At 52.0% G+C, this 124,267-nt stretch overlaps 6 protein-coding genes and 1 long non-coding RNA gene across 12 annotated transcripts; 2 read left to right on the top strand and 5 right to left on the bottom strand.

Annotated features, from left to right (window-relative positions):
* Positions 1–5,818: 5,818 nt before the first annotated feature.
* LOC148224661 (uncharacterized) lies at positions 5,819–8,369 on the bottom strand. Its single transcript, XR_015801935.1, has 2 exons — positions 8,103–8,369; positions 5,819–6,249 (listed from the first exon to the last, which is right to left on the bottom strand). It is a non-coding gene; the product is annotated as an uncharacterized LOC148224661 (long non-coding RNA).
* A 12,458-nt stretch (positions 8,370–20,827) lies between these two features.
* Positions 20,828–22,076, top strand: TPBGL (trophoblast glycoprotein like). The gene has a single exon (XM_014888693.2). It carries the CDS (start codon positions 20,828–20,830, stop codon positions 21,902–21,904), a length of 1,077 nt encoding a protein of 358 aa, XP_014744179.1. The 3' UTR covers positions 21,905–22,076.
* A 4,763-nt stretch (positions 22,077–26,839) lies between these two features.
* PGM2L1 (phosphoglucomutase 2 like 1) lies at positions 26,840–51,724 on the bottom strand. Of its 2 annotated transcripts, none has more exons than XM_014888704.2 (14): positions 51,506–51,724; positions 44,623–44,790; positions 40,658–40,764; positions 38,920–39,004; positions 38,198–38,281; positions 36,402–36,595; positions 35,978–36,167; positions 35,672–35,769; positions 34,519–34,699; positions 32,933–33,026; positions 32,417–32,546; positions 31,811–32,000; positions 31,383–31,516; positions 26,840–30,588 (listed from the first exon to the last, which is right to left on the bottom strand). In XM_014888704.2, exons 1-14 carry the CDS (start codon positions 51,614–51,616, stop codon positions 30,486–30,488), a joined length of 1,869 nt encoding a protein of 622 aa, XP_014744190.1. In that variant the 5' UTR covers positions 51,617–51,724; the 3' UTR covers positions 26,840–30,485. The 2 variants fall into 2 exon arrangements, with proteins under 2 accessions (XP_014744190.1, XP_088014936.1); XM_088158810.1 differs by lacking the exon at positions 51,506–51,724 and adding an exon at positions 49,854–49,883.
* A 6,227-nt stretch (positions 51,725–57,951) lies between these two features.
* KCNE3 (potassium voltage-gated channel subfamily E regulatory subunit 3) lies at positions 57,952–59,799 on the bottom strand. The gene is made up of 2 exons (XM_014888714.2): positions 59,759–59,799; positions 57,952–58,788 (listed from the first exon to the last, which is right to left on the bottom strand). The coding sequence occupies exon 2, from the start codon at positions 58,774–58,776 to the stop codon at positions 58,465–58,467; it is 312 nt and encodes a 103-aa protein (XP_014744200.1). The 5' UTR covers positions 58,777–58,788; positions 59,759–59,799; the 3' UTR covers positions 57,952–58,464.
* Positions 59,800–60,700: 901 nt separating this feature from the next.
* LIPT2 (lipoyl(octanoyl) transferase 2) lies at positions 60,701–62,941 on the bottom strand. 2 transcript variants are annotated; one of them, XM_088158807.1, is made up of 3 exons: positions 62,558–62,941; positions 62,173–62,518; positions 60,701–61,337 (listed from the first exon to the last, which is right to left on the bottom strand). In XM_088158807.1, exons 1-3 carry the CDS (start codon positions 62,708–62,710, stop codon positions 61,105–61,107), a joined length of 732 nt encoding a protein of 243 aa, XP_088014933.1. In that variant the 5' UTR covers positions 62,711–62,941; the 3' UTR covers positions 60,701–61,104. The 2 variants fall into 2 exon arrangements, with proteins under 2 accessions (XP_088014933.1, XP_088014934.1); XM_088158808.1 differs by having other exon boundaries at positions 62,597–62,941.
* Positions 62,773–91,055, top strand: POLD3 (DNA polymerase delta 3, accessory subunit). 4 transcript variants are annotated; one of them, XM_088158806.1, is made up of 13 exons: positions 62,773–62,791; positions 64,110–64,360; positions 69,559–69,614; positions 70,087–70,189; positions 72,434–72,473; positions 73,922–74,054; positions 76,771–77,014; positions 78,277–78,349; positions 80,158–80,320; positions 81,591–81,703; positions 85,727–85,821; positions 85,895–85,976; positions 89,442–91,055. In XM_088158806.1, the coding sequence occupies exons 4-13, from the start codon at positions 70,088–70,090 to the stop codon at positions 89,645–89,647; spliced, it is 1,251 nt and encodes a 416-aa protein (XP_088014932.1). In that variant the 5' UTR covers positions 62,773–62,791; positions 64,110–64,360; positions 69,559–69,614; position 70,087; the 3' UTR covers positions 89,648–91,055. The 4 variants fall into 4 exon arrangements, with proteins under 4 accessions (XP_088014932.1, XP_088014930.1, XP_088014931.1 ...); XM_088158804.1 differs by lacking the exons at positions 62,773–62,791; positions 64,110–64,360 and adding an exon at positions 65,694–67,232; XM_088158805.1 differs by lacking the exons at positions 62,773–62,791; positions 64,110–64,360 and adding an exon at positions 67,292–67,713.
* A 10,438-nt stretch (positions 91,056–101,493) lies between these two features.
* CHRDL2 (chordin like 2) lies at positions 101,494–124,062 on the bottom strand. Its single transcript, XM_014888706.2, has 11 exons — positions 123,901–124,062; positions 118,022–118,134; positions 117,115–117,208; positions 116,075–116,217; positions 114,181–114,274; positions 113,857–113,912; positions 111,949–112,117; positions 110,832–111,026; positions 107,634–107,816; positions 104,228–104,320; positions 101,494–102,473 (listed from the first exon to the last, which is right to left on the bottom strand). Exons 1-11 carry the CDS (start codon positions 123,980–123,982, stop codon positions 102,394–102,396), a joined length of 1,302 nt encoding a protein of 433 aa, XP_014744192.2. The 5' UTR covers positions 123,983–124,062; the 3' UTR covers positions 101,494–102,393.
* Between the last annotated feature and the right edge of the window lie 205 nt (positions 124,063–124,267).

Genomic DNA, 124,267 nt, shown 5'->3' with positions numbered 1-124,267 from the left:
CAAGGAAGCCCAGAGACGGCTCCGAATCCCCTGCTCTGCCCTGGTTATTTGCAAACAGGAGCTCTTTTCATTACTCTTTTAAAGACTGGTTGGATTAAGGCAGCATTAGCGGAATTCAAGGCTTGGCATCCTCCCGGGAGGCTGCTGGTGGCGGTGCCCATTAGCGCTAATGCAGCATTAGCACATCGAAAGGATTCCTGCCTCTCGGCATCCCTGACGGCTCCAGCTCCTCCTCCTCCTCCCTCAGCCCCGGCCAAAGCGGGGGTGAGACCCTGCGAGGGACAGCAAGGAGCTGCAAGGCAGGGTGGGGCTGCTCAGGGCTGCCAGGAGCGCTGCCGGTGAGCCTGCAGCACCCTCCTGCCCTGGGAACGGGGCTGGAGCTTCAGATGAGCCCAGATTCACCCTCTCCTCACACAGCTTCGTTTTCAGCAGACATTCTGTCTGTCCCGAGCTGCTCTGCGGCCAGAGAAGAAGCACATTGTGATGCCCCTGTCACCAACATCGTGACACGCAGAGTCGAAGCAGCTTCTCTTCAGGAATTGCTCCAGGCCAGGTTGGATGTGGCTTGGAGCAGCCTGGGACAGTGGAAGGTGTCCCTGCCATGGCTGGGGTGGCACTGGGTGGGCTTTGAGGTCCCTTCTACCCCAAACCATTCCACAATTCTCTTCCTGGTGAGCTGCATCCCAAGCCCATGTTATTCCCAAAGCCTACAGCTGCACCCTAGGAGCTGCTCCCAGAACCTGGGGTGGTGCAGAAAGACCTTCCAGTGGTGCCTTGAATTTGGTGTCCTCAAGAGGGGAGAGCCGCTGGTTCCACTGAGTGCAGAGAGCCTGGCGTGCTCTCTGGGATGGCTCACTGTCCTACCAGGGGATGGCAGTGGGCTTCCCCCACTCCTTTCTCAGAACTGCTCTGGAAATCTCCCACACCAGCAAAAATACGTGTGCTTCCTGTAGAAGAGGCAGAAGTAGATTTAGGTCAAAAATTACTATGTATAGAGCAGAGAAACATCTCCTGAGCCATCTGCCATGCACCAAAGCCAAACTCCGCTTAGAGCCTGATGAGGCTTTAAAAAAAAACCATAAAAACCTGACTGGCTTTCATTCAGGGCTTTCAAACCACTTCTGCTCTTTATAGGGCTGTTCAAACATGGCTCCACTAAGCTGCTGTCCATCATAAATAAGCTCTTGGTTCTTGCTGGCAAGGAGAACATTAACCCCACTTCTGCCTCTCTACTCCAGGAAAGAGCTCCTTGGAAGGACCCCCATGTCCAGCCCTAGCTCTGCCAGGCTGATGGAGCACATCTTCCATTCTCTGCTGCTTCCAAAGGTACCTTTGCAAAGAGTGAAAAAACATTTTATTCAATTAACCTGCACTGGTAATCTCCATGGAGATCCTGCATCTCTTCCCTTTGTCTGCTCTTGTGTTTGCTTATTCTGGATCGATGCAAAATCCCTCTTTCCCTTGCTCTCCACTTTCCATGCTTCACCCACAGCCCACCTATGATTTCTAAATCTTAGCCAGGATCTTTTTTCCTTCTTGTTTCTCCCCTCCATGCCCAGCAATAATGCAGAAACATCTGGATGCCTTTCTGAAGACAGAGAAGTGCCCCACAGCAGCATCCCCGTGCATGGCCACGTTATTGCTGCATAAATCCCTTCCCATTCCATGGAAGGTCTGCAAATCACCAGCAAGCCAGGCTTCAGAATGAAGTCCCTTTCATCATGGAGAGATGAGTAATCATTTCCCTCCCTGAATGAGATGCAGCAGATTTATTGTCCTGACTCAGGCCCCAAGTTTATGTGAAGGAGAAAGGTCAGGACAGAGTTTACAAACTCCGTCAATATTCCTGCCCTAGGAGGTTTTCTTCTCCCTGACAAAGTGCTTCAGCAATGCTGGTTGCTTGTTTGATGCCTTTAATAAAGGCACAAGGACACAGATATTTTGCTGATAATTGACTCATCTGCAGTGAATCAAGCAGCAATCCACACCATGGAAATCATGGTGGATGCTGGAAAATCACTGTTCTCTCCAGCTCTTGGGTCGTACCCAACCCCAGAGAAGGACAAAAACTTCCCTGAGTTCCTATTTCAAAATAGTCTCCAAAAATCTGTCCAGAAGCCAAATAATCTTGTTCTGGTTGTGATTTAAAGGGAACTGGTCTGATTTGGGACTTTTTAAACTATTATTATGTGATTAAATTAAAACTCCAAGCAGAAGTCCCGAAAGGGGAAATAAGCCTGCTCCATTTCAACTTTACAGGAACAATTTCCTCTGGGGATTTTCAATGAGTTTTCAAAATTAAACGTATCTGTGAAATGTTGCTTGTTGAGTGAGCCCATGGTCCATTCCACACCAACATCACATGTGGAACGAGCTCTGATGTCCAAGCCATTCCCTGTGTCCTGTCCCTCCATCCCTTGTCCCCAGTCTCTCCCCAGCTGTCCTGGAGTCCCTTTAGGCTCTGGAAGGGCTCTGAGGTGTCTCTGGAGCCTTCTCCTCTCCAGGTGAGCACCCCCAGCTCTCCCAGCCTGGCTCCAGCCTCGGAACATCTCTGTGTCCTCCTCTGGACTCTCTCCAGCAGCTCCACGTCCTCCTGATGTTGGCCCCAGGGCTGGGGCAGCTCTGCAGGTGGGGTCTCACCTGAGCACAGGGACAGAATCCCTGTGGGATCAGCCCAGGGCACGGGACATGTCCAGCCTCTCACCCACCAACACCCCAAATCCTTCCTGGCAGGGCTGCTCTCAACCTGCTCATCCCCCAGCCTGGACTGCTCCCAATATTCAGCATCCCTTTGCTCTCAGGTCACTTTGGAGCACACTCTTTATTTACAGGCATCCCAGAACAGCGTGTGGAGGAAGAAGCACCTGACACTTCGCAGTTGGTGATGATTCCTTGTGCTCCTCCAGCAGCTCCACGCTGGAGGGCTCAGCCGAGGAGAAGCACACCTCTCTCCAGATGGTGAGAGCTGCTGTCAGCTCAAAGAGGGGCATCACAGCTGAGATGGAGACACAAACTGGCATGTGGGAAGGTAGACAGCAGAAATCTTTGTGATGGCTGAGCTCTGTCACTCCCTGTGAGCAGCAGCCCGGGGATTTCCTGTCAGAAACCAGCCCCTGCTGCACTTAATTGCAAACCTGATCTCACACGTTTTGAACAAGGATGTTGTGCTCAGCTCTGGGCTCTGAGCACAGCAGGGACAGGAGCTCCTGGAGCTGAGCAAGGGCCTGGAGCATCTCGGTGCCCAGGAAAGGCTGAGGGAGCTGGGGCTGCTCAGCCTGGAGAGGAGCCCCAGCTGAGAGGGGCCCTCAGCCCTGGGTGTCCCTGGGTGTCCCTGGGTGTCCCTGGGTGCAGGGAGGCCCAGGCTCTACTCTGGGGCCCAGCAATGGCACCAGAGGAACGGGCAGGGACTGAGCCCAGCAAGTTCCCCCTGGAAGGAGAAAGAACTTCTGCCCTGTGCAATGACCGAGCACTGAACAGGCTGCCCAGAGAGAGTGGGGAGTCTCTCTCACTGGAGATATTCCAGAGCCCTCTGGACACAATCCTGTGCTCTGGGATGGCCCTGCTTGAGCAGGGAGGTGGCACCAGGTGAGCCACTGTGGTCCCTTCAGCCTGACCCATCCAGGAATTCTGTAATTCTGTGATTCTGTGGAATGGAAGAGCCCCTCATTGCAGCTGTCTGGGAGCTTGCAGGGTGGGAGGCACTGCTCCAGGGTTTAGTGCCATCCAACCCCAGCTCTCCTCTCTCAGGAGGGAACAGGTGCTTTTTTGGGTGGAGAACAACTCCCCATCACGGTGACTCAGCCACCCTTATGTTCCACTTCTTATTTACACACCCCAGTGGTAATGTTATGGGACTTAATGGCTCACAAGGCCCTATTTCATCTTCTAAATATACATCCCCATTGTGCTGCCTGAACTCCCTTCATTATATCACGAGCTGACTGCAGGCATCAGTCATGGCTGTGATAAACACAAACTGCCCTAATATCATTTCCCAGGCTGTGAAGAGCCTGATCTCAGCTGTGCTGGAGCCAGATGGAAGAGGGAGTTTGGAATAGAGACTTACACTCTGTTAAATGTATGTGACATTTAATTATGACTGCGAGAGCTTCTCTCTCATCCGGGGTAACATGAGGCTGAATTCTGCAAATAACAGGAAAAACCCAGATAATTCAAGCTCTGCCGTTCCAGCCCCAGCCTGGGCACTCACTGGTGCATTCTGCAGCAGAACCCTGCTCCCAGAGGATTTATTATCTCAAATGCTGCATCACACAAACACGAGAAGCTGCTCGGCTTCGGAAATAACCTGCCTGAATCCCTAATGAGTGCACTGAGTTTGGCAGCCCTGGCAGGAGCTGGAGCACAGCTCTCGTTGGTCTCTGGTTATTTCTGCTCTAGCAGTGCTGGGGAGCAGCCCAGGAGACCCAACAAGTGCTGGGTGGACAATCAGGGCTGTTCCAATGGACAGGGAGCTCCCAGGTGGATGGAGAAGCATCTCCAGCCAGGTGAATCTACAGGGAGGCAGATCTCTGGTCAGAGATCCCTGGGAATCCAGCTGCTCCTAGGATGCATCACAGCTCTGGACTCACTCAACAAAGGAGTGGGGACAGAACAAGGACGAGGCTGCACTGAGGTTCATGCAGAAATGTGAGGGAAAAAAAAGTGAGAAAACTCCAAGGATGATTCCCAGAAATTCATCCATGCCTGCCACCTTCCAGGCCAAGCTGAGCCCAGCTTTCCATGCTGGAGAAGCAATGGAATGGAGAGCAGGGATAGAAAATAGAGGGGTTTAAACCAAGGTGGAACAGCTCACTGTGCTCTGGCACTAATGTGTGTTCAGGGAAAGGCCAGGTAATCAAAAGGAACATACAGCTAAAAATCCTGTTGATGACTTCCTATTTTGTCCTGATATCCTTGGTGAAATCAAGGTCTTTTCTTCTTTCTTTTTCTTCTCAGCAAGTGGAAAGTACAAATATCAGTAAACAGGAGCCCATTTAACATTAGACTTTTAGCAATGGCTAAGCCTCTATCCAGCTCTTAAATTCTGATAATGATCTGCTCCCCAAAGGCCTGCTTTCCAAAATAATAAAGCCCTTTTCTCCAATAAAGCATAGCCTTCAGGCAGCTTTAAGGGTGATGGGGACAGAAATAGGACCAATTTGTTACATGCCTGGAGGAATACTTCTCTTCTGGCAAACGAATGTCAGAAAGGCAGTGTGTGAAAATACAATTTTCCTGCATGTGGGCAGCTCTCCCTTCCCAGGCAACACCCCCACACTTCCCAGCCCAGTCCTTGGATGACAAACAGACTGGTGCACTTTTGGAGCAGGTACAATGTCGTGTTTATGCAGAACTGGGCCAGGATGGATTTCTGCACAGCCCAAAGCAGAGCTCGTGGAATCACAGATGAGTTTTGGTTGAAAAAGACCTGAAGGCTCATTTCATTCCCACCCCTGCCATGGGCAGGGACACCTTCCACTGTCCCAGGTTGCTCCAGCAGCTCCAGCTCCTTCTGCTGTTCCAGGCTGGAAAAGATGTGCTGGAGGAGCCTTTTCCTATACAGAAGACCATTAAAAGCCTCCTGTTCCCACAAGTATCCCATGCCAGGCAAGTCCCCAAGTGCAGGATAAGATTTCTGTGACTTGAGGGTTTCGATTCCCCCCTGGAGGAAGGAAATTTCCCCATTCCCATCTGACTGGCACACGCTGGCAGATGAGAACAATACCCAAAGTCAGAAATAAATGGGTTGAATAATTCAGTGGGCTCTGGAACATGGGAATGGCAGAGAGCATCGTCAGGAATAGGAAAGCACAGCTAATAAAAGCAAGAGACAGAGGGAAATTTATTAAACATTTTTCAGACAAGAACATTTTGCCACTCACAGAAAAAAAAATATTAAGCTGGAAATGAGGGAAAATTTTGTTCACAGATGGGCTTTTTGATAGGAACTATATAAAAAGCTGAAGAAACATTTGATTAAAGATTGGGAGAGAAAAGCTTTCCAAAAAATGAGCAAGGAGCAGTCTACAAGCTTAATCTCAATTTTCTGGGGGCCAGATGCATTCCTCTGGGTCCTACCTGTGGAGACAAGCCCAGGTCTTGTGACTTTTAGGGTGCAGTGAATTCTTCACCCCTGCCCTTGGAGCCACAGTCCCAGCTGGCACGGAGGTTTCAGCTCAGCCCCTCGGTGCTTTTGGAGCCCTCCTGACACTTTTCGTGGCTGAGCACTGCTGTCCCCTGGGTGCAGACCTGTGGAGGAGTTGTTAAGAGGAAAATCCCTCATTAAGAGCAAGGAACATGAAGATCCCTCTTGAAGTGCCAGGGGATTTACACAGACACAGCTCTGTATTGCAGCAAACTTTCTCCATGTCCCTAGGAGACATTACCCCCATTTCTCCTCTTTCTTGTCCTTTTCTCACCCACAGCCCTTTCTCTGAACCTGCAAGACTCTAAATTTACTTCTAGTTCCTGCTTTAACATCAGAATGGGTCATTTCTATCCCCCTTTCCCTCTGTTTGCAAACTCCACTGCCTCTGACATTTAAAAACCAAACAAACCAGGCTAAAAGCTTCTGGTCTTTGCAAGAATAATGATTGCAAGGGTGATCAAACTAATCGATGCTTGCAAGCAAATATGTGTGAATAATCCCAAGTGCTGGCTGGCAGCCTTGTAAAGGCAAAGCAGAGCAGGCACGGGCTAGAAACAAGAGGTGCTACAATGGGAACAGGTAAATGCCGGGGATAAAATCCCCAAAACCAGGAAAATGTGTCCCTTAGGAGCAGCAGCTTCACCTGTGCAGTGAGAGGATGGAGGAGCTTCATGTCAGCCATGAGCTTCCCAGGAGCCTGTGCTTTGTGGAGCAGGGCTGGGTGGGAGGTTTAATTGGTTGTGGATTTATTATTTGGGCTGGCCTGAAGGAAAATTAGGATTTCTGTCCCAGCAGCCTCTTTTTTATTTTCTTTTACTAAGTGCCTAGCTGGCAGGGAAGAAACAGGGCTCTAAATGAAACCAAGACTTCTCCCCTACAGGTAGGTATGAATGTAATCTTCCAGGCCATAAATCCCAATTTAATCTGACATGAGAGTACAACTCCAGCCCTCCTGAAATCACCTTCCTTGGTTACACGTGAGTACAGAGGGCTGCCTGATTTATCCAGCCAGGAGGAGCTGCTCGGTGTTTCTTTTAACAGCCCAGGCTTTATCTACCAATTCCCACTCCCCTGTGTTCATTCCTGAGCAGCTGGTTAGAATTTACTGAGATCTGGACTCCACCTCAAAGCAGATCCACTTACCCTTACAGTTCTTTCTGTTTTACCAAGGGAAATGTGAATATTTATCAGCCCCAAATATAGAGACATTAGGAAAAATAAGAAATTTCCATTCTAAGGCTTCTTTTCATTGCTTTTTTTTTTTCAATGCCACTTTTTTGCTAAACCAAGAGGAACAGCCCTCTGACACAACTGTGCTGTTCTGCAAAGCTGAACATTCCCTCAGCCCCGTTATTCCCTCACACTCTCGGCCCCATTTTCCCCTCACAGCCCCATTATTCCCCTCACACTCTCGGCCCCATCTTTCCCCTCACAGCCCCATTTTCCCTCATTCCCTCAGCCCCATTTTTCCCCTCACAGCCCCATTATTCCCTCACACTCTCGGCCCCATTTTTCCCCTCACAGCCCCATTATTCCCTCACTCCCTCAGCCCCATTTTTCCCCTCACAGCCCCATTATTCCCTCACACTCTCGGCCCCATTTTTCCCCTCACAGCCCCATTATTCCCTCACACTCTCGGCCCCATTTTTCCCCTCACAGCCCCATTATTCCCTCACACTCTCGGCCCCATTTTTCCCTCACTCCCTCAGCCCCATTTTTCCCCTCACAGCCCCATTATTCCCTCACACTCTCAGCCCCATTTTTCCCCTCACAGCCCCATTATTCCCTCACACTCTCAGCCCCATTTTCCCTCACTCCCTCAGCCCCATTTTTCCCCTCACAGCCCCATTATTCCCTCACACTCTCGGCCCCATTTTTCCCCTCACAGCCCCATTATTCCCTCACACTCTCGGCCCCATTTTTCCCCTCACAGCCCCATTATTCCCTCACACACCCGCAGTTTTGCAGCCATGGCTTCAGCTCCCCTGTCGCTGTCAGGGCTGTAGAGCTGCTGTTCCAGCTGGGAAGATTTTGGGCAGGAATTGTTCCCTGTGAGGGTGGCCAGGCGCTGGTGCTGCCCAGAGAAGCTGTGGCTGCCCCTGGATCCCTGGCAGCGTCCAAAGCCAGACGGGACCCTGGGGTTTGGGGCAGCCTGTGGAAGGAACGGATGGGCTGTAATGTCCCTCCCAACCCAAACCAATCTGTGATCCCATGATTTCTGTCCCAGGAAGGCCACCCCAGCGCAGCTCTCCAGGCAGAGCACTGCACGTCATCCCCGTTCCAGGGACATTTTCCAGATCTCTGGGCACTTCCCAACGAGTCCCCTGCGCCCTATCGGTGCATGCGAGCCCGCAGTGCTCGCTGTTATTCCCATTACCCAGCACTTGAGATCCTCGTTAGGATGTGTTAACTCCTTTAATTCTCTCTCAGGACACAAAGTGCTCGTGTTTAATGAACTCTCTGCAGAGCCAGAGCTGTCTGGGGAGATTTAAAACAAACCCTCCAGCAGCTGGTCAGGGTGTGATTAATGCTGCTGTGGACTCCAGAGGAGCCAAACTGAAGGGACAAGAGCTCCAATACTCCCACCCAGGGTTACACGCTCTGCCTCGGTGAACAAAGCCCGGTCCTTCCCACGATCCTGGGCAGCCGGTGGTCAGAGATGCAGTCAGCCAGGACACCCCTCACCTCTGCTCCTGTCAGGGATCACGGGTGAGGGTCAGGGTCACGGTTTCCAAGCAGAAATGGTGACCCAGAAGCTGGGGATGAACTCAGCCAGGAACTGGCACACGAGGATTTCCAAGCCTTGGAAAAGGCAGACTGGCTGCTGTGGTACTCCTGAACCACAAAAGCCTTTTTCTATGGAAAGGAGGATACTCCGGGGTGAGCACCTGAGCCACAGTGCCATGGGAGGGAATTCCCAGCTAGAAACTCTTATTTCTCCTGCCTACGCTCCTGGGGGTATAAAGACAGCCCAAAGATGCCTTTTCTTTGTCCCCACGTCACGTTTTCTGCCAGTAAGTAGTTAAATCTTTGCATCGTCCACAATGCATCAGTCAGCAGGAAATCTGAGCCGCAGCAGTGGCCTGGGCTCCCAGTAACAACCCCTGTGCTCTGGGACTGGCACTGGGGCAGGCAGGGGCTCACTGGAAGCAGCCCCCAGCTCCAAGGATCCCTCCAAGGAAAGCTCTGGCAGCTCTGCAGCCATCAGCAGAGCACGAAATAACTTGGCAATGATCCCGTGTCACCAGCAAAGATAACCACGTTGCAGTCAGTCCTGACAGATAATGCAGGGAAATTCATTTAACAAGTCATGGCTGCTAACAAATCCAACTTCCCCAGCACCTGGGGCACGCTCCGTGGCTCTCCACGTGCACACCAGACACGAGCAGGTTTATTCCCTTTTTTTAATGCTGAAGCGTGTTCCCAGCTCTTTCCTGGTGCACTACAAATTGTGTACAGCAGCAGATCACAACCATGCTCTGCTGTTTGACATCCACAGTGCTAAGGGAATTGGAGCAGTCAGCTGGAAGCACTGGAATATCGCCTGGGACACAGTTGCTGTTCAGTATGCAGTGGTCAGAATTTGGGCCCTTTGCTGAAGGGTACGATGCTCTCCAAGTCCTCCTCCAAGACTGTAGAGCTGAATTTCCAGAGAGGTCATCAGACTTTACCAGCAGTGGCATTTACCCAGCTCTGCCAGGGGAATACTGAGGCTCCAGAATGTCACGCTGTGATGTTCAGGCTGTAAAAGTACGGCTTTCCCCCAGATAGATCATATTTCTGTGTCACAAGGTAGGAAAGTTGTTTAACTCTGCAGTGCCTGGCAGCAGGGTCACCTTCCCACAACACCAGCAGCAAAGCCAAGTGCAATCATCCCTTCATTTCCTCTCCTGACCCCAAAGGAGCTTTTCACCCATTCTTGTGCAAAAGCCATAAATCCTTTCAATCCATTTACCTGCTCCTTCTTCCCCCTCACTGTCTCTGCCTCAGGTGTCTAGCAGAGCTGGGAATACTCACCTGGAGAGGAGAAGGATCCAAGGAGAGCTCAGAGCCCCTGCCAGGGCCTGAAGGGGCTCCAGGAGAGCTGGAGAGGGACTGGGGACAAGGGATGGAGGGACAGCACACAGGGAATGGATTCCCCTGCCAGAGGGCAGGGATGGACGGGACACTGGGAAGGAATTCTTGACTGAGGGAAGGGAGCCTCTGGCACAGGCTTGGAGCACCCTGGGAGAGTGGAAGGTGTCCCTGCCCATGGCAGAGGGTGGAACGAGATGATTTTAGGGTGTCTTCTGACCTAAGCCAGGCAGCTTGACAAAGAGGCCAATGCAGCACCTCCCACCCTGTGTGGGGACCTCTCTGCAGACAGGGCTGTTCCCTCCATCCTGCCCAGAGAGGTGCTCTGCCCATGGCCTTCCTGCATGCCCAGGGCAGCACTGAGGAGCCATGGTTTGGGATGGTGGCACATTTCCCAGCAGGCACACAGATCAATCCCTGCTGCTGCTGGAGCCATCAGCCTGATGCAGCACTTTCATCCCCACTGTGAATTGCTCCCTTCCTCCTCATCCCTCTTTATAATATGCAGGCCTTTTTCTTTTTTTTTCCCTCAGTTGCTTATTCATGCCTTAATGCCACTTGATTTCCAGTGGGCTCTCAGAGCCCTTTCTGTGCATGCTCTGCAATGCTACCAGGATTTTCTGTGCTCCTTAAACAACCTCTGCCTGCCTTTCCTGCAGAGACACCTCACTGTGCCGGGGTCACACAGTTTCCCCTCTTGGATTTGCAATCCAGCTGAACGTGGGAATAGCAGCAGAGCCTTTGAATACATAAACAGGCTGAGAGAGCCCCTCTTAGTCACTGCTCAAAAGCAGGGACACCTCCCGGCAGACCAGCCTGATCAAGGTCCACAACCTCCCTGAGCAATCTGTTCCAGGATCTCACAGTAAAGAATTCCTTCCCAATATCCAGCCTCAATTTCCACTCTCTCAGTTTGACTGCAGCTCCTGCAGAGCTGGGAGAGTTTCTTAAGGAGAGCTGGGTCCCAGGACATGGGGCTGGCAGAGCCCTCTCTGCCTGATCCAGCTGCAAACCAGGCACCTCTACCCCTGCCCAGCCCTCTGCATGTCTGCTCTGTACAGAGCCCTTTCCACCTCCCAGAGGTGTTCCCTGAAGGGATCTTGTTCCTTAAACCTCCACATTTCCCTCCTCCTTTGCAGCAGCTGTTCCACTTTTCCTGGGTGAGAAGGAAAAAGGGATCACAAACCCTCCCAAGGATATTGATACTGGTACTTGCTTGACAGGCACTCTTTCCTTGAGCCATTTGTTTTCTGAGGTGTTCAGCTGTTGCTGTGAGGTCTGGTGCACCTCCAGCTTTCACTTCACCCAAAATCCTCCTGTGGGAGCAAGAACTGGCCCTCTGCACGTGCCCATGGGTGTTGTTCCTTTTCTGTGGGGCTGACCAGGGGTGGATGAAGATGGAACTCCTTTAGAAGCAGCCCAAAGGCCTGTCTAGACTAATGTGATCTTCCAGCTTACTCACTGAGGCTGTTTTTCCATGCCCAAAGCACAGATATTTTAACTTGCTCCTTAATCTGCTCCTTAAAGCAGTTAGCAGAATTCCAATCATCAATCAGCCCCGGCAGCCTATCCAAAAGGAATGGCCAGGAACTGTGCATTAATTGTGAATGCTTTGCTGAATTTACTGCATGGCAGCACTGCATTTTTCACTCTGAGATGAAGCATGAATGTGCTGCTTGGCACAATCAATACTTTTCTAGGTTGCTAGGAAATTATCAGGGGCTCAGTGCCCACGTGGGGGGTATTACCACCCTCGTGGCAATGCACAGAAATGTACCAGTTCCCTCCCAGTTGCAGGCATGTTGGTTCTTTAGGACAGACAACAAAAACCTCTCAGCTCCCGGCCAGTTTCTGAGGGGGTCACAGGTGCCACTGGTATGTCCCAAACACATGGGCTCATGCTTTTGCACATCCTTGGAGCAGCTGCCAATCCATGCTGCTCCAGTGGGAGATGCTCACAGGAGATCCAGAGGCATCACTCCCTTTTAATCAGCCTTAGCTGGCCATCTTATTAAATTTTATTTATCTTAACTGAGCTGCGTTCATCTTCAATTAAAATTACCCCAAGACTTTGCTCAGCCCTGAACCACGCTGTGAGTCCCCATGGATGTCCAGAGTCCCCTGATGGTGTCACTATGTCCCAGAGTGGGTTGTGCTCCTCAGCAAACCCATCACAAGTCTGCTCTCACAGAAAAGCCTGGCCAAAGTCCACGACCTCTAGGTTTTCCCCAAAACTCTGGTCATCAGAGCCTGAGGATTTTGCTGGTCCCATTTCCAGCACTTCAAGCCTTTGCTGCTCAGGCTTACAGGACAGAGCAGGCATTTTTTATTCATTACAGTAAACAGAGCCTTAATCCAGGCCCTTAAATCTGTCTAGATTTTGAAATAATTACAAGCAGCCTCCTAACTTGTACAAAGTTTGATTTAAGCCTTAATTTAATGGTTTATCTGGAGAGCAGGAAGTAAGCTGGCACTGCCAATTAGGAGCCATCTGTTTTCTCCTAATCTTTTGCAGGCCTCAGACCAATAAACAAGAGCCACCACAGCAGGACCATCCCTGGTGTCAGGCAGTAAAAATCCACCAGGGCTGCCTCTGGGGACTGTGTCCTGGGGTTCTCATGGATCGGTGACTCCTTCCAGCCCTGGGATAGTGGTGGGTGTGGCAGGGTGGCAGAGGGATGCTCTGCAGAGAGGCTCAAGGACCAAGGTCGGTCAGTGCTGGAGAGGAGGGAGAGCTTCCTCAGCAGAGATCACTGCTTTGAGCAGGGCCTGACACCCGGTACCTGGAAAAAGCCTTTTCTCCAGGGCAGATGGCTGGGACAAGCCTGGACAACAGTGCCTGGGAAGATTCTTTATGCAGAAAGAGCTGCTTGCCACCCTCACCCTTACAGCAGCCCAAGGAGAAGGTGCCAAGGAACATCTTCCAGCCTGGAGAGGCGACTGCAGCTGGGAGAGGAGCAGGGCTGCCCGAGGGCAAACCATTCCCTGCCCAGAACGGGACACCAGGGACAGCCTTGTGTTCCCAAGAGCCAGCACAGGCACATGGCTTTCCCTGCTCCCATTCCCTGCCTGCAACCACCTCCAGCTGAGGATGGATACTGGCTCTGCTCCTGGGCCAGCTGCTCCCACACCCTTGGGGCACCACCAGCCAAGCAGTTCCAGCAGCTCTGAAATTAATAATAACACTGAACAGGGCCACACCAGCTTGTTCACCCCTAAAGCCTTCTCCGTGGAGTTGAAAAAGACCTCTATGCTAAGCCCAGCTCTTGGGGGCTGCTGAGAGGTACCTGCCCTCCCTGGTGCAGGTGACACCTCCCTCAGCTCCTGGGGCAGCAGCAGAGACATGCTCAAGGGAGGTGACTCAGAAAATGCCTTTGAAAAGTCAGAAGCTGGGGCTTCTCCTTGCCCTCCCTCCCACGCAGCAGCCTCAGAGCAGCCCTTTGCCTCAGAAGGTTTCACTGCAACCTTGATGAAGCTTGTTGGGGTTTTATACACCAGCCATCAAACAGCCATAAAACAGCAATTAGAGAAGGATCATTTACCAGATGTTATCACCTCCCTCGTCTGCATTTTATTCTGCAAGAACTTCAGGCTGCAGCATTTCGCTCAGGTGCCACCTGAGGAAAGCTCACCCTGCTTGGATACACAGCAGAAGAGCAGCCCGGGGACAGGATCCAAGGCTCTGCCCCAGCCCAGCCCCAGGAATCTTTGGAGGTCTTTTGCCTCTTTTAGGCTTTAGTTTGTGACTCTCCTAAAGTGCACTTTGAGCCACCAGATTGCTGTGGTTTGTAAAAGAAAATGGGATGCTTTTTTCTCGCTGGGTTCTTGCTGCTGTTTCAGTCAGCAGTGCCCCAGTGCTTTCCAGCCCTCACTAATGCACCGGTGCTTCCCAAAGCACAGGATTTACAACCGTGCCACTGAAGGGAAGGTGGAAAGTCCCCACAGCAAGTTATTTATATTCCTGCTGAGCACTGGCCTCTGCTTCTCCCCCTGAGCATCCCTTCTGCAGGCAGGACTTGGAAACATTGCAACGAGCTCTCAGAAATCATCACCAAGCGTGGAGGTTTTCAGTGTTTCAGGGATTGAGGAAGAATTCACCACAAAGCTGCCCTGCTGGGGCCAGGTTCCCTGCAGAGGAGCTGCTGGATGCTGCACACACCTCCTCCCACCAAACCCCATCCAAGTGCTGCTGCCCATGGGAGATGAGGAAAGAAGGCTGAGCTGTAATGTAGGGGTTTGGGGGACACCCAGGTCTCGTGGTCTTCTTTGCAGAGGTCTTACACTGGGCTCTCCCTGTCTCCCAGGAGGCCACAGTTGCCCAGTCTCTTTTCAGAGCAGGACTGGGACTGGTGAGGGTGAGCCCCAGTCACCTTTTGCAAAAAGGAGACTCAGCAAGGCCATGCCTGCCCTTTTCTTCCCCTCTAGACTCAGAAGATGATTTCTGTCACCTGAATAATGCAATGCCAGGTCCTCTCACAGTGCTTCAGCAGCTGGAGGACAGAAATTCCCAGAGGAATTCTCCGTCCTGCCTTCACCATGCCCACAGGAGGAGCTCTGAGTCCAGCTCTGCCATCAGGCATCAAAGCCAGGACTGCACAGCTCCAAGCCCAGGGTGTCTGTGAGCATTAACTTCACATTCTTCAGGTGCTGTGCACGGTCCCAGGTGAGCATGCAATTTGTCAGATCTCCATTATTAATTGCCAGCTCCAGTGTGAGTAATTGTGACCCTGCCCCAGTTCCAAGCCTGGGGAAATTTATACTTTTTCATTTGCTCGGTGTAGTCACAAGAGCCCAGCTGGCTGGCAGTGAGAAACACGCAGGGAAGCACATGCTGGAGCTGTGGAGGGAGCTCAGCAGCCCATCAGCTGCCTGCTCTCTGATTGCATCACCCTTGGCTGCCACTCGACTGGACAATTTGGGATCCTCCAGCAGCTTTGCATCAGCCACCACCTGGGATTAAAGCTCAGCCCCTGGGAGGATCTCAGCTCCCCCCATTGCTCCTCCACCCCTCCTCACCCTCTGCTCATCACTAACGTGGCCTCCAGCCCACACCTTGTACTCTGCAAGTGGATTTGACACCCTGAAAAGCAGGAAATAGCAGCTCTCCAAAGAAATGCAGAGAGATAAACAGGCCTGAAGGGCTCAGGGAGGAGGGTAGGAGAGGGGGAATCAGTGGTGGACAGAGGTGCCTGTTCCCTGCACTCCAACAATCACATTTATTATCCTTTTGGAACGGATCTTCATGTCCTAGATTGTTTTCTTAAACAGATACACTCTTGCCATTAGAGACTGGCCCTGGTTTTGGAGATGGCTGCAGGAGATCCAGGAAATACAGTGCACATTAAATTTTATGGGGACGTTTTTCTTCTGCTTTCAGCAGCTCAAATACACAAATCACAGAATCTCAGAATGGTTTTGGTTGGGAGGGACCTCAAAGCTCTTCCATTCCCACCCCCTACCACGGGCAGGGACACCTTCCACTGTCCCAGGCTGCTCCCAGCCCCAGTGTCCAGCCTGGCCTTGGGCACTGCCAGGGATCCAGAGGCAGCCACAGCTTCTCTGGGCACCCTGTGCCAGGGCCTGCCCACCCTGCCAGGGAACAACTCCTTCCTAATGCCTAATCCAAACCTCCTCTCTGGCAGTTTAAAGGCATTCCCCTTGGTGCTGTCACTCCAGTGGATGTTCCTGATGGAGAGCTGCTCTCCAGCTGCCCTTTAGATCCTGGAGGGTGCTGTGAGATTTCCAGACATCCTCCTCTTCTCCAGGCTGAACAGCCCCAGTTCTCCAGCCTGTCTCCCCTCTCCTTATTAACTCTGTGGCCTCCTCTGGACTTGCTCCAACACTTCCATGTCCTTATTCCTGTGCTGGGGCCAGAACTGTGCACAGGACTCCAGGCAGGCTCTCACAGGGGCAGAGCAGAGGGGGAGAATGCAGAGGAATGACGACATGAGCATGTCCAGGTCAGCAGCCCCCAGCTCCAGCCAGCCCTCACAAAGGGGAGAACCTCGGGGCTGCCCCATTGCCAGGCAATGCTGCTGGCTCATCCCTGAATCCGTGCCTGCCCAGGCTGGCTGCAGGCTGCCCTGGGACACACTGCCTGGCCAGGCTCAGTGCCAGAGCCCCTCGCACAGGAACCAGCCCAACCAGACCGTGACACTCCGGATTCGCCGGGAGCTGACCCCGAGCCGGGCTGGCACAGCTCCCAAATCCCATCTCCGGGAGGCTCCTGGCAAAGCTGGGCAGATGAAGAGCTCATCCCTTTCCTCTGTTCCGAAGCACAGCCACTCCTGAGCTGTTTGCAGCCAGGTGATGAATTCATGCCCAGCTCGGGCACAGCAAGGCTGCAGGAGGAGAAGCCAGCTTGTTTTCCAAGGCCTGTTCTCCTCTCCAGGAGCACGGTGGACCCTGGGATGTATCACGAACAGCTGGTACCAGGAAGGTTTGCTTTTATTTGGGGTTGTGAGCACCCTTTGGAAGCAGCACAGTGTGCAAACCCTGATGACTCCCACCAGCCCTCCTTCAACTCTCAGCACACGTCTCCTCCACAGATGACCCCATGTCACATCCATAAATTCATTTAATGTCCTTCATTTAATCACCCACACATCAGATGGGTGTCCACGCCATCCCTTGGGACCATCTGTGGGCATGGTCACCATGGGGATGGGGACAATCCCCCCCCAGCTCGGGAATGGGGACAGCTTCAGTCACGAGGCAGTGGCTTTTGGGGACCATATCCAGCCAGCATGGCACAACACTTCAGCTGCATCCAAGGGGGACAAAACCTCCCAAATCAGGGGCAGTCTCAATCTTTTTGGGATGGAGTGTGCCAGGGAGAGGACTCTGCCTCCTTGGGAGGGTCAGCCCGTGCAGGCAGAGGAGCATCACAGTCAAAAACGCTGATGCAGGCAAATCCAGCATGCCATCAGGAGGAAGACTCTGCCCTCCCGACTATTTTTGGTTTGTTTTTGCCAACTCTGGAGCCACTGATCTATGATATTGTCACTGCTGTGACTAAGGGCTCTGCAGCCGGAGTAACATCGAGCCGGACTCGGAGAGAGGGATGAGCGTGGCTCTCGGGGGACCGGTAATGGGAGAGAGCCCTTCACCTCCTGTTTACACTTTAATGCCCATCCAGGTTATCCATTATTTATTGCTAATGTATTTATAGAGCATTACCAGCACTCACAGGGCTCTGCAGGCAGCTGGGGAGAAGGTGCTCTCTCCTTCGGATGTCGTGGTTTAAACAGAGCGGTTAAACACGCCCCGGGCTCTGTACCCAGCCCTGACATTCCAGAGGGGACATCCCTCCCCTCCTGGATCTTGTGGCTTTGCCACGAGGGAGTCCTTGTTTCCCTGCCGGGCTGGGGTAGCAATTTCTGGGCACAGCAGAGCCAAGCCTGGCTCCGGGCACCCCTAGCACTGTCACCTCGTGCCCAGGGAAGCCAGGGAAGATTTGGGGTGAAAAACCACCCTGGCGACTCCACTGCCTTCCCCTGCCCCCTCCTCTCCCTCCACCACCCTGCAGGAAGCAGCTCCGGGTTCTGTGGCCCCCTGGCCCTGCCCACCTGCAGCTGCCTTGGCAAGTCTGTGATGTTTAAATGCAAAAGCTTCGATACCATCTTAAAGCATGCACCAATTAGCTCAGCCGTGTCCAGTTCCACCCGGCTCCCTGCATCAGCACGAGGAATCCATCAGAGGGCTGGAGCACTGGCACTGGCCACTGGGCTACCAAAAGGAGCCACCTCATTGCCTAAGCAAGCAGCAGATGGGATCTGGGTGGTGCCAGCTGGGACACATGGACATGGGAACCGTGGAGCAGGAAAAGGAGGTGGTGTGGAGCATCCAACCAGCAGTGGGGCTCTGCCAATCCCAGGGATGAGCTCTTCCTGCAGGGATAACCATGGCCAGCCACAACCCACAACTGGGTTTCAAGTGGGAAACGTCAAAAAATTATTCCTTATATTCCAGCATTTTTCCAAGCATGCTCCTGCAGGGAAATGAGCAGTTCCAGTGTCACAGGTGTGAATTTTAAAGGGATGCTGCAGCGTGGGACACGGTGGGAGAGGAAGCAGAGCTGTGCTTCCACATCTCCAGGGTGCAAAACCAAAAATAAGCTGGGCCACCCCTGACGAGGGAGGAAGAGAAGCCATGTCACAGAGCAGGTGACCGCTGTGCCAGCAGTTACCCAAGACATGGCACAGCAATCAATTGTCCTTGGAAGCCTCCAGAAGATAACGAGGCAATGAGTAACGGTCTGTATGGAATTGTAGGAACAAATCACATCAGCCTGACCTAATCTCATCCTGAGACATGGCAATGGCAGATGCAATCTCCCGGCCCTTAACCACAGGAAGTCTTCAATGCTGCCTCAAATGCAGAATTATGGGCAGGGGGATGGTGCAGGAGACTCTCCAATCGATCCCAGCCCATCAGAGGTTTGACGGTCTGTACACAGCATGTTTGAGGGGCTCCGGGTTCCAGCATGAGCACTGGGAATGAACAACATCAGCCTGGTGGTGGATGCTGGGACCTCGGCAACTGCAGCACACACTGCCACAGCCCTGCTGAGCTGGATGCTGCCACTTCACCGCTCCCCAGCCAGCCCCGGGGAAGTCCAGGGTGCTTGCAGAAGGCAAGGAAGTCACCGTGGTGCCACCAGACAAGAGCCCCCACGCCCCCAAAGTCACCCTGCTGCAGTACAGCCCTGGAACACCCGTCCCCTCCACACCTTGGAGCATCTCCACCCTTCAGAGCCAAAGGGGTCAGCTGCAGACAGCCTCATGCTCTCCCATAACCTCCAACATCACTCACCCTCAGTGTTTTATGGCTTTTGCATCAGGAGGGAAGGTGCCTGCCTTTTTTTACGGCAGCTCCTTGTCCGAGGAGCCCGGAGAAGACTGAGAGGTGCCAGGATCTCCAGCTGGTGAGAGCTGCCAGGACCTGGTTCACCCGGCCTGACCTCGCCCACCCGCTGCCTTATCTCCCAGACTGCTATCAATCCTTTATATATAGCAATTAAATGTGATAAATGGGCTGCAAAGCGCTATTTTGGGCGAGAGGAGGCTCCATCTGGGAGTGCTGCAGTGCTGGCTCAGCACGACCCACTGCACACCTGGCTCTCCCCTGGTACTGCCCTGCCGTGGATGCTGCCCCACACTTACATTTGTGACGGTACACACATTCCTAAGTCTATTTCTCTCCCCTGCCCCTCCACAAGCTTCCTTGATTTCTCTGGCTGCTGTCAGACACCGTCACTTTAAATACAGAGTTTGCTCAGTTTCTGGGAGGGCAGCAAAGGGTGGTCAGGAGCAGCTCAAGCCACCCAGTCATAGCAGCATCCAGAATTTACCTGGTCCCTGTAAAATTCAGGAGAGCTTCTGGGAAAAGGAAGCCCAGTAAGAGGGGATATATTTTGAGGAAAAGGTCAGGATGTGAGATAAGGACAGGGAGGAGGAGAAAAATCAAGATCCACGAGACCCCCATCCCTGGCAGTGTCCAAGGCCAGGCTGGACGGGGCTTGGAGCTACCTGGCACAGTGGAAGGTGTCCCCGGCCATGGCAGGGGGCGGCACTGGATGCACTTCAAGGTCCCTTCCAACACAGACCAGTCTGTGACTCTGTGTGCCCAGGTTGTTTATTTAATGTGACCCCCAGCTCAGGTCCATGGAGGTATTTATTTAGGCACTGAGGGGGATCCAACTGCTGCTGCATCTGGCTCTGAACACAGCGCTCCCAGTCCCTGGCTGTGCATCCCTTCAGCATCCAAAAATCCCATGCCTACCCCTACACCATCCTCCAGCCCCGGGCAGCTCCCGGGATGCCAGTGGGGACCAAGCAGGCTTGGAAGCAGAGGGAGATAACCCCGCAATGCTCAGGGATGCTGCGGGGTGTCTGGTTTGTGGGGCAGGTCCGGGAATGGGGACCGGGGCTGGAAGGGGAGTGGGACAGCCCCTAGATCCTCCCCTGCTGGAGGAGAGCTGAGACAAATCCTCCCTGGAACGGCAGGGGTCCGAGGTAATTCCCCAAATCCTCCCGGGGGTGGAAAGACGCCGTGAGAGCCCCCATTCCCTCCCCAGGGCTGGGGGCGGCGACACACGGCAGCAGCCCCGCAATTCCCACCTTGCTGGGGAAGGACGGGACAGCCTCCAAATCCTCCCCGGGCTTGACGGGGACCGCGACATCGCCTAATCCCTCCTCGGGCAGCCAGAGGACCGCGCCAGCCCAGGTTCGGTGCCGAGTTCGGTGCCGGCTTCGGTGCCGAGCCCGGCTCAGCTCCCCCCGACGGCCGCTGCCCGCGGCGCTCCCCAGCCCATCCCGCAGCGCCGGGCAGCCCCGACCCGTCCCCTTCTCTTCTTCCTCCTCCTCCTTCTCCTCCTCCTCGCTCTCCTCCCCTTCCACCCCCCCTCCCCGGCCCGATTTGGGCAGCGGCGCGCCCGGCGCTGCCGGCAGAGCCGCCGTGTGCGGGCGCGGCGCCGGAGGCAGCTCGGCCCCGGGGGCGGCTCGGCCCCGAGGGGCAGCTGGGTCCCGGGGGGCTGCGGCGAGGCAGGAGCGAGCCCCCGCAGCCCCCGGCACGTTCCCCGCGCTGCATGCCCGCGCCGGCAGCATGGCCCGCAGGCAGGCGCGGCCGGCGGGCGGCGGGCGCTGGCTGCCCTGGCTGGGGCTCGCCGTGCTGCCGCTGGCCGTGCCCCCCGCCGCCGCCCCCTCCGCCTGCCCCTCCGCCTGCCCCGCCGCCTGCTACTGCGTGGTCACCCCGGAGCTGCAGCAGTGCCGCTGCGAGCGGCTGGAGGAGCCCCCGAGGGAGCTGCCGGCCGCCGTGCACAACCTCAGCATCGCCGGCAGCAACCTGAGCGTCCTGGCCCGCGCCGCCTTCGCCGGCCGCCCGCTGCGCGACCTCCGCCTGCTCCGCCTGCGCCACGACAACATCCACACCATCGAGGACATGGCCCTGCAGGGCCTGCCCGCCCTGCGCACCCTCGACCTGAGCCACAACCCGCTGCTCTCGGTGGCCGCGGGCGCCTTCGCCGGGGCGCCGCTGCTGCGCACGCTGCAGCTGAACCAGGCGCTGCTGGCGGCCCCGCTCGAGGAGCAGCTCGCCCTGGCCATGCGCAACCTCAGCCTGCGGCGCCTGGAGCTGGCGGGCAACGCGCTGCGGGCACTGCCGGCCGCGCTGCTGCCGCCCGGCCTGGAGGAGCTGGACCTGCGCAACAACTCCCTGCAGCGCCTGGCGGCCGCCGAGCTGCGCAGCCTGGACGGGCCGGAGCTGCGGGGGCTGCGCCTGAGCCTGGCCGCCAACCCGCTGAGCTGCGACTGCGGCCTGCGGCCCTTCCTGGCCTGGCTGCGCGCCGCCGCCGCCCGCGTGCTCGACGCGCGGAGCCTGCGCTGCGCGGCGCCGCCGGGGCTGCGCGGCACGGTCCTGCTGCGCCTGAGGCCCGAGGCGCTGGCCTGCGCCCTGCGCGACGGCGGCGAGCCGGGCCAGCTGGAGACCGCCTCCTACGTCTTCTTCGGCATCGTCCTGGCGCTCATCGGCATCGTCTTCCTCATGGTGCTCTACCTGAACCGCCGCGGCATCAAGCGCTGGCTGCACAACCTGCGCGAGGCGTGCCGCGACCAGATGGAGGGCTACCACTACCGCTACGAGCAGGACGCGGACCCGCGCTGCGCCGGCACGCCGGGCCTCTGAGGGCATCCCCGGCCTCTGAGGGCACCCCGGGCACCCCTGGCCCCTGAGGGCACCTTCGGCCTCGCCCTCGCCCCTCGACGCCTCCGCCCCGGCCCGTCCATACCGTCTCCGCGGCTCCACCGAAATTCGTGCTCCGACCACGAGCCGGCCTCAGGGCGGGAGCCGGGCTCGCCACAGCGGGGTGACCCCTCCGGAGGGCCCCGGTGCCCGCGGGCAGGGGCGGCGCGGCCCCGCCGGGTGCTGGCGTGCACGGCCCCGGCGCTGCCGGAAGGTTCCGGAAGGTTCCGCCTCCGGTGCCCGTGCGGCCGCGGGCAGTACCTGACACCGGCCTAGGGACGTTCCTAGAGCCTGGACCGGACTGTCACCATGTACAGCTCTCTTTCCTATTAGATTTCTATTCCACAGGTGCGAAGTTCAACTCGATTTCTTTTCTTTCCCCCCTTTTTTTTCGCTGCAAAGAGGAGAACGCATCGTCCAGCTGCTCCCCCTGGGAAGCGGCGTGCTTTTCCGAGCCCTTTTATCCATTGAGGTCTGTTGGATGGCATTTCCAGCTCGTGCTAGGCACAAGGCCATGCAGCTGTAGGAGACGCCGCGGCCGGCTGGGTGCATGTTCCCCGGGGCCGGCGGGGACAGCCCTTTGACTCTAGATAGAATGTAGCGTAGACCTGGCTGTCTCGACACCTTGTAATTTCAAACGAGCCAAGCAGAAGCTGCCGCCCTAATTCCCCTGCCCGTGTTTGCTTTAGTGCCTGTTATTATATCCTAGAGCAAATATACTGAAAGCTGCACCCACTCCATCGTCTATTTTCTATAAAGCTCCTTGCAAACGATTTCCGAGTATCCCCGTGGCTGAGGCGAAGTTTCTGTGGTTGGTTTGCCGGAGCAGGGGAGCTCTGGGCTCCTCTGTTTCCATCGGTGCTTAGGAACTTCTCTTCCTGAGCTGCTGTGCTGGCCGGGGATGCAGAGGGCTTGTGTGTGGCTTGTGCACAGATCTCAGGCTCTGCCAGCCCTCATCCTTCGCTGGCAGCAGCACAGAGGCTCAGGAAAATTATCCAGGTAGCAGTTTTCTAAAGCAGTTATTGTCTCCGGGTTGGTTTGGTGCCTAATTCATGAGGTGCCAGAGCGCTGAGCATCCCCGGCCGCGGGGCTTGCCCAAAGGAAAGCTGCAGCTTGGGGAACGTGGCATCTCAAAACGCGGAGTTTGGGTGCTGGCATGAAAACTGGAGCGTGGCGTGGTGCTCCATGTGTGCTTGCCTTTGTGAGAGCGGGAGGCTGATGCCGGGGTGCTGGGGGATGCTCGGGAGCAGCTGCTGCCCGGCCTGCTGGGGTGGAAGTGACACTTGTATAGGAGTTGTGCTCCTGGAGCCTGGCTGCGTGTGCGCTCTGCTGCCAGGTGCAAAGATTGTTATTTCCATCCCGGGGGGATGCAGCCTGCTGCAGGATCCCTGGCATTTTTCCCCTTTGAGCTTCCTGCCCTTGAAATGCCAGTACCGAAGAGGGAAAGGAGAGTGGGAGCAGAGCCTGCACGGGGCTGTGTTCGAGTAGGGATACAGCACGGGGAACCAAAATGATTTTCCTGGTTGCTCTGAGCTGGTCCTACTGAGCAGGGGAGCTGGTTCCCCACTCCATCCTAGCTCTTGAAGAATCCCGAGATCCCCACAGCTCAGCTCATTGCAAAACTTGTTGCATTTTTAAAACCTTTTCCTGAGGTTTTCCCCCCATCGTAGGAGCTTGTGGGCTCCGGTGCCACCTTGTAACTCCCTGCAATCAGTTACGTGGGGAGAAAAGCGAGCCTGTCCTCACCTTCATCCCCTTCCCCAGGGCTTGTTGGAGCAGGGAGAAGCCTGGAGGGAGCAGGAGAAGCCCAGGCAGGGTTCTTGGAGCAGGGAACAGAGCTCCAGTCTGGCAGCAGGCGCCAGAGCCCAGCGATAGACAACAGGAAGGAAATCGCCTCCAGGCAAAGCACAAGTGGCCAAACACGCCCTGACCCCAAAGCCCTTTCTCTGGAGGGCTGGCTGGTGTGGGCAGCTGGTTGCTCCAGCTTTTCCTGAGGCTGGAGGGAGGGAGTTGATGGCTTTGGGTCCCCGGGGATGAGGGAGCATCCTGTCCCTCCAGGCTGGGTGCAGTGAGACCCCTCCAGGGATGCCAAGCCCCCTCAGTGACGTGCAGGGGTTGGGTGGGGGTGGAGAGGCAGCTGTGGGAGCACAATTCTTGTGGCTTGTTAGCATCAATAGTATTCTGTACAGCACATACCCCACACATGACAAAGGAGCAGGATCAGGAATCCTCTGGATTAGGGCATTGTCACCGAGCTGAGACTCAGAATGTGCTTTTTGGGTTCCAAAAGGCCACCCTGTGTTTTGAGAAGCCCAGCTGCCATCACGTTTGCATGCAGTCCCTCTCCATGAAGGAATGTGCAGCTCCCAGTGTCTCAAAGTCATGGCAGGAGCTGCTGCCTGAGCAGAAAGTTAGCCCAGCAGCTCCTGGAGCCAAAGGAAAGGCAGGATAGAAACAGCATCTGTGGTATGAACCAAGCAAAGCATGCTCAGAGCCCCCTGCGGTAGCTCATCACTGAAACAGAGGGGGGAAAAAAGCCAAAAAATGTCTATTTATATACCCTGCATATGAAATACCACCAGCGCTTTGCAAACAGCACAGGCTTTGGGATCTGCTTTTCCTTCCTTATTTTCCAAAGCTCAGATGTCCCCTGGGCCCATCCACCTGGCAGGCAGGAGGGTTTGGCTGGGGAGGGGGATGTGGGTGCAGCTGGAGCTGGGATTGGAGCTGTTTTGGGGGCTTGTGTCACCAAATCAGGGTATCCCCCCTGAGCCCCAGGGTGCTCTGTGGTGCCCAGGGCTGTAGCAAAGAGGCTGAGCGTGGTCTCCTCTAGTGCAGGAGAAGCCAAAACTCCCAGCATGGTGGGGGCAGCTGGATTTATCCAGGAGAAATAACCGGGCTGGAGCATCACCCTTGTCCTTGGTGAGCACAGGGTGTGGCGCTCCTGCACTGGGGCAGGGAGGAAAATCAGCCACGAGCTGCCCTGTCCATACAGAAACACAAAGAATTAAAAATTAATTCTCCCCACGCAACTTCACCCCTGAGAATCTACACACCAGGCTCCTTAGTCCTCACATTTCTTCCTCCACTACAAATTAACCCAAACCTTCAGTGGGAGGAAAAGCACCCTCTACTTCTCATTGACTCCTTTAGGAAAAGCAAGACAAGGACATGACCCTCATACCTTGGGGAAACTGAGGCACAAGCAAAGCAGGATTGAGTTCCTGGTAACAGAGAAGGGTTTGCACGGGGGAAAAACCCCACAGAAATGGATTTCAGTGCACAGCAGAGTTCACTTGAAACACTGGGCAGCTTTGGGACCACCACACTCAGGACTATGGATGTTGCCAATTAGCCAGGCTGGGATAGTTCTGGGTGATGGGGGCTCCTCACCGAGCACTGCCCTGTCCCCAGCAGCAAGGAGGGGACTGGAGGTGACACCACCAGGGATCAGGGCACTTTTCCTGAGGGACAGGGGGCTCAGGGAGCTGGTCAAAGCCCCTGAAATGAGCAGAGCTGTGTGTTTTCACCAAGCCCAGCTCCAGGCAGCCCCTCAGAGCTGGCACAGCACTGCCCAGGCAGATGGGGAAGGACGTGTTTCCACTAATCTGCCCCAATCTGGATTATTTTCCAAATAAACCTCCGTTCCCAGCTGTTTCAAGCAAGTTTTTGGCACGTTGGGGACAGGTGGGAGTCTGGGGGTGAGGGAGAAGCTGGCAGGGGTGGAGGAGAGGGTTTTGGCAGCACACAGTACCCACATCCTTAGGCTGAGATCATCCCATGGGGCCTCAGGTCTTCGCTGACGTTTCCTCCTATCAAAAGCCAGTGGAAAACAACTTACCTCGGGGGCCTGGTGTCCCCACCTCATGTCCCATCCAGAGCAGAGCTGGGATCCTCTGCAGCTCCTGTCAGGATAAAACCCCAGCCCAGAAGATGCCTCTGGTGCTGGCTGTCCAGGGTGATGCACATCAGCCAGTTCTGGGGGTTTGGGGGTTTCAGGGAGCCAGGATCAACCCCGGGCACAGCAGTCAGGTCCCTGATCGTGCCTAAGGACACACGGTCCTGCTGAGCTGCTCCATCCTCCCAGCACGTTCCCACTCGCCAACCTGACATTTACAAATCCCTATTTTTAGATGATCTTCATCTCTTCTAATTGTTCAGGCTCCTCAGCCTCAGAGATGCTGCTCTGCATGGGCAGGACCCGTCCCTGAGCCCATTTCTCTCTTGCCCCGTGCCTCAGTTTCCCCTCTGGCAAACTGCAATTGAGGGTCTCCCCTTGACTCTGGGGGCCAGGGTCTGGGGGCTCTTGATCCCACTCCCACCCCAGGTGGGATTTCAGGTGCTCCAGCACTCTCCATGCACCCAGACTCCTCAGCTTTCCCCCAGAACAGGGCAGAGGGAAGCACCCAGCCCTCCCTTCACCACCGTGCAGGGCACCATCCACCCCCTCCCACAGCAGGGAGCAGCCAGGCAGGATGAATCCAGGAGGGATTCAGCCCGAGATGCCTCAGGAGCCTGCACAGAGCTGAGCCCAGGGGACAGCCCACACGGGTGGGAATTAATTTGGTTACTGAATTAACATTTTAATTGACAAGACCTGAATGTGAAGCCAGGCACTGCTGCCTGCCAGGACTCATCAGCTCCCAGCGCCCCTGGCTGCTCCCAGCTCGATGTCCCCAGGTCCTGGAGCTCACTGAAGGGACACTCCAGGTCCCAGCTCCCCAACAGCCCCAGGGGAGAGCTCAGTGCCAGCCAAAGGAGGAGGCTCTGAACAGTCCCTTGTGCCCAGGCCTTATCCAAGTGGCACGTGGATATTCCTCCAAGCTCAGCTCAGCTTGTGGGGCAGAAGTGTTTGGCTAAAGAAGACAAAAACTTGGATTGAGACTACGAAGGGAATATTTTATTACTTATAACACTTCATTCAGCTAAATCCACATAGCATTACACAGAAACTCTCCAGAAAAGTGCAAATTCTCACTCTGTATTTGTAATACACCCTAGTTTTACAGAACAGACATCAGGTAAACAGGAGTACAGATCCAGAACTCCCCAAGGTTCCAGGCAAGGAGAACGATGCAACTCGAGGTACTTCAATCACCTTGTACAAAGCCATTCTTGAGCAGAGGGAATCAAGCTGGACTGTAACCACCCAGGTGTCACCATGCAAGGAGCCCCCTCTTCGTTGGGGAGAGGACAAAAAGGGGGAGGGAAGACAAAACAAAGTGATACCAGTATCAGGTTTAAAATTAGAGCCCATCCAGATGCTTCCTAAAGCAGCACACACACCCCAGGCTGCCCAAGGGACAGAACCCATCGTTCCTCTGCTGGCTTCCACCAGAAGGTCCCAAAACACATCTCCTGTAAGGAAAGGGGAGCTGGAACCCCCAGTAACCTCAGGAGCCCGGCAGGGAGGGCACACAGTGCTACCTGACAGCACAAGGGTGCGTTTCTGCTCCTCAGAAGGAAGGGCTGGGTATTGAAAATGAGGGAAATGAGCAGAGCTCCTGCAGCCCAGGGCAAGCCCAGCTCCTTGGAGCCACATCCTGCTGGGGACACAAGGGAAGCAGCACTGCCCGAGACAAACTGCAGCCCAGCTCTCCCTGTTACACACCTTCCCTCCTTCCCTGCCTCACCGGAGTTGGCAGTTCCCTCGCACACCCTCAGAGGGGCAGCAGGAGACGTGGACTGCACTGGCAAGTATTTAATCCACACCCTGGAGGCTCTATGACCATCTCACTAAGAAATGCAGCTACAAGCTCAGCCTTGCCTGGCAAAGCCCTGAACTAGGAAAGCTCCTGTCCCAGGCCCACAGAAACCTGACTTCAGCACAGACATTAAACCTGTCACAGCCAAGGGACAAACCCAAGCCCTCCAGATTTCATCCACCACTAAACCCCACACGCTGGCTGCACGAGCACAGCTTTAGCCACTGCCCAACCTTGGAAAGGTGTTTTACCTGGAAGCACCTGGGAAACAACATCCACAGCATCCTTTGATCTGTGATCTGCTTTCTACTCAAGTTAGAAAAGCCTTTGTTCTTATCTGAGAAGTGGGAAAGAACAGCTGACAACTCCAGGAAGGTTGTGCACAAACCAAGTAAACTCTAACACGATGCATAACAAAGTTACAGGGCAAGGAAACGAGAATTCCAGTCCTTCACAGTAACAGAAGTAAGGGATGTGAGATCAGAGGGAGGAGATAAAGGAGTTCCACAAATGGAACAGTATAAATATATCAAACAGTTCCAATACAGTAGGAAAACAACAGTAGCAGCAGTTTCAAAACAGCAAATAATTATTCTACCCTGAAAGTACATTCAACACGTTGTTCCTGCTGCTGTCCTCCCAAAAGCATCACTGCAGCTACAGCTCACTGTCAAACCTGCCCATGGGGAAAATCCCAGACACAGAACACCCCACAGCTGGCTCTTCTTCTTTAATTAAAGATAGATAGACTATCAACAGTTACCAGCTCCCAACAATGCTCATTTGAAAACATTTTCTCCATTTCTAGCACTTGCCTACTGACACAAAGCAGATCTCTGGGGAGCTGCAGATTCCTGCTCTTTGCAGGAGCACAACCATCACTCACAGATGGGACTGCTACAACAGCACACAGCCGGGCTCATCACACACACACACTCTGCTTTTTACAGTGTTTGTTCAAAAATTACATCCCAAGTCACTTGTTTTCTTCACTGCTTGGAGAACAAAATCCTCAACGCCTCAGGGTTTCATCTGCTGCCAGTGGAAGGAATGGCAAGAGCTCCTTCAGCTTCAGTGCAGTGGTGATGCAGATCTGCACCCTTGTTGCAGAGCTGAAGGCAAAGCAGCAGTCAGCAATGCCAGCCCTACCCAGCACAGACAACAACAAAAGCATCCTCTGAGTCTAACTGGGTTTACCTGTTTTCCCCACCACTTCAGTCAAATGTACAATCAAGGTAAAAAAACCCGAGCTTTTGGCATTAGGTACATTTCACTCAATGGCAGAACAATTCAGAGATACTCTCTTAAAATAAAAAAAAATAAATAAATAGCAGTGACAGGTCAGAATTTGTGCAACACAGACCTTCTCTAGTACACGTACATTCATAGACACTGAAATACTTCTCCATGGATATAGTGCAAAGCTGCTGGCAGCAGGAAACCCCCAAACCTCAGGGCTCTCTGAAGCCATGGAGAGGCAACACACAAACCTACCCTGTGCCATCCTATGGCATCCAGCTGCAGGGGCATCATCAGAGGAAGGATCAATTTGGAGAGGCAACAATAGTGGCAAAACAACAGCTTGAACTCCAGAGCACCTTGGGGTCTTCTCCCATCATCTCCAAACACAGACCAAACCCAGCAATTGCTGCTGCTGCTTCTCTTTACTTGCTGTCAGTGACAGCAGGGAGCTGTCCAGAGCCAGCTCTCCTGTGCCACAACAGTGCCTTGACTGCCCAAAACACAACAAAACCACAAGGAGAGCCTGAGCATTGGTTTGGGTGGGGTTGTTTTGGAAAAATGTCATTAGCAGTCTCATTTGCTACTTGAGCAAAGGGAGAAAACAAATGAGAGAAGCTGGTACCAATTCACCCTTAAAGAATAATATTTGCAAAGTGCTATTTTAACAAATTACCTGACAGGACATGACCAACAAGAATTTTAAAAGTCACAATGTAGCAACTGTGCCAGTCTCTCATCTCCACCTGCTTCCTTGGTGGTTTTTTTTCTTTAATACACAGACAATACAAATTCAGGCCAGCAAAAACTAAGAAGTCACTGACCGGCATTTTCATTCAAAGTAATGAATGCAGAAAACCAAGAAAGCTTAAAACCCTTCAGAGATGTGGGACAAAAAGTAACTACAGAGGCTATGGTAGTCAGAAGGGGCAAATTTACCAAGTTCCTGCTCCTTTGGAAGCCTTGGAAAGGCACCAGGCAACTCCAACCCCAAGCTGCAGCTGTTGCCACTATTGTATCACTGCCAATTATTTTAAGACACACAGAGGAAAGCTACAAAGTCCAAGAACACCTTTACCAACAGAGTAATTGTTAAGTAGCTGAAAAACGTCAACAATTTGCTAAACAAGAAATGCTGAGCTCTGCTTTGATGCTTTTGGAAATGCAGACCTGTAGGGAAGGTCTCTGAGAGCTGCAGGGAAGAAGCAGCCTTGGTTGTCAGTTTGGAGTGATCACTCCTTTAAAACTGGATTTTCACACACCAAAACGAGGTGTTTTAGGTACCTGAACTGAGCTTAAGACAATACTGGCAGCTAAGCTCAGCTGCCTCAAAGGTACTAGGGCAGTTCATTTGCATTGGTGTGGGTTAATTCAACTTTTGGTCAAAAGGACTGAAAACTGCAACAATAAACTCTACCCTTTCCTCTGACCTCCTCTCCTCATCCCAATTTGGTGAAAAGCCTGACAAAAGAATGCTTCTTCTTACAGAAAAAGAATGCAGCTGTTTAAAACACACACACACGAGGATGAGACTGGTTCTGCTCCTGGGTCCTTTGTTCCACTCGGTGCCCCCCGGGGCTCTAGGCAGAGCGCCAGGTCAGCCCGTTCTTGGCAGGCTCCAGGAAATTCTCAATCAAAGCCTCAATCAGCTTCTGGAGCTCTTCTTCCAGCACACCTCTGTCACTGCAGGAGAGAACAGGGCACCGTCAGAGGGTTGGGAAACACACCGACATAAATCAACAGCACGACCTGGAGGGGAGGGACTTGCTCGGTTGCGTTTCGTACTCCTGCAGGTGTAGGGACTCCAAACTGCCCGGTTCATCAGGCTCCTTTTCGGCATGCAATCACACAGTGGCTTGGGTCGGGAGGGACTGCTAAAGATGGTGCCCAGAGCCCTCTAGCGGCCTCTTTCTTCAATTAAATTATTTTCAATTAACACTGCAATAGCCAGCTGGGGAGGCCCTGGCACAGGCTGCCCAGAGCAAATGTGGCTGCCCCACCCCTGGAGTGTCCAAGGCCAGGTTGGAGCAACCTGGGATAGTGGAAGGTGTCCCTGCCCATGGCAGAGGGGTGGAATTAGATGGTCTTGAAACAAAAACCACTCCATGATGCCATAATAGAAGAGGTTTCTGGGGTGTAAGCATACCCTGGATATCTCCCCCCACCCTTTTAAAACTGGAAGAAGCTCAACCCAGAGTTCCTCTCTGGCAGCTCAGAGTAACACAGCAGATTCCCAGAGAGGGGGAACCCACCTGGCTGCAAACACACTCAGCAGCACAAGCTCAGAAGAGGAAAGCCTGGACATGACACTCAGGGCTGGTTGGGCACAGGTTGGACTCTGCCATCTGAGAGCTCTCCTAGCCTGAACAAGTCTGTGACTTTGTCACCTGGTGACATTTAACTCCAAGGAGAAGGGTTTGCTAAGGAAGGCCGGTGCAGGAGGTGCTGACAGCCCCCCGTGAGTGAGAGCCCCTGACCTGTGCCCGGGCAGTGCACACATCTCAGCGTAGTATTTGATCTTGGGCTCGGTGCCGCTGGTGCGCAGCGTGGCCACGCAGCCGTTCTGGAAGGTGAACGTGATCATCTGGCTGCTCCTGCTCACGGGCAGCACCTGCAAAACAGCAGCAGCCCCTTGGCCCACTGGGACAGCACCTGCAAGCTCAGGAGCTGCAGGCTGGGTGAGTCCAAGGTCATTAATCATTGGATCAGACTAACACCACATTGCACACCCACCTCTGCATTTCCCTTGGCATTGCTGCAGGAACCCTCTGTAACTCACTGCCCTGTGGTTCATTCAGCTGGCTGCTGTCACAGCCAGTGGTGATGCCTCCCATTGCACACCCACCTCTGCATTTCCCTCTCAGCCCCTGCAGGCTGTCCCCTGCGGGAACCCTCTGTAACTCACTGCCTTGTGGTTCAGCTGGCTGCTGTCATAGCCAGTGGTGATGTCTCTGACGTGTAAGATGTTGTAAACCCCACAGCATTTGGGGTAACACTGAGGGCCATCCAAGTTCCGCAGTCTCTCAAATATCCTTTTGATAGTGGCAGGATCATAGCACAGGAAATAGGAAGTCTTGGATATGTGATAGCCATACCTACAAGCAGATGAATGTTTGCAGTTGGAAGATTTTGGCACATTGGGTACCCAAGAGATCTCAGGACAAGGCTTACTTGTGACAAACACAATCCTTGTTTTATGGCTGGGCTTGTGTTCACAGCCATTCCTTCCACCTCTGCTCTCTTACAGATCCCTTCTGGCAGTGGGAAGCCATTCCCTGAGTCCTGTCCCAACTCCCTCTCCAGCCCTCCTGGAGCCCCCTTGGGATATCTGCACTAGGGATGGGCTGTACTCCATCCTACATCACAAAACCCCTCAATGACTTACAGTGAGAAAACACGTGAGGGACACAAACACTCATATATGATCATTTCTATTTAAATACATATTCCTTAGATTATTCCCAGCTCTCAAGCAGTGCAGTAGAATACTCCAACAAAAACCACCACTCACGTTTCATAAATGTCAACAAGTTTCTGTGCCAAGGTCAGGTTCTGGCCCTGCAGGTAAGTTGCCATTTCAGCAATGACCACAGCTGCACTCACTCCATCCTTATCCAGCACTGATGTGCCACACATGAAGCCTGGGAAGAAAAAAGGGATTGTGGAAAAATAACCTGGCAGATTATTACACTGATTTACTTGACTGAAGATTTAACCTTTGATCCTGTAAAGGAAGACTGGCCTGCACGTGGAAGCTGCTTTATTGCTGCATATGCAGGAGAAATCTCATTACCTTGGGGGTTAGAGGGCTGGAAAGATAAGCACAGCACCAGAATCAGCAAGTCAGATACAATTTATTAGGGGAGTTGGCAAGTCAATTTGATGAGAGCAAAATATCAATGCTATTAACTACTAGGATAAAAATAAAGTACTCTGTGTGTGTTTTATTTCATAACTAAAATCAGTCCATCCTATTCACATTCCCCCCTCGGGTCTCAAGAGTTTAAATGGTTACCAGCACTCATACCAATAGACTCCTCAAATGCAAAGAGAACTTCTTTTCCATTATCTAGGAGATTTTTTACTCTGCTTCCAATCCATTTAAAACCAGGGAGTGTTTCCTAAAACAGGAAGGGAAAAGAGTAATTAAAATCCACAATTTCAATTTAGTTTCAATCCAAAGGAAACAAAGTATAGCCACTGTTGCTTTCACTTCAGACTAAAAAATAAAACCCAACCAAAGAGAAAAATCTAACAATGTATTTTGACTTTTAAGGCCAACAGGAAAACTGCCGCAGAGTCAAAACACTAAAGCTTAAGGATGCTTTTCTGATTTTTTTGAAATTATTTCCTTAAATTTAAATCTAATGAACTGACAAGCAGAAGAGGGACAGCACAGAAGCATCAGACAAGTCCTGTGTTCAGTTAGGATGACGAGTCCAAGGCAAAGAGCCACTGGATAGCATTTTCCTAGTGGATACTCAACTAGGACATGAGTAGCACACCAAGGAAAAAGCGTGTCAGGGATGTGGTGCTCTGAGATCACATCAGATCATCTGTGCTGCTCATCAGATGAGACACAGTTACTGAGGAGGAAGAGCTACAGAAATATCAAAGCAACACTTTTGGGTGCTGGGAGGGGAGAGCACTGTGCTGGGCTTTTCTACATAAATCATGCAAAACCAATCAAAAGCTTCAAAACAGTGTTTTTTGGAGAGGAGGAAGTTACAAATAAAAATGAGGGGGAGCTTTTAGAGAAGGCCAAGAGGTGCTGTAAATTCCTAGCTTCTCTTTTTCTTTCAGTCAAATATGTCCTTGTCCAATTTAAAAAAAAAACCCAGTATTTAGAGAGACCCAAATCCACCACAAGGAACTGATGGTTACCTCGATTAGGCTTATCTGGCCAGTCACCCAAAATGGTTTTCACAGTTGCTTTCAGTTTGAAATTCCTCATTCTTTGGAAAAATATTTATTCCTATTGCACACGGATTTAATTAATATGTGGATAAATGAGGCCTGGCCTTTTATGTTTGTGCTATGATTTTGGGCAGTTACTTCTCTTCTGGCTAGCATCCAACAGAAATCAGATTTAATTTGGATGTAGGAACTAAACTGTTAGTCTGGAGGGAGCACCCCAGTTGGTTTTCCAGCAAGTTCTTAAAGCTGCATTAAAGATCTGGACACAAGAGTTCCTCTGCCTTTCCCCTACCTGAAATAAATCCAAATTCACCTGAAGGGCAATTGTGTAACCTCCAAGTGCTCATTACAAACCCATCAACATTGAGAGTGAAGAGGCAGGCTGCCCCAACCTCCCTCCTCTCACACAGCACAGCTTCTCTCTGGGGAGATAACAGGAATACCTTAGCCCTGGTTATCGGGAATTCAGGTGCTCATTCATGTCCCTGTTACTGAGCTTTGCCCAGCTTTCTCCCAGCCTGAGAACACTGAGGAGATAGAAATCAGGCTTGTGTGGGTGAAAGAACATTCTCTGCCACTGGGAATCCCTCAAAACTCCCAGCCAGGAGCCTGGAGCTCAGTCCCTGCCTCTTTCTGCTTCCCCAAGATCACCAGCGAGGCTTCAGATGGAGAAAACAACACAAAACCCACACTCACCTCGAAGTGAAATCCCTCTTTGAGTGCAATTGCCCTCAAAATCTTGGAGGAGACCGTGGTTGCCAGCATGTAAACGTTCTTCACATCAGCATCTGGAGAGCACTTCTCCTTCCAGCAGGAAAACATCCACCAGCCAAACAAGGCAGCCAGCTCATTGCCCGTGAACACCTTCCAGCAGCCACTGTGGGGAGAACAGCCCTCACTCCCTGAGCACCCAAGGGGAGCAGTCCTGCACTCCCTGAGCACCCAAGGGGAGCAGTCCTGCACTCCCTGAGCACCCAAGGGGAGCAGTCCTGCACTCCCCGAGCACCCAAGGGGAGCAGCCCTGCACTCCCCGAGCACCCAAGGGGAGCAGCCCTGCACTCCCTGAGCACCCAAGGGGAGCAGCCCTGCACTCCCTGAGCACCCAAGGGGAGCAGCCCTGCACTCCCCGAGCACCCAAGGGGAGCAGCCCTGCACTCCCTGAGCACCCAAGGGGAGCAGTCCTGCACTCCCTGAGCACCAGGATATGAGCACAGCACTGAGAAGCTGCTCTAGGCAAAGCCACCATACTGACAGGACTGCACACTCACCACACCTCAAGGAGCATTCTGCCAGCAAGGAAAGACACCCCTCGGGTGTCCTGGCTGGCAGCTCTAGCACAGCTCAGGCCTTTGATGGCCCAGCAGCAGGACAGCAGCCCAGAACTGATCCCTACAGAGCACTCTGTGCAGCTTGGATATTGCAGTCAGGCAGGGCCTGCACAGCTTTTACTTACACAACCATCAGAACTGAGGCCTGTTAGTGGGAGAAAAATAATTTCTATTCAATGTGAACAAGCAGGGGAAAACAAAGGATTAAAATTAAAAATATTTTAAAAATTCACTCCACCCAAAAAGCCCATAGCAACTGCCAAGGAAGGTTTGCCTGATACAAATGAAGACACAGTAAACAAGATTTTACTGTCTTTAGTAACCACTCAGTTTACAGCTGAGCTTTATTTGGCCATTTACTATCACACCAGTAAGTACTTAATCTACTCTTTGCTGAGTGAACTGATTGAAAATGCATTTGGAGCTGTACCAAAGGATAAAGCAAGAAGGAAAAAGATCCATATACCTAAGGGAAAGAGTGGATTGAAAGCCTGTGCCACAAAAAGGATCCCATCACTTACCTTTCCTGCTGCTCTGCCACTGCCAATCGATCTGCATCTGGATCAGTGGCCACTACTACTCTTGCCTCTTCTTTCTCTGCAAGCCTCAGTGACAACTCCTGGTGGGAGAAGGAGGAGAGGGCAGAAAACCCCAAAATGTAAAAGCAAATAAACCCACAGCCTTCCTACTTACATCTAACACCCAGTGAAAGACAAATCCCCCATGGATTGCCCACTGTATGAATCCAGCTGAGAGCAGCTTCTCCCTGTTCTCCTCCTCACTTTGTGTTTCCCCACAGAAACCTGATGAAGTAGAAAGCAAAATACCAGCACAGATTCTCCTTCTTCAGGATTTGGGCATTTGACAGTAGAGAAGTCTGGATCTGGATCTTTTTGCTCAGGTACTGGGATGGGGGGCTGGAATCCAAAGGCTTTGAAAGCCAACTGCACGTAGTCATGTCCCACTCCATGGAAAGAGGTGTGGACAAACTTCAGACTGGTCTGCACATTCAGCTCCCTGAGGGGGAAACAGAACTGCAGTGAGATGCCAGCTATTTAACAAGGCTATTTGCACGAGGGAAAGCAAAAACTGCAATTGCCCTGTGCACTCTTCTGTTGTTTTCTGCATCAATTTCAAAGGAAGGAGTGAAACTGCTTATTTTGCACTAGAAATTGCTGGCTTAAAGCTTCTTCAGCTGACACACAGCTGACTTAGAAGCATAACTTGGGTACCTTTTGCTTTATGCAATACCTGTGATAGCAGATCTTTGTCAGATCCTGCATGTAGCTGTCACAAATTTTCTTCAGAGGATCCTGTCTGAGGGGACTGGTGTCTACCAGATTTTCATTCCAGGAGCCATTCCATGGTTCAACACACTCTTCTATACATTTTATAATTTCCTTATCATGAGGAGAGGTGATCTGTGCTCCATTTTCCCAATAAACCTGGGGTAGGTTGAAGGAAACAAGACAGTTTATTTATCAACATTATTAACCTGATAAATTCTTTTAGCTATAGGGTTTTACCAACTGTCTCCCTAAGTCAGAGAGAGAAGTCAGCATCTGACTGGCTCAGGACATATGCAATCATTCAACATGAACCCAAGTTCACAACAGTTGTGATAAATGGAGCTTACACAGCAACACAACCTGTTTTCACAAAAGCTGGTATTTACCAATTACAGCTGAAATATCAGAATGTGAGAAACCAAAACTGGGCACTTCTATCTGGGAGTGCTGTGCAAACTGCAACAACAGAAAAGTATCACCTTCTTCAAGGCTGGCATTCCTTCTGAAAATGAAGCAGAACTTGTTTTTGAACCCAAAGCAAAACAGATAAGCAGTGTGCCAAGGTCCGTGTTTTTCCACAGCTGAACAACTGTAATCTCTCAGCTGGAAACACTCTCTGGAGTGGAAACACCATATCTAACCCTCAACTATAAAAAAAGTCTTTGTTGAAGATTTAGAGGCCAGTTTTCCCACAGTCTGTTGCCAATAGCACAGACTCTGCCTCTGTTTTCTCCTCAGTGTCCTCTGGGTTTGTCACCTTTGGTTAAAATTGTCCAAAACCTTCAGAAGCTGCTGAAATTCACACAGGAAATTGTGAAAGATGAAACAGCTCTTGGGAAACACTAGGAAACACATCAGTATCCTGACAAAAGTAAACTGCTGTGTATCACAAAAGATGAAATTGCTTCTTGACAAATGAAGCACCTGGGAAATTGATGTGGCTTTTTCCTTACTCATTGCTCCTGCTAAGCAGGAACAAAGGCTGGGGGAGAACTTTACAACTTGTTCCAGGGAACACAAGATGAGCTCAATCACCCCCAAAAGAGTTGTCTCTGGGCATGGCAGGACTGCCTCTCCTCACATGGCCATCACTCACTGACCTGCCACAGGGCTTCTAGAATGCTCAGCTAAAGTTGAGAGTTTAGTTCAGCTGAGGAAGGAAATACTCAGTTAAAACATTGCACTTGCTGTTCTGGGTGGTTTTATTGTCCCAAGCTTTCAAAGTGAAGCCACCCACCCCTCTTCAAAGCCCAGAAAAACCAGGGAACAACATAAGGATACTGTGGTTTATTAATCCACTCTTAAATCATTGCCATCTTCAGCACAGTCCCCTACTGTGTGCATGAATTCACCTCAGTTCTGGCTTAGTTTTAAACTGAGCTTTAAGCCTCAGAAGTGAATTGCTGGAGCATTTCTTCAGCTGCTGATCAGACTCTAAGGAATGTCATTACAGGCTGATGCTCAAGACACACCAATGGCCTGGCCTTATGTCCTCATCACAGACCAGTGTGGCAGGTTATGGAAGCATGAACAACTTGACATAACTTCTCCTGCTAAAGCACACACACAAAAAAAGTTTTTCCACCCTGAGATTGGGGAGGGAGGCCCTGGCATTGGCTGCCCCATCCCAGAGGGCTCCAAGGCCACGCTGGCCAGGGCTTGGAGTGACCTGGGACAGTGGAAGGCGTCCCTGCCATGGCAGAGGTGGCACTGGGTGCTGAGTTTAAAGCCTTTTCCAGCCCCAATTCCCAGGCTCACCTTGTAGCCATTGTCCTCCTTGCGGTTGTGGGAGGCTGTGATCATGACCCCAGCCACAGCCCCCAGCTGCTGCACGGCATAGGGCTGCAAAGGAAGCAGACACAGTCACCCACGGCTCCTGACACCGACCCTGCAGCACAGCACAGCCCTGCACCACGATCACACAAAGAGGTGCCTTGAACCCTGCACCAGCTCATCTGAAAGCTGCACACAGGAACACCCGCACTGCCTCCTGCAGTACAAAGTTGGTTCTAATTCTTCTCCACAAAAACATTCTTTATCTATTACAAAAATGCAGACATAAAAAAAGTCTACACTTAGATTACAGGAGCACTTGGAGAACAGGCTGAAACAGAACAAAGGAACTCACAAAAAGGCTCACTGAAAAACAAATTATAGGTACTCCAGGCATTCCAATCCTCCCCTCAAAGAAAGATCCACAGCATGCTAGAAAGGCTTATGGAATACAAACATGGATTTAAAACCACGCAAGGAAAAGATGCTGTGACTAAAAAAGTCTATTTCTGAGATGTTAAAAGCAGAGGCACTGTGAAATTCAGCAACATCCTTGTTCCAGCCTCCTTTAAGAGCCAAGTGTACCAAGCAGCCTCTATTTTTCTGTTAAATAACAGAATTTAAGAAAATTGCTGTTTCTCTTTTTCAGTGAATTCAAATATCCCTTAACTGTGTGGTGCAACCACGTGGAGGAGAAGGTGACTTACCACGAAGGGAGTAGGGACATAGGTGGAGAAGAAGTACACAAGTACATCTTTTGCCAGCAGGACTGCTGCAGTGAGCTTTGCAAGCCTACCGAGAGGAAAAAGAAAATATTCAGTCACTGCAATTCCCCAGGGCAGCCCAACAGCCAGATGGAATCCCTGCCACCCCCAGGCATTTGTTTCTTCAAGTACTCTAGTGCTTTTTGACTTGTGCTTAGAGTGGTGTCCTACAAATGGCACAGTCAGGGTAAGAGTTCTCAGGCTGCAGAATCTGAGCCAGCACTTCCAGCTGCTGCCTGGACAGTGCAGGGCACTCCAGTCCCTCACCCAAACCAAGCAGATATCCCACACAAAGACACAGAACCCGCTGGCAGAACACTCATCCTTTGCTCAAGGACAGAACCAACTCCCCAGAGAGTCTCAAGTCCCAGATGTCTGCAAGCAGCAGGTCTGCAAAAGGATTTGGTATCCCACACAAAGCTCCTTTGCCAGCCCTGCTCAGCAGCTTCAGGCAATGCCCAGGAAGCAGATCTGTTGCTAAAATATAATTCTGCAAAGCAGCACCCCTTATCCCAGAACGTTTACAAACAGGAACAGTGCCCATAGTTCTAAGCCCCACTTGATTACAAACTTGCCCTTTCAAGCACCAGGGAAACTCATTCTCTTCCAGGCAGCTAAATAGAAGTTTGATATCATACTTCTTTAGCACTCAGCAGATAAAGGCAAGTCTCAGAGTCCAAACAGATGAGATATTAAATGGTATAAGCAGGAGCTGAGGTGCAGCTTGGACATGTGAAACAACTGTGTTAGCACCAAGCCTGAATTCCAGCCTTTGTGTGGTTAAAGAGGACCATCACTCCCACACCTCCCCATTTTTAGACTGGGCCTATCCCACACAGTCTGGGCTTGCAAACACTGTCACAGGTGAGTTTAAACCCCTGGTGCCAAAGCCTGGGGGATAATGGGCCACACATATGCTGAGGCCCAGGGGAGAGGTGAGAGTCACTGGATTCTGTGCTCTATTTTACCAAGGACTTCTTCATCCCTAAAACATTCAATACTACAAAATATAAAAAAAACCAGAACTGTTAGTTACAGCAATAGCTACAACAATTAACTTCTCTTTACCTCATTAGCTAGTGGATTGGCTTTTTTGCACAGCATGCCATTACCACATGAGTTTCAGTCCCAATGACAAGGGATTAAGATTCCTTAGAGAACCGAGTAAGCATTTTTCTCCCCTACCCTTGCAAAGAGCACAATTTGCCATTGCTGGAAGTCTACATTTTAAACATTGCAGGTAAAAACCTCTCAAAGTGAAAATACACTGGGTTACAGCAGGCTGCAGGTGGAATTGTTCTCCCCCAAGCAAGCTTAAATCAGGTGAGAACAACAGTGTTCAAAGTACATTAATATTTAAGGGTTTCCAGCTGGATGTTAATACTCTGAATTTACCTTCATATGCAAATTTGTCTCCAGGCATAGTAAGCCTAATGTTCTTGTGCATTTAATCTGTGAATTCTCTGGTGGAACAAGCAGCCTTACACTCCTCCTTTGCTGGCAAACTGGTACCACAAAGGATTTATTCCCAGCCTCTCCTCATTACTATTTCAACAGACTAAGGGACAGGAGAGACCGTGCCCAGTTCATCACAAACAAAAAGAAAAAGAGCTGATAGGACAGAACACATTTAAAGCCACAATTTCATTTCTAGTCTTGCAAATGTAATCAATACTCATACTTCTTACTGCTGCAGTTGCTGGTGACCTGACCTCGTGTGTCATATCCAACAACAAAGCCTCTCTGCTTAAAGTCTGAAAAGTTCCTCTCAAGATACTTGTAGATCCCCTGGAGGGAAAAAAATAAAAAAAAGAGAAAAGAAGCATTAGCTGGACTGCAGCACACACAAACATTAAAGGCTCTTTCACAAAGGATGGATAATGTCAGTAAGCAAAATACAGCTCAGATACATCAATAACAATATTCACAAAAGCAGCAGTTTTCCCCCAGTGATCACTGAAAGAAAGCAAGTAACCATAATAACTGTTGTGGGAAATAAAAGTGAGTAGGACAACAACAAACCCTCAAGAAGCAAACACTCATTTTCAATCCATACTGTGTTTCACTTATTCAAATCCATCTTCTCAAGACTGAATTGAGAAAAATCCATATTTTGGAGGTCCATGCCCTCAGGCAATGTAAGATGTGTCAGTCTAGTCTTTATCTCTCTGCCCACAGTACAAGTCAGACATTTTCAACATCGTGTCCAAAGTGTTAGTCCTACATTAAAACCAGGGAATGCTTTGGGTGGAAGATCAGCTTCTACTCCAGTTTCACCTTCCCTGCAGCCTTCACATCCATCCACTCCCAGCAGAAGCTCTCTGAAGATCCAGCAGGGAAGCAGCCCAGCCTGGATCAGCAGTTTCAGATCAAAAGATGGAAGCACTGTTGTTAATGGAAGTTTCCAGAGGCTGCAGCTGCCCACCACCCAACAACAGAGCACAGAGAACTTCACAGAGCCACGCTGGTCCTACCAGTGCTGCCTCTTGTGGCAGTGGGGCTGCTCTGTACCAGAATTACACAGATTTTCCCCCCAACCAGTACCTACTGCAACCCTTCAGGACAGATTTTTTTTCTGTCTGGATATCTGAAATGCCAAGCTGACTCCTACCCTGGAATAGAGCCGAGATCCATTTCCTTCCATGGCTTTGGCCCTTTAGGATCACAGAGGGTAAAGGCTGGCAAAGGATGTGCTCCAAAGCATGACCTGCTGGATACTGGCACCTCTTTGGAGAGCCCTCTCAGCTGCAGACTTGGAGGGCTTTACACAGAAAGAGGGACTTATTTATTCTTAAAATAAATCTCTTAGAGCAGTGGCAGGTCTGGAGGCTGTGGCATGGCAGGATCACCTGCTGCAGACACCCTCACACTGAAGCTAAAACACACTGAATGTTCACCTTGCCAAGAGCTACATTCACAGCTGCAACGAGGGGAGAGAGAAGAGGAAAAACTCCTCAAATTGACTTGAACAACCTGAATAACATCTAAGGACATGATTTCTAATAACAGATCCCTGATTTAGGCTAAGGTTTTGTATGAAGAACAAACAGCAATGTCTTGACTTTCTGCTGTGGAGCAGTTTGTTTAAAATTAGTCCCTTAAGCTCAGCCACACACTCCACAGATGAAGTTCACTCAGTCTTAGGGGACTTGCTTGCTATCCAAACATCTTTATGAAAGCTGCAGGAAATAAAAGTAAATCAATGAATGTCAGTGAGGAGACGAATGCAGAGCCTCTCCACTGCTTAAACTCTCTACCTGAGCTGCCACCAGTTAGGAATTCTGGGGTTAAATTCTCTCTTGGAAAAGTTCCTCAATTTGAAGAATTTCTATTTCCCTTGAACAAGACTCGGGGTTTGATAGTGTCCGTAATTGCTACTGCTATTAAATTTCTACCACTTCTAAACAAGGCCCAGGTACATCTCGTGGTGATAATTAATGGCTGATGAGCAGGTGTCAGCACACAGCTGCATAAACCCCTCAGATCTAAGCCAAAATTCTCTTCAGGTGACTGCAGTATCACAATTACCTCTCCCACAGCCAGTTCAGGTGATTTCCCGATGCAAAACCCACGGAACAGAACAAGCCTCCATCAACACCATGTCCAGTCCCTCATGCTAAAGCTCAAAGGAGAAGTGAGGGAACAGTGATAGTATCAAGAAAAAGAGGCAAAGATTTTTGGTTGATGAAATCCAGAGAGATAAGAACAGCTTTATCAAGTCCAGCATTCAAATTTTTCACCTTTTACCTTTAGCTTGGCTTTGTAATCAGCAGTAAACTCCTTGATGTAAACGTGTCTGGTTTTGTCACTGTGGAGGTGGGTGACAGGGTTTTCCCCCACTAATAAAAGCACCTGGACATGCATCAAAGTAGGACAAAAGCCAGGGAATCAAGGCTTTACATGGAGTTTACACACTGGCAATTCTCAGCAGAGCCCACAGCAACTGCTGAATATCCTGGATCTTCCTGGATCCGACTTTTCATAATATCAATATAATCAAATGACAAAAAACCAAAAAAAAACCAGATCAAATGAAGGACACAGAACACACATTCAACTTACTTTAACTGAAGGAAGTGTTAATTTACACTCAAGTCTATTTGATTGGCCATTTATTCCTGACCCAGGCTAAGGACAAATCCAGAGAGCCAGGGCTGCCCATCTCAGCAGAACCATTCCTGCCCTCAGCTTTGAAACAAGAGTGCCCAAACAAAGATGCAATCTGCTGCAGTTTACTTCAGAAACAAGTTCCAACCCACTCCCCAGAGCCTGCTTTTCCCAGCTCCATACACAGCTTTAATAAACAACTAAAAATAGCAGCTGTGCACAGGGAGCAGATGCACACACCCCCGGTCTGTAACTCCCAAAAACCAGCAATGCCCATGAAACCGAGCTTGCCAACACATGGCCTGTTCTCCCTTTGTGCCAGGAATGTGGCTGAGCCAGCAGAGCAGACCCACGCTGCCTCACACTCTGCCAGCCTGAGCCACAGAGGGAGCAGCAAGGGCAGCACCTCTAAACCCAGCAGCAGGGAAATGGCCTCCTCTGCTTCCAGGAAAAGAGGGCTTGTTCACAGCAATCCCAGCATGGCAACAGGACACTGACTTCTCCACCCCTTCTTCCCCATCTCCTCAGCCTGCTCCCACTGCATCCACCTGGAGCTGTTCATGCCACTGCAGCATTCCTGGCAGAGGAGGCTGGCACACCTGGGTCAGCAAGGGCACAAGTGAAGGAAGCAGCATTCCAGCATGTGTCCAGTTTACAGGTCAGACACCTAAAGGAAGCTTTTTGTTACACCTGAGGAGATACTGCAGAGCCAAACACTCAGAGAGGAGGCTGGGTTTCAAACCAACACTTCAACACAAAACCTCTATAAACAGCACTGGAATTTGGCCTCTCCACAACAGTGTGGGCTCCAGTTGTACAACTCAGACATCAGAATGTCAACAGCTTAGGAGAGTCCCAGCTATTCCAAGTTCTAAGCACAGCCCTCCATCCTAGGCCAACAGAAAGCATTATTTCAGGCACATGTGCTGAGGGAGGTTAGAGCATCAGCCTGCAAAGAGAAACTAAAAAGTTGAAGTGCACAGCATTAAATGAGGGGTTTTAGCAACCCTTGCTAAACCATGTGACAAAACACCTTTGCTCATATGGCTGAAGCTCCATTTCTACAAAGACTATCCGTCAAGGTAGGTAAGATTCAGTAGTTTTGTCACAGCAAACATTCCATTGATTTTCCAAGTGCAAGAATTCCAAATATATCAGCTCATTCTATTTTCAACAGCCACGGCTCGAGCTGGGCACAAATCAACTTCTAAGTATATGTAATATAGTCAGTCCATATATGTTCACAGCTCGTGCTAAAAACAAAAGAAAAGGCTTGTTTGGCTGGGGCTTGGCTTTCTGGGTTTGGGTTATTTTTGCTGTTTCATTTTTGACAAATACTACAAGTTCTCATGGCAGCTCATAAGATTTCCAGCTCCAGGACTGGGTGACAGATCACCCACTGGCCAAATTCCAGCCCAGCCCAAGCCACTCCATTTCCTCCGAGCACGGAGCCTTGCACGCAGCTGGGCTTTGGGGATTGCAGCAGGACCGGAGCTGATGGCAGGGGGGCAGAGCCGTGGCAGGCCGTGCCCAGCTCACCTGGGTGGACTGGATGACAGTGAGGTCGTTGATGTAGCAGAAGCCCGCGCCCATGGCCGAGCGCAGCCCGGCCGTGCCGAAGGAGAGCCGGCAGCACAGGCGCTCCCGCAGCTCCTGGTGCTTCCCGTCCTGCAGCAGCCTCTCGATCTGCTCCTTCGTCTTCTGGTTCTGGAAAACAGCACCGAGGTCTTGGTTTAGTGCTTGAAATCGGGGGCTGAACTGCACACCCTCACCACTTCTAAGTAATCCCTACAGCCAATTCCTCCTATCCCATAAAATGTGCGTGCGCCAGCCTCCACTGTCATTTCTCTCACATCCTTCCCACATTATCCTGATTAACTCAAGATTCAAGAGCTCTTGCTGCCACTGATATGGCAATGTGATTGCCTGGTCATTAAGACACCCTCCAGCTCCTCTGCATGAGAGCACAGACTTTGGAACAGGATTTTCCAAAGCAGATTAAGAATACAATTCAATAATAACACAATTCAATTCCTCATCTCTGCCGCTGGAGGATGGACAAAAATCCCAACTTCAAAGCAGCATTTCCTTCCTCCCCACCCACAGGAAACAGGCACAGTAAAATTGTGGAGATCACAGGGTGGTTTGGACTGGAGGGGACTTTGGAGATGCCCCCATGCCAGCCCCTTGCACTGGACCAGGCTGCTGAGCCCCCTCCAGGGTGTTCTGCAGCAGGCCGGGTTCTTATCCAGACTGATCCCCCTGCTCAGCCAGGCTTTTCCTAAATCTGCACCACCGTCACAGCTGGGAACCTGCAAGTGCACAAAGCAGACATTTCACACCTCTACAATCTGTTCCTCATAGTCATCCAGCTAATACCGAATTAACTGGGCCACCGGGACACTCGGGCTGTGTGCTGACACCCAAGGCACTGCCCAGACCCCACAGGCAGCAGAGCAGGGGCGAGAGGCACTGGGGACACAGCTGGAAGAAACAAGGACTGCCGAGGTGTAAAACACGGCTCTGGTGGCACAGGAGCTTCTCTAGAGTGGTGCTGCTTCGAGCAGCGTGGCAAGCAAAGGTCAAACAAGGCAGATGGAATCTGCAGGGAAGGGGTGAAGCACCCCTGACATTTAAAATAGAGGTCAGCCAGCTCCAGCAGCACTGGGAAACACGTTCCATACACAGGGGGAGGTTCTTCAGGACGGGCAAAATGCTGGGAAAGCACAAAGACACGAGCTGTGCACATTCACTGGGACAAAACACAATCAGGAAAACGCATTGAAAAATCTGAAACCATTTCTGCAGACTGATAACAGACCCTGAACGCCAGACATGTGAATTTCAAATAACTTTGTATTCCTGTGTGCTCTAAAAGAGAAGAGGCAAGCCATTATTGTCCTGGATGGGCTGGCAAGCAAAGCAAGACATGGCTCACCAGACAGCTAAACACAGGCCTAAAGAGAAACCAAAACAATGGGGCACAATAGATATTAAATTGCAAAAGTGGAAGTTTCTCTTTCAGCTGTTTGTAGGCAGCCAACCAGAAAACAAATGACTGATGTGAAAAGAATTTAAGGCAAGAGCATTGAAAACCTCATTTCACACTATCATAGTGCATGGCTTTGCTTTAAAATACAGTTATTAAATTACACAGCATCCTCTACAGCTTTTTAGGATACACTGCATTGCTTCCCTGCAAAACCAGAACAGAAATCACACATTCCATAGCTCGTGGAGCTTTGCAAAACCGAAGCAATACTCAAGCAATAGCACAAACAAACATTCATTTGAAAATTAGATCAACAAGCATTTTTGACTGAAGCTACTTAACTATTTTCCTAAGAAATAAAAATGAGTTGGCCAAAACAGCACACAAATAACATTTTAATTTGCTCAGGTCACGCTCAGTTAAGCTGAAGCTGCAGAAAATGAAGGAGGAGAAAAAAGTTACAAGTGAAAGTCTCCAAGCTTTCTACAGATGACCTGAAACCCCTGGGCCAGCAGAAAGAGGGAAATCTACAGGAGTGGGTAAATCCTGAAAAAAACCCAAACAAACAAAGGGTTTTGCTGGTTTGCTTGGCAGTTATGAAATCAAGTCATACATCTGAAGGGTTTTGTGATGGTTCATCTTCCCAAGTGCAAAAAAGAAAAGTTCCTTAGAGATTTTAAACTACAGTGTTTGAATGATTAATATCCTTAAAAAAAAAAACCCCAACCCTGATACAAAACTGCCTAAAGCTTCCTGTCTTCAGCAGAAATAAACGAGGCTGTTGGACACAAAAATAGTCATTCCTTAAAAAAAAGCAGTGCTTTAAGACATGCCTGCATGGCAATGGCTCGAACAAAGCAATTCCAACTCCCAGGAGTGAAGGGCTCAGAGACTGCAGGTTTTCACCTCAAGGCAAGCAGTGTGTGGATGCTGATGATGTGAAAACTGCATTTATTTCAATACCCAAACGGGCCCAATCTCTGCACTGCTGGCCAGCCAGCCTTCCCGGGATGGCAGGGAACATCCCAGCCCTGGCGTGGCATCCAGCAGGAGCAGCACCAACTCCTCCTGAGCAGGAAACCTTCAGAGCCCCTCACTGCTGCTGCTTTCAAAGGGTTATTCACTGATGGACAAGGCCCCACATTTGGCTAGGCTGACTACAAACTCTATTGCTACTTGGGAACTTGCAATTAAAACATTATGTCACTTGATTATATTTCTGTTTTGCAAAAAAACCCCACCAACAACAAAACAAATTGACACTTTCAAACCATACCATCAGCACCAAAATTTCTATAGAAAACTCCAGAACATTTATTTCATCACCCTCCTAAAACACTAGGAATATTTCAAATTCATAATATATGCATAAATATAAACCTCTCTAACAGACATAATACACATATATAAATAATATCCACAATAAATCTGCTATAATAGATTCATAATATTAATGTATAATAGAGCATAACGGATTCATATTATAATTCTATATTTAACAGATAAATTATATCAAAGTGTATATAATAAATAAATTATTCTGACCCAATATATAAAACGGCAATATTTAAAATGATATATAATACACCTCCATGTTCTGTCTGGTGTCTGTACAGCACACATCTGGCAATGTTTAGCACACACAGCACAGCCCATAAAGGGCAGGCCAAGGCCACAATCAGCAGCCACCAGCTCCTGCTGGAAAAGGCTCCTGCCCAGGGCCAGCTGCACCAGGAGGTGGCAGATAAGGTGACAGTGGCCCTGGGAGAGGCTGGTGCCACCTGAACACACCCTGCTGGGGCAGAAAAGGGACAGCAGGACATGCTGGCTGCTGTTTGGGCTAGGGATGGGTGAGCTGGCAGTGCCACAGGGAATCCCTGCAGGTCCCTGGCTGGAATTGTCCCCGAGTGTCCCTCACCCAATTCCCAGTCCTGCAGCACCCACCAGCACACTGGGAGTGCCCTCAGGCACCTCACCCTGCCATTCCCAGATGTCATTTTGGGTGCCATCCCTAACTTGCCAGTGCCTTTGAGGTTTGCCATGGATAGCTGGGAAGGGGAGAAGGAGCAGAGGCCAGGCAATGCCTTGATCCCATCCCCAGTGCATCCTCCCAGGAGCAGGGCTGGGCAGGAGAGCCAAGGAGACTGGCACACAGAAATGGAGATCAAACACTGGGGGCAGAGACAGACACCATGCTGCAGGGGTGCCACACTGAGTGCTGTTCTTCCCTCACATAAACACAGAAAAAACACCAGTTCTGTAATTATTTCTTCTCTAACATTATTACACTAATATATATATATAAAACAACTACTTATATCAAGTCACTGCCAGAATCAAAACTCTGGGGTCACAACCTGCAGGAGACTCTGCAACACATTTCAGAAACGTTTATTAAAGAATTATTAAACCAAAAAAAATATATAACTATTCTCTGCCAAATTTTCAGCTTTCCATGTACTGCACAGGTGCCTGCTGAGGCAGAACCACACTTCATTGTGGATCAGGGTTCAACATTTGGAACAAGTGGAGAATTAAAGACAAGGGCATTAAGTGAGTATTTCTAACAGATCTTTCACACCCAATCACGTTAATCACGTGTACTTACCACCAGAGTTAGGTTTCAAAGCTAATACCCTGTCAAAATAACTGGCAATTTACTACTCACAGCAATTTTTTTTTTTTGTTTTGCACGCTCTGTGCATGTGTAGCTGAAAGACGGTGGAAAGCCTCAGGTTAGTTTGAGTTTGAAAGGATTTTCCTGTGGCCTCCATGTTCCCAACATCATACTTTAAAATTCACTTTGAAGTCTTAATAAGCAAAGGCATAGCAGTAAAATGACTGGAGCAGGTTACTGGTCTCAAACTATCAAGTCCATTTCCTCTTGGAAAGCATCTCAAAAGCCATAAAAATTAGAAGAACACCAAGAAACACCCCAAAAGCACCCAAGCAGCAAGGAAGAACCGTCCACACTCTAGCTGAGACAATGATACTGAGTCCATGAATTAGTAAAATCAAGGGAGAATGCATGAATGGGGCCTGCACAAACAGCTCTTGCATAATTAATTCCAGCTTTTCCCTCCCTCATGTGAAGTTCCAGCAGTGCCTTTACGAGCCAAAGCTCCTCCCAGGTAGCCCAGCCAGGAGCAGTGTGTGTACAGTGAGCAGCTGGCCACACAAGCCAGACTCGTGCAGGAGACCCAGGCACATGTGGAAGTACAACAGGAAAATGAGGAAGTGCATGGAAGGGAATTAAAGGGAGAAAGTGGAGAACAATGACTAAATTGTTCACATACTTGACCAAGGAGGATTGAACAGAAGGCACTGCCTGGCTCAGAGACCAAAGCAGCAACTGAGGAGAGAGGAGGGAAGGGGGGAATGCCAGGAGCAGGAATGAGGATGCAGGATGCTGCTGAGGAGGAGAGGAAAGCAGGACACTCAGCCCACATCCACCCACCCAGGCCTTCAGGCGAGGTGAGCACCAACACCCAAACCACAAAGGACAGAGAGCACAGCTCTGCTAATTAATTACAGCAAACCATTTCCAATTAAGTTGGAGGACAAAAGCCTCCCGTAGCTGGGAGCAGAGTGCATAGATTTTTCCTTGATCAGAGGCAACAAAAATCCCTGGGGTGGGATCGAGAGGGACAAGTCTGATAAGCAGCAAAGCCCCCACTTGCTTGGCTTGTGGAGAAATACGAGGGCATTGGACCAACAATTCCTGCTCATGCCATATTTCCTGGTTTCTCCATGCCTGCCCCTCCCACAACACCTTCACCTGGTTTGTTAACATCTCTCCTGAACGACCCCTGGCCCCAGCAAGCAGCCCTCAGTCCTCTTCCAGGTGATTTTTGGGTTGCCAAATTCCCCAGGAGCTCTCTTGGATAGCAGTGAATTCTCCAAGTTCGAGCAGGTTTATAGGAAAGGTCATGTTTGTCACCTAGGGAAGCAAGGGCAAACAGGTACACTCACACTGACCCTGCAGTTTGTATTTTACTTGTTCATTACAGCCCCAGAAGGAGCCCTAGAACTGGGGGCGTTTATTTCACTGTTGACAGTTTTAACCTGAGTATTTTTTCCCCCGGTGGAAACTTACACAATTTTTAGGAAAGACAAAACAAAAGCCTTCCAATACACAAACAATCCATTACTAAAAAAAAAAAAAAAATTAAAACTGTGGGAGTTCAGTCTGCATTATGAGATGTGATATCAGGAATGCTGTTTCCTTTCTCCACTCCTTCCCTCCCCCGTGCCACTATTCCCAGCTATTTTCACAGCAGCAGCTCCGAGTGCAGAAGGTGCAGATGGCACCTGTTCATTTCTGCAAAGCTGCAAGGAGAGACCGTATTTCCAAGCAGGAGAAAGCTCATCTCAGAGCCATCAGGTGGCATTTGCTGCAGCTCTCCTGCTTTGAACCTGGCAGGAAAAAATTAAAGACGAAACAGCATCAACGTACTGGTGGTCCTAGTTAATAAAAATAAAGGCAAAAGAAGTTCAGGAGAGAGAAACCTAAAAAATACAGGAAAAAGCAGTCAGAAGTCTAAGCTACTGGTGTGCTGGTAGCTACCCTCCCCCATCATCAAGGTATTTTTTTAAAGCACAGGCCATGATGGCTGGACAAACCAGCTGCAAAAAAACATTCAAAAAACCCGAAGTAACCCTTTCAACCACAGGACAAGCAAAATACCCTCCAATACCACACTGTTAGTAGGAGTTTGGGTGGCTCAATCTGAACTAACCACGCCTGCAGTGCTCTTGACAACGTGTTGGCACTGAAAAGAATAGGGGAATGCTGGAACCTGGCTGTTTCTTTCCTGGGGAGGGCTTAAATTCAGGCAGCAGAGGAAAACAGACTCATCCTGCATTTTAATGAGCTACTCATCCATCCATCCATCCACCCATCCCTCTCTCCTGCCAGCTGGCCACTAACGAGGGAGCAGGTGGGGCAGGTGCCAGGATGGCTCCATCCATCCATCCATCCATCCATCCATCCATCCATCCATCCATCCATCCATCCCTGCACAGGTGAGCACGGTGCTCCAGGGACCAGGATGGCTCCATCCATCCATCCATCCCCTATCCCTGCACAGGTGAGCACGGTGCTCCAGGTGTCAGGATAGCTCCATCCATCCATCCATCCATCCATCCATCCATCCATCCATCCATCCATCCATCCATCCATCCCCGCTCAGGTGAGTGCCGGGCGGGCACAGCCGCACCTTCCCTGCGCGGCTGAGGGATTGCTCGGGAGCACCTGGCGCACCTGCCGGACCCAGGGCTGCGTTCCAAGGGCAGCGAGGGAGGGAAGGGAAGGAAGGAAGGAAGGAAGGAAGGAAGGAAGGAAGGAAGGAAGGGAGGGAGGAGCGGGCCGGGGGTGCCGCAGCCGGGAGGGGCACGGGGGGCTCCGGGGAATCGCCGCTGCTCGCCCACCTTGTCCCAGCTCAGCCACTGCCAGACCGCCTTGTCCAGCTGCGCGTCCCCGGTGCTGCGGGCCACCAGCATGTTGGAGTTCACGTCCCCGGGGGCTTCGCAGTCGCCCATGGCCGCGGGAAGGAGGAGGAGGGAGGAAGAAGAGGATGAAGACGGAGAAGGCGCCGCTTCTTCACTTCGCCACGCCCGCCGCCGCACCGCGCATCGCCCGCGAGGGAAGAAAAGGCGGAGGAGGGCGAGGGGCGCTGGGCGGTCCCGCGGGGCCGGTTCTTCTCCAGCGGCGATTAACGGGGAGCAGCCTCCCCCGCCGCCGCCACCGCCTCCTCCTCCTCCTCCTCCTCCCCCAGCGGGCCCGCCCCGAGCCCCCGCCCCGCCACGGCCCTCCGCGGGGCATGACGGGAAATGTAGTCCCTGAGGCGCGGCAGGGAGGCACGGCAGGCGGGAGAAACTACAACTCCCAGCAGCCTTCGCGGCGCCCGGCCGCCTCAGGGAGCGGGCGGGGGCTGAGGGGCTGAGGCTTCGCGTCCCGCCGTGTGAAAAACAATGTCCCGTGTGTCCCCTACACCTCACGAACGGGCACCGTCCTCGTCCTGTGTGCTGGATCCCACGGAAAGCTACAACCCTCCGCGGCAGTGCTGCTTGGGCTGCCCACAGCAGCATGTGTTCCGTCCGAGAAGGTCATGGGTGAGGCGCTGCCCTGGGGGGTGAGCCGCTTGCTCAGAAGCGTTTCCAGATGGCAATTCCAAAGCCATTAGGAGGAGAAGCATAGCCCTCCCCTGGCTGCAGCAGCTCTAATTGGGTTGTTTGTCCCTGAACAGCAGGCTCGGAGTGACCACATCCTGCTGAGCATCCTCATCCTGCTGTGCATCCTCACCCCACACAGCCTCCTCACCCCACAGAGCATCCCAATCCCCTACAGCATCCCAGTCCCACAGAGCATCTCAATCCCACAGAGCATCCCCACCCCACAGCATGTCCCAGCAGGGGTTGCCATAGTGACAGCAGGCACTGCAGAGGGATAGAATCATGAGATCGCAGATGGTTTTGGTTGGAAAAGACCTTAAAGCTTATGTCATTCCCACCCCGTACCATGGGCAGGGACACCTTCCACTGTCCTAGGTTGCTCCAAGCCCCAGTGTCCAGCCTGGCCTTGGACACTGCCAGGGATCCAGGGGCAGCCACAGCTGCTCTGGGCATCCTGTGCCAGGGACCTGCCACCCTCACAAGTCCCATCCATCCCTGCCCTCTGGCAGTGGAAGCCATTCCCCGTGTCCTGTCCCTCCATGCCTTGTCCCCAGTCCCTCTCCAGCTCTCCTGGAGCCCCTTTATGCCCTGGCAGGGGCTCTGAGCTCTCCCTGGAGCCTGAAACAGATGAAAGATGGGAGAAGTATCCTTCTCTCCCATGTGAGCACTCCTCCATGATTATTACCCTGGAGAACAAAATAATCTCGTGGAGGATAAAACTTATTTCCTTACTAGGAATAACTGCAGCACAAGGGGTTTGGTACTTCCCAGGATCTCACTAGTGCACCCCACCTCGGGAAGTGATGATTAGCTCCCATATGTTTCCCTGAGAGAAGGCTTTGGATCTCTAGCTCCAAGGCACCCCATGGCAGATGCCAGGCAGCCTGAGCAGCTCCAGAGCAGGGCAATCATGGAAAAAGATTATGGGGATACACTTATATCATGCTGATGGAGATTTGCTGTGTTGGCCTGGAGAAAACACTGACCTCGTGGGAGATGACAACTAAGGGTTTTGAGGGTATTCGAGGGTTAATCAGCCTCCAGAAGAATTTTTAAAGCTGATTATCTTGCTCCAGGAAAGTTAAACCCGGTCCCATCTGCTGGCATGACTGGAGTGTGCACAGTTCTCCCAGGCACTCCGGGGGGATTGTAGGGCCTCCCCACGCTCTCTGCCTGCCAGCACAAGCATCTCTTTTCATCTGCTGCTAGCAACAAATTTTCCAGCCCTCATGGTGGTGGAAAAAGAAGCCAGAACACAAGCAATTAATCTGTGAGTGAAGGAAAGCCAAGGTTTCTATGTTTCCACCCTCGTGCATCGTTTCGCCTGATTGAGGTGCAGCACGCGCGGAGCAAAATGAGCAGCAGCAAACAGCCCGGGGACCGGGAGCCAGGGAGAGGCCGGGCTGCCAGCGATGGATGGGGGCCAGGCTGGGAGGAGAAGGGCTGCCAGGCTGCTGGCAGGCGCCAGCTCGTGTGCTGGGCGCTGCCAGGGCCAGCAGGGACCATGGCAGGGCTCAGCAGGAGGGAATGGCTTCTCCCAGTGGAGCCTGAGGAGTGTGAGCACCCACAAGGGACTATGGCACTGTGCAGGCATCACTCCTGCAGCCACGAGCAAACCCAGAGGCACATCTGAGACTCGACCAATTCTAGCCCCAGCCCTGCCATGGGCAGGGACACTTCCCGCTATGCCAGGCTGGTCAAGGCCTCATCCAGCCTGGCCTTGGACACTTCCAGGGATCCAGGGGCAGCTTCTCTGGGCAAATAATTCCCTCCTACTCTCTAAACCCATTCTCTCGTTTTGAGGCAGACTTGTCCTGGAACTCCAGGTCCTTGTAAAAAAATCTGTCTTTCTTGTAGGTTCCCTTCAGCTACTGGAAGGCCACAATCAGGTCACCATGGAGCTTCTCTAGTCTGGGCTAAACAATCTCAATTCTGTCAGCCTTTCCTCATAGCAGAGGGGTTCCATCCCTCTGATCATCCTGGTGCCTCCTCTGGACCCTCTCCAGCAGCTCCACATCCTCCTGCTGCTGGCTCCAGGGCTGGGGCAGCTCTGCAGGTGGGTCTCACCTGAGTACAGGGGCAGAGGGGCAGAATCTCCCTTCCCTGCTGCCCACGATACGGGATCAGCCCACAAGAAGGGCTAAGGCACACATCAGAATTAGAAACATCTGTCCCATCCCGTTAGCATCCTCAGGGGTCTGGTTCCACAGCCCAAATCCTCGCACAACAAACGGGATCAGCCCCGTGATCTCACAGCTGCCGGGAGCCTGGGGAGGAACCCAGCGTTTCCATGGCAATCTGCACAGTTTATTCCACATCGTGTACAAACAGCCTGGAGCCCCCATGACATTGCAGGTTACTTTTCCACTCCCAATTTCTGCAGAGAGCCAGGGTCGTGTGGCATGACCCCAGTGTGTTCCTGCAGCTGGTGGCTGAGCCTCTCAGCACTGTGCACTCCCTGGCTCTGGGGCACAATTTTTGTGTATTATTTATGTCTCCAGAACACCCCATTAGTTCTCGCAGGCCTTTTGGGTTCCCTGGTAATGACACAGCAAGTCCAGCTTTCCCTTCCCTCCCAGAGCCATGGATTGTTGGGAAGGCAGTGGAATGCTCCAGGCAGGCAGTGAGGACATCCCTGCTGACCTGTCACCACAGGCCAGCGGCACAGGTGCCTTTTTGGGCTGGAATGACGGGTTTTAAGCAGATCTGGGGTCACAGCAGGGGAAGGCTTTGTCCTGATGGAGTGCAGGCGCTCTTCAGGCAGAGCATGGACACAGAGCACAGGTGGCAAGGATGGGAAGGATGCAGCAGGGACTACTGGCATTAGGAAATGGCTTTTGAAGTTCTGCAACTGCCCCTGGCTCGATGCTTCAAGATGTCAGCTTTGGGAAGGCCTGATCCCACACGTTCTGGCACCACAGCACACTCCTTAGCTTCCTCGGGAGCAGAGCACTCTAAATATGCTTTAAAAGCAGTTTGTAACATACAGGTCAGAGCCACAGGAAAAACCTCTGCTCTGGTCCCAAAGGGACGGCAGGAGCAGCTCCCTTCACCATTCCCGGATTCCCAAAATTTTTGGATTCCCAAAATCAATTTTCCCCGTCGTGACCCCTCTGTCCCTCAGGCTGCACAGCAGCACTGGTGATGTGAGCCTGGCTCAACACTCCTGAGGGGACAGCAGCTCTTCCCTGGCCAGCACCCGCTCCCCACAGAGCACTGACAGCTCTCCTGGAGGAGCAGCTCCCCTGGAACACAGCTTCCCATTGCCCAGTCAGGCTGAGCAATTCCAAATGTCCTGTTCCAAACCTGAATGACCCGAGGCAGCCCGTGCTGGCAGCTCGGCATTCCCTGATCTCACCCTGAGCCGCTATCATTTCACCTCGTGCATTCCTTATCGGAATGCCCAGCATCAAAGCAGTCCCAGGAACAGGCTCCTGTGATTCCCGCTGCTCCAACAATCCAACCATTGATCAGCTAAGCCAAGGTCAGCCCAAACTTCCCACACATTTTGATATACAAGTACCAGACAGCGTCTCACCCGTGATCCATTGATGTGTTCCAACAAAAAAAGCCTTATATAAATTAGCCTCCCAGGAGCGTTGTTTTTTTCCCTGGCTGCATTGCTTAAAACCCAAATGTAGTCAGCTACAATTTGCTCAGCTGGATTTAGGGATTGAGCCAAGACCAGCACACTCCCAGCTCTTCTCTCTGTGTTCTAACATCTCCTTGCTGTTAACAACAGCTTTGTGAGTGTGACCCAGGAATCGTGTGCTCCTGGGGCTGCAGTCCAGGGACGTGAGGCCAGAGCCCATCGGCTCCCAGGAAGAATCTCTGAGCTCTGGGATAAACATCTAAATAGTTGCAAAATCCTCCCCCTGGCTCCTGAAGCAAACCCAACTCAGGAGGCTCCCAAATCCATCCTTCCCTCATATATCCCTATTTCTGTAGCCCTCTTTGTCAAGCTGCCCCAGATCACGGATCCCAGGAACACCCAGCCAGGCTGGAGCTGGGGCAGCCATGGGGACAAGGACAGCCAGACAGGAGACAGAGCTAACACTGATGCTCTTGCCCCAGGGTGCCGGGGTGTCCCGGGCATGTGACACCGGGACCCTGAGGCAGCTGCCACAAGGTGGCAGTGGCATCTTGTCACCCAGTCTGGTGGCATCCAGCCGGCGGCTCCAGGGTAGGAGCACCCGGGGCGTCCCCACAGCCCAGCCCTGCCCTGTTCCGAATTTACCAGCAGGGATGGATGGACAGCGGAGCTGCCAATGGATCGCAGATCGGGTGAGTAACCATTGCTGCAGGAGCTGTGTCTTGTGGGAGGGATTTTCACCCTCAGAATCTTCTGGATTAGGGAACAGCAGCATTTTTTTTTCCAAATTTTTATGATATGTTATCTTTCAACAGGATTTTTTCCTTTGTGTCACAGCATTAGAAGAGATTCACCAGATTCATCCCTCTCTCCCAAAAGTGGGAACAGCAAGAATTGCACATCACTGGAGGGATTTTGGGGTACCACACTCACCATCCAACCCCCATCCCGTTGCAGGGTCCCACATCCCAGACCTGGCTGTTCCACGGCTCATCCCGCTGGAGGGGCTGGTGTTAGAGGAGGACAAACCCGGGGAGGTGGAGGAAAAAGGATCAGCATAGTGTGTGTCTCTGTCTCCACCTGGCCCCTGATTTATTTGCAGATAAAGGGTTTATTTTCCTTTCCCAGCTCTGCAGGTGCAAGATAAACAAAGTGAAGCCTCTTGAGCTACTTCCCCCTCGTGCCAGGTGCCGGAGGACACCTGTGCCCCAAAAAGCCCTGCTTGGCTCAGGGATCCCACTGGGATCAGCCCCAGAATGGGCTTTCCAGAACTCGCTGCTCCAGGTTTTGTGCCCAAGCCAAGGGCATGGCAAATCAGGAATTTGGTCGCTAAGCTGCTGCCGTCCCCATGCCTCCGGTGCCAAGGTTTCCAGCCCTACCCCAAACACGCTCACATCCACTGTTCTTTTTTGGATTAGGGTTTGGCGTCACTGTTTGGGCTCAGGATTGCAACTCTGTTTAACCTTGGAATGCAGGCGGAAAGGCCCCTATGGGCCAGCTAATCTAGCTGCAATTAAAGACATTCATTATGCCATTATGAACAGGTTAGGACGTGTGAGACACTGGGTCACTGGCGCTGCCCCACAGCCTGTTTGGAAAGACAGGGACATTTACTGTCCTGGACACTGGCCACTCCACAGTGGCCAGCTTAATAGCCGAGTGAAAGCCAAGGAACCCAGCAGGACCCAAGAACATCCCCTTCCCGTCCACCGCTGCGCCCTCACCCCATGGAAAACACATTTGGGACCTGCGGTACAAAAGGCCAAAGCTACAGCTGACAGCAGGAAGGAAGCAGGAAAGACTCCGGCATCGCCATCCGGAGCCAGGAGAGACCTTGGGAGATGCCTGGAGCCACACGCCTCCGGCCAGCCTCGGGCCACGCTCACAGCGTGCCCACAGCTCCAGCAGCTGCCTGGACAGCAACGGGGACAAAGCAGCCAGCTGGGCACTTGTCCCATCCTGGAGGCTGGGATGCTGCCCTTGAATCCACCTTGGCAGCACACAGGCAGCAGTTTGGCCCTTTCAGCATCCCTGGGCTCTGGCATAGAATGGTGCCCTGTGGATTGACCCAAACACCAACTTTGCTCGGAGGAGAAGCAAACACAAGTCCCCTGGAACCCACCACCTCCTTTAATTCCCTGCCAGAAAAGCAGGGCCCAGCCCAGCTCAGACATTACAGGGTTTTGGCACCAGAAAAACCCGCTAACCACTGTCACAGCTGCTGGGAGCCCAGGGAGGTCACCGCTGGCTGATCTGAGGAGGGAAATAGGGAAATATTCTCCTTGAAAGCTCCTGCCAGCCCCTGCAGGCCACGGTGGGAAAAGAGCTGCCTCTTCCATCCTCATGCCCACAGTGCAGCCAAGGTGGGTCTGCAGGAACAGGACCTGCTTGTAGGTCACATTCTTCCAGTTCCTGCCAGCCAGGACATCCCGGTGCTGCTCCACCAGGACTGAGCTTCTCCATGGTGAGGGTTCCCAGCAGCTTTGGGAGGTTCTCAGCAGCTTTGGGGGGTTCTCAGCAGCTTTGAGGCCAGCAGCACTGTCACACCCCACAGCGAGCGGGGTGTGCAGAGCAAGGTGACCCCAAGCCCAGCGGCTCCCCGGGGACAAGGCGCGGGCCGGGCTCAGATCATGGAGACCCTGTTCTTGATGTAGACGTGGTAGGGGTCGCTGCGCTTGTCCACCTTGCGGGAGCGGGTGTAGCCCAGGATGAGGCTGCCCACGGTGGCTGCGAAGAGCGTCATGACGAACAGGATGTACATGTAGGCGTTGTCATTGCGGCCGGCGTGGCCGGCGCGGTCACTGCGCGTGGCCCCCGCCGCGCTGCCCGGGGCCTGGCCGGGACAGGGGATGGCCCCGTGCAGGGTCTGGTTTAAGGCATTCAGCACTGCCTGCAGGCTTTCGTGCCAGGTCTCCGTCCGGTTCTTCTCGTCCATGTCCTCCGCAGGCTGCAGGGAAGGACAGGGAGACTCAGAAGAAGCTGCCTTCACAGCCGAGGTGTGACCCCAAACTGGTCCTCAAAGCATCTCCTCTGCCACAAAGCAGGGTGGCCAAACCATTTGCATGCCCAGTAGCCTTCTCCCTAAATTTCAGTCCTTCCATAGAAGAGATAAAGCTCCCAGGGCTCTGCCTACCCCCGTCTCCTCCCCAGGGCTGGGGACAGTGTAGGGACACAGCTGTCCTGAGGGACCAGGAGGGCTGGGTTCAAAGTCTGCTTTTCCTCAGGATGTGTGACCATGGTGGGCACATATCCGGCACAGCCTCCCACAGATCACTGTGAACCCATCTTGAGGGGTTGCTGCCCTAAACCTCTCCGGGGATTTCCCTTCTCTTTGGGTGCCAGACCTCCTCTGACCTGCCATCCCTCCTTTGGCACGGTGCTCTTCTGCCAGCCCCTCTGGGCTCCCCTGTGCACCTTCACACCTTGCTGGGGCCCCAGAGCAGGCATGGCCAGGAAGGGACACTGGGACACAGTCCCCCACGTATGCCATCCTTTGGGACACCTGGTCCCCCCAGGTACCCATGCTGTCCCCCACCAGCTCCTGAGCACCCCTTGCCTGCTGCACCAGCAGCTCTGCCCCGTGCAGAGGCAGCTGATCCCCCTCCCAAACGGGTAACCCTTAACTCGGGGTGCACCTCCCAGGATGAGACCCAGCTGCAAGGAGGAGGAGGAGGAGGAGGAGGAGGAAGAAGAAGAGGCTGAGCAGCCACGAGTCCACTGGTTTGAGGTCGGATCTGGCTGCCTTCCTGACTTAAGACAAGTAGTAGGCTGAATTTCGGAGGTTTAGGACAAGATCTGGGTTTATCCCAGGAGGAGACCCACAGATGGGGTACGACTTAGGGGTCCTACCTTAGGGAGGGGTGTAAGGACAGGGAGAGGAGTGGGGCACAAGGCGTGGGAAGGAGGCTCGCACTCACCTCGTGTGCCCTCCCTGCCTGCGCCGCTGCCAGGCTGAGCCGGGACTGAGCATCACAGCCGGCGGGGAGGGATGCCGGCCGGGCTGGGAGTGTCGCCAGCCTCCTCCCCTTCCCGGGGCAGAGCCACCTGCCACAGCCACCCAGCCCCGCCGGGGCCACCAGCCTGTCCCCAGCCGGGGTCCTGCCAGGGCGCTGGCCCCAGCCGATCGCGGGGGTTTGGGGGCGGAGAGCGGGGCTCTGCGCTTCCCCCGGCACACGCTGCCGGTCACGCTTTCCTGTCCCTCCTCGTCCGGCACCGCTGTCCCCGAGCCCTCACACTGGCACTGAGCCTGCCTGGGCATGTTCCTCCCGCTCACCGTTCCCTCCTGGAGCTCAGCCTGCCCCATGGAATGGGATTTCCCCCCCTTCCAGCCCCATTGGGCACCCACGGGTGGCTCACAAGGAGCTGCCAGTGCTGGGCAGCAGCAGAGAAACCCCGGAGCTTGTGGGGCAGGGAGAAGACCCAGAACAGCAGTGAGGGGCTGTGGGTGGGGGTCAAGTCTTGCTCTGAGCAGGGTGCATTAAATCACTTGTCCATTAAATCAGCTTCTGGTGCTGTAGCTGGTACAGTTATTTCAGAAGTGCTGACGGTAGCACCTCCTCCAGCACCACAGACCCAGTGGGAGCAGGTGTCCATCACCCAGCCAGGATGCTGCCTAGTCCCACAGCATCCAAAAGAGCCGTGGCTTCTCTCCTTGTGACCCTTTTCCCTCCTCCTCCCGCTTTTCCACTGCATCCACAGTGCTCCAATGGCCTTTTAACCAGCCATTTACAGCCATCTTCCACCTTCCCTGACACCAGGATCTTTGCCACGTGAGGACTTCTCTGGGCTCAGGATGAGAAAATAGTTATCATTGATAAAGTCTTGGGGCAAATAAATGAAAAAGGGATCAGCAGCCGAAGTTCCCAGCAACTCTCTTTATATATAAAATCTGCCTTTTTTACCCTTCAGCAAGGGAAGGATGCTTGACCCACATGAATTCATCAGCATTCACAGAGACGATTAATTTTTGTGGGGCAAAAAGCAGGAAAAAAACCCACAAAAGCACCTGTTTGATTACTTCCCCAGCAAGTGGCATGAGCATGTGGTACCCATGGAGGTCTCAGCCGAGGGATGGAGACTCACGAGGCTGGAGAGAACAGCCCCAGTGGAGGTTTGGACGTTTAAGCAGCAGCCTGAAGCCCTGTGCCATGTCCACTCACAGTCTACAGGCAAAGGCACGAGAACTCGGCTCACCACAGAGCCCCCAGCGCTGCCCTGACGCCGTGGCTTCGCCAAAACACCCGGCCAAGGCACCACAGCAATCCTAATCCCCGGGGTCTTCTGAAGAGACCAAAGTGCAGTCAAACACCTCCTGGAAGGAGTCGAGGAAAGGCTCGAGGACGTGGCTGACGGCGACGTGCTGGCCCAGCTCGTGGCTCAGAGAGGTGACCCCCTTCCCCTCCAGCCCGCAGGGGACGATGTGCTCGAACCAGGTGAGGTCAGTGCAGCAGTTCAGCGCCAGCCCGTGTGATGTGATGTGGTTCCTGCAGTGCACACCTGCAGGGGCCAAGAGCACCCACCCGTCAGCACCATCACAGGGGTGCCCTGGTGGCAGAGACTGAGTGACCACACTGCCCACACCACTGTAAACGTCCTCCTCTCACCACGCTTCCCTCAATTCTGCCAGGGAAAACCCATAGACAGGCTCCCCAAATCTGGGGCACAGCATGCCCAGATCCCTCCACCCCAGCCCCTGCATCCCCCAGCACCTCCCACCGCTGGAGTTTCCTATGGGCTTGGACATGGGGAGAGCTGCAGGATCTCAGGAGGAGGTACAGGATATGGAGGGGGAGCAAGGGAAGGGGACTGGGCTGCAGGCAGGCACCCAGCCGTGGGAGCAAGAGCCTAGTAGGTGCAGGGGTGCAAAGTGCTGGGGCTCAGAATTGTGCTGCCTTTCCTCCTGGATGCAAATCCCACCCCTGCATGCTCCCCTGTGCACACCTGCCCTCCGCGGTGCCTACAGCCCTCTGCCACTGTGCCCTGCCACGATGCACATGGGATCACAGGATGGGCTGGGCTGGGAGGTGTTCCATGGGCGGGGACACCTCCCATTATCTCAGGTTGCTCCAAACCCCAATGTCCAACCTGGCCTCGAGCACTTCCAAGGATGGGGGATAGAGCTGTTCTGGGCAGCCTGTGCCAGGGCCTGCCCACCCTCACAGGGAAGAATTTCTTCCCAACATCTCATCTAAGGCTGCCCTCTGGCAGTGGGAAGCCATTCCTCCTGGAGCCTTCTTAGGCCCTGGAGCCTTCCGTTCTGCACGTGGAGCACTCCCAGCTCCGCCAGCCCGGCTGCAGGCACACCCCCTCTCCCGGAGCCGTCCCCGCTCACCGATGGCACAGAGTTTGCTGTCGCCCATCCAGACCCCGGTGAAGGGCGGCGGGAGGGCGCGGGCCGTGCCCAGCCCGAGCCGGCGGCACAGCCGCACCACCAGCGCCTCCAGCCCGGCCACGTAGGCGCGGAGCGGGAGGCGGCGGCGGCGCAGGTCGAGCACGGGGAAGGCGAGCAGCTGCCCGGGGCCGTGGAAGGTGATGTGGCCTCCGCGCCGCGCCGCCACCAGCGCCGCGCCCCGCGCCCGCAGCGCCGCGGCCGCCGCCGCGCCCGGAGCGCCGCGCAGCCCCCAGGTGTACACGGGCTGAGCCGGCTCGCTCAGCACCACGGTCTCGGCCGGCAGCGCCTCGAGGCCGCCCGGGCCCGGCCCCGGCCCCGGCAGCGCCTCCGGGCCGCCCCGGCCCTGCCCCGGCCCCGGCAGCGCCGCCGGGCCCCGCGCCGCCCGCGCCGCCGCCACGCAGCGCTCCTGCACCCGCAGCGCCTCCGCGTACGGCACCGCGCCCAGCCGCAGCACCCGCACCGCCACACAGCGCGACATGGCCACAGCACCGCCGGGGACACCGCCGGGGACACCGCCGGGGACACCGCCGGGCGGGGCCAGCGCCCAGCAGCAAACCGGGTAAGGGACGGGGACGGGGATGGGGGCACAGGCTGGGGCACAGAGACGGGCAGCGGAGATGGGGACACGGAAAGGCAGCGGGGACGGGGATAGAAGGCGGGGGCAGGAAAGGAGGCGGGGTAGGAGCAAGGGGCGGGGATGGAAATGGGAGGCGAGGATAGGGACGGGCAGAGTGATGTGACCACGCAGCGGGGCGGGCTCTTTGGGTATGGGGACAGCAGCGTGGCGATTGGGAGAGGCACTGGGAATGGAGACGGGCAGGGAGGGGAGAACAGGGCAGAGGGGACAGAAATGGATGGGGGACATGGGTAGGGGACAGGCATGCAGGGAGAGAGGATGGGGACAGGGCACAGACATGGTGAATGGGAACGTGGAGAACAGGGGAGAGGGAACAGCAGGACAGAGGATGGTGGTTTGGGGTTGGAGAGTGGGGAACAGGGACATGGCCCAAAGGAGGTTACCAGGGATGGGGCCTGTGGTGGGGGCTTGGAAGCAGGGGATAGGAGACTGGGGACAGGGAGCTAGTGCCCAGGGACATGGGTTAGAGATAGGGGAGAGCAGATAAGGCACGGGGAGGAGGTCATGGGCCTGGGGGTGGCTGATAGGGCCAGGGCTGCAGGAGGAGCACAGGGAGGAGAGAAGGGACCCCTCTCACAGTAGGGTATGGGACATGGGGCACTAGGGTGGGGGACAGGGTGAGGAGGGGACGTTGTAGTGGTGACGAGGGACACAGGTAGGGAATGTGCACAGGACATCCCAGTGCAGCTGGGCAATCACAAGCCTGCTCAAAACAGGCTAAAATTAGGATTCTGGGGTAAAATTAGGATAATTGTGGATGCTCCAACCCTGGAAGCGTTCCAGGACAGGTTGGATAAGGCCTTGAGCAACCTGGTCTGCTGGAAGGTGTCCCTGGCCATGGCAGGGGGTGGAACTGGATGAGCTTTAAGTTCCCTTCCAACCCCTTAACTCTGTGCTGGTACCACAAGGCTGTGGACTGTAAATAAAGTTGTTATATTGCTGAGGTGCTGATGAGAGCTGCAGTTCATCACCCTGGGACTGTGAAAGAGAAAATGTTCCCACCTCAGCTTTTTATTGCAAATGTAGAAAACAAATCTGGTTGAACTGCTAATGAGTCAACCATTAAAACATGGTCATGGTCAAAACATTAAAACGTTCCCAGCCTGCAGCCCTTCCAGCTTATCAACCATGCTAAGCATGTGAAAGTATGTCCTGATGTTATAGAACAATCACCATGTTACTGAGCCCTTGCTTTTATCACAAACACACCTCTCTGGTAATGTGCCCTTTGTCACCACAGGTAATTCGGTCGGCTGACAAGGTCAACTGCTGTGTTATTGCAAGGAAGGAAAGGTGCTTCCCTTTGTTGGGCCATTCTCTCAATGAAAAGGAGAAAAAAGGGGGGAAAAAGCCACCAGGAACCTCACCAGGAACCGAGCAGCACCCAGCTCCTTAGGATGGGATCATCGCCTCAACCAACTCCAGGAGAGCTGCTCCGTGTCTCTGTCTTGGCAGGAGAGACTCATATTTTGCACCAACAGCGTGCTTGCAGTGAGTTATTTCCTTTTTTTTATGACTGAGCCCCCGCTTCTTGCCTGGAGATGAAAGCCAGGGGCTCTTCCTTTCTGCGTGTCACGGGGCTGGGACCCTCGTAAACAACACGGCAGAGCAGCGTGGTGGCGTCACTGCCCTATTTACTGTGCACATCCTGCTTTTGAGCCAGGCCGGAAATCTGTGTGGAAGGGGGCCACGGATGGCTCACATTTTATCCTTCTGTCAGGGTTGGGTGTTCCTAAAGCAGAGTGGGGGTTTTTTGGTGTCCATGATACAGCAGTCTGCTGCACTGTTGTACCTTCTCCTCTGGGTGCCTTAACCATTAGCAGAGCCTCTGCAATCCTCACCATTTTGTTGGAGTGCCTGGTTTGTTTGTCCTCGGGGAATTGTAGGGCTAATGCAAGCCAGGGCTTAATAGCAGGAAGAGGAGGGGAGGACAGAGGTGGTGGCTGTGAAACAGGTGCCTGGCAAGAGGGACTGTCACAGCTCACAGGGAGCTACAGACAGAGGCAAAGGGCAACATCTTGGCTCCAGTGAAGGCTGGGACAAAATTCCTGTTGAGATTGGCAAGGCTGGGATGTCACAGAGAGGTGACAGAGCTGTGCTGGCATCAGGGGCAGAGCTGACAGCAGAGTGCCCGACTCGGGCTGCCTCTGGAACCCCCAAGCACAGCACCCCCCTCCCCACACTGCCACAAGCCTTTCAGCAAAATCCTTTTTTTTTTTTTTTCCAAGGAAATTGTACTCGAGGCCCATTTGCCAATGGTACGTACCAATGACACAAATGATTTGGAACGTGCAGGAGTTCAGTGTGTGCCCTGGAGCCACACAGGCTCAGGAGAAGCAGCCTACCCTGAAGGAGCATCCCTGACTCTGGTGCTGGGAAGCCTTAAGCTGTGGTTTGGTTTTGACTTGATCCAATAACGCCAGGTTCCCAGGTATCACATGGAAACATCAGCCAGCCTCCCTACACAGAACACCAGTACCACTCAAATCCCACAAGCATTTTATTCCAGAATGCACTTTGCTCAGGAGTGTTGGGAGTGTTGGCTGGGGCTGAGATCCCCAGATCGGTCACTGGGGCAGGATCTTGGTGGATGTGTCCCACAGGCAGAACGGCTCTGCCCCCACCCTGCTCTGCTCATTGACTCCAAGAAGCACGTTCCCAAGGCTGTGCCAAAGGGGAAGAAAAACAAGGAAATGCACGTGTCAGGCAGTGCCACAGGCTGTCCCCCACGGGTGCAGTAAGGAAGTACTTAAGGAAGCTCCTTGCTGGCCTGGGTAGACGGGTCAGAGCCCGTGTTTCTGTGCTGATTGCACTCCTCTGGGCACTCGTCATGTTTTGGCCCATCTTGGAGCCAGGCTCTGTGCTCCTCCGAGCTTCCCGTGCCACCAGGAGCTGATGTTTCCACTTGCAAAGCTCACATGTGTTATTGGTCCTTCATCGACACTGCTGAAGATGCTTTCATCTCCTTTTTGTCCCCAGCAGCTGGCCAGACCCCTGCCAGGGGTCACCCTGCCATCTGGGACAGCCAGCACCACTTCAGGCCAGCCAAAATCACTGCTGCTGATTAAACACCCATCACAGCACTGCTTTCAGGAAAGATTCCCAGAAGAGCTCAGCTAGGGAGGGATGGCAGTTCTTCGGGAACACCAGAGGAATGTCCAAGTGTGACCCCACGTGCAGAGCTGCCCCAGCCCCGGGGCCAACATCAGGAGGACGTGGAGCTGCTGGGGAGAGTCCAGAGGAGGGCCCAGAGATGTTCCAGGGCTGGAGCCAGTTTGGGAGAGCTGGTGGTGCTCACCTGGAGAGGAGAAGGCTCCAGGGAGACCTCAGAGCCCTTCCACAACCTGAAGGGGCTCCAAGGGACCCAAATGCCTTGGTACAAATCACATGCAGAGCCCAGCCTCTAATTATGCTAGGATTAGAAATCTCCAGGGCACTTGCACACAGCCTGAGAAGGTGAGGGCAGAGGTTGCTCAGAGGGCTGTTCCCAGCTCCGACAGCGAGGAGCCAGCCCTGCTTAGCAGTGTGTCCTTCAGAAACTTGGCTCTTTTGAAGTCCCTGTGCTTTGTTGACTCTGCCTTTCACACCTCAGAGGAGCTGGCGCTGAAACTTCAGAGTTGGCACAACAGAGGAGGAAGGAGAATGAGGCAAGCCCACATTAAGAGATCTCAACATGTTTCACCAAGGAGATCAGGAGCAACCTGGTCTCCCTGCCCATGGCAGGGGAGTGGAAAAAGATGGTCATTAATGCTACTTCCAACCCAAACCCTTCTGTGATTCTAATAACTTCTCCTTATGTCCAGTGTGAACCTCTCTTGTTTCAATTTATGCCCGCACAGCTCCCGCAGAGTACAAAGCAGGTGTAATGTAAAACAGCATTCTAATTCAGAGGAAAGAAATCCTCAGCTAGAGAATTCTTACCTCTTACACCCATTTGTACCTTTCAGCCAACCTGCAGTACCAGCACACACTGTGCCCTGAGGGTGAAAAGTGTAATTTTACAGTTATCAGGCGCCTTAACCCAGGTCATGAAATCATCCAGAAAGCTCAAAGCAGGAAACTTAAGGAAGAAAAAAAACAAAAGATGAAAAGAGACTTAAAACAACAAAAAGATGAGTAAAGTATTTAAGAGCTGCACACTCCTTCCGTACAACAGACAGAAATGTCAAGCCAGGAATGTCACCGCACAAGAATAACTACAGTGAAATGAACAAAAAGAGACAACAAGAGTGTGAGAGAAGGCGCCTGGGACGCAGGAGGAAGAGGATGTAGATTATTTTGTTACCAGCAAAACAAACCCGATGCCAGCTGAGTAATGAATGCCATTGTGAGCCCTAGAGAAACACTCCAGCACAGGACCACTGTGAGTTTATTTTAACACTTATTGAACGTGTCCAATTTCCTTCCCTGACCTTTGCCAGGTAAAAAACTGTTGTGTTCAAGCGAGAATCTGCATCCGCTTGGAGCTCTCACGGAGTGAGTGACTTTGCCCAGGGCAAGGGACGCTCCTGAAGGACGTGGCTACCCTGGGCTGGCATCACCGCTGCCCTCCCCGGCCAGAGATTCTTCCTTGGGGCTCTGTGCCTGTTGGAGCAAGAGCACAGTGGCTCCTGGGATGATGCAAACCCCAGATATTGGCTGATAATTGGATATTTTTCAGCTTGCTCAGCTCCTTCTGGCACCTCTTTTTAGCGGTGTTGGTGCAGACTGAGCAGGGGGCGAAGGGGACTGAGATCATCTCTGCTCCTAAGGAACAAGTGACAAGAGGAAATGGCCTCAGGTTGTGCCAGAGGAGGTTTGGGTTGGACATCAAGGGAAATTCCTTCACGGAAGGGGCTGTCCAGGTGAGGGATTTAAAGCCATGTCGATGTGGCACTTGGGGACACGGATTAGCGGTGGCCTTGGCAGCACTGCAGGAAGGATTCTCTTCGATAATCCCGGGGGGCTTTTCCAGCCCTGTGATTCCGGGATTCCTCCCGGCTCCTGCGCTGTTCCACAGCCGTGTCCGCGTCCTGGTGACAGAGCTCCCTCGCCATTCCAGCGCCTGCCGGGCGAGCGCGGTGTCCAGATGGCACCTGCCGACCCGGACAGGGAACTGCACGGCAGGGACGGCTCTTCCCAAGCGTGCTGCCCATGCCGGATTCCCCCAAATCTACTAAAAAACATTGTTTTATTTTATTTTATTTTATTTTATTTTATTTTATTTTATTTTATTTTATTTTATTTTATATTCCATTCCATTACATTACATTACATTACATTTATTTAATTTCTTTTCATTTTCTGCCAAGTCCACCCGGTGATGGCAGGGAGGGTGCAGAGGTGATGGGTAAGGATCAGGCAGGTATCCCGGTGGGAGCCAGGTACACTCCCCTTAGCCAGGACTAAGGAGGAGATGAGAAGCCCCATGGCCAGTCCGTGATCCCGTGGGGGCTTGAACACAGCAGACTTCACCGGGAATACACTCGAGCGGGGAGCGGGGACCCCTGGATCAGAACCACCCAGAAGGGGTTCTGCTAGAAGCGCCCCGAGCCCATCGGCTCCCACGGGTGCCCGGTGCCCGCGGTGTCGCGCCGCCCGTTCGCGGTTCGCGCGCGCCGCCGCGTGTCCCTGCGCGGCCGCCGTCGCCGGCGGGGCCGTTGCCATGGCGGCGGCGCGCGCGCGGCCCTCAGGCGCGCGGGAAGCGCGGGCCCGGCGCGGCCATGGCGGACGAGCTGTACCTGGAGAACATCGACGAGTTCGTCACGGACCAGAACCGCGTCGTGAGTCCCCCTCGCTTCCTTCCCTGCCCCTTTCTTCCGCCTCCTTCCACCCCTTCCTCCTTTCCCACCCTCTATCTTCCGCTGCCTCCTTTCCTTCTCCCTCCTTCCTCTTTCATCTCCCCCTCCCTCCTCCTCCTCCTCTCTTTACCGTCCTGCCCCCTTCTCTTCTTCCCCCCCTTTTGTTGCTCCTTTTCCCATCTTCCTCCTTTTACGTGCCTTCTTCCTCTCTCCCCACTTCCTTCTTCCCTGTCTTCCTCCTCTCCCCCTGTTCTTCCTCTTCTCTTGCCCCCTTCCTTCACTGTTTTGAAGGCAGTTCAGAAAGCTGATGGTTTACTGCATGAGTCTGTTCTTTGCAGTTTTATTTCAAAATTTTATTTGGAAAGAAAAACAGAAAAATAAAATTTAAAATAAAATGGTTTTGCCTAGAAAATGGTGCAGCAAAGTTGGTGCAACTTTGGTCTGATAATATGAACAAGAGCAGCCTGTGGCTTTGTAGCTTATTCCAAGAAAAATCTCGACAAACAGCAATTTAATTGTTGTGTTTTCAGCCCAGGGCCTGGGGCTTGGTTTAAAAGGGCAGGGCAGGAGGAAGAGCAGGTGTCAAAAGATTTACCTGATCAAAATGACGCAGCAGGGCAGGGCTGGGATTCCAGCCCTGAGATCCTGGTATTTGACACACTGGTGCAGCTGGAGATCCCCGTGTCCCTGGACAGGAGAGGGGCAGAAATTCCCCCCCGCACCTTTTGGGACAGGAATTCAGTGTACTCCCTGAAGCACAGTGCTATCAATATTGCCCTGGGTTTTCTTGGAAGGGAGGGGCCTATCTAAAGAATTCAATTGACAAACAAGCCAAAGATGGAGATTGATGGAATTGGGAGGTCAAGGTTTTCTTATTAAAGTGGTTTTTTGGGTTTTTCCCTTTTCCAGGTGACGTACAAATGGCTGAGCTACACCCTGGGCGTCCACGTCAACCAGGCTAAACAGTAGGTGTCACTGCATCCCCCAGAGACTGGTTAATTCCTGTTAATTCCATGTGAATGCCTGTTTCCATCAGCCTAGTGAGCATATTAAAATGATTCCTCTGGAAATATTTAAAAACCCTGGCTGCCAGGCTTGCTGGGCAGTGATGCACCAAAAAGTCTCCTGTTCCTCTCTCAGGGGTTTCAGAAATGCCTTTCTGGAGGAGAGACAGTGGAACAAGCTGCCCAGGGGCTGAGAGACCCACTATTACCTGTATTTGCCCTTTGGTTTCTGTAGTTGTTGGGCTGGGATTCTCCACAGTGGCAGAGGAGCAAGGGTCTCAGAAAGATTAAATCAATCCTGGGGAGGATAACTGAGCTCGTGTGACAAGTGTCCATGTCAGGCTGGCTTTCCTGTTTGTTCCAGCATGGGCTCCATGGCAGGGTGGCTGCAGGCTCTCTCCTTTCTGGTGGCTAACACTGGTTTCTTTTGCAGAATGCTCTATGAGTATGTGGAGAGGAAACGGAAGGAGAACTCAGGAGCTCAGCTTCATGTCACCTACCTAGTAGCAGGGAACCTCCTCCAGAACGGACACGTTGTGAGTGTTTCACTTCTCACAGATGTCTGTGAGAGTTTCACTTCCCACAGGTGTCTGGGAGCCCGTTGGTGTCTCTTGTGCCTCGTTTTGTGGTCGGGGTCAGAAGCTGAGCTGCTGTTTGTGCAGCAGGAGCTGCAGTCCCTTCTGGCAGGGACAAGAGAAGGCTCAGTGTCTGTCCCAGCGTGCAGACAACAGGCAGGGAAGGTCACTTGGTCGTGGTTTGGGAGCACAGTGCTGAGTAACACACCAGGGTTCTGAACTAATGACCTCAGATCCTGTTTCCCCTCATCTCAATCCTCTCACTGCTGTTGGGCAGCCAAGGTTACAAACCCTCGTGGAGGGGCCCTTCTGAGATCAACTTATCCACATCCCAGGATCTGCTGTGGTGTGGGAGTGTCACAGTGGTGTTTGGAGGGAGCCTGCAGCTCGTGTAGCATGGAAAAAAAACAAATGGAACAGCACATGTACAGTTGAAGTTGTCTTGTTAATTTAACCAGCTTTCTAATCCTGGTAAACAAAAGAAACATGAATTTATTAAACAGTATTTTATTTTTAAAGTGCTTCAGCTTATTAAGCAAAGGAATTGCTGCTTAATGCATTTAGCTTGTCAGATTTTCAGGAATGTCAGCTAAAACTTCAGGCAGATATCCAGAGGTTTTTAAAAGAAAATGGGAAAATTCAGTGTCTGCTCCCCTTTGCCTACAGACAAATTTAAGAGCCAAACACTAAATGCCTTTGACATCTCACCAAGTGTTTTTAAATACACAAATATCTATAACAATATGATCCAGTCTTCTTTTAGGAATAGTAAATCTCAGGGTGTCCTGGTTTTTATTTGTAGATTGGAAAAAAAAAGCCAACCCAACAAACCTTTTTTTTTATTCTCCCAAATAATAAACTGGTCACATACATGGAATATTGTCTGTCAGTCTCCCAGTCTGCCTGAAATAGAAGGTAATTATTTATTGCATTAGTTCTGTATGATGGAACATATGTATTTAAAATTGCACGAGTAGTGTCACTTTTATAGCCCAAGTTTAACAGGTTTTTCCCTCATTTCTTTTGGAAACAAGAAATATCTTGGCTCACTAAAACTGGCCAGGGGCTTGTCAACCTGTACTGTTATATTCAATGTATTTGAAAAAACAAACAGATGACTTCTGACATATAATTATTAAAACAAATAGTTATTTTTGAACTCTGTCTAAGCAGCTAGTGTATTTTTAAAATAAGCTTCCAGCAGCAGTCCTGGTGTGCTGGGAGCCCTGCACTGCTGCGTGCTGGCAGTAGGTGTAGCCGGAATGCTGTGGATCCACCCAGCTGCAGCACTCCTGAAGGGAAAATCCCTCTCTGATACTCCTCCTTAACACTGCTGCTTGCACACTGAGGGGCCCAGGTCTGCCTTGATCCTCTTACCTGCCTAGGTTTTCTTGCCACTTGATCTTTTGCTGCCTCGTTAAAGCAACTTTTTAATCCTGGTAAACAAAAGGAGCACAGATTAATTTACAGGATTTTGTATTTAAAGTGCTTCAGCTCATTAAGGAAATGAATTGCTGCTTAATTCATTTCTTTTTCCTCATTGCTGCTTGTCAGATTTTCAGTAATGTCAGCTAAAACTTCAGGCAGATACCCCAGAGGTTTTCAAAAGAAAATGTGAAAATTCAGTGTGTGTTCCCCTTTGCCCACAGACAAGAGCCAAACACTAAATGCCTTTGACATCCCACCAAATGCTTTTAAATACACAAATATCTATTATAATATGATCCAGTCTTCTTTTAGGGATAGTAAATCTCAGGGTGTCCTGGCTTTTATTTGTAGATTGGAATAAAACACCTACAAACTTTTCTTTTGTTCTCCTAAATAATAAACTGGTTCACATGCATGGAGTACTGTCTTTTAGTCTCCAAATCTGCCTGAAATGGAAGGTAATTATTTACTGCATTGGTTCTGTATAATGGAATGTATTTAATTAAAGCTGCACAGGCAGCATGATGTTTATAGCCTGAGTTTAACAGGATTTTCCCTGATTTCAGACAGGTCCATGGTATCTGTTTAACACAGAATTAGTGCTGGGGTTTTCAGTCTCTCTCTCTGGATCCCTTAAGAGCTTTAAAAACTGATGAGTGTTTAAAGGCACTGGCAGGGTTCTGTGCTACAAAAATCATCAGACTTTCTTATTCAATAACTGAAAACAGCAGTCTTGCATACAACCTCAGATTTTAAGCTTGTGTTTCTTTTTTCCAGTGCCACAAGGTTGCAGTAGTGAGGGAGGATAAACTCGAAGGTAAGCAGACTGGGAAAGTCATGTGGCTTTAACTTTTTTCTTTGAAAGAACAGCAAAATGAGCAAAGCTCAGAACTTGCCATTTGCACGTAAATGCCCAGCCAGGCTCTTGGGGTCAGGTGTGTACTTTTTGTACCAGCTGTTTCTCAGAATTTAGAGTATCTGAGCCAACAGCTGAATACCTTCAGGCTTGTGATTTGAGTCTGATTTTTTTTTTTTTTTCTTAAATTCTGAACGTTTTGTCAGTGATTCTTCTCCACCTCCCTGCCACTGACAGCAGGGAGACAACAATGCCCTGATAGTGTCTCAGAACAATTGTGAGCCTTCAGGCCCCCAAGAATGCTCAAACTGGTAATTCTGGTTGTTGGTTCAATGCAATTGGAGTCCTGTGGGTGTTAAAACCTTCACACGGGACCTTTACCTCACTTTTGTGAGAGAAAAGTGAAAAAAAACCCTTTGTAACACTGCTCTGGGCTCTGTCTGTTGTCTCACCATCTTCCCAGCTCTCGTCCTGCTGATGAAATCTTACCCACAGAATTGAAACACAACTTGAGGCTCTTCATCACTTTCAAATAACATCTTTGGCACTTGAGAACACACTGTGGTATTTGTGACCTTAAGGATCTGTGCTAATGACCTCACTTTGTTTGAAAGACTTGCGTTGTTGGAAATCTGAAGTGGATTTCTAGCTCAGGCTGTTTTCCTCAGAGTAGGAGATTGTCAGGCAGTGCAACTACTCCGTGTCATGTTTGTTGAGTTATGTGTGCTGTGTAACACTGTTTTGCTGTGGAGGAAAGGGTTGCTCATGCTTTTTTGTATTGGAAGGCAGGCCAAAGGTATGACTTATATTTGGAAGAGGCTGAGATTTTTGATGGGAGTAGAGCTGCATAGTCTAGGACTGGCCCCAAGAAATGATTACTGTGTGTATTTTTATAGTGCCTAGAAGCTCAGCCTCAGACCAGGACTCTGTGGAAAGAACAATATAAGCAATGAACAAAGAATTCCTAAAAACCAACCCTTGTCTCAAGGGGTTTGCAGTCCAAGTAGCATAAAAGAGATGAAGTTTTCCTTCCAGCAGGCTGGCAGGGGTGACACTGTGGTGCTGGACACAACCCCAGTGGCACAGAGCAGTTCCAGCAGGGCAAGCAGTGACCAGCTACCTCCTGCCTTAGCTTTAGGTACTCACTCAGGTATTCTGGATCCCAAACACTGCGTGTTTGGAAGGTAAACACAGATCACTCCTAAGTCAGTTGTGCAAGAACCAAGAGTGTGTAGTGGAAAACGTGACAGGCTTGTGGAGTTTGTTACCTTGAATTCTTTGTTAGTGAGCACTGGGAGAAGGTGTGGTTGGACCTTTTTATATTCAAGTTTTGCTGTCAAGTAGCCTGTCAGTCTTTCTGCATCCCAAAGGGTGTGCTAACAGGGTTTTTTTTCCCTCCTTTTCCCCAGCAATGAAGTCGAAGCTGTCCACAATTGCCAGTGTGCACGTGTACAGCGTTCAGAAGGCCCTGCTCAAGGACAGCTCCCCCCTCTACAACACCGACTATGACATCGTCAAAACAAACCTGCAGCACTGCAGCAAGTGAGTCCTGCCTCCCTGTTCCTTCTGAAGCACTTCCAGACTGCTCTTGCACTTCAGTGCTTACTAGATAGGCCTGGGTTTTTAGAGAGCTAGGAAAAGATATCCTCAGAGTCCTGCCAGACCAGTGCCCAAAGAGCACATTGTGTGATCGTTTTGTAAACTGAGTTCACAGTTGGTTCACTTGGTCCTTACTCTGACGGGGGAGACTGTTCTAGTACCTTGCTTGTCTCATGGCTGGAAACATTTCCCTCTTTTCCAGGTCACACTTAATCATGACCATATTAATCCAGTTCCCTGCCACACAGGGAGAGAAAAATCGAAACAGGCTGATAAAACCATGAATGATGTGCTCAGCAAAGCATTTACAGGAGTTTGCCTTCTGTTGTGTGAAACTGTGTTTCCATCTTCTGGGCTCTCTGAAGGTGTGTCACAGGAGCTCCTTCTCCAGGAGCTGGGCTTTGTTCTGTGTGGGTTCATTGCAGCTCAGAATAGGCTGTGATCTCTGCACACAAAACAGTCCAGGCAGCACAAGTGTCCTTCGTGGTAGAACTGGAGAAGGAAGGACTGGGAGGGACTGGAGTCTCCAGGAGTCACTGTCTCCCTCCTGAGCAGCGCCTGGCAGCTGCAGCTTTTCCTTTGTGTGTTGTTCCCACCACAACAGCTTCAGCTTGAAGTCATGGGGATGCACAGTGCCATGACCAATCTGGTTTAAAGGGGGATTCCTGAAGGGTGTGTCATAGGAAGAGTGTAGGATTTGACAGGAGAAACGTGGTTGTATCCAGAGTGTTGACAAGAGAGTGGCAGAGAAAAGAGAAGCTGTGTGTTTGAGGCGTGAGTGTGGATGCCCTGGAAGGTGCTGGATAACCCCACCTCAGTGGAGCCACGTGCCCTGGGTCTGGCTGTAAGTGCCTTGTTCCACTCTGTTTACTCTTAGGCACTCCAGCAGGGTGATACTTGGGCTTTAGGGATACTTGTGTCCTTTGGGATTTAAACATCCAGAAGGTTTAGAGACTCCAGGTTCTGAAACAGCTCTCTGAAGCCCGTGTGTGAATCCAGCTTTGAAACAGGATTTCCCAAGCAAACTTAAGAAAAATTGCACTTTCTTGTCATTTGTGACCCAACTGACACAAACAGAAACTGATCCCATTCCCTCTCTCGCCATCTGCATGGATTGCCTTTGACACTTGGAAGGAGATTCCTGCAGGACCTGCAAAAGCCAGAGGTTTAATTTTCTGAGGTTTGTAGCAAGAAGAACTTCCCTGTCTGTCCAGATATTTCACAGCTCTGGGACAAGGATCTTTGTTCTCTCCTGTGTTTCTATGGGACCTGCTTTGCTGTGGAGACAGTGGAGGTGGTTAGATGTATAACTAATACCAATATCTGGGTTTAATGCCTGTTGCCATTGCCAGTTTTCCAAACAGAAGCAGCTCCTTGTTTACAGAGCATAGTCCAAGTATTGCCTATTTTTTCAGTGATTATTTAGTGAATTTTTGGGTCAAGCCCATAAAGGTACAGTCACACAGCAGCATCAAGGCAACCTGACTAGGAATGTGGGAAGTTTAGCTGAGCTGTGCTGCTCAGTCAACAAAACTATTGATAATACTATTTATGACTATTATATATCGTGGGGTTGGTGATGTTTAGAGTAGGAGCTCAAGCTGCCCTGAGAGCTGTATTAACCATGTTAAAAACAGATGGAAAGTATAAAGGAGAGTAAGATTATTTTTCTTCAATGTCTGTTTTCCTTCCTTTAAAGGTTTGAATGTCAAGAGGTTGCTGCTGCAGCCTTGGAATGCTGTGGAGATGGTGGTGTTTTGTTAATACAGATCCTGATGGGAGTAGAAGTGGACTGTGCACGTGAGCAGCTAATGCTGAGGCACAGAAATGAACTGGCAGAAGGCTGCTTTATTTCTTAGGCAAATAAAAATATGCTGTGTAATTCAGTGGGCTGGGAGGCGTGAGCCCGGGCTCTTTTGTGGCATTTCTGTGGGAAATCTGGAAAGCGTCGCCTGTGATTTGCACAGTGGGGAGCAGAGTTCAGCTATTTTTGGGAGCTGCTATTCCAGACTGTCAGTGAGTTGTGCTGTAACTGCGAGCATGTCATTTAGTTCTTGTACCTCCATATCCCCAAACAATCGAGTTTCAGACCATTATAAGCCAAGCTGCTTCTCAGTCTCAGGGATTACATGGAAATGACTTGGTATAGTTAAATCGGAATGTCATGGATATCTTCTGGGCCATTTCAGTTGCTCAGTTTCAGCTGGGGTTTGCTTACCTGGCCGAGTGTGGCTGCTTGTTGTAGCAGCTGTGGGCTTTGTCAGAGCATCAGAAAGCCGTAAACGTTGTAGATCCTCACACAGGCATACAAGTTTTGCCACAGGCTCTAGAGAGCGTAACCCGTTTAGGAATAGAATGCAGCCGCTCCCTGTCCAGCCTGGGTGTGGAGAAGGCCCTTTTCCCCCCAGGAAAGCTGCACAGCTTGTTTGACATGCGAATGCTGTGGCTCTTGCTGACAGGTTCAGCTGATCTTTCCATCAGAGGTCTCTTGCTGTGTGCCAGCCTTTCTTTCTTGTCCCATGCACAGATGAAATTGCTCCTTTTTCCATAACAGGAGAAGGCAGGCCCGGAGGATCAGCGGCGCTGCAGGAGGGGGGGAAGGCGAGGTGAAGGCTGCAGAGTTGAAAAGGCTAATGGGATTTTTCACTCCACCACACAGGTTCAGCGCCATCCGCTGTGCTGCCGCCGTGCCCAGGACGCCGGCCGAGGCTCGGCCAGCGCCGAGTCCGCAGAGCCAGCGGGACCCCGCTGCTGCCGGCACGCTCAATGGCCACGGGCCCCCGGCCGCCAAAGCCCCCCCGCAGCAGCACAAGGGCATCATGGGGATGTTTGCGGCCAAAGCGGCGGCCAAAGCCCAGGACACGCCCAAGGAGGCCAAAGCAGAGGCCAAGGAGGCCCCGGGTGTAAGTTACCTCAGACCCCCCCCGGGTCCGTGGCTTTAATGATCCGCTCACACACACCTCCTCAGTGACCTCAGCCAGCCCTGCGCTGCTCCCCGTGCCAAGCCCATGTCCCGCTGGGAGTGCTCAGTGATCCTTTGTCAATGTTTACCTGTGTGCAGTCACCTGGGACAAAAACCCCTCGTGCCGCACTCTTGATCTGCCCACAAAAGTGCACTTGCCGTAACTTCGGCATTCCCCAGTGAGCCAGATCTCACTGCGGAATGAGATCCAGCAAAATGAGTAAATATCCAGTGAACCAGCATAGCTGTCTTGTGGAGACAATTGTCTCCAGCTATCCCAATATACACACCAGCTGAGGATCTTGCTCTCTCCATTGTGCTTAAAAGGATTTGTTTTGAGCAATAAGTGAAACGTGAGAAGGCCGGGTCTTAAAACTATCAAGGTGTTTAAACTTGGTCGGTGAGGGAAGTTTCAGAGCTTGACCTGTGCAAGACTAAATTGTTTATCTTCTGGACTGCTGTTTTTCCAGGCTGGGATTATGTTTTCATTTTAATTAGTATAATTGTTTTTGAGGTGGCCAGAGAAATGGATGTTAAAATGGTAACACTCCCTGTGGATGGTTTGGTCTTTCTATAACAACTTGAGTACATTTTGGTTCCTTTTTCTGATTTTTATAGGGAGTTTAGAACTGGTGAAATGTGCGTGTTTTTCGAATTTCAGTGTCTTTTGTTGCCTTTTATTTGAGTGAAAATAAATTGGATTAGGAGGCTGCACGTTGTTAGGTGGCCTGGGTGTGATTTCTCACTTTGGTGGCTGCATTGGTGCAAAAGAGCAGTGATATTTCCTTGCAAACAGCCTAGGTGCCAGAGGAGCTGGATAAAGCCTTCCTGGTTTGGCCAGTCCTCTGTTGGCTGCTGTGAATTGAGGCCCTGATGGTTTGCAGAACAGTTCTTTCCTGGGAACTGACCCCAGTCCCAAGCACTTCTTCCAGTTACACTGTCAGCCATCAGATGGGAATGTGCCCCAAGTCAGATCTGAAGGCTGGCTCAGGAGTCTTTAGTAACTTACTCTGGCCCCTTTGATGCCTGTAGTAGTGTCTAGTGAGTCTCTTCAAATTCTCCAAAACAGAGAATTCGCTAAATCTGCAAAAATCTAAGGCAGTGGGAGCAAATGCTATATATTATTTGGCTTGTCCAGAAACAGAGCTGTGCATCTTGAGGGCTGGGAACAATTCCTGTGCTTATTCCTCCCTTTGCTTCCAGGTGTCTGCAGCAAGCAGCAAGCCACCAACAAAGAACAACATCATGAACAACTTCTTTGGAAAAGCTGCTATGAGTAAGTGGTTTTTTATTTTCAGAGGCCATCATGGTCAGGGAACAGCGTGTTGTAGTTAAAAAAACAAACAAAGAAACAAATGGAAAAAAAACAAACCTGGGGATTATTTGAAGTCTCTTTTTGTTTTTTGGGGTTTTTTATTATATTTTATTTAAGTTGGGTAGACATTAAAAAATACTCAGTAGAATCAAGTGTTTTGTACTAGAGCTGTGATGGGAGGCATGCAGAAAGGAGAACTCTTCCTCCTCATCCCCACTCTGCCAAACTCATTGGATTTTCTTTATATCCCCTCTTTCCTAATAGTTTTCCATATTTTCTTCTGCTCTTCTGCACTCAAAGGGGTTAATGTTTTTGCACACAGCTTTTAAAGCAAAAATTAAGAGTTTTCAGTGGAATTTTTCAGACAAAAAGCTTGCTGGAGGGAGATCAATTAAAATGACATATTTGAACAGACTAACCCAGGAAGGATTTTTAGTGCAGAAAAAATCTGATTTAAAGTGAATTCTCCTGGCTGGAAGATCAGTTATTGGTGAGATGTTTGCCAAAACCTGTTTTGCAGGGCATGTTAATGGTGCTTGCTTTTCATCACACAGCATTGAGGAGCCCATCGTTAATTTTAGGGTTAATTTTTTCCTAAAAACTGAAGGACTGATAAATGGAGAGTAAAAGTGAGGGATGGCCTTTCTCTTTGAGCAGAGGTTTGGATTAGGTGGCCTCTGCAGGTCCCTTCTGAATTATCCAAGACTAAAGAAACTATGCTGAAGCTTTTAAATATTGGAATATTGGAAGAGGGCTGTGGGACCTTCTTCAAAGATTCTCTTATAACTGAGTACAAGAGGCTTCAAAGAGGAATTTTGGGACAGAGTAAACGGCAAAGTTCACTTTCTAACAGACATCTGTCAGAGTTTGCAGGGGACAGTTCCAGCACTGAGCAGACAAGGCACAGCCCTGCTGGGACTCTTTGAGTCCCTGTTTTGGTGAGACTGAGGGAGCTGAGGACACTCAGCCCAAGGACAGTCACCACAATTAACTGGAGTAAATTCTAAAGGTCTGGGAAGGACCCTACATCAAAGCTCATGTGCTGAAAACCCAAAGTGATGAAGGTGACCCAGTGCTGATGGGAAAGGCTTTGTGGATGCATTTCCATCATTTCCAAAGGGGTTCTCTTCTCTGCTGAGTCCCATGGGGGAGCACATCGAGGGAACTTTGGGGTGGCTGTGGAGAAGGAGCAAAGTGAGCAGAACTGGAAATGATTATGTGTGTGGAGGAGAGGGTGGGATTCCAGGAGGAAGATTTATTCCCTACGTGCATGTCTCTCCTGGCTTCAAAGGTTCCACCACTGCCAGAAAGTCCTGAGTTAACAGCAGTGGGGTCCTTGGGCTTTCTGCTGTTGATCATAAATACAAGAGTTGTCATTCCAGTGCCGTTTGCCCTTGCCCAGGGAAGCAGCCAGCCTGTTTTCCCAGCACTCCCAGAAAGGCATTGGCATGATGTTGTGGCCCTCCCAACAGCCCCTGACCCCACTGATGATCTCCTGCCACTGCCTCCCAGTCCTCTTCCACAGTTTGAACTGCTGCAGCACACATGGCTTGACATCAGGAACAGCAGGACCATGGAAAATCACCTCGAAATTTAAGCATGCCCTTCTTTTTCCCATGTCTGATACAGCTTGGCCAATCTAGATCCCTAAATACACGATGGGTAGTGTTGTCTGTATTCTTTGTGCACAGAGCTAGCCAGCTGCTTTGTAAGTTGTCATTCAAGCTGAATGCCCAGTGTTTGTTCTTTTTGAATGGTTTTTTTCACAGATAAACTCAAAGCCAACTCTGTGCCTGAGCAGCCAAAGGAGGAGAAAGAAGTAGTGAAGCCTTCAGTTGCTGTAGCAGAACCAGAGTCATCTCCCAATACTGTAGCAGAGAAACCTGGGAAGAAAGCAGAGTCTGCTAGAATTCAGCAGAAGGACAAGAAAAGGTGGGTCGTGCCTTTCAGGGTCCCTGTGAACCTCCTTGGGGACAGCCTGCATGGAGCTGGCAGGTCATACAGCTCTGGCTCACCTCCTGTTTCCATCCTCTAAGTCGTGTTAAACCTGACTAAAATTATCTGTCAGGATTTTTTCCTGGTGTTTCTTTTCCATTTGCTGCTGTAGGTGCCCCAGGGCCGTTGGTGCCATTGCATTCGGGAAGGGAGAGGGCCCAGGCTGTCCTCAGTGGGAGGGGACGGCTCTCCATGAGCCAAGCTCCCACTGTGAGCAGCCGTGGGAGAGACCCTGCAGGCAGCGTGGGGAGGGCTGGCAGGAGCACCTGTCCTGCAGGGAAGGTGGGAGATTCCCAAGCTTGTATGTACACAGCTTGCAGCACAAAGTTGTGCTTGTTGATCTCCATAGCTCATGTACAGCTGCTTTCAATGCCACTGGTTTACTTTGGGCTGAGGCTCCAAGTTAATTTTAAGTTCAGCCCTTTGTGTTTAATCCAACCCAAACTGACAGGGACAAAGAATCACTACAGTCTGATGGCTCTCTGGTGGCCTATGAGTAATTAATTGGTGGTCTCAATCCATTTCTAACTGAATAGGTAAGCACACCACCCAGCCCACCATCGCAGTGAGCACTAACTGCTTGTCTTATTGATAGTCTTGTCCACGAAGCCAAGGGCCTGGAGGTGTTGGCAGCCTGGAGCTGGGAAGGCCACTTGGGCTGTCCCAGCTCTTTGAGGATACGTGGGCCTTTAGCCTCCAGGCTTGTTCGTCTGACACGTCTCGCCAACATTAAAAAGAAAGAAGCTATTTTATTTTTCCAGTAGTCTTTAAAAATGGCTCCAGGATTCTGAGACACTACCTCATAGTCAGTCAGTGGCAAGCAGTCTGTCAAAAGAGCTTCTGAGTGATGCTTTTGGGGACATTGGGAGCCTGAGCTGAAGAGACAAGATCAGAAATACGCTCTTGCCAGGCTGCCGTGGCCAGGCGAGGTGAGGTGCTGGGCTGAGCTGCAGAGGGGCTAAAGAAATCCTCCTTGTTTTGGAGAGCTGGATGTGGGGAAGGATGAGAGGCCTGGAAATGCTCGTGCACCTATGCCTGGTTGTGCAGTGAGTGTACAGTTCTGAGTATGTGGTGCTCATGTTTTTAAGAGGCATTTGATTTCCTTCCATGAGGAATGTGCTCATCCAAATCCACATGATGCTTTCATGCACACATGACACATAATGGATGTTCATTGCCTTTTTTTTCCCTCTGCTTTTTGTGGCAGTAAAACGAAGAGAGCAGATAGATCAGATGATGAGGAAGAAAGAGATCCCGAAAATGTGAAGAAAAAGAGGAAGCGAATCAAACAACTTCAGTCTGACAGCAGTGATGATGAAGGTAAAAAGATCTGTAAACAATCAGGCATGTAGGTCAGGGGCCTGACTTTCAAAACATTACTCTCCAAATCTATTGGTCAGTGGTTGAGGGAGTAGTTCAAAGGACTAAAGACCGTGGAAATGGCTGAACCCTGAGCTCTCTGTTTATCTTTGTGCTGCAAACACTTGGGCATAGAGTTGAGATGTCTCAAAACAAAGATTCAGTCTTTGTTTTAGCTTAGCTCAGACCTGGCTGTCTCCTCACCAAGTGTGGGAAGGAGATTCCCAAATCTCTTGTGAAAGATAGCACGCCTTCCAGAGCCATAGGGCTGGTCAGAACCAGTTCATGGGGGAGGAAACACTCACAAGTGGCCTCCCTCTCCTCACTGGGTCATTTTTAGTATCTTTATTCTGTCTGTTCGTGGAAAGGGCTTGGAAGACAGTGTTGGAACAAGACATCCAGAAGAAAAGCGATAATAGGGAAGCTGGAGGCGAGGCCGTTGAGCCGTATCCGATGCGACTCTGCGTCTCCTCGGTGGCTGGGACAGGACTGGGGTGCCCAGAACATTGCAAGAGCTGGGCTTGTAATGAGGAACAGCAGGGCTGGATCCCAAAGAATTTGGATAATTGAGGTGACAAATGCCGTTCAATATAGATAACTGGAAAATAAGTTGGGGTTGAGCTTGGGAGTATGTGCTAAATGGAGCAGTCATCCAGCAGGAAAAGAACTTGGGGATCGTTATGGCTGAGTAATTAAAACCACCAGCTTGGTGTAGAGCTCCAGCAATAGAAGGTGAAACAGCAAATGGGGTGTATTGGTGAGGAAGTGGAGTCCCTCAGGAGAGCCAGAGCTCATTCCTCATTTAGTGTGGCTGGCACACGAGCAACAAGCAGGACATCAGGACAACCTGCAGTACCAGGCAGTGGTGGCTGCTGTCGGTATCTTTGCAGTATCTGTGCCACCTCTAGGCCTGCTTTCATAGTTATCCTGCTGCCCACATAATTTCAAATTATCTCTGTCATCAGCTGTGTATCACTTCTTCACTGTTTCACGGGATGATAAATCTCTCAGGAAGCTGTTCTTCATGATTAGCCTTAACTCCATCACATTCCACTGTGAAGCTCCTTGTTTGGCTATAAAATCTATATATATATATATATATATATATATATGTATACATGCCCACACTCTTTGGTATTTATTTCTTTAAATGTTTGTCTTTCCATTTCCTCACCACTCCCCTACTGACAAGCTGAGTTGTTTAGCTCTGAGGAGGGAATTTTGAAATCAGCCCATCCTTGCTTGGCTGGAATCTCTCAGCTCATCCACATCCTGTGAGTGAGATCAGGCAAGTTTGGAATGTTAAAACTCTGGTCTCCTGTGGGGTACCTGTGTGACCCCAGCAGTGTTTAACAATTGATGCTTTTGAATGGGATGCCTCCTAGTTTCATTTATTCCATTTTAGATTCTCTTTAGTGACCAGGGATGGAACCTGAGGGAATGGCTGGAGCTGTGTCAGAGCAGGTTTAGGTTGGATATTAGGGAAAAGTTCTTCCCCAGAGGGTAGTCAGGCACTGGGGAGGTTTTTTGTGGCAGAACCCTCTTTGTTCTTCATTTCTTTGTGTTATGCATTAGAATTGTAAATTTATGCAAATTACAACACACGTCTACAAATATAGATATCACTCAGTTTGCCCTTCCAAAAGAGAAAATGAGAATTGAGAGAACTCTGCCCTTTGGTCCTGCTGCTTGCCCTTCTAAATCCAACCAGATAAAAGAAGATAGATTTGAATTGTTTGGAATATTTCTAGTGAGTCCAAACTGGTAATATTATATTCAGTATTGAAGTAGAAGACTGTGAGTTGGATGAAAAAATCAATTTAAAAAAATATATATACAGCAGCTGGACTTCAAGAAGATATATCCTTGGAAGGGTTGGAAACAGGTTTCTTCAAAGAGCAGGGGCAACTTGAATCAACAGCATCAGTGAGCAAAATGGGGTCTGGAGTGACAGGCACGCTTAGCAAGGTTTTGTGGGTGTGAAACTCGGCCTGCATGGCTGATGTGAAGCACTTATGGGCAATTCTGTGTCAGACCACGACTTCAGTCTAGTTCTGTGTTAGTCTGCTCTTGATGTACTAAAAGTAGCCCTAAATAAGCTCTCCTTACACCAGCATCAGCACATTGTACCACGCTGGAAATACAGAGAGGGCATAAGGCACAATCCTCTCCATTTAAATGGTTTTTCATTAAAAAGTTATATTGGTATGAGGGTTCCTTAGTCACTGCAGGTTGTTTTGCTTCCAGTGCCAGAATAAACTCCACAAATGCTCCCACAGAGGACAGGAGGTTTGGCAGCTTCAGCTGTACCAACACAGGCAGCGTTTCGCAGTGTTGACAAGTGTTTTACAGCCACTTTGGAGGGTGATTTCAGTGGCACTGTGACCTACAAACTCCGTGGGTTTTGGAGAGCCACAGCAGAAGCACTAAAGCTTCTCACAGTTTTTCCAGGCAGGGTCAGAGCAAGCCGAACAAAGCCAGGATTTACATCTTTGGTCCATCCAGTTGCCCAACTTGTATCTGTTTCATGCAGCTGTTGCTGTTGAGCAAACTGTGGGCAGCAGCTAGTGGTTGACTCAGGAGTTATCACATGTCAGAGGGCTGTGTTGGCTAGAAGAGGATAATAAAGTCATAAAACAGCTTGATAGTAGTCCTAAACACTCTGACGTGGGGAGAAGGCGCCTTCTGCCTGCCAAAAGCTGGGGAAATTGTTTGAAGGAAGCTGAAAAAAGCCCAAATTTTCCCCAAGGAATCTAGTGCAGCTGGCACACTGACAATGCCTGCAGCAGCCTCTGCTTGAGCATGGCAGAGGCTTTTCACCAGGCTGGTTTTCAGCCCTCTGAGCTTGTCCTCTCCTAGAGATATTTCCAAAGGGCTGAGGCCGGGATGGGCAGGTTTGGTGCTGGGCCCTCTGTGGAAGCCTTGGCCCAGGGATGAACAGTGGGATTTGAGAGCTCCCACCAGCCCTCCCAGCTCGGAGCAGAGCCCTTGTCTGGCTGGGTCCTCAGAGCCCCAGCCCAGGCACGTTATCCCACTGTGTTTGCATTCCCGTGCCTCGCTCACTGCAGTAGTTGGGAGGCCGAGTCCTTGCTGCAGAAATGTAATTTATGGCTGGGCCTTGGCAGCCCAGCAGCGTTTCCCTGGAGCCCTGGGTAACCTGCAGAGGTCAGCTGGCCGCGTGCCTGGCAGCTCCTCACACTGCTCTGATCCCCGGGGACAGCTCCAGATCGCGGGATGAGGGCGGTGCTGCAGCCACATCCATGTCAGGATGAAGCAATAGGTCACAGGAGCACTTTGTTCCCCCACATCCCAGGGCGTGCGTGGCAGCGTTTCTCACTTGGATCTCCTGGAGCTCTGTCCCCCTGCCAGCCCCGTGGGAGGGTGACCCTGCCTTGCTCGTTGGTCTGAAGCCCTGCTTGTCTCCCTCTGAGGCTGCTGGTAGAGCCTCCAGAGCTCACTTTGCTCCTCACACATGTGTGAAGGTGTCCTTGACTGGTTTGATCAGTCTGGGCATTGAACGGGGTCTGGTGTCCCTGTCCTTGAACCCAGAGGAGAGTAAGGAGATGAAACAGTGAGGGAATCACCTTCCTTTTTTGTGGGGCTTTTTGTTTTCAAATAAAGGTTTGAAAAAATCCCAATCCCTTAACAATCTTTTAGGATGTGTGATAATGTACTGCACTTAATTCTTGGCTTAAGCTAATAGCATGGATTGTTTGGGATGTGCAGCACCACCAGTGAAGCATCAACTCTTTTACCACAGTTTTAATTTCTAAACAAATTACAGTCACTCTTTTTGATAAGTAAGTGAAATGTATAGCTAAAACCTGCCAGCTCCTGTGCCTGGTTTTAAAGTTTCTCTTGGTGGAGCGGATTTTTTTGGCTTATCAAAAATCCCCAGCGTGCTTCTGCCATCCTATCCCACTCTCCTTCCTTTGGGAACTGTGTGGAACATGAGTGCCATCAAGGTGTTCTTCTTCTTGGCAGATGTCCCACCTTCCCCCACGCTCGAGGAAGAGAGAGCTCCATCTCCACCACCTGCACCTGCTCCAAAAGCTGAACTGGAGCCTGCTTCCACAGAGGTGAGAGCAGATTAGAGTGCTGAGCTGCCAGAAATGAGCTCCTGCTTTCTCACAATGCTGCAATGTCCTCCAGGTGTCGGCTGGAGGGAGGAAGAGGAAGCGGAAGCGTGTGCTGAAATCCAAGATGTTTATTGATGAAGAGGAAGGCTGCATGGGTAAGGCTGGCTGTGCCCTGCACTCACTGGAGCTCATTTTATTGGCCTTTTTAACAGGCCAGCCTCTCCAGGCTTAGAAAGAGGTTCCCAAAATCACACTTGGAACTCCTGCTCCCACACTGAGGTAGCTGCACCTCTGGTGAAGGCCTGGGTAGGGAGTCAGAGCTGGAACTGAATCCTTACCCTTTTTTGATTATTCACAGATTTTTCCTTCAGTTCTTTTCCCTTTCTTCCTGCCATCGTGATTACCACCTTCATTTACTCTCCTCTCCAAAGCTACAAACTTTTAAAGATAGTACAGAAAGAGGTTTAGGGTTTGGGATAAATTCTGGGTGAGATAACTTTGTTGGTTTTTTTTTTTTTTCCTTTGAGGATTAAACCAGAGCTGTGCAGAACTTGATTATATGTTAAAGAAACTTAGAGTATGTCAGATAAAGAGGGAATAAGTTGGGGCTTAAATACTTCATAGGGTTTCTGTTTCTGATAAGGGTGTCTCTGCTTTTAGAAGGGAAGAGAGTCCCTACAGAAGTCCTGAGAGCCAGAGGCTTTGAATTCCATCCTGGCTGGACTGTGCTTCCTCCTGTGACCTGGAGAAAGCAGTGTCACACCACTGTGTTTGTTTCCTCCATGTCCTGACATTGAAGCGGAGATGCAAACCTTCAGAATATGTTGGTTTGGTTTTGGGGTTTTTTTTTGGAGGCTTTAAATGCTGAAGAGCTGGAATGTGTTTTTGGTAATGCTTGCTTGTATGGGATGCTTTCATTCTCCAGCCTGGCTGGGCTGAGGGGACGTCAGTGGAGCTCAGCAGTGCTGGGGAAGATGTGGTGCTGCTGTACAGGTCTGTCGTGGTGCTGGGCATGCAGAGACTCGGGCATTCCTGGCCCAGCTCCGGAGCTGCCTGGCCCAGACTCAGCCTGTGTCTGTCTGCACCTGTCTGCAGAGCTGCATCTTCTGTTTCCCATTAGCTTGGTGTGCCTCCCTTCGAGAAACACCAAGCTGTAGCTCTCAGCTACTGGGACTGAAATCCCAAGTGCTGCATTCTTGTCCAAGAACTGGACTTGCACAGAGTTACCCACAGCTCTGGTTCATTACCTTATGGGGTGTTTTGCTCTCCCAGCCCAGACAGAGCCATCAACACACTTGGAGGGAAAATGGAACAAAACAGCATTAGATGGGGAGTTGAGTTTTACAGACTCTGCATCCAGAGTGCAGGAATGTCTCTTCCTGGTTCAGCTGGGAGTATTGCCTTTGTTTCTCTGCTCTTCACCCCCACAGGGTTTCACAGTCCCTGGAAAGTCCAGACTCGTGGTTTTACAGTTCATAGCCATTTTATGAAAAGGGGATGCAAGGGCCTGTCATGCCTTTGGGAGACAGGTCCTGTGGGATGGACAGAGGGATGGAGCTGGGATACCGAGGAACTGGATAGGGAGGAGATGCTGCTTTCTCTACTACAGATCCTGCAGCCTGCTGTGCAGGACTTGCTGTCTGGTTATTGCCCAGTTTCTCTCCACCCTTTCCATGCACAGGTCAAATAATTCAAAGGCTAAATAACTTGCAAATCTCCCAGGCTAACGTAAATATTTGTTATTCTTTGAAATACAGGGTTATTTTCCCCTCTCCTCTTTTTATTTTTTAAACAAACACTAGGTTTTAAGAGATGTTAAATCTTAACATTAGAATGATGCTGTGCTTTATATTTCTCCACAGTTTTAAGTGATGGTTTTCACAATAGCTGCAATAGCAAGGAATTGGTGTCAAAAAGCAAAAGTAATTTAGGGATTAGCCCTGAGGGAAATTGAGCAATTAAAGTGTGTGTGGAGTTAAGCACAATACACATTCCTAGGCATCAACAGAAATCCATGGATTGATGGCCTCCTCTTAGTCTCTGCTAAAGGGGAATTACTGAGGTTTAAGCTTGTGTGTTTCTACCTTGCACTTTCTAAAGCTTCAAAGGACACACATGGACTTGGAGATTGGAATATCCACGTGTGCATTGGAGGGAAATTTGTGTTACAGCATTTTAGAGCTCCCATCATTGGAGCCACTCTGATTTAGGGAGGCTGGCTGTGAGTGGGGCACCAGTAACTGTATCTGTGTACCCACAGGTGCTGTGCTGAAGTTCAGCTGAGATTGCAGCCAAAGAAAGTCGATCTAAGCTGTGTTACTGCAGCTGGAGGGGGTTAACTTCACTTCGGGAGCTCCCAGCAGCTCCTGACAGGGCTGACAACAGGATAAGGTTTTTAAGTTCGCCCAGTGGTCTGTGGAGGCTGCTCCCTGAAAAGCCTGTTGCCTGTGAAGGGAGATTGCTTGGTTTGCAGTCCCTGTTTGAGGTTCTGCTAGAGCTGCCCCGGAGGATTTCATAGCATTCCTCTTCCCAGTCTCTGGTGACGTAGGAAACCTTATTTAACTTGATGCATTAATACAAGCGAAAGCCAGTTTCCCAGAAGAAGGGAAGTTAAGACAGCTGTTTAAAAGAATACAGTTGCTAAAGAAGAATGGCTTACTAGAAGAATCCCAGAGCACTGCTGGGAAAGCTGATATAACAACATTTACTGGGATGTGACGGTGACTTTCATCAGTGGAGCTGACTCCAGTTTAATTTCCGTGAGCGTTGTTTTATATCCCTGGCCTTTCCATCGCCGGGCTCCGACTGCAGTGAGCTGGCAACCCCCTTCAGGCAGTCTCTGATTGCAGACACAGCTTTGAGTTGATTTTTCAGAAAGGATTTCTTTATATTTGCCCTCTTTGGCATCCTCTGTGGAAAGAAGCTGCCCCAAAGGGTTTGTGCCCCTCGAGATGGGCAGTGTCTACTTTGCTCTTCCCTTACTGTGCAATATGCTGGTGAGAGCAGCTTGGGGATGTCTCCAGGTTGTCTTGCCTGGATTTCTGGACAATCTGTTTGCTTTGGCTGTGAAAATTAGACCCAGTCAGAATGGTGGGGATTAGCCATAAAGTAGATGTTCCATTGTCTCATGCTAAACTACTGATTCTGATCTCCTTTGGATTCATCAGGATGCTGCTTGTCAGCCTTTGCCATACGAATTAGAATCTCAGCATCACTGTGGTTGGAAAAGCCCTCTGAGGTCATTGACTCCAACTGTTCCCCCAGCACTGCCAAGGCAACGCTGGCCCATGGCCCCAAGTGCCACATCCACACAGCTTTAAATCCCTGCAGGGATGAGGACTCCACCACTGCCCTGGGCAGCTGTGCCAGGGCTGGACAACCCTTGTAGGGAAGGAATTTTCCCTAATACCCAACCTAAACTTCCCTTGGCACAACCCGAGTCCATTTCCTACTGCTTAAGCTTGAGCAATGGACTTAATCCCTATGTCTGGCATGTGCTCCTTGGACCCAAACCATTCCTTTCCAGGAGTGCAATGGGAAGGCTGCAGTGGGGAGGTCTTTGGTGTAGAGATGGCTTAACCATCATCATCCTCTGCTCCCTTCCCTCTTCTTTCCACCAGTGACTGAGAAGGTTTATGAGAGTGAATCCTGCACGGACAGCGAGGATGAATTCTCCAAGCCCAAGGCACCAGCTCCACACAAACAACCCCTGCTGCCCACCAAGAGAGAACCAAAGGAAGAAAGGAAGAGCACGAAGAAAGGGGCAGCTCCTGCCAACAGAGCCAACAAACAGGTCTCCATCGTGGGCTTTTTCCAGAAGAAATGAACTGGGTCTATCTCCCAGTCCTCTTGGCAGCTTGGGAGTGTTGCTCCCTTTTTCTGTGTGGCTCTCTGCAAGCTGCTGCTGCTTGTGGAGGCCAACGTGCAAGCCCTGGTTACACAAGGTGTCCTGCTTACTGTGTAAGGAAGCACTCTGGACTGGATTTTGTATCAGAGAAAAGTTTTTATTTGTTACTGCAATAATTTCAGTCATCTTCACTAAGCGGTGTGGGAACTGCCAGCTAGAAGCAACATCTAGAGGAACTCTTGAAGGGCTGTTAAGTCTGGTCACATGAAATTGTATTTTTTTAATCACTCCTTTGCTGCTCAGTTTGGAGTTGTGGTGTTTTCCTCCCCTCTTTGTATACCCTCAGCTCTCCAGATTGATCCAGATGTTCACATTGGGTAGGAGCTGTAACATAGCAGGTCTTCAGGCACAGACACAAATATTGAACATCTGCTTCAGCTTTAACTGAATGAAATGTACTTCATTTTCCCCCCAAGACTGGTAAATAGTTTTTGCTCTGCCTTTCATAATCTTTTTTTGGACAAAGCAGTGCATATAAAATTCTCTTACTCTTTTCTTCCTTGAACGTATCCTCTGTAACTTTCTCAGATGGCTAATTATAGACTGGGACACTGTTGGTGTTCTGTCTTTACAAAAACATCCTTGAGGCTTCCCACCCAATTGGCTCTGGAGTAATTGGGGGAAGGCTTTGCTGTTATTGGGAAAGAGCTGGAGGTTTAGCCTTGGAGGCCAGTGAGTCAGAGGGAAGGGTGATTAGAGGGCACTGCTGATAACACCAGGCAGGTACCAGGGAATGTGTGCTGCATTTTGGGGCTGGTAGGTTTTGGGTTGCCTGAAGGGTTTTCTTACAGGCATAAACCAGACAAGAGAAGAGTTTTTCCCTGGACATCTCATCATCTGCCTGCTGGAAGAAGTGTGTCATGGCACATGGTCCTGAAGAACCTGTTATGGCAGAGGAATAAAGCACAGCAATCCTGTTAACCAGAAAGGAGCTCTTGGTCTTGGCTGGTGCTAAGGTTGATAGAGAGATGTAAAAGATTTTCCAGAGGAGCTGATCCTGAACATGCCTGAAGCTTGGGCTGGTGAGTGCTCCCAGACAGGGGCTGGTGTTGTCAGTGTTTGGTTGAGAGGAGCTGCTGCACCCCAGCAGCATCACTGGGTTTGTGCCTGTGCTGTGGCCTGGACAGAGAATGAACAACCCTGTTCTGGTTTAATGAAGAAAGTTTAACTTGAGAGAAAAACCCATCCTGCTGTAGTGGTTCTGTTGTTCTTGGTAGAGTTGAGGGAGTATTTTTAAAGGTAATGGTAAGTAACAAATCCCATTGAATACAGACTTTTTTATTTTATTAATTTGTCCTTATTCATTAAACAATGTGTCAAATCCTGATATCCAGGGGTTGTTGTGATATTTGACTGCATGGAAGTCAGAGACATTTCCCTAGTAAAGCAGGTGAAGATTGCTTCCATCGAAACCAAGGCTGGAAGCTTTCAACTGTTTTTGGGCATCTGAAACCTCAGAATGGCAGGATTCGTATTGAACTTGGACCCCTGGAGTGTCATTCCTGTGGCAGAGGGACAGGACAGGGTGTCCTGGTGCTCGTGCTCCTCACCTCTGCCGTGGTCTCGCTGGAGCTCTCGGCTCCACCCCGACTCCTGTAACCAGATCGACGTCATACGGCACTTCCTCAGGAAAATGACTTAATGTCTGCAGGAGCAGGACCCGGGAGAACTTCAGACTTCCAAAAGTCATGATCTCATACTCCCCACTCCCACACTCCATGGGCTGCCAGCCCCAGGGGGGCTTCAGGTCCCTGGATGCCCCTTGGCCAGGGCTGGAGTGTCCCCAGGCAATGCTGGAAGCAAGGAATTGTCCTGGAGAGAGGGAGAAGGCTCCCTTCGGAGTGGGGACCACTCCTTGGGCACCCAGAGGCTGGAGGGGGAGGAGTGTCTGCGAGCCAGGCTCTGGCCCTTGGAACATGGAGCACATCTCCTGCCTCAGGATGTGATACAGGTGGGGCTCAGGGGGCAAAGGCTCCTTCTGGACATGCAGAGGTCTTTATACCTGTGCATGTGTCATTTGTAGCTGGAGATCCAAATCTCAGGGGGAACTGCTTCTCTCTTCCCACATTTACAAGAGCCTCAGAAGAGGCAGTGGGAGAGGTTCATTCAGTGAAGTGCAGTTTATAGTGTTTCTTTCCTCCCTAACAGCTTTATTTCAGGCAGAGGAGTCTTCATCCTTGTTTTGCATGTGCACTGAGGAGTTGCACTGTCAAGACACTCAGCCTAGAACTATTGCTTGCACTGGGCTCTTGTTGGTGCTTCTGAACCAGCAGCCCCTGGGAAAGGGCTGGAAGTGCTGCTCTGAGGGATGCAAAAGCCCCATCCCTTGTTGAGGAGACAGCTGAGCTGATTTATAACCCTCCTTCCCACAGGGCAGGATCTGCTCCAAAAAAGCGCTGAGCTCTTCCCGCTGGGGCTTGGGGCAGATTGGAGACAGGGATGGAGGGATGGAGGATGGCTGGGCTGGGCTGGGCTGGGCTGGGCTGGGCTGGGCTGGGCTGGGCTGGGCTGGGCTGGGCTGGAGGTGTCCCGGCAGCCTGCTGGGAATTGTGCTCTCCCAACAGGCCATGCCAGCCCGGCCGCAGACAACGGAGCAGGGAGCTACAGGGAGCTGCAGGGCCTTATAAGGAAGCAAAACACAGCTCAGAGATTGCCAGGGAGAGCAGGACCTGCCAGGGCCATGCCTCAGCACCAGGGACCACGGAATCACAGAGTCCAGTACGTTGGCAAAGTCCACGGTGTGCCCAATGCCCACCTTGTCCCCAGCCCAGAGCTCTGAGTGCCACCTCCAGCCCACCCTCGAGCACCTCCAGGGATGGGCACTCCAAACCTCCCTGGGCAGCCCCTGCCAAAGCCTGAGCACCCTTTCCATGGGGAAATTCCTGCTGATGTCTAACCTGAGCCTGCCCTGGCACAACTTCAGGGGAGTTGAGCCTCCTTTTCTCCAGGCTGAGCCCCTTGCCCAGCTCCGTTCCTGGCCCTGGACACGCTCCAGCCCCCTCCAGGTCTCTCTTGTCAGGGGGGGCCCAGAGCTGCCCCCAGCACTGGAGGTGGCCCAGCACAGCCCAGGGGCCATTGGCCTCTTGCTCACCTGGGCTCACCTGGGTTCATGTCCAGCCCCTGGCACCAGCACCCCCAGGACCTTTTCCAGCATTCCAGCCACTCTGTGCCAGCCTGGAGCGCTGCTGGTTCTCTCTGTCGGGGGAATGTGGTGTGCATGAGGTGCAGGTGCTCCTGCCCAGGTGGAGCCAAGGGATGGGCACGAGGGCACAGCAGGGAGCCAGCCCACGAGCATCACCTGCACCTTGGCCTGGGCAGAGAGGAGAAGGGAGTGGAGCTGCCAAACCTAAGGTGGAAGGAAAAGCATCCATGAGATTTTGGAGGGTTGGATGGCTTTTCCACATCTTCCTTCCACGGTGGGTACCACATCCCACTCCTGGGGTGGCATCCATGTGCCGTAGCCAAGCGTCCCATCCCCCGAGGGCACCAGGGCTGTGATGCTGGGCAAGATAAGCCATCCTGCCTGGGAGCTGAGCATCCCGTGGCACGGGCCCTGCGGCCTTATGCAATTCCTGATCTCCCTGTGACCACACCCCCGGCTGTCCCTCGCTGTCCCTGTCCCCAGGAGCATCCCGGAGCCGCAGCTCCCGAGCCGCCCGGCACGTCCCGGCGTTGTTTACTCCTCCCGTCCCGCCGCGTCGCTTCACCCCAGCGCTTCCTGGGCTGGTGTCTCAAAATAGATATTTTTAACCTTTTAAAAATAGAAAGTCTCGCAGAGCAGCAGCTCCTGTTTTTCCATTCCCTTCTCATTTCATCTCAGGGCGCCGGAACCCGAGCCGGGCCACGCCGGGGGTGGCGTGAAGGCGGCCCCGTAAACAGGCTCCTGCAAAAGGGGCACTGGGGAAAACACACGTGCGCCTTGAGAACGAAAAGAAAGGGAAGAAAGAGAAGGAAAGAAAAAAAAGCAGCGAGAAAGGCCGGCCACTTTTCGCACGGAGCCTTATTTGGTGTTTTCATGAAAAGTTATATCTTCACGCTGTAAAAAATGCCACTTATTACTCATGCTTTACTAGGTAAGTGTATTTTCCTTGGCAGCAAGTGCTCTGGGGTTTTTTTCTCACTTCACTACTCCCGTACAAACTATTTCGAAGGTTTCATTAGTTTCTCCATCAGAACTGGCGCTGCTGCCGCTGTCTGAGGGCCGGGCTGTTAAACCCAGACACAGCCGCTGTTTGTTCGGGGCTGTAAAACCCCAGTGTAAAACCAGTGTGTCCCATGGTGGGGCCCACAGGGCACCCTTTCAGCGCTGTGTCCCCTGCTGCCATGGGGACACAGCTGTCACCACTGTCGCCCTGTCCCCTGTCACAGAGCAGGGCTGCCACCGCGTCCCCTGCTCCTTACAGGTGAGTGAATGTCACCCCGTCCCCGTGAAATGCATTGATGTCACCCTTTCCTCATGACCACTCTGTCCCTGTTAGACACACGGCATTGTCACACTGTCCCTACACGCGTGGGTGTCACCAATCCCCGTGCACTGCCTCTGGTGGACATCAGCCATCCCATGGTCCATCCCACGTGTGGGTGTCACCATTGTCACCATCACTATGCGCAGCCACCAGTCCCAGCCCAGCAGGGACATCCATCGCGCTGTCCCCATGGTCAGTACACGCCTGTGGGTGTCACCGTGTCACCACGTCCCCGCAGACACACGGAATCCCCCTCCAGCACCCCTCGGGGACGGTGAGTGGTGGCACAGCCCTGCCGCCAGCCCCGTGCCGGTCCTGCCGGCCACCACCGCCCCCAGGCCGCCTGGCCACGCTTCCCAGCCGCTCTAAAAGCCAGCTTTGTGTTTTACAGCCAGGCCCTCGCTTGGCACACGATTTTAATTAGAGTCTGGTTACACGGCTCGGCAGATGTGGAATGTATTTCTTAGCCCAGGTGGAATAAATCTATTGCCATAAAAACCAACCCCCCTGTTATTAAATTCTCCCTTCTAAATAGCCCAGTATTGAGATGCACAGCCCCTCGCCCCCCCCGCCCACTCCCCCTCAATGCAAACCCTTTTCTAAGTGCTTAATGAGCTTTAATTTTATGATATTCCCTGACTGTATGGAACCAGCTTCTGGTCCTGGCCAGGTTCCCGGCTACCAGCCCCTCTGCAAGGGGCTGCAGGGACTGGTCAGCCCCGTGCCAGGCCGGTTTGGAGTGGCTACCAGGGGCCACTGCACCCTTTTCCCCAGGGAATTAATTCCCCAGGGTGCAGCCCGAGGAAGGGGCATCTCCTCACCCACACTCCCCTCCATTAGTCTGAGCAGTGCCATGGCCAGTGGTTGGCAACTTCAAAACTCACTACAGGGGGAAAAACCACCCAGGAAGCAGCATCTGCTTCCCAAGATCCCATCTCTCCCAGCAGGGACCATGGGCTGGAAAGGGGAGCAGACTCTGCCCTGCTGGCATCAAAGCAAGAACTGGAGCCCGGGTCAAAGCCTGGAGAGCTTTGTGACCCATCACAAGGCTCTGGTGAGCCTCTCACAAAGCTCCAGGATGTCTGAAAACTAAAACAAGGAGAGGGGGGAAAAAGGAGGACATGGGAGAGGAGCATGCACAGAATCCATCCCATAGGATCACCAGAATGTCATTTCCCACAAGTCTTCCACAGACATCTCCCACTGCATCATCCTGAACTATGATGTTTGAAGAACAAAATCCCAGGGATTTTTGCTTGCAAGAGATTCCTCCTCCCTCCCCATACCTGGGGGAAAGGGAACAAAACCCAGGCCCTGTGAGGAGCAGAGCCTGAGCCTTCCCCACCAATTCCCAGCTGGGAGACTTGGCTGTGGGTTTCCCGAGGACTTTTCCCCCAGCTGGCCTCTCCTCTGGCCTGCTGGCTGGGAATTTGCAACCACTTCTGTGCCAAGGAGCTGTGGATGACGTTATCCCTCCTCCCCAGACCAGGTGTGGGGAGCATGGCTGCTCCCTGAGGGTGCAGAACGCCAGGGGGATGAGGGACCATCCCCACCACGACCAGAGACCCCCCAGGCTTGGGGAGAGCATCACCCAAAGCTTGTCTTGAGCCCCGTGCAGGGATCAGGCTGCTCTGCTGCTGCAATCTCCAAAGGAAGGAGCAGGGAGCCAGAGCTGAGCTGTGGCTGCCCGTCCCACCTCTCACCACTTCTGCACATGCAGCCCATCATCTGTTTGTCCTCAGAGACACCAAGTCCCTTGGGCTGAGCCAGCAGCCAAGGCAGCCCAGACATCCCCATCCCAACCTGCACATGTGCTGCCTGGCCAAGGAAGAGAGGGAAAACTCGGCTTTTGTGTCATGGGAAGATGATCTCACAGAGGAAATGACCAACTGGAAAGGGTTAAATTGCCATTGCAAAGGCGAAACCTTCATCAAAATCCTTTTGGATGAATTAGGGTTAACCCTGGCCTTGCCAACCTGAAGGACAAAACTCCTCGAATACTTGGGTGTCCCAATTTGCATCGGAGCTGCTCAGACCTGCAAGGCAAGAGGTTCCCAAAGGTACCAAATGCCTTTTTGGGGATCATGATCCGCTTGGGCCAGCATTTGGTGAGGCTGATCCAGAAATCCAACATTGTGATTGTGATCTCTTGTTTATTAGCAGGCCAACACCATCTGGAGAGTTTGTCCCGGGAATTTTGTGCATCTATCACAGGCTGGGAGCTGCTTAGATGAAGGGCCAAATTACAATCATCTCTAATCAGCCTTTTTTTGTTCCTTTTGGTGATTCACATTCAGCTCCAAAGGCCAATAATCCATCCTGGGAAGGCAGCAAAGCTCTTTGCAGTTTTCCCTGGACACCTCTTGGCCCAGATGGTGATGGCTGAGACCGGCACCACGGCACGTGTTCAAAACTTCCATCCCTTGTGGACCTGGGTCTTCCTGACTTCCAGGGAAGGTCGAGGAGGGAAGGACAATGTGCAGCTCTCCTCTGGGTCTGTCTGGGCCATTCCAGATTCTCTCTCCCCACTTGGGAGGAGCAGGAGCCCACACCAGTGTCTGTGTAACTTCTCGGGATGTGCTAAAAGCGGCTTGGAAGGGGATCAATATTTCCATTCATTTTTCAGTGCCACAGAACAGGAGCCGGAAGCCTGACAGGGTTTGGAGGAGCCCCCGTGGGTCCCTGTGCAGCCCCCTGCCAAATCCTGCTTGCAAACTTCAGCCTCAGGCAGCCCTCAGTGAGCAAAACTCCCCTTTCCCAGGTTTTCCTGTGAGAACTGCAGCCTGCAGCACTCAGCACCCAGCTAAAAACAGATGTGGAGACAAGCAGGGTAAAAAACACATTTTAAACCCCTAAATCTGGCCTGTTAGGATGGACACTGACATTGCAGGTGGTGCTCAGGGGGACACTTGCCTACGTTTCCCATCTAGAAAGTTTTCTTGGAGACCTGCCTGTCCATCTCTCTGTGGACCTGTGGGTTTAATACCTTGTGGTTCCCCTTGCCTGGAGGCTGGAGGATGGATTGCTGAGGTTATCCTGGGGCTTAGCCCTGAGTGAGGCTCTATTCCACATATGTGTGTGTGTCTGTTTGGGGGTCTGGTGGCACAGGGCACGGCCAGGGGCTGGGGAAGTTCACCCACCCAAACTCAGCCCCTAAAGCTGGAAGAGGAGTGGGTTTGGGGTGTAACACATGTGGCCAAGCTCTTTTTCCCTGCTCCTTCCAGGGCCACCACCTTCCACTGGGGGACACAGCCTCAGAGGAGCCGGGTGAGCTGTGGGCTGATGTTTGCTCTGCAGTCCCTCTCCCTGTGTCTCATGGGTCCATCAGGATTATTTGCACTGTCCGTGCAGCTGGGAGGCAAAAAGAGGTGTCTGGGCCAAGCAATCCTTCTTACTTCATTTTCAACTGTTTGCAAAGCCCCTGATCAGACAACCCAGATGGTGCTAAATGGCCATGAAGAACCATTAGACAGTGGGTTATTGTCGTGCTCGTTGAGTTAGATAATTGTGATGGGCCTGAACTAATTAATTTCTACCCCCAAAAGTGGCGCTGAATCACAGTCTTTTGGCAAGACTGGTGAGAAGGACTTGTAAGCAGTTTCCTTTGGATTTATCCAGCCTGTACAAACAGGGATCTCTGCTGGAGCCACACACTTCCATGGCCAAAAAACGAGAGCAAGAAAAGCCACCCAGAGGGTCAGAGGCAGCAAAGTTGGATCTCCCTCATCCCTTGGGGCAGGAGAGCCGTGGGACAATCCACCAGCTCCTTTGTGCCATGGGTCTGTCCTACCTCCCCTCTGGAATGTCCACGTTTGGAAATGGGCAAAGGCCAGACATCCTGCAGGAGGAGAAGGCCTCTGGGGCTGCCCCTGTGCCATGCTGGTCACGTTCCCTCCATCCCTCCTTTGGCTCCAAGGATCTCCAAGGATTTCCCTGCTTTTCTCATCACCCCTTTCTCAGCACCCGTCTTCCAGGAAGCCAGGGGCTTTTTCCAGGATAGTCCTGACTTGCTGGCAAAGCTTCTCTCTGCAGGGATTTCTTTGTTTCCTGATTCTGGGGGTGTCAAGCTTTGACGAAGCTGGAGACAGGGAAATGTGATCCCATTTCCCCAGCAGAACTTGGACAACCTGCCAGATTAGGTACATCCTGAGCTGCTCCTGCATCCAAAAAGGTGAAGGAACAGGAGAAAAGAGTGATTACAGACACATTTCTATGTGAGAAGAGACAGGAAATATTAGGACTGTTTAGTCTGGAGAGGAGACAGGCCTGTGGTGGCACGAGAACAGCCTGTGAGCCCTGCAGCACTGACAATCCTCTGGTTTCTCCATTTCTCATCCCAAAAAAAGAAAAGGATGTGCAGAGGAGAGTGGATACAGGGGAAACGTTGGCCCAGCACGATGTGTGGGTCTCTATAGAGAGATTTTAAGAGAAATCCTGTCCTTTTGGGGAGAAATCCCTTCCTTTGACTGGGGGAAGGTGATATGAGAACATACATCCCAATTCATTGGGAGATGCCTAAAACTTCAAACCATCTGCAGAGCTGTGGACTTCACACAGGACATTTGGAGCAGCACCAAGCCTTCTTTTGTGTGACTGCATTTCCCATGGCAGAGCCCTGGTGACGCAGGGACACCCTGAGCTGAGCAGTGCCTGTCACCAGCACCAGCTCTCCTGGCTGTTCCCAAGGGGAGCAGCTCCAGGGAACACAACCTGGAGGTGTTGGCTTCCCACAGGCAAGGGGGGCTCCGTGCACAATTTGGATATTTTGTGTGACTGAAACCCCGGTGCAATGGAAAGCAGCAGGGGCCAGGGAAGTGAGTGTAGCTGGCAATTATGCAGACATATAGCTTGGAGAAGTGTTTTGACTAACCTGATAATACAGCATGAAATAGCATGGCTCTGATGTAAAAAAGCCCTCAGACCCCAGAGGTAGAGCCAAGGTTTTTGATGGTCACTTGCCATCCATCCCAGAGCACACAGCCACAGGGTAATTCTGGCTGGATGGGACCCCAGGAAGTCCCTGGTCCAACCTCTGTCTCCAAGCAGGGATAACTCTGAAGTTACATCAGGTTGTTCAGAGCTGTGTCCAGGAGAAGGCTGGGTTTCTCCAAGGATGGGATGCCCTTCCCTCCCTCCCTCCCTCCCTAGGTTCCAGTTCCAGCATTCTGAAGGGGAAAATGTTTTTGGCATATCTTCCAGCTGGGCTGGTGTCTGAGTCCATGCCAGGCTCTCTCAGACAGGACATTTGATGTCCCAAAGCCCTTGGTGTCACACAAGCTGGATTTGGGTGTTTGCTATGGCTTTTTTTCCTCTCAGGACATCGGGCTGCCTCCAGGGGACAGCTTCAAGACCCTGGATGCTCCTCTGGCTTGGTGGTGGCACCAGTGGGTGCTGACTTTCTGCTCATGGGTTTCATCCACGTCAGCAAAGGCCCAGGCTGGCTGAAACACCTTCTGATGCCCTGTGGCTGTTCAGGAGGAGCCTGTCCTGAGCAGGGGCCATCAGCCAGGTTGTGCAGAGAGGTGGAGAGCTCGATGTTTTCATCAAACCATTCGTCTTTGAGCTTACCACAGAATCATGGAAGTTGGAAAGGACCTTTAAGATCAATGAGTCCAAATGTGCACCCAGCACACTGACCTATGTGCCCAAGTGCCACATCCACATTGCTTTTAAATCTCTCCAGAAGGGGGACTTCACCACTGCCCTGGGCAGCTGTGCTACAGCTGGGCAACGTTTTAGGGGAAGAGATTTTCCCTAATACCCAACCTGTACCTCCCCTAGCACAGCTTAAAGCCATTACCTTTGTCCTGTCCCTTGTTCCTCGGGAGCAGAGCCTGACCCCACCTGGCTGACCCCACCTGGCTGCCCCCTCCTGTCAGGGAATTGGAGAGAATGAAAAGATCTTTTCCAACCCAAACAACTGCATGCTTCCATGAGCATCTCTGCAGCCACAAGCTGAGGCTGCTCCTCGCTCATAGATGTGCAAGCACAGGCAGTGCTGTGAGGGAAGGAAGGTGCCAGGGCACGGTGTCACCCTGTCCCCGCACCAACCCCGTGTTCACAGCTCGGGGTCTCACCGGGGCCGTGCCTGCCGGGGCGACGGGGCGAGGAAGGCGATGCCACCGACCGCGAGGTGCTGGCTGCTGCCCTGGGGCTGCTGATCCAATTAAAGGGGTTAATCCCAGAGGTACCCCGCGGGGACAGGCTCCTGGGAATGGCTGGGAATCACTGACACCACTGCAGGGATTGCTCACTGACCACAGCCTGTCCCTGTGCCCCACCACAGCAGTGCTGAGACACAGCTTGGCCACCAGCCCGTGTGGCCCCTGTGCCTGTCCCTAGTGCTCTAGCAGGACAGTCCCTTACAGTCCTGGGCAGCTGTGCCAGGGCTGGACAGCCCTTCTGGGGAAGGAATTTTCCCTAATATCCAACCTGAACCTCCTCTGGTGCAACTTGAAGGCGTTTCCTCTTGTCCTGCCACTTGTTCCCTTGGAGAAGAGACTGACCCCATTCAGGTTCCTCTGTTACGTCTCAAAGGGTTTCTCCTGGCCACGGAGCATCCAGCACCCTCCTGGACATGGCAGAGGAGCTCTGTGTGGAAGGCACTGAGCTGGGTTGCTCCCAGGAGCTGTGTCTGTGTCTGGGCTTAGTGTCCATGGTGCCAGCACAGCCTGTATGGGCTCAGCACACTGGAGATACCTGCAGGAACCTCACCTGCACCAGGCAGTGCAGAATTCAGGCTGGTTTCCTCCCAGCCTTCCCAATGAACCCACCAGAGCAGCTTCATTCCAAACACCTCCACTTCTGGTAAATGAGCACAAATTGGCCCTCGGCTCAGCGCCAATTAGATCACACGAGGGCCAGCTAATTAGGCTGACAAGTGAGGGGTCAGGCTCAGCCCGAGGACTGGCAGCATCCTCCCTGCTGCAGCCATGCAGGCGGCTCTGGGGCAGGGAGGTGGCTTGGCCCCTCTGCCTTCACCTCATGGGGAGCCCCCCTCATGCTCAAAGCCTCACAGGGATTTTTTCCTGGATAAACTTCGGCAGCTCAGCCCCACTGTGTGACCCTGGTGAGCAGAGCCAGCTCAGGGCCCAAGCCCCCGGCTCTGTTTTCAGCCCAGAGCCGTGAGCAGACCACAGGCAAATGGGAAGGGGTGATCCCCTATGGAGGAGCAAAGCATCTGTGGGATTTCCCTGCATCCCGACCCTGGGGATGTGGCCTGAGGGAGTGCAAGACCCCACCAGGGCCCCCGAATCTTAACACAGACCCTACAGGGAAAGGAGAAGCAGCAGAGCTAGCTGAATCAAGAAGACTTTTAATCAGATTTGTCAGACAGAGTTGGATCTCCAAATAAATAGATTTATCAAAACAGAATAAAACAAGAATCCAGGGATAAATAGATGTACCAAAACAACCTGAAAATCCCCCAAAGCTGTTTCCAGACAGAGGGAAGGTGATGCTGCTGCACGCCCTCCTCCCCATGCTGCAGAAATGATCCTGTTTGCCCTTTGGGAGATGCCCCTCCTGTGAATACAGCCCCGTAGATATTATATAGGATAGATATAAATATATAGCACAATAAATGCTTAGTAGCAACCTTAGTGCAGTGTTCAGGGTCTCAGACCCTGCCAGCAGGTGGGTCCTCCCAAAACCTACATTTTCAAGTGACCTGCAAAGAGGGAAAAGAATCATCCCAGCTGGAAGGGAGGAGATTTTCAGAAAACACCCCTTGGAGGAGGGCATTCAGCCAAAGAAAGCCCTTTGCAGCTCCCTGGGGCTCCAAGGAAGAGAAGAGGGATGATTTTTCTTTCTTTGCAGGCCATCTTTCCACCAGCAGCTGGTAAGAAGCACAGTCATGTTCTGCTCTGCTGCACGCTCCTGATGCTCCTCAGGAATGCTGGGGTGTCCAGGGTGGATCCCACCTCCTCGTGCCACACCAGGTCTCTCCCTCCTCCCTCTGCTCATCCAACATCTCTGGGACAGCAGGAGGTGATGGCCAAGCTCCTGCCCTCTCCCACTGGAGAGAGGCACCCACACAGCTGGATGGACTGGGATCGTTCTCTGGAGTTGCTGGAATTTCCACTAGTGTAACCTGTATTGCAGTGCCAGTCTATTTAATAATGCAGCTCTGGAGTCCATATATATGTGTATGTGTGTCTGTGTGGAGATAAATCAATAGTTAGAGGAAAGTTCTTTGCTTTACAAGTTCTTAGTTTCCTTCTCTGGGCTTTCTGTCATCCTCAGCTCCGACGTCTGGGCTCGGAAGATGTTCCAGTGACCTGGATGAGCAAGGACAGGCACACATTAGCAACAGCCCTGGAGCAGGAAAGCACAGTTCCCCCACCTGCAGCACCCTCAGCACTGGAGGATCCACAAGGACCTCGCCGTGGGAGAGGTCTGCCCACACCACCAGCCCTGGTCAGAGCAGCTCATCAGGGATCCCAGCCCCAGGTTTGTAGTCTTGCAGTTAAAATGGGATTTTAACTTGGAGGGGCTCTTACCCTTATAATGGCACAATCAATGGCACTTACAATGCTTCTTCTGGAAAACACTTGCACAGTGTGAAAAGAAAAGGGGCTCAGGCTGAAACAGGGATAAATCTCCCTCTCCACCTCTCTAAAGGGTGCTTTGATGTGGTGTTGGGTCCATGTCCTCCCTGGCATGTCTCAGATTTGGGCTGACTTTCTGTCTCTCAGGGGAAGAAGCATTTTGCTTGTGTTCTGTCTCAACCTCAGAAAACCAGAATTTCGGTTTCATGGGCAATGGACAGCCCCATTAGTTTGGGGTGGGTTGCTCAAAACCCTCACACTTATATTCATTTTCTCCTGCTGCCTCAGCCTTGGGTCTTCATTCAGCAACCTATGGTAGGGGAAAATACTGCTGAAGAAGGAACCCCTCTTAGTCCCCCAAGGAGCTGCAGATTTGCATCAAATCACATGTGGAGCTGCAAGCCCCACTCCTCCAAACCAGGACAAAGTGTCCCAGTCCCTCTCCTTGCTCCCCCAAAGAATCCCTGGATGTGCAGGAGGTGGCTGGAGGTGCTTTCCTTCCAGGTGTTCCCTTCCCTCAGTGCAATCCCAGCAAGGATTATGCAGTCCCAATGTCATCACCCCGGGGGTGGAGGGAATATTTTCTAGCTGAATTACTCTTCTGCTGTGAAGAAATTGTGGGTCAGAGCTTTCCTAGGACTTGCAGCCCCGGCATTGGGATGTTTTCACAACAGGGTTATTTGTCAGGAGAAACTGAGGCAAGAAGAAGGAGCCAGAGACTCCACCAGGGTGTGAAGCCCAGCCTGGGAGCAGGGGCTGGAAAATCCCCCAGGGTTTGGTGAAAAGATGCTGTCCCACATGGACTGGGGGTGAAGACAAAGCCCAGCATCCCTGGGGCACCGGGAGTGCCCTGGGCAGCAGCACTGCTCCCACTGACCCCATAACCCACGGGAGCTGGAGGCTGCAGGGTCTCATCCCACTGAACTCCATCCCAGGCAGGAGAGGAGGCCAGCAGGGAGCAGTGTGGCAGCTCTGCTCCACACAGGCACTCCCAGCATGTGCACAGGCACTCCTGCTCTTTGTCATGTTCACTCACATCCCGGAACATCCAGAGTGGTTTTTAAAAATATTTCAACAGTTTATTTTTTTGCTAATCCCTTGCACCATTTTTTTGTTCTCCCCCCCATGCTCCCAGGAGCACCAGATGGATTAGATATAAAAATCAAACAGTTTTACGGGCTCTGGAGAGACAAAACCTCTGGATTTCACAAGACTGCAGCCACTTTTAGAAATCTGGCTGCCCTTTCCAATATCATAAAGTGAAAACGTGGCTGTTAACTAGGAGTGTTGCATATGGGTGTGAAGACAGGTCAGCCCCAACCCAGCTACACTTGCACAAGTGTTTTCCCTAAGGTTCAGCTCCCCACGCCATGCTGGGATTTACACAGCCTTTTTGGAATGGCTGCAGCAGAGCAGGAAATCAGGAGGTTGGTTGGGGCAGGGAGTGCTGGAGGAGTGAGGAAGTGGCATTTTTCTCTCCCTACCTTCATTTGTCCTAGTGATCAGCCTGAAGTTTTGTGCCTCTTGCTTGAATTCTTGTTTGCTGATCTTCTTGGTCTGGATCAGATGGAATATTCCTGCAGAGGGGGACACAGGGCATCAGATTCTGCAATGCCCAATCCAAGGTTTGGATTCTCTGTGCCCTCCTGACACTGTCTGCCCCGGGGTCCTGCAGGACCTGCTGCCAGAGCCTGGTGGGAGCTGGGAATGAATCCAGGGCTGGCCGAGGCCAGGAGACATCTCATTTAAGTGTCAGATTAGGTATTAGGAGGAAATTCTTCCCTGTGAGGGTGGAGGCCCTGGCAGAGGGTGTCCAGAGAAGCTGTGGCTGCTCCTGGATCCCTGGAAGTGTCCAAGGGCAGGATGAAGCAACCTGGTCTCGTGGAAGGTGTCCTGTCCGCAGCAGGGCTGTGGAATGGGGCGGGCTTGAAGCTCCCTTCCAACTCAAACCTTTCTAAGATTCTATGGAAAGAGTCACAGCTTGTTAAATCAGCGTGTTTCACCATGAAGCAGGTGAAAGCAATAGGATTTTGTTGCTCCAGGAAGCACCTCGCCCTGCAGGAGTTGCAATCTCCCCTAAAAGCATAGAAGAAATAAAGGTGAGAGCAAGGGGATGTTGGGATCCCTGTCCCCTCTGCTCACTCTCAAACACCTGTGCTCCCTGGCTGCAGAGACCCCTCCATGCTCAGATGGTTTCCTTTCCTGGAAGCAGCCAGGGACCAAAGCTTTCTATCTCTTTGTCAGCAGCGCTGAAATTGCTCCAGGACAGGAAAAAACACCAGTGACCTCAGCAGAGACTGATATTTCTGCCCCTGCCAGCATTGTCCCCTCAGTGGAGGTGCCTGACTCAGATGTTTGACCCATGCAAACCAGAACCTGCATTTAGCAATGGAAGTGACCTTCCTGTGGGATTAGGGATTATGATATTCCCGTTCTCCTGCAAGGCATGACAAACCAGGCAGGTATGCCTGGAATATCCTTCCCCACCTCTCACTCAGGCTCCCAGAGCATCCAGCCTCTTGCTGCCAGCAGATGGGAGAGGCAACGTGGTCCCCCTTATTTGGTTAAGAGACTTTCCCTGATTCCCAGCAGCAATTACACATAAAAAGAGTATGTAATGAAGGGGAACTGCCTCACAATCCATATAAATGAGATGTTATCAACTGTGGAAAATTAGTACAGGAAGTCAAAGGCGTAGAGAGAAATAGATGGATATTTGGACTATTAATGAGTCCTTTCAGTGGGTTGGGTAAAGAAGTCCTACCAGTAACAAAAGAAGATACTGGCTGGAGGTAATAAAACTGTTATTGACGCAAGAAAGGCACAAGTGTTCAATAAATCCTTCTGGTCTATACTTAGAAAGGAGCAGGAGGGTGTGCTTACAGTCCCCGGGGCTGATGAAGCACTTTCCAGCACATTAGTAACCAAGAGGATATTTTAAACAAGACCTACAAGAGATAAACATCTTTTAATCAACCGACCTAGATAATGGTCTGAGAGCTCTCAGAGAGCTGCCTGAGACCTTTGGCCCCCGGGATGGTGGTGCTGACACATGCCAGGAGCTGGGGAGCAGTGCAGGAACACAGGCTGTGCTCCAGCAGGAATCAGCAGAGCACAAGTTAAGAGCAGTCCACCAGTGCAGAGGCAGGATGGATGGAGCTGGCACAGGGCAATGCCATTTCCTGGCATTCACATGCATCCAGCAGGCAGGAGCATTCCTGGCAGCGTTTGGGATGAGATGGAGTGAGCTGTTGGGGCTGTCAGGCACCTACCACTGTTATTGGTGCTTTAAAGGGGATTTGGACAAAAGATGGGGAGAGCTAGAGGACAACTGGTCAAAAACATCAGCAAGTCCCTTTTCAAAACTCCTGGTGATCTTCAGACCCCTAAAAAGATGAGGAAGCCCACACTGCAACTCTTCTGGAGGCCAGTTGTGCACCACCAGCCAGCTGGGTAAAACTTTTGGCTGGGAGTTGGTGCTGGTTTCTCCTCCCAACTCCTGCTTCGTGGAGGAAACCGTCCTGCCCAGAAATAGCTGAGGCCACGTAGGTATCATGAGCCCATACAAAGGCAGATGGACGAGGTCCAGGTGGGACTTGCAGCCTCTGTACTCCACACACGCTGCTCTGTTGGTAGAGTGATGGACCATGGAGAGGTGGAATCCATATGTGAGTGAGCTCATGCTCTTTCCCAATAATAACACTTCGCTCTGCCAAGCAAAAGAGCTGTGTTGGCCTCGGGGACAAGGGCCTCCCCTGTCCCTGGCTGGCAGGGCTTGGGAGCTCCAGGCAGACGTGAAGCTTTTGGCCTCGGAGGTGCCGAGAAGGTTTGGGTGCTGCCCCGTGCCAAGGAGCGAGGGCAGGAAGCGGCGGGGCCCAGAGCTCAGAGCTGTCCTCAGCTACAAGGTGCCATTGTGAGGGGGCACAGGCAGGGGGGCACGGGCAGGGCAGAGCAGGCAGGGGCAGCATGGAAACATGGTGCCAAGCAGGCCTCCATCTCTGGAGCTAACGTCTCAGGCTGCTATCCACGTGTGCCCAGTGTCAGCAGCTGGCTGAGCTGTCCCTAGGGAGTGGTGTGAAACATGGACATACCAGGAGACCACAATGGTTACACATGTCCAGCACACACAGGCCAAAGGTCACTGTATCCACACGACCAACATCAAGCATTCCAGCTTTTGGGGCAGAGTATGTCCAATGGAAACTCAGGAATGGGGCACTGGGACGCTTCCCTGGGCCACAGAGAAACACAGCACAAATATCTCCTGGACTGGGTGTCCCTGGACTCCTCCAGTCCATAAGAGCAAAGCTGAAGGTGTGGGCAGAGAGAAAGAAGAGATCAGAGCCACTTGACAGCGTGTTTGCCATGCTCTGAGCTCCAGAGGACATGCCAGCAGGAGCATCCAAATCCACCCATCCCAAAAGTGGGCTGGGGACAACTCATCCCCCTTGCACACACTTGTGCAGCAGCTTTCAAGCTGTAGGTGGACTGGGATGTAAAAGAAGAGCAAAAGCAAAACCACAGAGTCACCAGAACAATTCTTTTGTTTGTTTTCCATGTGCATTTGGCATGAGAGCAGGGAGGTTTGGAGGAGCAGCCCCAAGGCCCCTGTCTTGCTTGCCCATGTGCTGTGCCTCCAGATGGTATTGCAGCTCATGGTGAGGTTAGTGGGGCCAAAAGTGGTTTCCAGCCCCATGGTCTGCGTGGAATGCAGGAAAAGAGTGTGAAATGGGGAGTCAGAAAAGCCAGCCTGCTGTCAGCAGGTTTTGATTCACCACGCAAGGGGTGGAGCACCCCGAGAAAAGCCAGAAAAATTGAACAAAGCTTGGAAAGCATCAGGTTTCCACACACACCTCCTGCTCTGCTGGCTGCTTTCATAAAGGTGCTCACCTTTAATCAGCTTCCAGTTGTAGATTTCCACCTCTTCTGCCAGCTCCTTCTCGATGGCCATGGTCCTGAGGATGTCCTTGGAGGCCTCGGAGCGCGGCGGCACAAACGTGTACACCAGGACACGGCTGGGGCTCCTGCCACACCGCGGCGTGGCCATCTCATCCGTGGGTTTGACTCTGGTGTCTGAGCAAGAGCAAGCACAGAGTTCATTAGACAGGGGCAGGAAGCACCATCTCAGCACCCAGGTCATGGAAAAGGCGTTTGGTGCCACGTGGCACAAACGTGTCTGTCCCACGATCTGATCCCCAGCTCCAGGACCAGCAGCAAAGCAGAGGTAAATAAAGGACCTGTGGACCTCCTCATTTTCACGTTTTTCATTCCCCCAGCCTCTGTGCCAGCAGAGGGGATGGGGAAGGGGGATTTTGTCCATCTGGATCCCCCGTGCTCTCCTCAGTGACCTTGATGCCACCATAGCCACAAAGCCATCCATGGCTGGATTCCCCACTTCCCATTTCGCTCCTGTTCAGGGAGGAACATCAGGAGAGCAAAGGGACGAGCCCACAGCAGGGGAGCCTGGCTCAGGCCCACAGGTGGGCTCAGCACCAGCCCCAGCACCCTCCCCACACGGGGTGTCACCACAAGGACATCACTCTGGGTCCTACGTGACTTCTTCAGCATTCTTGGTAAAGAAGAGCTGCTAATTTTCCCCTCTTTTTTCAAATGTATCTGGAGTAATTAAGAATCCCCCGTGGTTTTGGAAGCAGATTTATTGCCTTTGGTTGTGGTCCTTGGAACACAGAGGAGCCCAGCTCTGCTGAATTTAGCCTTGTTCTCCCAGTCAGTTTGGATGCTGAAGCTTTTTACACTACTCGAAAGAAAGTTTGGCTATAAATAGATGCCTGGGGTTTATTTTAGTGAGACAGTTATTTTAGGCCTGATTCTGCTCTCCCCCAGGCTTTCTGAGGTGGTCTTGAGCTCTTCTTGTCTGAGAGGGGATGGAAATACCAATCTTTTTACTGGGAAGTAAACCAGAGCACAGGTGCTCAGTTCTGCAGTTTGGAGTGAGGCAGAGGGGATGACACAGCCCAGCACCCTCACCTGTCCCAGTGAGGGGTCAGGGAGCAGGGAAACCTGTCCCAGAGCCTTAACCTTCACCTGCTCCAGGGCATTGACACAAGCATGGGCTTGTTAAAGCTGGAAAAGTCCTTTAAGAGCATGGAGTCTGTGATTAAAGCCCCGCCTTCACAGCAGGAAAGGAACCCCTGGAATTCAACAGGAATTTAACAACCAAGGAGCATCACACCAGAGCCACTGGAGTGCCCAGAGCATGGAGGAGGAGGAGCAGGGACACAGAGGTCGTGGTCCCCAGCTCTGCCCACAGCAGTGTTCCCCCCATCCAAACAACACAGCACAGCAATTGCCAGGATTGGGGTCCCTCTAGCAGAATCACTGAGCATTCCTCACTTACTGGGTACAGAGGAGGAAGATAAGGACAGTCACAGAAAGCAGCTGGAAAAAGAGCCTGGGCAAAGCCTCCACACAGTGAAGGAAAGGGCAAGGATGTAGCTTGGCTGAGCAATGTGTGTGTGTGTGATCACTATCTGTGAGAACTGGAAAGCAGGAACAAAATCATTTTGGCTGCATCAGGGTGCTTAATTGGAAAGAAAATGAAGTCTGAACAGCAGAGAGATGCAAGCAGGGAAAGTTGTCGGATTTAAACCAGAGAGACCCACTAGAGTGGGAATGCAAGACTGGAAGGGTTCTGCTCAGTCATCACATCCCATTCCCACCAGGCACCACATCATAAATCCTGCTCATAAACATATCAAAAACCTTATTAAAACAAGCTGAGCTTCTGCCCTTCACTCCCCTGGGGAGGCCATCCCAGAACCTCTCCTCTCAGGGGCTGGAAAACCTTGAAAATCTCAGCTCAGATGACTTTGCAGCCATTCCAAAAGATGGCAGTGCCCTTTGCTTGTTCTCCTGGCTGAGACCCCTCCACAGAAACCACTGGAAGATGAGGTCAGAGGGGATCACTTCTGCACCTGCAGCCAGGCTCAGACACTCAGGTACCTTCAGCCTCCCTAGGGCAGCAGTGGGTGGTCCACCAGCTGAACATCTCCTGATAAATGTCAGTACAGAGAGCTATCATCCACAAAACATTCTCCACTGGGAGCAGGAGATGTCACGCCCTGCCACAGCTTTGCCAGGTCTGTGGCTTAAGGCAAACAGCTTTCCAAAAACCAGGGAGCTGAGAGACCCAAAACACACTGAACAGAGAAGGAAAAGAGGTCCTCTCCACCATGGAATCACAGAATCATTCCATTTGGAAAAGACTTTTGAGATCATCAAGTCCAACTGTTCCCCCTGCACTGCCAAGGCACTGCTGGCCCATGGCCCCAAGTGCCACAGAGCTCTTAAATCTCTCTGGGGATGGGGACTCACCACTGCCCTGGGCAGCTGTGCCAGGGCTGGACAACCCTTTGGGAGAAGAAATTTTCTGTGACATCCAAACCAAGCATCCCCTAGCACAGTTCCCTCTCCTCCTGTCCCTGTTCCCTGGAGCAGAACCCGACCCCCCAGGCTGTCCCCTCCTGTCAGGGAGTTGTGCAGACCCACAAGGTCCCCCCCGAGCCTCCTTTTCTCCAGGCTGAGCCCCTTCCCAGCTCCCTCAGCCCCTCCTGGGGCTCCAGCCCCTTTCCATATTCCAGCCCCAGCCCAGTTCTACCTGGACCACCCTAAAATCTGTGTGTTCAACCTCCCCTTGCAGAGATGGGGAGTTCCAGTTCCAGCAAACCATGAGTACCACAGACAGCCCCTCTCCTGGGAAGTGTCCTTGCTCCTCCCTTCACTCCTACACCTCAGCTGTCACAATTTAACCCTCGACTTTTTGTCCCACCTGGAGGTTTGGAGGACAGACTGAAAACATCTTCCATCTGAGTACTCTCAGCGTGTCCTGCCTCAAGCATCTTTCTCCAGACTTCATCCTCCCAACAGATGGAACCTTTTGGGGGTCAGTGCATCTTCCTTACCTCAGGAAAGTCCTGCTGCCCTCCAAGGCAAGCCAACCCTTCCATCAGTGCTTGCCCTGCTGAACGTGTCTGGTGTGAATTCCAGCCACCAGCAATCTGAATCCCTACACATCTGTCAGCCTGAGGCTTCAAACTAAGGTTAAGGAACAGGTAGGATCTCACCTACCTGGACATACTTTACAGCATTTGCCATCTACTTTTTCTGGATATTCACACGGATACTCCTTGGGGCAAGTGATCTTCTGGCAGTCCTGGACGCCGTCCCTGCAGGTGCAGAGGATGCAGGGCAGGAGGCCGTAGAGCCGGAACACCGGGTGCCACACCTCCCCATGGGAGTAGGTCTTGCCATTGTAAACACAGGCTGCAGAGAGAGAAAAGAGCTGCTTGTGGGATTACATCCTCCTCCTGTCTGTAAACCCAAGGTGGAGTCCCTGCCTTTCAGCCCCTCAGACACGGCTGGTCCCGCTGTGAGGAGGAACGAGCTCCTCTGGCAGCGGATCCGGCAGCAGCGGCACCGGGATGTCACCGCCACCACCCCCAGGAGGTGCCATGGGACACAGGGAACAGGCGCCAGGACATGGCTCTGCTGGGCTGGACCACCCTGCTGGGGATGCTGGGGACAGGGGCAAGCGTGGGCAGGACCTCACCTGCCTCCCAACCTCTGGAAGGCCAGGGTCCCTGCGAGGCTGTCACAGGAATGAAGCACAGTGAAGAGTGCCACCTGCTGACTCCTCCATGGAAATTTCTGGAGGTCCCAAAATTTCCTCCAGGCCTTCATCTCCGAGGACTGCAAAGAGCCCTTGCGAAGGCACAATGGTGGGAGAGTGGCCAAGAGGAGAAAGGACCTGTTATTCCCTGCTTTGGATCAAGGGCTTGCCTCCTCATCTCACTGTGCTACTCTCTCCTCCAGGAGGAACACCTGGCACAGCACTGGGTCAGACCCAGCACTTGCACAAGGAGGAATATCCTGTCCTTCTGTGGCACTGTCCTGGAAGGTCCATGTGGAGTCTTCCAGCTGAGCTCCTTCCTTGCCAAGTCCCAGATCTCCAAAACTTTCTAAGGACCAGTCTTCTTCCAACCCATTTTGGAGAGCAGTAGGTTCGTGCAATCAGGAGATTGTGGCCATGAGCACTGAGATACCTGCTCGAGGCTGGCTGTGTAAGGGTGGGGAGAAGGACTTGCTGGTGGAAACCTGTCTCTGAATTAGATTCCCTGAAGAATTCCAAGCTCTGGAGAAGCCACTTTAAGTCACACACAGACTGCCTGGCCTCTCCATCCCTTACCTTTCTTGTGCTTCTCTTTCAAGACAATCTTCACGGTGGTGCCTCCTGTTCCCTTGGGTTTGAAGCTCCTGGGAATTAACTCCAGGGAAGAACTGAGAACAGTGGCCACGGTGGCTCCAGGTGCTTTCCTCCCCACCACCTCTCCCAAGCACTGGTCTTGTGAGTGTCTCTGTGAGCAGCCAGAGAAAAGAGGGGATTCAGACCCTGGCAGTTGAGTTGTTCTCACTCCAAAGCATGCTGGAAAAAGCCATGCAGTGTCCTGCACACCTTCCATCAGGAGTGGAAGGGGCAGAGACCACAGGGATAAGCAATGACCCACAAGCCATATAAATCACAGAAATACTAAAGTTGACTAAGTCCTCTGATATCACAGAGTCCAGCCATTCCCTCAGCACTGCCAAGGCCACCACTATCCCATGTCCTCAAGTGCCACATCCACAGAGCTTTTAAATCCCTGTGGGGATGGGGACTCACCACTGTCCTGGGCAGCTGTGCCAGGGCTGGACAACCCTTTGGGGGAAGAAGCTTCCCTAATATCCAACCTAAACCTCCCCCAGAGTCTGACCCCAACCTGGCTGTCCCCTCCTGTCAGGGAGTTGTGCAGAGCCACAAGGGCCCCCCTGAGCCTCCTTTTCTCCAGGCTGAGCCCCTTCCCAGCTCCCTCAGCCATTCCTGAGGCTCCAGCCCCTTCCCCATCTTGCTGCTGCCACCTCCCAAGGGGTGCTGAGCAGTCAGTGTCAGTGCCCCACACTGGTGTCCTCCTCATGTGGGTCACCCCCACTGGGGCAGCACCTTTCCCTACTCAAGCTCAACCCAATGCCCTCAGAGAACACACTGGAAATGGGAATGGGAAATGGGCTGGTCTTCCCTAGATGGGAAAATGAGGATTGGCATCTGTGTGGTCCAGACAGCATCAGAAAGGTGAGGATGGGCCATATCCTGCTCTCTCACCTGGTAGGCACCAGGGGCTGCCAGCCAGCAGGACTGGAATGCCAGGAACATCCTAGGAACATCCCAGGAACATCCTAGGCTTCCAAGAGCACAGTGCTGGGACAAGACACGCAGCACAAAGGGTCCCCTTGTGTCTATTTTGGAGGTTTTATAGGTGGTGGAGCAGTATGGAAAAGGGCAGAGCCAGGAGCTAAGTGATCTAATCCCACAGACCTGGCATGGGCTGCCCAGCTCTGAAATGTCGCTGTGAAGGATCCCTCAGCAGCCGAGGAGTCACTTTTTCCCTGCTGGGGCTGCTGATACAAACAGCCTGGGGAAGGCAGAGTGGTGGCCAGATCCAGCACTGCCCTCTTGGTGGGAGGCAGGACACCTTGATCCCCAAGGAGAGAGGAGACACCTTCTCCTGGAGGAAAACCCCTCCCAAGAGAGTTTTGGGCTTCTGACTCTACGGATAGGGGTCAGGGCTGGCTGCTGGTCACCTCTGGGTCTGCCCTGACAATGTCCTTTGGCTGTTTAACACTGACCAACAAGGAGGAGAAGTGTCCCAGATTTCCACTTCCTGCAGGTCTTTTGCTCTTCCAAAGATGTCATAGAATCATAGAATGGGAATAATTTGATTTAGGTTGGAAAAATTCTCTAAGGTCATCGAGTGCAGCCCTTTACCTGACACTGCCAGGTCCACCACTAAACCACATCCCTGAGATGCTGCTGAGGGAGAGTAGAAGTCTTTTCCTGGTCTCACCTAGGCTGATCTCTCTCAGCTAGATTCAGCTCCATGGCACGATTCACCTGCACACCAGGTGCCCATGGTTCTGCTGTGCAAGGACCTGAGTGTCCTCCTAAAGCTGCTGGGGCTGATTTCTCTGCAGAGGACAATGTGCAAGGGCATCCTGGGAGCTGTTCAGGGCGCTGTGCTACAAGCAAGAAGTGGAGTTTTAAAATGCAAATGTCACGTACAACACCTCTGTTTAACTGCAGGGGTTCCTCTTCTGTGGACTTCTCAAAGGAGCCATCTGCAAGGGAAAAACATTGTCCTGGAAGATGCTGGGGGCTGAATGGAGGTTTGCTCTCTGTCAGCTCTCCTCCATGTGCAGGAGCTTTGCACATACAATTCATATTACCCAAGGAAAACCCAAGCCCTCAGCTTTTGCTTCCTGGTGCAACCAAGCAGCCTGATTTACAGCCCAGGCTTCCAAAATCCTGCTAAAGTGGCTTGAAATGGCTCCTACAGTCAGGTGGCAATCAGCTGGAGTCTCCCAGCCCTCAGTCCCAGCCCATTACCTTTGCAGATCTGGCAGCAGGAATCTGGCACAGTTAGGGGAGAGGAGCACAGCAGCTCAGGGCAGGTCACCAAGCCACAGTAAATCTGGCCTTCCTAGGAGGGCAGGAGGAAAAAAAACATTGTCAGTGCTATAGAGAGCTGTATGTCCCCCATGCAGGGCTGCCAGCACTTCAAACTGCACAGTTACCATCAATCACTGGGAGGTTCTTCCCAGTGAGGGGAGGTGAGGCCCTGGCACAGGATGCCCAGAGAAGCTGTGGCTGCTCCATCCCTGGAAGTGTCCAAGGCCAGGTCGGGTGAGGTATGGAGCCACCTGGGATAGTGGAAGTTGTCCCTGCCCAGGTGGGACTGAAGGAGCTTTAAGGTCCCTTTCAAACCCAAGCCAAAAACTTTTCCAAATTTGCACCAGTTTGTTGCAGGAATAAGTTTTTGCTGCTTTGCCAAAGGGTAAAAAAAGGATGTTCAGCTGCCAGACCTCGACAGCAAGGTTGTCTTCTCCGTGCAGCAATTCTCTCTGGGGTATCCACAAGCTCCCAGTCAACCAAGACCAAGAGGTCAGCCAAGGATATCCTTAGAAAACCAAACCACAGCTGCCTCTTCTCCCATGAGGAAGCCAGACCGCTGTGTGAGGAGCATGAAGAGGGTGAGGGAAGGTTGGTGGGTGACAGGATCTGGCAGAGGTCACTGCATGTCAAATCCTGCTCTCCACCTGGCGAGTCCAGACCTGCCTCTTCCTTCCTTCTCCTTCTGCCCAGCAGCTCTCAGCAATGACCTGCCCCAGGCAGGAAAGAGCCAGTGCCACAAAAAGCAGGATTTATCCCACAGGCTCTGGTCTTGGGGCAGTTTTCAGAGGGTTAGACCAGCTGTTCACGCAGCTGTTCTAGCAGCTGACAACATCAGACACAGCCCAGGGACATCCCCCTTTTGAAGGCTCCACAGCCAGCCCTTTATTTTCCCCTTTGTATCCAAGGCATTGCCCTGACAAATAAACAGAGCCCGAGTGACAGGCGGGAGGGACATGGAGCCCCACGGGCTCCTGGGGACAGTGGTGGATCAGCACACACAGCTGGATTGGAGGGCTCCTTCCCAGTGTTTCCCACCATCCAGCTGGGGTCCCTAAGAGATGAGCCAGCCTCGAAAGCTGCATCATTTCTACGTGTCACTTATTCCTCCTGCCACCCAGCTCTGAGGTGGGTGCACATACCAGAGGCTCAGACCAGCTATTCCAGGATCACAGATACTTCTCTGTCCAGCATCAGCTGTGTCCACTCTTGGCATGACAGAGGGAGGTGGTTTGGGCTCTTTTGCCCCTTTTATATTTCCTGGCCAAACTTGGTCCCCCCTTTGCTGCAAGCAAAGCACAGAGTGGTGGAGCCTGGCTCTGATGGGTGGTGAAAGCCACACCTGTACCTATCTCCTGTTCCATGGCAGAGGCAGCAGAGGGAATGAGCCGTTCCCTGCCGTGTCCAAGTGCAGTGTCAGCACCTTCAATCCCCTTTCCTCATTCCATCTCAAGGAGGAGGAGCTGCTCCATTTATCTCCTGGCACTCCACACACCTTCCCATGGCCTCTGGCCAGGCTGCCTCACACATCCCGAGCAAAGTGTCAGAGCTCTGCTTTTGATGGATTTTCACAGGATCCCAACCCGTGGGAAAGGGCTGGCAACCTGGTGTGCTGCAAGGTGTCCCTACCCATGGCAGGGGATGGAACCAGAAAAGCTTTAAGGTCCCTTCCAACCTGAGCCATTTTCTGAATCTATGGATCTATAGCTGATAACCCAACGCCAATGACGAACCGTCCCCCCAGGGCTGGTTCTGCCAGGTCTCCTGTGGTTTTTGAGCTGGTGGGACCCTGTTGGGGTGAAGGAGAGCCCCGGGTGCCAGGGTGGCTTACAGAGCAGCTGCACTGCACACACTGGTTGGGCTGGCGGCCGGGGAAGAGCTCGCTGCTGCTGAACATCTCTCCCTGCTGGTACGTGGTCCCGTTGTACTGGCACGACCTGGCGGGTGCACGGAGCCCAGACGGAGATTGTGGCTCTGGAAAAGAGGATGAGACAGGAGCAGGATGAGAGGCAGCCCTTGGCTGGCCCCAGGGCAGCACTGATGGCCCAGCAGCCCACCCCCAAAGAGCCTGCAGCCCTTACACACCACGGGCACTGTGAAGTGGCCAGGGCCCTGCATGGCTGCTCACTGACCCAGCGTCCAAAAGCTTTGGGAGAATGGGGCTGCACTGAGCTCAGCGCAGAGGGAAAACCTGGGAGTCTGACCTCACCAGGTTCTTAACAAAATTCTTGGGTTTTTCCCTCCCCTGGTTGTAACGATTGTCAAATTCAGATGGAGTCAGGAAAAAAGGGCCTGTCTCATGGGTAGTTAGCAAAAAATGAAAATTAATGAGTTTTTCTCCCTTTTTTTTATTCCTAATTTCTCAAATCACTGATGGTTTTTGACTAGCTCTGCCAGCACTCAGGTAGGGAAGGGTTTGGGGCTAAATCTTGAGGTAATCTGTGGGGGTGAAATGAACATATTGAGGTAAAATGAGGTGATCAGTAGCAGCAAGATAGGAAAAGTTTTGGGGCTAAAACTTTAGATAGTCTCCAGTGCAGAGAAGGAAGTTGTTTAAAAACTTTTTTTTCTTTTTAAATCCAAGACACTTTGCTGGCAAATGATCAGAATAAATTGCCAGCTTCTGTTTTGTCCCCGAAGTGTGAAGTGACATTTTGTCCCTACAAAGCTCTTGGGATGTGGGGCAGAAGGTGGCCTGGCAGAGAGCCCTTTTCCATCCAAATGAGACTTTTGGAGGGAAAAAGCAGCCAGAGCTCGGTGGCCAGGGCCAGAGGCAGCATTGCTGCCTTGCCACAAGTGGCAGCAGTGGAGGCACTGCCCTGTAGGACCGTGGCCACCTTGTCACCCCACCCCTGAGGAATGGCCACCTACCAGGACACCTTGGGCAGCACTGCTGGGGGTCCGTGACGGGGCTGGCACACGGCAGAGCTGGGCACTGGATCCGGTAGCACCTGATGTTGGTGTTCTGGGACAGAAAGATGGGTTTGTTTAGTCCACAGGGAACCTTCAGTTCACTGTTCAGCCCTGCTAGAGGAGGAACACAACAGTATCACAGCAAACCGTGCTGGCTGTAACCCAGCAGGGATGTCTCCAGCCCTGGCTCATCAGCCAAGGCCACCCATCATCTGAGAGCAGCCCTGAGCCACCTCCAGCCACAGCCCACCAGTGCTGCAGAGGCAGAACCATGCAGTCACTGAACGATTTACCTGTGAAGGAACCTTAAAGATCTGTCCCACCTCCTGTTATGAGCAGGAGCACCTTCCACTGTCCCAGATTGCTCCAGCCTGGCCTTGGACACTGCCAGGGATCCAGGGGCAGCCACAGCTGCTCTGGGCACCCTGTGCCAGGGCCTGCCCACCCTCACAGGGAACAATTTCTTGTGAACATATTAATCTAAATCTCCCCTCTTTTAGTTTAAAACCCTTCCCTTGTCCTATCGTTATCTTCCAGCATTAAAAATAACTCTCCATCTTTTTCACAAGCTCCCTTGAAGTACCCAAAGGGTCTCCTCAAGCTCAACGGCAGCTCCCTCACAAGATCAACCCAACACCCCCCAGGGGGACAGCTTTCCCAAAGGGAGGAGGTAAATCCAGCATCACTATGGGACAGGAAAGGGCTCTGTGGTCAAGTGACACAGCGGGACCCATCTGCTTCAAAGCTGCCTCGTGAAGCCCCAGCACAGCAGCAGCAGCAGCAGTGCAGCAGCAGCAGTGCAGCAGCAGTGCAGCAGCAGTGCAGCAGTGTCCCTGGCAGCCCACACAGCCCCCTGGGGACGTGCCTCGGAGCAGCTGCAGCGGATGCAGTACATCAGCCCCTGGGGCTCCAGGTACGGGTGCCAGCTCTCCCCAGGGCTGTACTTCTTGCCGTTGAAGTCGCAGAACGTGTCTGGCCCTGCAAGTGAACCAGGAGAAGCTGGGTGAGAAAAGGGAGAGCCTCCTTCCCCGTAAGGGAACTGTGTTTCCCCCCAGTTTTATTTTTTTGCATGCATTTTGTACACTGGGACCCATCCCACCCCAATGGCAACTCCTCTGAGCACACTGGACTCCCTTTGCAAGAAAGGAACAGAATGGGTGGTTTGAGGCAGAAAATAGAGTTTTCACTATAAAACAGAAATGCCCACTGGAAGATGGAGAGGTGATTTCAGGGTGATGCTTCAGGATGGAATTTCCCCCAGTGAGATTCGAATGGTTGGGAGTGGTGACAGAGAAGGGAGACCCTGAATTTAGGGGACATTTTCACTGTTACCCAAAAAGAAACAAAAAGAAGAAAGGTGGCGGAAAGAACAAACAAAAAAATTCTGGGTAAAAACACGTTCTGGGTAAAAACCTTTTGCTCCCCCTAAGAGCTTCAGCTCATTCTCTCAAGGATCCATGGACTGGGCTGCTTGTGCCATCCCACCAGGTCTCAGCCCTTTGGTTTTACCTGGCTTGATGCAGCACTGGTCTGACTGAGTGGCTGCTTTTTGATTTATGGGGCTGTACAGGGGGACAGCAAGTCCACCTTACCCACTTTTCATCCCCAAAAGCATCAACACATGGGTTTTTTTTTCCTTCTTGATCCTGTTATCCTGAGAAGAGCCAGTTTCCAGCTGTGCTCCTGAACTGGAGGTGTCTGTCCCAGGAATGCTCCAGACCTGCCTCCACTGGTATGGGTTAAACCTCACCATGGCACAAATGAGATGGTGCCCAGCACAAGCAGTGGAGGAGATCCCTTTGGAGACCTGTGCCCTCCCCATGTTTTAGCAGGTCCTTATCCACCTCCCTCATCCCAAGTCCATAGTTACAAACCAATCTCCTGGCAGGACCTGGTAGCCTGCAGCAGGAGCCCGTGGGACAAGGTGTGGCCAGGATCACCTCAAACCCCTCAGGACTTTGGCCAAGAGCCCAGATTCAGTCACCCTTAATGTTCACACCCACAAGCATCACCTGGTCCTGCAGGAGTGAGCTCCAAACCTGGCAGGGCCTGCAGGAACCTGGACCCTCTAACAGCCAGGGTGCTGCTCCCACTGTCCCAAACTGCTGTGACATTGCCAAAGCCCTGACCAGCCCAGGTCTGCATGTGATTTTCGTGGTTTACGTGCTCACAGCCCCTCTGAAAACCAAAGGTGATGTAAAAGGTTATGTCATGGAGGCAATTTGAGGTAGTTTGGGTGATGGCATTGCTCGAAGGCAGTGGAGACTTTACAGTTCCTGAGGCATTTATGGCTCTTTTAAAACCTTGCACCCTGGGGATGCAGGAGAGGGGGAGAGCTGTTTTCCAAGGCATGATTCCCACCACACAGTGCATGAATTCAGGTGAGCTTGTAGGTGCTGACCCTGCCAGGCTGTTGGGAAGGCTCCTTAATGAATAGCAAAGGGTCCCCAGAATTATCTCAGTGAAGTTCACTGCCCCAAGGATGCTAAGAGCCACCCCACGCTCCACTCTGTCACCTGGGACACAGCAGTGGCTCAGAGGGCCCAGCTGGTTGTGTGCCACCTTGCCAAAGCTGGAGATGCCACCTGCTTGATGGATTTCTGCAATCAACCAGATAAAATTCACCCAAATGTGCTGGGGTGGGCTGCAGTCCCTCCTCCAGCTCATGCCCCTCCTCAGGGTGAACCCAGGGGATGCTCCATCATGGCCAGACCCTCTGGCCAGCAGGAAAGGCAGCCCTGTGGGTCTACAAAGATCCTTGTAGGTCTCTTCCAACTCCAGGCCTGCCAGCAGATTTGAGCCTCTCTTGGATGGTTTTAAGCACTTGATTCTCCAGGCTGTACCTTCCCAAGTGGTGACCACCAGCTGTCCAGACTGCCTGGCCCAGGCACAGCAGCGTGGGACATCTGCAGATGTGGAGGTTTGCTATAGCTTTGGAGTGGATGTCACCAGAGGGACAGGCAGAGGCATTTTCCTTCCTTTTCCCTGATCAGGAGCTCACATTGTCCCCATAGCTCTTGACATGTCAGCAGCTCCCTATTCCTGGCCAGGCAGGTCATGAGCTTACAGCAAACCACACAAAACTGCTGAGCATGAGGCTTGAACATGAGGAACCCCAGAAGAGAGAGGAAAAAACCTCCACAAAACTAAAAAACAAAACCAAACAAAAAAACCAAAACTACCAAACAAAAACTAAACAAAAAGAAAATCACAGTTTTGCAAAAGGGTGAGAAAATGACTTCATCTTTCCCTGCTTGCAGCATCCTCATGAATTATGCTGAGGGTGAAGAAATCGAGTTGCCTCACTGTGACGCGGCCCCGCTCAGCTCACAGGCTCCCATGCCAGTTGGCTGCTTCCTTCAAACATTTAATCACAAGTGGAGCCCTGGTTTGGGTCCAGCCCTCGAAAGCAGCCTGATTCATGTCTGCAAAGGGCCTGCTGGTAAAATTAAAGCTGACTGGCAGTGCTGGGCAGCAGGAGACACTTGTTGGCATCTCAGTAGTGCTATGTTTTTGCAAGAGGTGTTTGGGCAAAAGCAAGATGAAGATGGATGGATGGATGGATGGATGGATGGATGGATGGATGGATGGATGGATGCTTAAAAGCTGGAGGGTCTGGACCATTTCTTCCCATGCCAGGCTAATAATTTCATTTTCAGAGGTCAAACTTTGCATATCATCCTAATTCACTTGGAGTGAAAAGCTGTTTGTGGCAGTGAATTGCTCCCGTGCTGATCAGTAAGGTGATCTTACTGCACCTTCAGCAGCAGCAGCACACTCAGAAAAGTCATGTGGGTTTGCTTCTCACTGGATCTGGAGCAGGTGAAGAAGTTGTGGGGTGGCATCATGTCGGTGGCTGGTGTCTGAGACACATCCTAAGGAGACATTGCCTTCTTGTGCTGTGAGGGATGCAGCCAGGATGGGTTTCTCCACACCATCCATGGATTGCTGTCTCTGAACCACTTTGTGAAGATGCTGCTCAGAGCTTCTGCAACAGCCTCCTGTGAGGTTTCAATTTCCTGGTAGCTGGAAAGCTTCCCACAATACCCATCCTACATCTTTAATGTCCTTTCCAACCCAAGCCACATGTGATTCTGTGATTCTGTCTCTGGGAGTGTTCTGAGCAATTTGATGGCTCAACAAGAGGTTGTGGGGTCTTGCTCATCTCCCCTCACTCCTTTTCTCCCATTTCCTCCTGAGGCTGAGGGAGAAGGGCAGTCCTGCATCCCCAGATGGCACCTTTGGAGTTGTCTCCGTGTCTGAGCTGAGCTCTCAGCTCCAGCAGCTTTTCTGGAGGTCACACACCTGCCAGCCAGCGCCGTGCTGGGCATGAGGGAGGGAGTTCATGCAAACCAGTTTGTAAGTTTTAAGAGCAGCCATAAATAAAGTGTAAAGAGCACTGTCTGGTACACAGAGTCCAGGCGCTCTTATGACAGCCTTGTATTTATGAAAGGCTTAAAATGCAACTTAGCTGAGAGGGCACTGATTAAAACACACTGGGCCCTTGACATGTGGCATCCTAAAGACTCCTCTGACATCCAGATCAATTCCTACACGCTCACCCCGCTCAGCTCTGGGCTGGAAATATCTTCTTGGGACTTTGGGAGCTCGGAAAACTCTGTAGCTCTGAAAATTCAGCCTGATGAAGCATCTCTGAGTTCTCCAGAGTGGAGAAGCCAGGCAGACAGGCTCCTGCTTCCCTCCACTCCTTCCCAAGGGAATGCTCCGTTACCTTTAGCAGGGCGTGCAGCCCTCGCCTGCCCCTTGCCATGGGCGTGGTAGCACTCTCTTTCCATCATGGTCCTTCCCATCTTGGAGCACCCTTCATCCCTGCTGGATCCAAACTTGTGGGGACACAGGGATCTCGGGAAGCCCCTTTTCTCTAGCAATGTTAAAAAGAAATGAAACAGCAGCTTCCAAGCTCGTGGGGAAAACCACTGCCCCGTGCTCTCCAGAGATGCTGGTGTTTAAATGCCTCCAGCCAAAACATCATTGCGTTCAACCATTGCCCCTGAATTACTCAGAATGCAGCACATTCGCCCCAGTAACCTGTGCCTCTGATATTTTTTTCAGCTGGAGTGCAAATCCCCTAAAATAGCCTGTTTCTGTGGGCAAATTCTTCTTTTCTGACTTGCCTTCAAGCCCGAGCATTTCTGCTTCTCACCTATTTTTAGCCACGACACTGTAGGTCCCTTGGCTGATGAGCCTGCTCGTAACTAATTTATTCCTGTCTTCACTCTCCCTGAACACCCAGCCCTGAGAAAAGTGTGAGGCTGCAGAGGTGGATGGTGTGGAGAAGTCCAGAGTTTGATGATGACTCTGTCACCCAAACCACCCTGCCCCTGACCTCGGGGCAAGTCCTGGCCAAGCCCTCCACGTGGTGTGATATGCCCTGTGGCAAAGCTGAAGTGTTTCAGAGCTGGGGAGTGACCCTGGACCTCCCTGCTCCAGCTCTGCTTCAATGCCATAGTCACCAGCTCTTTACCAACATTGTAAATCCTGCAAACGGGCCCCAACACTCCCTCCCAAATCAGACAAACCCTTACTGCCCCATCCAGCACAGTTCATGCCCAATTTACGGGCTGTTACCACCTCCAAAGAGCAAACATCTCACCTAACACCTGTTCCACCTTCTGGACTGTCTCTGTCCTCTTCCCAACCCTACCACGGCAGCCTAGAGGCAGGGAGTCAGACCACATCCCCTGCTCAAGAAACAGATGCTGAGCCCAGGGAAGGGAAAGGAGCTGAATTCACTCGGATTTTGCTCTCTAGGGCTTTGCAAAGCCCCATCCATCCACCCGCCTTTTCCCCAGCACACCCCACAGTCGGGATGAGCAATCCAGCGCTCATATTTTGGGTCCACACTCCAGGAGGATGATTATTTGAGTGCCTAATGCACTGCTGGCAGCGGGCAAGTTGTAAATCACCCTGACGAAGCCACCGGCAGACTGCTGGGATTCCAGGAGATTAAAGGCAAGAAGAAATGTAGGGACACACCAGGTCCTGCTCAATTTGCTCAGAGCTCTGGTGGCTCTGGGAAGTTGCAAGGGTGCTCAGCACCCACTGGTAGGGTCCCAAGCCAAGCCCCAATTAACACGTCCAGCACCCTCCAAGCTCCTGAACAGCTCTGGCCAAGTCCTTCAAGCCTTTTTGTGGGAAGTGCCAAACCTCCCTTCCTAATGCCAAACCTTCTGTGCCTCAGTCAGCCCGCTGGGAGCAAAAGTGAGAGAGACTGAGGGATGGACAAGGGACGGACAAAGGATGGATATGGAGGAAAGCCCCCAGCTTTGTTTGGGGCGGGGGAGGCATCGTCCCTGTCCCCGTCCCCTCTCGGAGGGGAGATGCACTCGTGCAGGGTGGGATCTGAGCAGAGGAAGGTCTGTAAGACAACCTCCTGCTCTGTGGCATTTCTAGCCCGTGGAAGGGGGTCCCAGACCTTCCTCCAGCCCCCGGAGCCCCCCAGCCCCCTCAGTGCAGTGCTCGGTGCCCCGCAGAGCAGGCGGGGACAGCAGCAGGCAGAGGGGGACACAGCCCTGTCCCCAGCAGCGCAGGACAGGACACCTGGCTGCTCGCAGGGCTGGGACATCCCAGCCACGGAGGTCCAACACCTGCCAGGGTCAGGAGCCTCCCTGTGCCCTCAGCCGTGCCCCAAAGCACCCCCGCACGTTCCTGGGGACCCCGGTGCCGGCAAACTGGGGCACGGAGGGCAGCAGCGCAGCCGGGACAAGAGCGGGTCAGACTTACGAGCCCGGGCTCGGCTCTCGGAGGCGAGGAGGAGCAGGAGGCACCGCAGGAGGAAGGCGAGGGGACCCGCCCCGGGAAGCATCGCAGCGCGGTGCTGGTGCCCTGGGGCTTCGGTCCCGGTGCCCGGGGCAGCGCTGCCCGACGTGCCGGTGATGTCTCGGGGTCTGTGCCGGGGGCTTCGCTCCCGCTGCTGCTGCCGCGGTCTCGGTTCCGGAGTCGGGCGCCTCGGAGGACGGTGCGGTGGCCGGAGGTGCCGGTGGCCGGGATGGCGGTGCCCGGGATGGCGGTGCCCGGGATGGCGGTGCCGGCAGCGCTCCGGTGCCGGTGTCAGGAGTGTCGGTGCCCAGGGGTGCCGGTGCCCGGGGCT

Source organism: Sturnus vulgaris, chromosome 2, assembly GCF_052056855.1.
Source record: "Sturnus vulgaris isolate bStuVul1 chromosome 2, bStuVul1.hap1, whole genome shotgun sequence".
NCBI classification, from domain to species: domain Eukaryota; kingdom Metazoa; phylum Chordata; class Aves; order Passeriformes; family Sturnidae; genus Sturnus; species Sturnus vulgaris.
The sequence above is the reverse complement of the archived record's forward strand: the minus strand, read 5'-3'. Positions and strand labels throughout refer to the sequence as shown.

Coding starts and splice junctions, on each gene's coding strand:
- TPBGL (XM_014888693.2), top strand. CDS start 20,828: ATGGCCCGCAGGCAGGCGCGGCCGGCGGGCGGCGGGCGCTGGCTGCCC.
- PGM2L1 (XM_014888704.2), bottom strand. CDS start 51,616: ATGGGCGACTGCGAAGCCCCCGGGGACGTGAACTCCAACATGCTGGTG. Junction 36,596..38,197: donor AGGAGGACAATGGCTACAAG/GTGAGCCTGGGA, acceptor AACCTACCCCAG/GTTTATTGGGAAAATGGAGC. Junction 36,168..36,401: donor ACAAAGATCTGCTATCACAG/GTATTGCATAAA, acceptor TTTCCCCCTCAG/GGAGCTGAATGTGCAGACCA.
- KCNE3 (XM_014888714.2), bottom strand. CDS start 58,776: ATGGACGAGAAGAACCGGACGGAGACCTGGCACGAAAGCCTGCAGGCA.
- LIPT2 (XM_088158807.1), bottom strand. CDS start 62,710: ATGTCGCGCTGTGTGGCGGTGCGGGTGCTGCGGCTGGGCGCGGTGCCG. Junction 62,519..62,557: donor AGGGCCGGGGCGGCCCGGAG/GCGCTGCCGGGG, acceptor GGCGGCCTCGAG/GCGCTGCCGGCCGAGACCGT. Junction 61,338..62,172: donor CAGCAAACTCTGTGCCATCG/GTGAGCGGGGAC, acceptor TGGCCCCTGCAG/GTGTGCACTGCAGGAACCAC.
- POLD3 (XM_014888705.2), top strand. CDS start 68,572: ATGGCGGACGAGCTGTACCTGGAGAACATCGACGAGTTCGTCACGGAC. Junction 68,632..69,558: donor TCACGGACCAGAACCGCGTC/GTGAGTCCCCCT, acceptor TCCCTTTTCCAG/GTGACGTACAAATGGCTGAG. Junction 77,015..78,276: donor AGGCCAAGGAGGCCCCGGGT/GTAAGTTACCTC, acceptor CTTTGCTTCCAG/GTGTCTGCAGCAAGCAGCAA.
- CHRDL2 (XM_014888706.2), bottom strand. CDS start 123,982: ATGCTTCCCGGGGCGGGTCCCCTCGCCTTCCTCCTGCGGTGCCTCCTG. Junction 116,218..117,114: donor GTGCTGCCCAAGGTGTCCTG/GTAGGTGGCCAT, acceptor CCTCTTTTCCAG/AGCCACAATCTCCGTCTGGG. Junction 112,118..113,856: donor TGCAGTTAAACAGAGGTGTT/GTACGTGACATT, acceptor GGCTGCTCACAG/AGACACTCACAAGACCAGTG.